The sequence below is a fragment of the Felis catus genome, chromosome A3, assembly GCF_018350175.1.
Source record: "Felis catus isolate Fca126 chromosome A3, F.catus_Fca126_mat1.0, whole genome shotgun sequence".
Taxonomy (NCBI): Eukaryota; Metazoa; Chordata; class Mammalia; order Carnivora; family Felidae; genus Felis; species Felis catus.
The window spans coordinates 55,855,169-55,999,347 of record NC_058370.1 but is presented as its reverse complement, the minus strand read 5'-3'; the positions used below and the strand labels follow the sequence as shown (position 1 = coordinate 55,999,347).

At 42.1% G+C, this 144,179-nt stretch overlaps 3 long non-coding RNA genes across 4 annotated transcripts; 2 read left to right on the top strand and 1 right to left on the bottom strand.

Annotated features, from left to right (window-relative positions):
- Positions 1-41,280: 41,280 nt before the first annotated feature.
- Positions 41,281-123,761, top strand: LOC111559802. 2 transcript variants are annotated; one of them, XR_006595459.1, is made up of 4 exons: positions 41,282-41,727; positions 119,376-120,025; positions 120,920-121,380; positions 122,403-123,761. It is a non-coding gene; the product is annotated as an uncharacterized LOC111559802 (long non-coding RNA). The 2 variants fall into 2 exon arrangements; XR_002741097.2 differs by having other exon boundaries at positions 41,281-41,727; positions 119,376-121,380.
- LOC123384411 lies at positions 110,307-119,465 on the bottom strand. The gene is made up of 3 exons (XR_006595460.1): positions 119,331-119,465; positions 117,400-117,573; positions 110,307-113,017 (listed from the first exon to the last, which is right to left on the bottom strand). It is a non-coding gene; the product is annotated as an uncharacterized LOC123384411 (long non-coding RNA).
- Positions 123,762-131,423: 7,662 nt separating the features above from the next.
- On the top strand, positions 131,424-134,419 carry LOC123384412. Its single transcript, XR_006595461.1, has 2 exons — positions 131,424-132,201; positions 132,606-134,419. It is a non-coding gene; the product is annotated as an uncharacterized LOC123384412 (long non-coding RNA).
- The last annotated feature ends 9,760 nt before the right edge of the window (positions 134,420-144,179 follow it).

Below are 144,179 nucleotides of genomic sequence, written 5' to 3'. Positions count from 1 at the left end.
CACACACACACACACACACACAGGCATTTCGTGAGGTAGAGAGGCCTCTGCAGTTCTGGTTCCGAGTCAATTCCTCTACCTTCAGCCCTCCTTTTTGCAATTCCTCTCAAACCTCTCAAGAGAGAGAGGGAAGGAGGGAGGGACAGAGGGTGGAAGGGAAGGGAGGAAGGAAGGCAAGAAGGAAGAAGGGAGGGAGCAAGAAGGAATGGAAGGAAGGGAGGAAGGGGGGAAGGAGGAAGGAGAGGAGGGAAGGAAAGAAGGAAGGACAAGAAAGAGAGAGGTGGGAGAAGGAGACATGCACTGTCACAAGCTTCCATTCACGTGTAACAAATAGTCTTGTCACTCTCTCCTCTTGTCTTTACTGCAAGCCCTCCCTAGACTCGTCCTCCCTCACTGACTGGGGTCTTGCACCTCCCACACATGCTTTACCCCCCAGCAATCTGACTTGTGCAGTAACCACACTCTGAACCTGCTCTTCTTAAGACCACACACTGCCTCCTGACAACCAAATTCTACAGACACTTCCTAACATTGACCTTTCTGGGCTACTTCCCTGCATTTGATACTGTAAATCACTGTCCACTTTAGAAACTCCTTCGTTCCATCCTATCCAACCACACTGCCATCTCACACCTCTCAAGATGTCCTTCTGCTGTCACCTCCCTGGATTCCACTTCTCTTCCTGACTTTCAGATTGTCATTGTTCCCAGACTTCCTACCTCAGTTTGCACCCCTCTTGCATAAATAGCCTTCATGACTTCCAATGTCCCGATGATGCTCGTACCTGCCTCGCAAAGGCAGCCCCACCCCAAGTTCTCATCACAACTTTGTTCATACTCTCTTCCTGCCTTGGACTGTCTTCTCTACTAGCCCTTGCCTCTTCGCCCGTCTGATGCCTAAACAAGATTTAAGATTTAGTAAGATGTCTTATAAGATTTAAGTGACACTTGAAGAGATGAAAGGCAGAATTCTTTGTTAGTTATAGCTCCAAACCCGAGAAGGCAGAGTCACACAGGAGCTTGCTCCCAGGGATGAGGGAACAGCAAACAGGAGCTATAGGGGGCAGTTATGTATATGTTGTTATGCAAGCATGGTGGGATTACTCAGGTTTCAATGCTGCCTGTTCATTGGCTAACTTGAGTACTTTCTGGGGCTCCCGGCTATGAGGGCTATCCCTAGTCGTCTGGATCCTGGCCCCAGGGAGGCATGGGTGGGTATGTAGTGGCCCTGGAGGGTGAGAGTCCAACAAGAGAAGTGGTTGAGTTATGGGCTTACTTAACTACTCAAGAAGAGGGACCAGCCTCTGGCCAGAATGTCAAAACTGGGTCAAGACAAAAGAAAGAAAGAAAGAAAGAAAGAAAGAAAGAAAGAAAGAAAGAAAGAGAAAGAAAGAAGAAAGAAAGAAAGAAAGAAAGAAAGAAAGAAAGAAAGAAAGGAGGAAGGAAGGAAGGAAGGGAAGGAAAGAAAGAAGGAAGGGAAGGAGGAAGGAAGGGAAGCAAAGACATTACACTCATCAGCTTCTCCAGTTGGGTTAGAAACTTCTCTAAGACCCAGTGTCCCTGTTTCAGCCATGGTATTACAACTACCCACTCAAGTCATCTTTACTTGGTTGTTAGCATCAATGGCAAGAACTGTGTCTTCTTAATTTTTGTGCTCCAGGACCCAGCACACAGAAGGTGCTTAATAAATATTTCCTCAATGAATTAATTAAATGTAAAAACTAGAGGAAAGTAGAACATCACCCATATCTTCAGGAAAAAAAAAAAGCACCTATGTTTAAAATGTGACCTTTGGGGGAAAAAAAAATTAATGCAGAGCAAATGTAAGAAACAAGTAAAGGCCTAAAGTAAAACTTAGTGTTTAAGTGAACTAGGTATTAAGTTGCTATGGGAAAAAGTTAATTCATTTGAGGAAAGATGAGAAGAGTGTAACAGAGATTAATTAAAATTTAGTTTATCAGATTTTTCTCAGGAGATTGGCAATTTAGTCAGAGGAAAATCTTATTTAAGTGCATAAGTATATTTCATCTTATAAGTGGGATGCATGATAAAATGAAAACAGAGAATACCAGTGTATGTTAAATAATTACCATTTTTGAATTGGACATGCTCTAAAACTCTAAATCTAGAGAATAAAAGTCTCAAGGTAAATGTTGGCAAGTATCTCGGTATGGTGAAGTTTGAAAATACCGGATGCATAAAGTCGCCCGGAACTTTCGTGTCCCCAAAGCTGACCGACACTTCTTGGCATTCGTCTTACTGATCTGTTGACACACGTGTGGCATCGCTCCATCGGACGTCTTCTTTTCTCTCTGCTTCTTTACGTCCATCTCTCCGGGTTTTCCTCTTGTCCCCCGCTTCTTGGTGGCTTCACTTCCTAGCACCTCCTTCACCCCACCTCTGAATGTCAAGTTCCTGAGGAATCAATCTTGGTCCTTTCGTCTTCCCAATCTACATTCCCATATATTTCACCTTCTCCCTGGGCCCCGGCTCCCATCTGAAGGCCAATGGCTCACACCCATGTGCCCGGGTCTCGAGCAGGTAGGGCAGCGATGGAGTCCAGTCTGTCAAGTAACTATCCTGGTTTTCAATCCTCGTTCTGCCATTTTTGCCTCAGTGTCCACCTCTGTCAAATGGGGACTGTAAACCATAACACGGGAATGTGTGGAAACAATCGGAAAGCGGCAGTCTGAGACATAGAGTCAAAGCGCAATGGAATCCGGCCGCTACTGTCACCATGACGCTGCTGTCCTTGAGGCTCCAATGTTATTCCCCTCCCTTCCCACCCTTTCCAGTTCTGGCTCTCCTGATCTTTTTGGAGTAGTTGCTCCGGCAATGGCTGTCCCACTGTCCACTCCCCCAGAGACGTCTCACCCAGCTGCTGATGACCGTCCCTGGAGCCTCAGACAAACCAGTTGCAGCTACCTCCCACCCTCGCCTGACTCTCGCAGCCTCCTGCGGGGTGGGGAAATGCTCTGGAATATTCTGGTGCTCACAAAGCCTCAAGTCCTAATCAGCCCCTTAAAGAGAAAGCAAGGAATGGTCTTAGAGTGTTTCATCTAGGGCCCCAGTTTAGTGCCAGGGTTTAGAGTATGTTTTCCCATAAGGAGGAGATACCAAGCTGAGATCTTAAGGAGAGTTGGGAGCTCTCCCAGGAAAGATGCACTGGGCTGGTTGATGGCACAGCTTTGGGGTGGGCGGCTTGGAAAACGGCCCCTGAGGAGCAATCCAAATGGCCAAGGAGAGAACAGATGGAAACGCTGGGTGGACGAGTAAAAACGACGAAATAACCTCCAAACCTAAGAAGAGTGCTCAAAGCTGTCTGTGCGTCTTGCCGAGGGAGACAACATGGAAAGGTCCTTTTACCTTAAACTGAAAATCAAAATCGTGGGAAACAAAGATGAAGTGAGGAGACCACAGAGAAGTCAACCAAAGGAAAGGATGGTTTGCCGACCTCACCTGTCACCTGGGACCCGGTCCTGGCTGCCTTCCCCCCACCTCCCAACAAAAAATAGAATGGGATGTCATCTAAAAACTTGTGAAGATTAGCTTTGGGTGCTAACATACAGTACGTGATCAATAAATAGAGGCTAGGTATGAAATCATGAATTAGATGAACACTTTCCCTGGTGACCCAGAGTTATTATGAGTGCCTAACAATGACATTGGTAATGCCAGACATCTGAAGAAGAATTTGGATGGAGGAAGGTTGCCTTTGTGAAGTGCTGTGGGCAACAAGGATGTGACAACATAAATGCTTTGAAATATATTACGTGTGCTGTATTCTAAGCTGCTAGCAAAATGGCCCATCTTGTAGTTAGTTTTAGTTATCTTGGGAGAAAGCAGGGAAAAGATACTCTCTGACGTATGAGGTCATTTGTAGTAACAAGAGCCAGCCTCCGTGGGTGCTTTCTTTGTACCAGGCGGTGCTTCCTGCTTTAGAGCCTTGACTCGTTCATCGAATCAGTTGTGTGATGGAAGCCACAACCAGCAGAGGGACAGAAGCCAATCCCCCCCCACCCCACCCCCCCAGCATGCTGGCCCTGGCCAAGAAGCTGAACAGGAAACGCAGAAGCCGGAAAACAAAGTCAATCCCAAAGCCAGTAGAGCGTCTGTGACTTGGAACATATCAGAGAATATGCCCTTTAGCTCCACCCCTCGATAGTTAGGACGCTAGATAATGACAAGCTTCTTCACGGGACACTTGAGCACAAAAGACAAAAGCAAGATCGGCCAGAGGACCGAGCTCTACTCCCAGCGAAATTGTCACCTTGCCCCACAAACACGTGAATCCTGGAGGGGCGGTAGGACGCTTGTTCAAGGGAAAGGACTGCTAGCGGTTCCTCATCAGGAAGGTAAAAATGGGAGCCTGGCAGAGCTCACCGTAGCATCGACCTCCACAGGGTTGAAGATGCAAAAATTTGTCTAGGGAGAGCCAGAACCATGGTAAGTGGCATTGGGTCTTCTCTAACTTTTTAGCTGAATCCTTTGGTCACACTAGAGGTTCCTTCTTCCCTTTCTTTCCTTCTTCCCTTTCTTTCTTTCTTTCTTTCTTCTTTCTTTCTTTCTTCTTTCTTTCTTTCTTTCTTCTTTCTTTCTTCTTTTGTAATTGAAGTATAATAAACATAGAGTTTTATACTAGTTTCAGGGGTACAATATAATGATTCGATAATTCTAAGCCTTACTCAGTGTACTCTTAATGCCCTTTATCTTTTCCCCCCATCCCCCCCACCTTCCTCCCCTTGGCAACCACTAATTTGTTGCCTTCTTTTTCTTTGTTTAATTGTTCTGTTTTTTTATTTTTGTAAGCATTTTTAAGGCTTATTTATTTTTGAGAGAGAGACAGAGCGTGACCTGGGGAGGGCCAGAGAGAGAGGGGGACACGGAATCCGAAGCGGGCTCCAGGCGCTGAGCTGTCAGCCCAGAGCCTGACGCGAGGCTCGAACCCACGAGCTGTGAGATCATGACCTGAGCCAAAGTCAGATGCTTAAGCGACTGAGCCACCCAGGCGCCCCTACTTGTTTGTTTTTTTTAATTCCACATAGAAGTGAATTTATATGCTATTTGTCTTCCTCTGTCTGACTTCTTTCACTTAACATAACGCCTTCTAGTTCCATCCGTATTGGTGAAAATAGCAAAATCTCATTCTATCTTATGGCTGAATAATATTTTATTTCATGGTATGCATATATGTGTGTGTGTGTGTGTGTGTGTATACATACATGCATATACATTGTATATATGACACATACATTGTATATATACCATTCATCTACTGATGGACATTTGGATTACTTCCATATCTTGGCTACTGTCAATAAGGTTGCAATAAACACAGGGGTTCACGTATCTTTCCCAAGTAGTGTTTTTGTTTTCTTTGGGTAAATACCCATAAGTGGAATTACTGGATCATAGGGTAGCTCTGTTTTTAGTTTTTTGAGGACTCTCCATGCTGTCTTCCACAGTGGCTGCATCAGTTTGCTTTCCCACCAACAGCGTACCAGGGGTCCCTTTTCTCCACATCCTCACCAACACTGGTTACTTCTTGCCTTATTGATACTAGCCACTCTGACTGGTGTGAGGTGATACCTCGCTGTAGTTTTGATTTGCATGTTTCTGATGATCAGAGATGTTGAGCATCTCTTGATGTACCTATTCATTTCTAGAGATCCTCTTTTTAAAAAAAAAAAATGCCTTGACAAGTCTTCCTCCCTCTTCAAGGAAGTAACTTTCAATGGAATTTCAAGGTTTTAAAGGTTGCTGTTACTCATCTTTTACCCAACCAGACACGGGAAGTTTTTGTTTTCTCACCTTCCGCAGACTGTGTGGACAATCACATCGAGCGGACCTACTACCTTGGGTCATTTCGCTAGGCAGTCTGTCAGTCCAAAAGTACTTATTGAGCATTAAACTACACACACTACGTAAACAATCGCCAGCATTCCCAGGCCCTGGAAGATCTGAGAGGCATACATAGTAAATGCTGAATTGCCTTCTTTAGCTTGAAGCCGAAAAGGAAATCCTGATTTGGATTTTACAGTCCGAACATTTTCCGTAGCATTCCAAACCGCACCCCAAAAACTGATATCCCAAGCCCTTCGGAGAAAGAATGCCCATTGCATTAATGCAATGGAGAATAATATTACTGTTTTTCCATTAACGCAACCCAGGGAACATACTACAAATACTCCCAACTATCTCACGATCGTTAAACAAATTTTGAAAACTAATAGCAACAACGTACTCTTCACGCTCATTAAGAGCTAAATTGAGATGATGTGTGTTTGATTCTGGGCTACATTTTAAAATAATTTCCCCCATTGTACTCACTTCAATTTTAATGGAAAGATCAGATTTTTGTTTACATGCATACATTAATAGACTCCACAAATATTTATTGAGTGCCTGTCACGTGCCGGACCCTGAGTTGGGCATTACACGAGCAGTAAAAGAATGTGGCTCAATCGCTCTCCTCTCTCTGATAGGATTTAGAAATAGTTACTTGTTTAATCATCTCATCTATTTATTTCCCCAGAAGATGGTTCTACACAGTAACTTGTAATACAATGTTTGTCAGGATAAAAAGCAGCATGCAATTATCCACTTTTCATCTACTTAAATTTTAATGACCATACTTACTCGCCCATTCAATTTTGCAACTTTTAGCCCATAGGCACTTAAGTAGCAGTTTGAGACCTGAGATTCTCTCCGAGTTTGTTCCACATGGCCAGGGCTTGTTGGACCACTAATTATTTTGGAGTAGGTAGCTTTTGCTCAAAACCACCTTCCATTTAAACTGCCAATACTCAGAACAATTAACAGGCATGTGGTCGTGATTTTATACGGAGAGAGCGACACCCGTGTTAAAAAAAAAAAAAAAAATCTTGAACGTTTTACTACATGATTTCCCTCGGGAGTCCGACCAAAGGAAGGATTGGGTGACTTCTACCACACATTTGGCTCAGCCAGCAGATAAATTCAACCATAACCTCAGGCCTCAAATATGCCATCACCTAGACCTGGGCCCCAGCAGATCCCTGGTAGACCCATCTGAGAATGCAGAACACAGGTGAGAAGGTTCCAATGCCCTTCTCTCAAGGGTGCTTTGAAAATATATCCATGTAAGTGTTTTCACTGCTTTTGAAAGGGGAGGGTTTATGATGTAGGGGATCTCCATATGAATAATCAATCAGATATGTACTTAGCCCAGGTGCATGCAGTCTGAGGCCGGGCCAAAAGACATTGTGCGCTCTGACTCCGTGGCACGAGCCATTGCTTTCACCCGCCTGCTTGTCAAGATGCGTCGCCAACTGCCCCTGAGGCCGATTACATCACAGCGCCTTCAGGCACCCGGGCGTGTCTATTACTTCCTATCGGAACTCAGTGAAAAAACTATGATCCCAAATACAGCTCTCTAAAGGCATCACAGATCCACTGAAAACAATGAGACTCTTTAGGTTTGTGTCCATTGGAGAAGTAACTCTGAGTGAAAGAAAAGATGACAAGGGCAGAAAATGTGAGCCAAGATACGTAGAGAGTCGAAGCGGGCGTAAAGACTGTAACTTACTTCGTGGGTGGCTTTGACTGCAGGGCTACACGTCCTGCAATTCTAGGAACAACAAGTCTTAGCATCTCACATAAAGATTTGCATCTTCTAGCTTTGATTCAGCTTCTGACTTGGCCTCTCACGTGTTACACAATGATGTTGTGTTAGTCAGGATAAGCCGTAGTTTGCTGCAGTGACAAGCAACTCCCAAATCTTTGAGGACTAACGCACACAAAAAACTTTATTCTTCAGGCACATTACATATCTCATGCGAAGGTAGCAGGGAGGCCTCGCTTATCCTAGACACTTGAGGACCCAGGCTCCTGGAAGCTTTCTTGCACAATCACCTAGATGTGAAAATGTGAATGTAGTAAATTGGGCACTAGCTCTGAAAACTTCCCTCCCGAAGGGAGATAATTGTGGGCTCGAGCATGGCCAGGCCCACGACGGTTAATTCTGAATGTCTAGGTTACAGGATCCCCAGACCTTTGGTCAAACATTATGGGGAATGTGAAGGTGTTTTTGGATGAGATTAATATTCAGATCAGTAGACTGAGTAAAGCAGCTTGTGGGTGGGCTGATGTGGGTGGGCTTTATCCAATCAGCTGAGGGCCTGGCCCGCCCCTGAGGACCAGAGGATTCCTCCCGATTGCCTTTGAACTGAAACATCAGCTCTTTCTTGCCTTCAGACTCAGACCGAAATATCCGCTCTTCCTGGGTCTCACTCAAGCTCCCAGCTTTGGGATTGGAACCATACCACCAGCGTCTCCTGGGTCTAAAGCTTACTGACTCAGCCTACAGATCTTGGTTCTTGTCCACCTCCATAATCATATGGGTCCATTCTTTATAAATAAATTCCTGACAATAAACCTATACGTGTGCATACATATGCGTACAGAACACACACACTGGTTTTTTGGTTCTGCTTCTCTGGAGAACCTTGGGTAATGCCTAATTGAAGGAGGTAAGGCAAGGTAGTTCTACCATGCGCCCAAAAGGAACACTGGATCTGTTTGCTAAATGGTGCTAATGGTTTTCAAAAGTACATCAACACGATGATGAGTAGACTTTCAATTTTTGAGCTGGAATGTACTCTAAGATCCCAAACTTGACAACGCATGATAAATAATATAACTTATACAGTCAGACACCATCCTCTACTTATTAAGAAGTGGCAGAGACAATCATGTATGTAAGAACAGCTCTGACGCGTTTATGCCACCACTCTGTCCCGAACTCGGAAGAGATGAGCCTCCCTCTTGCTCCAAAGAAATGTAAGGGGAGGAGAGGTATGGCAGAACTGGACCCACTCCTTGGGGCTGGAGTGTTGGGGGATAAAAAAAGAGCAGGGCTTCTCTAGACCATTTTTCCCTCTTTCCTTTTTTTCATGCTTCTTAATAAAACAGAGTTATTATGAGAGTATCAGATGTGCCCGGAAAATACCCAACCGCAGCCACTTAGCGTTGACATGTACTAATTGGCAAGATCTCCTCTTGAATTCGAAACCGCTCCCCGGCAAGGCTTTCGACACCAGCCACGGCACTAAGAAGGCTGCAAATGTCTTCGGCTCTTGTGGACTACGCACATTTTAATTTTGTTTTAATCAAATTAATTCCTATCACATCACGCGAGCTCAAAATTACAGTGACAGTTTTAAGCCAATTGTAAATGCAGACTTTGATTAATCTTTAAAAGGGCAAGTTCAACAGCGTTGCATAGAGCAAAGAGGTGAAGCAGAAAAATAATTGTAGTGTTCCTGTTTCATAGAAAACACTCTTCCTCAGAAATTCACATTCCTAGTAAATAAAGGGAAATTTTAGCACCTGTCTATACTGTGTAATATAATATATATCAGGTATTTTCGGGTTTTTTCCACTTTTCTATAAAACTCAGAAAATTATTGGACCTTGGCTTATACGTGCAAATCTTGACTATTTGAATTAGGAATCACACAATTGTATCTATGCTGTATTAGATTGTTTTTCCACAAACCTTCAGTAGCTGAGTCGATACAAAAACTCCTCAAATATTTCAGCAAGTGTCCAGAAACTATCATCTCATTTGGTAGTCTTTTACACTGAAAGTTTCTAGCTGTGTCAGAATCAAAGATATGTCCAGATGTACGTTGACTGGCCCTGGTTAAGAGCTTTAGAAACATTTCAAAGTAACACTGATCATCTCTTAATGGGTCAGATTCTGTTCTCATCACTTGTTTTGGTTTCTTCTACATACCTCACCCTGTGCAGCCTAATCTTCTGCTGTTTAGCAGGGCAAATAATAATAATAATAATAAAGTAAAAACCATATATTGTACGGTACAACATCACGCTAGAACACAGAGAGGAAGGGGGAAAAATGCAATGAAATGTAAAGAACTCACGTGAAGCCTAAACCCGGAATTCCCTAGAGCAGCACTGTCCGGGGGAAACGTAACACAAGCAGGAATGCGAACCACATCTGTAATTTTCGATTTCCCAGCCGCCCCGCTCAAGAGGAGTAAAAACACATAGGTGAAATTAACTTGAATGCTGTGTTTGATTTCAGCCAGTGTGTTCAAATTATTACCATTTGCTGAGATACTTTAAATTATTGTTGTCACACTCTGCCTACAAAATCTAGCGGGAATTGCGCATGCACAGCACGTCACGTTTCAAGCGCTTGCTGCCTGAGGCTGGTGGCTGCCTGCAGCCAGTGCGGCGCTAAAGAATATAACCAACTGTGCCAAAGATCTGCGAGTGTGTAATAAGTAGCCGTATACCTGTGTTGGCGTAATGCTAATAGCATATAATAGCTATAGCAATAATAATAATACTATGAGAACACTTTTAACCCCCGCCGTGATTGAAAGGCTAGGGCAAGTTGGTACACAGTGGTTGCCTGGTAACTGTTATGTACGGTTGACAGGTGAGGAAACTGAGCTTCGGAAGGTGCCCCAAGGCAAGGACTGGCCACAGCTCTGTAGTCTGGATTGAATCCAGATTTACCTTTATCACCATGTTCTTGCCTACACACCACGCTGGTACTCATCCCGGGACGTGGATCTGGACACCACCCGGAGATGGCCAGCCTAGGCTACCAGAACTCTGGGATGCACCGTGGGCTTTCAAGTAACCCCAGCCCGGGCTTTGTGTGGCTGGGACCGTAGGATGTCTCATGACTGCAAAATAAGTGATGTGATGGCTTCTGGGGAATTTAATCATCTCTTGATGGAATTGCTGACAGTTGGGATCAAGTCAAGAATGTCCCTTAGCCCAAAGTCTCAGGAATGGCTAGGGATCCTGATCCCTTGGGGTACACTTCGACTTAACTTGCCTGATGTCACACAAATGATCATTGCAAGAGTTAGACTTACAACCAGGCCTGTTTCATGGGGCACCACATCGAGCAGGGTCCTGTATTTGCCCATTATGGTCCGCACCTCAGAGAGTCATAGCCTGCTTGTTAATTTTCACCTGGAAAAAAAAAAATCCCAGTGAATCATAAGTGATCTCCTCAGCCAAGCAATGTCCTTGCTCAGTAACGTAAGGAGGGAGCACCCCAGAATGACCGGAGGACCATCTGGTAGAATTCGGTCTGAGCATCCGCCATGAACCATCAGCCGCACGGCTATGGGGCTCACGGATGGAAGGCACCCACCCGAAAGCTGGGGAAGCCTGGGGGGAAGCTGTCCTCGGGGTGAGCTAGGAAGGGCAGGTGGTCCGAGTAGAGCAGAGTACTCAGGACTCAAGCGCTCCTCCTGCTCAATCCCCAGTGACTCCCGGCAGAAACCCAGGACTGCAAGGTAAGCACCTAATCGAGCAGCTTCACTGAATCTCCAGGGGCTCCGGTCACACAACAGCTGTGGCAGGAGTATCATTCGCACAACCCGGGGCCCGCACTTGCCAGAAGAGGCATGCTGGAGGGCATGGGCGTCAGCAGCGAAGGCCAGCCCCAATGTGGCCCCCAGATGTGGAGGTTGCTGCATTTGACATGTGGAGCATCCAGAGGGTTGATCACAGCAGGTAAGAGTAGGCAGGGAAGAAAAGTCCAGGTCCCAAAGGGTAACCAGGAAAGAAAGCAGCAGTCCCACAGGCCCCCTTAATGCCGAGAGAGAATTTCAAGGAGACGGAGACAGAGACCCTCTACTTTGCTAAGTACTCCCTTCCTGACTACATTCTGGCTGGGGTTGCCGGTTTAGCAACTCGAAATACAAGACACCCAAGTGAAATTTGAATTTTAGATAAGCGATGAATACTTTTTTAGTGTATGTTCGATGCGGCGTGCCATTGATCTGAAATTGAAATGTCACCAGCGTCCCGCATTTTGCCTGGAAGCTGCAGGCCGACCCCCATGCTAGTTTGTACACAAAGTACATGCTGTTGAGCGTTCGCTGTGAAACGCCAGGTGCAAGATTTAGAGTGGATTCAGTTACAGAGCTCAGCCTAGGTAGTCAGAGTTCACGGAAGAAACGGGCTCTGCCGCTTACCCAAGACGGGACCCAGAAGGAACGATTTAGCGTCACTGTCCTCACCTGGAAAGTGGGAGATTGTATCTCTTCCTCCGACTTTTGCTTTTAGGACTTAATAAAATAATAAGCGCTCCGTCAGTGGAAGATAGAATTATTCCAGAAGGTGTTCTTGTTCGAAAGCATCAAAAGTAATCAATAATGCCTGATTCAACTACAGTGGGGCCATCCCAACTACCTTGGAATCTTGGTGATTTTTTTTTTTAATTAATTCAAGTGGGGATGAGGTGGGAATTTGATTTAATGAGTTTCCATCTCAAAATGAGTATTAGAGTTTAGATCTAATGAGTTTAGATCTTGAAAGGTCTTACAGCGGGTACCTTAAATTTTTTCAAAAACGGAACCAAGTGATTTAGAAATAGAGAAGGTGACACGGTATGCATTTTTAATAATAAAAATAAAAATATTCCATAAGTTTAAAACAACAACAACAACAACAACAACAACAAACATGTGATGTTTACAACAGGGTCATGAGACAAAATCCCGAACTACGGAAAATGCTTTGTTTAGCATTTATCGGGCACACCGACTACTTACAGAATTCTAGACACATCTCTAGCGTGTCTTCAAGGTTCAGACGTGTTCTGTGACTGGTATAATCATTTGTATATTGGACCAAAACCTAAGTCACCTCCAGGGTCTGAGAACACACACGGCACAGAGAAACACAAACAACACACACACATACAAACGTACTTTTTTTTTTTTTTTTAAAGCCATAGAGAATCTCAGAATTCTAAAAGGGAAAAGATGTGCCACTATTTGACAGCAACACTTGGCAATAGTTGTGACAGTTTGAGGAGAAGCCAATCTCAGTGGTAAAACCCTTTTACGGGCCCTTGGCTGGGACGTTCAGATAGGAATGTGGTGTGCAGGGAAGGCGGAGTTGGCGAGAACCCGAGGCAGCCTCCACTCTGTTTATTTCTGCCGTCACTGTAAACTGTGCTCATGGCTGAATATACATTGTACCAGGCTCGCGTTTCTGCCTCCAGAGCAGACCCGGGAACAAGCCGGCAAAGCCTGGGGAAGAGAGACGCGCGTCGGTCCTCTCTTTGAATTCCAGCTTTTGGCAAACTTTGAATTCAGCAAATGGCTTTCGTTTCGCCGTGCGTGAGTACCTACTGTATGTCAAGCACTACGCGAAGCACTTGACCTTCCTCGCGTGCAAAATGGGAATAATAGCTATATCTGTTTCTTAGGGGGTGCCATGGGGCTGTAGTGAAGAAAATGCTTCTAAAGTGCCTGTCACGGTGGCTGGCACAGAGTAAACATCCAATAACTGGGAAGCCTTACACTGAATGGTAAATTTACAGCATTATAATTATTGAACAGTTAGTCAGGATGGATCCAGGATTCAAACCAGGCAGCCTGGCTCCAGAGCCAACCCTCTTAATCACTATCTTGCACTGTCGCCATTAATTATCCATTAATTTTCATAGAACATTTGAAAATGCATCATTGTGGTGATTCTTAATATTGATAAAATGAGGCGCAGAGAATTTTAACGGCTTGGCCAAGATTTCAACAAAATGGAAGCTTCATCTGACAGCTCCCCATTCTCCACAGTAGTTCAGTAAACAAACCGTAATAAATGCTTTCAAGCACACAAAGTATTAGAGAAAGTAATGCAGGAAAAAAAAAAAATTAGAGGAATTGGAGGGCACCGCTCCCCCATCGAGCAGGCTTGCTTTCGCTCCAGAAGGTCAAGCAGACACCAACGACTCAAGAAGAAATCAATGAATAGAAATACATGCCATGTGAACACACGGATGTAAAATGTGCATACAAAGGACTGAAAGGAGAAAATTGAGACGGAGCCGTCCCAGAAGCTTCCAGGAAAAGGGAGAGGGAGAGCCAAGTACAGAAAGAAAAGAGGGGTATGCGTTGGCAGAGTCTTGCGGCTCCAGCCATCTTGCCAATCAACAAATCCTCTCAAACCAAGGGCGGTTCCCGGAGGGAACCGTCACGGCCCGAGTGCACAGCTCCAACTCCAGGCCTCCCTGCAAGGCAAGTGCGAGACAGGTCGGTGCCTGCGCAGAAAATGGCCGGTGACAAATGGCCAAAGAAATGCATGTTCCAGTATGGCGGAAGGCGACCTACTCGGAGGGAAGGGAAAAAGAAACTTTGTAAAGACAATTAGAGTCCTGGAGAATTCCCCACTTTTTTTTTTTCTTTTTTCCCATTGTGAGTTATTCTCTCGCCCCGTCTGAGAGCACGTGCTGGCATTTCATACTACGGTATCTGGATTTACATATGCTCAGTTTCCCCTTCCTTATCCCCCCCCTTTCTGTGTGCATTCTCAACCGCCCCTCTTCCCCACCACCCCAAAAGACAAATGAAAATAAAACAAACAAACAAATATGTGAAACTTCTTACTTGGAATGATTCAAGAGTCTCTATACTATTAAGACACTGAGTAATGATTGGCTGCTTTCCAGATGGCTCCGCAGTCTGTTAAATAGCTCAATTAGTGAGCAGTGCACTCTCTCTCCCTCTCTCGCTTTCCCTCAATCTCTCTTGCTCTCCCTCCATCTCTCTCTCCCTCTCTTTCTCTCTCTCTCTCTCTCTCTCTCTCTGTCATTGAATTTTGCCAAGTGCATGCTGCACTGTTGGAAGAGGCGATGCCAAATTAGTCTAGCAACCTCCCTTTAGGGCTCTGATGTCTGGGACACCTGAGAACAGCAGACAAATCTCTGTGCCCGGGTCCTGTGGGGACCACGAAGCAGCAGAGAACATTGTGGCAGCATGCTTTTTCCCTCCGAAGGGTGACTAATGAGCAAGGCAGGTGAAGATGCTTCGGAGGCACCTGGGCATCCTGCCCACCCAAAGAGAAGAAAGCAAGGAGGTGGCAGCTGCAGCCGGAGCCCATGACCAGAAAGAGGGATGGCGGAAAGAGGCCGGGGAGAAAGAGCATAGGCCAGGAAGCAAAAGCCCTACCAACCCACGTAGGTCGGAATGGTCTTAAGTAAGCCCCGAGTCCCTTTCTTAAAAAGATAATGCGATTCTCAGAAAATACATGAGCCGAAAAGGTCAGGGCAGCCTGGATCAGCTATGTGCCTCTAGCGTTGTTTATTCCAGGATTCAGCCGGTGAACCCTCATTCCCTCCTCTCCTGGGAGAAGGTTTAGGTGTGCACTCTCTACCCACCAAACACACACATAAAGTGCGCCCTCAAAGCTGTGCTCTATTTATGTCTGTACGTGGCTCAACCCCCAGCCCTACATAATTCACAATTCCTTAGTTGAAACTTGTTGCCGGCCTCTGAAAATTCATACAGAAAGCAGGACATTCATGTCAGAAGGTAAACACATTTCCTCTGTTGTCTGTTTCAGGAACACTTTTGTTGGTACGGGCTATGTGATACCAATGTATTCATTACATCTTGGCATTTACAATATACAGTATTTCTCTGTTTGACTCATTACAGCCTTCATACCAATTAGGTGAAAGAAAATATTGTTTGCAAAAATACTTTTAGGGGGATTACATTTATCCCAGAATATTATGTATCACAATTTTAGAAACATTAAGTCCCAGCATTTACATATAATTATTATGGTTATACCCTAGAGAAGATATTTAAATGTCTTTACCCTATCTGTTGGGTATATGTTTCCCTCGGAAAGGGTACCCTGTCAAACAATTAAAATGCTGAAATAAGAGAAAATATTCTTGGTTGCTAAATTGAAGAAAAAGTTGCCCCAAGATAAAAATTCTTAACGTAAAATTGTACTTTGATTTGGGTGGTTTGTTTTTGTTATGACATTATGGGCAATTTTTTTTTTTTGAATTTTAAGCATAAAATCATGCAACTCAATTATCAAGATATTTGCATCTAAGAAAACCAAATAGTGAAATTAGACTCATAGATTTTTATGTGGACTTGAATCATGGGTACTTGGAAGTGTTTTGCCATGAATGCTAATATGCTTTGTGTTTTAAGTAGTGATTCTGCACATGTTGAAACAGACAAATTTGAGCTGGAGACACAGGCACAGCGTTTTCTGGAATGCTGTTGAAGGAAATCATAAAGGTCCTTCAAAGTGAGATCTCCAAATATATCTTTCTTCAGATCAAAAGACAATGTACCTATGAGGGTCTGCCTTTCTTTGGGCTGGATATGTATCTTAATAAGGGGGAGAAAAGTTAATTTTAATAGCTTTTTCCCGTCCTCCCCATCCTAGCATACACCCATATTTTTTAAAGGACAGATCAAAGGTGATAACAGATACCTGTATAAGTAACTAGTGAAATTCTGCATTAGGATATTCTGCCATGTATTTCCAATTTTTTTCCCTGGGAAAAAAAAAAAAAGAAAGAAAGAAAGAAAACTAGGGAAAGAAAGAAAGCATAATCAAAAGCCTAAATGACAAAGAGTTGACAGTCAGATTCTGTGGTAAATGATTCCAGAGTCGCTGGCCTGCGGAGACGCGGAGGAAGTCCCCAGCAGACCTGATTAATTCCAGTCTCTCCAGCTGCCAGGGGAGCAGAGGGTAAGCAGTTTCGCAGAGAGGAGCCTATTACCACTACGAGGCTGAAAGAGATCTAATCAACTCACAGCCGCTCAAAAGAAAACTTTACAGGTTCAGCTCACTAAGGCAGTGCTTAAAATGATGACTACAAAGGATCATGGGAGTCTGAAAGCATTTAGACTTTATTGCAGCTCAAGGAAATTTTCTGCTGTGGTTAGGCCATGCTAATTTACTGAACATGACAAAGCCTCCCAGACTATGTGACATCATTTGTATAAAGGCCCGAGTGCTAATACTGGAGTATTTTGAATATTACCCCCCCTTTTTTTTTTCTTCAAAAACAGTTAATCTGTTGATATTTCATCGGTGTTTGGGCTAATTACGGGCGCCATTATAAATGTCTGGACTAACCTACTTTAACATTTAATTTAAACAACAATGCTCTGTAATTTGTCATGGTGCTCACAAAGTGATGAATATTGCAACTTTGTTTTCGAAGCAATCAACGTTTTATCAGTGCATCTTAGGAGGAAATTCCCGACAGGAAGGAGAGCCTGAGAACCGAAGGTAGTGTTTACAACCCCAGCTTTAGAATTAAACTCAGTTACAGAGCAATCTGTAGCATAAGTAACACCCAGATCTGAGTGTATTAAAATAGCATAAACCGATGAACTCTCGGTCAAGCAACGTTCTGAAGTTTTAGAAATATTCACGTTGGATTGCATCACCACCTCCTTTTTCAGTGGAAAATAAACAGAGGGAGATTATTAAGGCCAGAAAGATGCCCATGTTAGATCGAAACCAAAGCACCATTTGTTTTTGTTTTTGTTTTTGTTTTCTTTTGGTTGTTGGAAATCTTTGTAAAGATTCACAGAGGTGAAATCTGCTTTTGTTTAAATCATCAAGATTTGGAAACGGCCCGAGTTACACGATATGTTGTTTCGAATGCTGTGTGTGATAGCAAATATGTGCATCGACACTTATTAAATGTATTGATTACTAATGGATTCACTGATCAGGCCACCAAAAGAAATTAAAGCAGAGGGCTCAAATCACTGAATTTAAGTTAATTACAGATGATAATCAGCCAACGGATTCCTTCAGAAATTTTATGTTGAAAGGAGACACAGGAAACTCAAGAGATGAACAGGGAAGAAGCAGAGATGAGATAAAGAATATTTTAGAACTTTAGTAACCGCTTCTGAGCCTCTCCGTTGGTCATTTCAAGCACAGTCCTTTGGTTAAGGGAGTGTAGTCAGGGGAGAGGGGGAAGTTGAGCAAGGTTGCTGGACACACCACGATCTCACAAAAAGCAAAATGCGGTGACATGTGATATTCAGAAAAAAAGTTTCAAGATTCCATTACAAATCTGACTTCTAGGTTGAGAAAAATACCCTAGCCTGTTGAGCGTTTGCAAAGAACGTCTCATAATAACACCTAGTTGTTTCTAAGGTATTGCTGTTGTTATTATTATTATTATTATTATTATCTGCATTACAGTTAAGTTGTGCATATACTCAGAGCTCTTGATGACCAGGTTTTCTTTTCAAACTACAATTCAGGGTGCTTTATCCTTAACTTACACAGAGCTTAAAATGGTGCCTGCACTTTCCCTCATGTCAAGAAGTCCAAGAGGTGTCATTAAAATCCATATCTGAATATGATTCGTAAATTTCTGACATTCATCAGGACATCACCTTTGGTTCTATTATGAAGGTTGAATTACATTCCTGGAGTTCAAGCTGGATTTGTATTTTAGATCAAAGAAACATTTCCTTTTCTGAGGTACTTTAATTTTGTCTCTTTCGGGAACTCGTAAGCCACTTAACATTTCAACAGCAAAAATCCAGCAGCACCCCGAAAATATATACAAATGCCTCTGGAACTGTAACACTGGAGAGGGCGGCCCGCAACAGAGCTCTGAGTTCATGGTAGTCACGGGACACAGAAAGCCAGATTCACTTCTGTCTCTTGAAGTGACAGTTCCTAGTGGCTTCAATGTGCAAGCAATTAGACGCCTGTACGTATAATTCGTTTGACATGTCTATTGTGTTCTTCCATACAGAAAAAAACTACCTTTAAAAATTCCACAGATAAATTTTTGACTACACAGATAACTTTTAAAAATATGATGCTTTATGATTCTTCAGGGTCTGATAGAGATCCCAATGAAGTTATGATATTTTTTGGAAAGTATCAAATGCATATGGCACCTGGGGATGGCTTGATCCTTGAATAGAGAGCTGGGCTGTCGGGGCCCAAGTCACGAACACTCTTATCAAACTAGGCCTATAGGCTTCAGCCTGTTCCAAAGCCCAATGTCAACACAATACAGATCACTGTTGGGAAAGATAGTAAGTAGAGGGGAGGACAGGCAGGACCAGGTAACAGGCAAACAAAATATTCAGTATCAGTCCATCTAGAAAAACAACTGCGACCAAATGGCCTACTGCTGCCCAATCAGTGGCATCGTTATTGCATACAAAGCAGGGGCTCTTGGAACCTCTGCTTTGTTCTTTTTAAAAGAAAACCAAAATTACTAATGATCAAAATCTTAAAGCTGGATAGTTTGAAGAGTAAGAAAAGCAATAGGAATATATTCATAACTTAAATATTGAAGCAACAGAATCGAGATTAAAAATGATAAATAAAGAGGCACCTGTGTGACTCAGTCGGGTAAGCATCCGACTTCACCTCCCATCATGATCTCACGGCTCGTGAGTTCGAGCCCCATGTTGGGCTCTGTGCTGACAGCTCAGAGCCTGGAGCCTGCTTCGGATTCTGTGTCTCCCTCTCTCTCTCTCTGCCCCTCCCCCGCTTGTGTTTTCTCTCTCTCTCTCTCTCTCTCTCTCTCTCTCTCTCTCTCTTTCTCTCCCTGCTCTCTCAAAAATAAATACTTTAAAAAAAATGATAAATAGAAAAGCTTTGAATGAAGTAAACATTTTATTAAGTACATGATTTTAGAAAAGATTGAGCTGTTGTCCACTTTGCTTATGTATATGTTATCAGAGGATTTATTTATTATGGATTTGACCTTGGTGTTTACCAGTGGATTTTACCATGGTGTTCAAGTACGTGTAGTATGTCCCTAATCAATGTCATGCATATCCCAGAAAGCCATTAAGGAACAGCTCCGTCCCCGGAGCCTCCAAGGGACAGATAATGGACCACAAAGGGAATGTGAATGAATGCATATGGGGTCCATTTCCAAAGCCTCAGAGCTTGACACAAGAGGAGACCGTCCCTGCCAGAAAATATCACCACCATTATAAAGGATATGTTTTTATGCCTTGCTATTGAAGGAATTACGGGTGGTTCTGACATCACCTGGATTTGTTTTATGATTTTATTTCTTCTGCGAAGATCACAGCGATGTCATATGTGATTCAGCAAGAGACATAGCTGTATTGGCAGATTTTTTTAGACTAAATTCCAAGGGGTGTATTTTTTTCAACTGGCTACCTCCATGTGGTTTAGCTGTTCGGTGGAGTTCAATAGGCTTTATGTTTTTTATTATGATTTATTTTTAAAACTCTATGTACTTGGAGTGTTTGTGCTACTGAATCCTGCTCCAGCTTTCTTTAAATGCCAAATCCTCAACATGGAATTGTAAAGATGTGCTAATTAAACAATCCATTTCACATCTACTCACTCAAGACTGTGATCTCTCATCAGATTTTATATGTTAAGTAAGACTTAGAGCTGGTCAACAGATGTAAACTGTTTAGAAACGTGGAGAACAACCAACCGCAATGACCATTCCTGAGTCAGGTTTTTGTTTTTGGGTGTTGTTAGGTTTTTTTTTTTCTTTAACTTGTTCAGATGCTAAAGGATTATATTTCAGTTCAGCTAGACATTTGGCACTAGCATAGAAAACTGCATTTTATGGCTCCCCTGAGTGTCTATCAGTTGTAGTTATTTTAATTATTTCCAACAGTCGGGTTTTTTTTTCTCCTGAAATGGCTACTCTTTCTTGGATTCTGCCGTTGAGAAAGGCCATGAGCACCGAGGAGCCCATCCTGGACAGAGTGGGAACAGAGCGCGAGGTGGCCATCCTTTGACTTTGTTTAGAGGACGGTGTCGGTGAAAGACGCTGCATAAAATGGTAGGCATCACAACGATCCACGGTGCTGTTTCTGTGTTCTTGTAAGGGTGGGACAGTTACACGCCAACGAGTCTCACAGACACTAAGGAGAGCGCCTCCCGTACCTTCAAAAGACAAATCCACCGAGGTATGAAGATCGTCAAATGTAACACCCAGCACCTCAGTGCAACATTTACTTAGTGTAAAGTAAGTTTACAGGTAAAGTGAAGGTTAGAGCGTTAACACAGAATCAGGGGCGTTCTTCGAGAAGTCTATATGGGTCTGTCTGTAGTGACTGATCTCTAACAGGGAAAAGGTTATGCAAATGACAACTGTTCAAAATCAAAGTCGAAGTCCAAAGATCTCTGGCCAATCAAAGGGTTCCTTTCTGCCCCCTGGTGGACGGAGAGGCATTGCCACATGCCCATTATGTTAACTTGTAAAACAGAGCTTTCAAGGGGTTTCTGAAAGTAGGTTTCCGAAGAAGCAAACTATGATGTGGTCAGATTTAACCAATTTTCTTTTCAGTGAGCGCTTTGTAACAAAGTAACCAGTTAATATGGGCAATTCTGCGCTTCCTCTGTCCTTTAATATGTGAAGTGACATTTCTATTGGGACAAGTGGCTCTGTGGATTGTGGTCTTGAGCTATTCTCCACCATGTGTTTCTCCCTCCGTATCAATTTCTCTTTCCTTCTCATCTTCTCATATCCAAAACAGAAGCTAAAAGGAGAAAGGATACTTTGATCTTCCATTATTTTCTTCCCTGCGTTTTTTCTGCCATCCATCCTTTTAAATTTTCCTCCTTTTTCTTATCTTTTCCTGTCTGAGGCTGGCGGGAGTATTTGCTCCACTGTTGCTTCAAGAGATTCGTGGCTTTCAAGGGCTAGCAACTTCAAGTTTGTATTTAGTTTCCAGGACAAATAGAACAAAAACGATATTAGAACAAATTAATAAATGCGCGATGGTATGGCACCCAGAGAGATTGCATTTCAATTTTGTCACCCTTATAGAAGTCTTTTTGAGTGTGATATGCTCTGAAACTTTATACAATTCTTGCCAAAGGTAAAAATATTATGTAGTCATGACATTCCCTTTTCACAAATGCACATATTGTGGAACCTGTGCCTAGCCACAGGATTTCACGATCTTTTGGGATTGGCAATTCACACAGTGCAAAATCCCATTTGCAACCTAGCTTCCCCCAATCCCATGGGATTCATTGTGAGAGCATTTTAATATAATAGTTTTCTTATAGTTGAGAACTCTAGAATGATAGCCCCTCGTCTGAGACAGAGGGACATTAAGCGGGGTTGAGATAATGAACCGATGGCATAAAAATGGTTTATCTCTTACATTTTTTTTTTTTTTTACCTTGGGTGTGTTTTTCTTACCTACTTTTTACACTGCATTTTTACAATTTCTTCTATTAAGAGGGCATAGGAACACAGACTTGGGATTGCGACCACACTCATCTATTTCTTTTCAGAGATGATAACTGGGCTAGGAGTTGTTAAAGGATTAATACGTGTGCCCCTCTTCCCATTCCCTATCCTAGAGAATTGGGTTCGTTTCCTCCACCCTGTGAGAAAACAATGCGTTATGAACATTGTCTCCTTCTCCGGACACAACTCTTTTCCTTGGTAAGTGTGGTTGGGAGACCGATCAATGTTCTATTTTAATCAAAACCTCCTCCCGCTGCCAGGCTTTTTCGTTTTCATTTTCAGAATTATCAAGTTCACATGAAAATAATTCTTTCAAAAATAGCTCGGAAGTTTCCAGGAACAGATGCCAGACAGGGTTGCTTGGATTTTCCTTCTACAGAAAGTCCAGTAAGCTCCAAAAACTGAGCAGACCGTGAGTGTCAGCTTAATCATTGACTAAATATCGATGACAATGCTAACATTGACACGTGGACATGAGGAGCAAGAAATGTGAAATCTGCAAAAATGACACAGAAGCCTCGTCGACTTAGGATTAGACTCCTTTCCAACTGTTAACACCCGGCTGGGAAATCATATATCATTCTTAGAGCAAATCATCACTTTTAAAGTCAAACTTCTGATTTAAAGGGGAAAAAATCTCCACTCCATGTACTTAGTGGTTATTCAGGAGTTTAGACGTGAACTCTTTCGAGAGCGCTTCCCTTTTGTAATCATCAGGATTTATGCTTTTCACAGACCCTTTCAAGCCTTGTCATCATGACACATAGTTAAGCGTTTAGATCTTTACACAGCTGTAAGTCATAAACAAAAACAACAGAACTTTCTCCCTGAAAAAATATTTAGACCTAAAAATTAGAACACACTTCAAATGATACCAATCAAATGCAAACGAAAAAAAGTCCAGCGTAGATTAAAAAAAAAAAAAAAAAAAAAGGGTAAAACCAACCACGTGCCTGTTGCCTTTGTATCTTTCTCTTTGGGTAAACAGATAACACCTGTGATCCACAGCATCTTAATTCACTGGAACATTAAAAAAAAGAGAGAGAGAGAAGAAGAGGAGGAGGAGGAGGAGGAGGAGGAGGAGGAGGAGGAGGGGGAATAAGCCAGAGTGTATTACTAATCGGGACAAAAAGTAACCCAATTTAGTAATACAGAAAACTGCCCAACTTTTTGTTGTTTTGGCAGATGGCTTGTCCTCATCTGTGATATACATTTAAGACTGAAACTCTAATTAGCTCCTTACAGTGGCCCTGTGACTTTCATTATTCAGAAAGTACACAAATTTAATGAGTTTTTAAATATTAAAACTTCTCTGTTGTCACTACCTACGCTGTCTATTGTGAGCTCTTAATTTCCAGAGCAATTAAGTCAGGACCCTCATTTATCAGGACATGTGCATTTGTTGAAAACGTAGTCAGTTTTTATTAATTGATGCTATAGGAACACTGAGGTGAAATTAATGTGTGTCTTCAGAGGTCGTGGCGGTACTGGTGGGGAGGTAGCAAGGAGCAGGACGTGAGATAAATAAGTCACTGCTATTTCCTGATTACTCCAGAGATTGCTGAAATACTAAGCGGCACAATGGTTACCGTTCTCAGCCAAAATGCTTGCAAGAAAATGCCCCCTGAGTTTTTCTCTGGCAAACATCTGTCATGGGTAGTAGCTGAGAAATAGGGAAACTTCAAAGCAGTACGTTCTGATTATTAGCAGAGTGTGGAGTGTAATGTTCTTACATTTTAATGCAAACCAAGTGTTGATGAGCTGAGAGGGTAGAATTAAAAAGTAGCCCAAATTTCCTTTGTTCTTCAGGAGGGGGCTGACAAGAACAGTGGAAGCCAGTAGTATTCCTCCGTCCTTGTCAATTTGTGAGGCCAGGAAACTCTAGCTCCAGAGGCAGATGGCGGGAGTAGAGCGGGGCCAGGCGAGGATCGCCCTGTTGACCACCAAGGCTCCTGACCCCGACTGCTCTGCCCGGTGGTCTGGGGTCTGCCAGTCACCATAAACTGCTCCGGGACGGCCTCGTCCAAGAAAGTGGTTCCAGAGGAGCTTCGACCAAGTTCAGATGGTCTGTGTCTGAGCACGCGCCTGAGGAGGGGAGCACCTGCCTCCGAAAAGTTTGCTGTCAAGGTTGAAGTAGGAAGACACTTCCTGTTTTGAGATATAAGTATAAACACAGAGCATGAAAAATATCTGAGCAATTTTGTCAACATTTCCTCCAGTGGTTGGAATGATTTGCACATGAAAAGACTGGATTTTTTTTTAGTTGAATTGGTAATGGCTAGACAGACGCTATCTTAGTATTCCACTGTTTTTTGAAGGCTAGCCTAGATACTGCGACAATCTCCAAGCATTCTTTAATCTTGGAACTCCAGAGCCCATACTGAAAACAGAACTACAAAATAAAAAGACACTCCTGAATGCGTACAAGCTAGGACACTACCCTCCTTTGTCACTTTTAATGCTCCCAAATTCTCAGTGTAAGCAAGCCAGCAAACAGGTTGTCCCATCCATTCCCTGACGGTAAAGGGTAAAGGGAGAGACCAGCATTTCACTCCTACTTCCTCGTGGTTTGGACCCAGGGCCTCTAGAGCACCAAAAAGTTTCACGGGACCGTGCCACGCGGTCCCCTGTAACCAGGACTTGGTTAATATGCTCCCATTTCTCATGCAGACAGGCAACAGAGGCATGGAAGAAAAAGAAAAAGCGAAAAAAAAAAAGCAAAAAAAAAAAAAAACAGCAGGGCAACAAATGCTGTCTTCTGCAAATGCTCTGTAATAAATTGTTCTTTCAGCAATGCAGAAGACAGATTTTTCCTTCCTTTGCTTCTTTCCTCCTTTGCTGGGAAGCCACCAATGGGAGGCTTGCTTTCCCACCTGGCCCTGGCTGCCTGTGCCCATAAATTTGCCTAAGCAATGCCTGTTTACGGGTCGCCGATGGAACACGGAGCCGGTGCATTTTGTAAGCACCGGGTAGATAATCATGGTAATTGATGTTTGGAGCTGTGAGCTCCTAGGAGCACAGGGTCTCTTTCTCCCAGTGAGGCCCTGCTCTCTGTTATCAGTCCAGCCCATAATTAAATATCACTCTTTTACAATATGTTTCAGGCTCCTTAATGAGTCTAAAGCAGAAATAGTCACCTCTTTCCCCTCTGAGCTTTATTTGCTTGTTATTAAACAATGTTATTGAGCTGCCTTCTTTCCCCGTGTTGCCAAACCTGCATCATTTCCGTTTTATAATTGCACAATTAGAGCCAGGGCTTTGCTTTCATACATCAGCAGGCCCTGCGTGTGCGTGCGCGTGTATGTGTGCAGGGAGAGAGAGGGAGAGAGAAGGAAAAATCAGGTGTTCGTATAGGCTACTCAAATGCATCTTATTTTCATTAACTGCCAGATTTTGCAAAACGGGAAGCGATTTATCATGAGCCATTTTCTCCTATCAACCACCTCCACCAACCAACACCGTGACTTTCGCCGTGACCTTGTGCTGTGTTGCGGAGGGTCCAATTTGCTCATTGTTACTCGCTTCATAATCCTATGCCCCTCCCCCACGGCCTTTTGCTTTCCCCCAAGCAAAATCCAGTCATTTATATTCCGAGGCTAAACGGTACTAGTATAACACTAGTAATTCCTTCTAACGAATTTCCAGAGAGCTCCTCCCCTTACACACGCTTTCTCTCCCCCTCACTCACACACACACACACACACACACACACACACACGCCCCACGCACACACACTCACATGCACCCCCCTTAAGCTGCTCTAAGCAGTGCATTAAGTAGCTGAAGAAAATCCATTCACATTCTGCTATGTCGCTTTCTTCTTAAGTCATGAACCCATCACAGACTTTTTCTAGCTGTAGGTTGCCACGGTGAAGATTTACAATGCCAGTTATTCATACATCTGCCTTCTCTTTTTTCCCCCCCTTATTCTTAAATCCCTTGGGCGAGGGCAACCTTGATACTGAGACTCGTAAAATTCATGCAGGCTTATCATCCTTGGTGAAGGCTCCAGGCGCGCATTCCGCATCCCCCGCCTGCTCACCGCCATGACGGTGGGCCCAGGGCTTTCATTTCCAACCGGGAGGAGGGGGGCCGGAGGGGGGTGGGGGTAACGAGGTATCATGGTATGAAACCTAACCGAAAACTGATATATATATATATATATATATATATATATATATATATATATATATATATTTTTTTTTTTTTTTTTTAAATAAAAGCAGGATCTCTCTCACCAACCGTTGATTAATTTTTCAAAATGACTTTTAGGTCTCTCGAGGCCAGTGTTCATGGGACGCTGGAACGTTCAATAAAAAGTGACCTTAGTTTGAGTAGAATCATATTAGAAAGTCCACTTATCTGTGTTCAAGAGCTGACGGAGCAGGGACACAAACCCCCCTCTCCTTCCGAATCAAAGAACCCACAGGAGGAACCCCGATACTTTGTCAAATGTGCATCGGATGGCCAGTGTTCTGTGCTATTTTCTGCACTCCATTATGCCCTCTTCTCTTAATTATCACTAAATTAGTTATTCTTAAGGAATGTGGAAAAGAGGAAGACTAAATGTCTTCAACTGCAAGAACTAATGTTTTAATCATGTCATTGAAATGTCCCCCCAATCTGAAAAAGCGATTAATCCTATGATAACAGAATAGAGAACCATGTTAAATCATTTCGAAAAGCAAAAAAAAAAGAAGACTCTTAACACGTTGCTGGGAAATGGTTGTGATCTTGGCAAGTGGCAATCTGAAACCCTTTTTTAAACGTCAATGAAATTATTTTTAGCCGGATGGAAATACAATTCCGTCTCAGAATGGGAAGGTTTTTTAATCTTACTTTTTCATCTATTACTTGCACAAAGACAAAACTACGGCCTTCCCGGCAGTCCCCAGTTCCACAGTGTCGGTTGTGGTTTGCGTGTCCCTGCTGGCGGGTTCCCTTCCAAAGCACCTCTTCCTGCCGGAGGGTCAGCCATAGGCGCTGCTGCCCTTGGCATCAGGCACTCGAGAGGCCAGCAGGTGTGCAGAGCTTGAGCTGGGCAGGGCCGGGCAGCCGGGCAACTTCAAGGACGCGGAGACCCCCTGCTGGGCCAGCACCAGTGCCAATCCCGGGGCCAAGCTCCAATCTGAGGCGTCAGGGAGTGCTCAGCTACCTTTCAGCCGGTGTTCAGCGTGGAGAGAGGTTGAAGACCTTCACCTTTGGTCAAGGAGCGCAGGAAGGCATGTTAGGAGGGGAAGCCGAGCGCAAGGAGGGAACCCTGACTCCTACTCACGTGTGTGAGGTCTTGAGCCTCGGTTTCTCCCTCTTTTAAACGAGAAGATGCAGTACCGTCTCGAAGGATCTTGTCGAGTCTAGAATACAAGGCATTCTGTTGACTTCACACCCTGAAACTCAAGATGTTGATCCGCGGTCCGTAGAGACCTAGAAAAGAACCACATGTGGTAACAGTAGCTACTCTCTCTGAGATTGATAAGAAGACAGCAACGTAATGAAAGAAGCTCCGCTGTGTTTTGTTTCTATGTTTCCCCTTTCTGGCCTAATCTTTTTTTTTTTCTTTATGCAGAAATTTCCTTTTCCTGAAATTTATTTCCAGAAATTTCTTGTGGCCCACTCGATCCACAAGACACCAGGCTCCTGGCTCAGGGGGATGGGAGACATGGATCTGACCACCTTCATTGGCTCTGGATGTACCTCTGAACATTGTCATCTGGAACATTCTGCTGTCTTGTAGCGCGTCCCCCCCACCCCGCCCCTTAGAAAACCATCCGACCCGTGCCTCCCCCGAGGAAGATTAAGCTCGCCTCCCGTTAAACTTAAAGCTTAAAGCTTTAAGTTAAACTCCCCCCGTTAAACTTAAAGCTCGCCTCCCGTTAAAGCAATCCATGGCTTCTCACAAATGCAACGTTGAATTTTACAACGTACAATTCCACCTGTCTTTCTCATCTACCTGGATCCTAGATCTGGTAAAGGAACTTACCCGCAAACTGCTGTCCCACGTGAGTCTCTGTTTTCTCATCTGACTCTACAGGAAGGGTAATAATCCCAGTCGACTTCTCAAGATTCCGAGGCTCAAAGACAATAATGTGAGCATACTTTTAAATATTCTTGAATGTGCCATGTTGATGCATTATTGTCAAGATTTATTATTGATCTATCACTTACTATGATGATAGGGAAGATGGCTTTCACACGTTTATGACCATGACCTAAAGAAAGAAATACATTTTATCTAGGAACCCTGGACACACCTATGTAATCAAAGCTGATTGAACAGTTTTGCTAAACAGGGGTGCCAAAGCGTCCGACTTTGGCTCAGGTCATGATCTCACCGCTTGTGAGTTCGAGCCCCGTGTCGGGCCCTGTGCTGACAGCTCAGAACCTGGAGCCTGCTTCAGATTCTGTGTCTCCCTCTCTCTCTGCCCCTACTCTGCTTGTGCTCTCTGTCTCTCATAAATGAGTAAATGTTAAAAAAAAAAAAAAATTTTTTTTAAACTTTTGCAAAACAATACAGCGTTACTATCTGGGAGGCATTCTAATATTCTCTGTTCTATAGTTTGAAAATTTCATCCCTCCAAATGGTCTTAGACCGTAATTTGAAAAGCGCAGGTGAACAGCACCATGTTCTTTCAGGTGGGAGCCATCATGGACCTATGTGGACCCTCTGCGTCAATTAGGAAGAGGCCACCCTTCGTCCAGGGCGAGAGCCCACAGTTTCAAGAGTATAGTAGGGCTGGATTTTAATCCCTGCTTCTCTCCTCAACTGGAAGGCTTCGTTGGGCTCCCTGCACATACTACCCCACATTGCTACCCGGTCAGTACTGGGGTTTGGGGAAAGGTAGCTGGCCAAGGTAGCAAAAGACGGTGAAGTAGATTTTAATGTCACAGGAAGTGTAAGGTCTTTCCAAATGTGCCCATGCACAGGTCAGACGTACCCCACAATGTAAGGGTGGTCTGAAAAGGAAAGGAAGCAAAAAATAACATTTTTTTTTGCTAATTCTTAAATAGGGCAAGGAACTAGATAAAAAACAAAGAAGAGGGCAGTGGAATGAGATTTATCGAAAACCCGCCATCAGATCCGTGACGTGGTTCTCTTAATTAACAACCATGTCTGAAACAAACAAACCAGCAAAACAAAACAAAACAAAACACCCACAATGATGTCTGGAAGAACACTGTATTTCAGACTCTGTTGTCAATTCTGAAAACCATCCTGATCCATCCCCAAACATTCACCTCCGTCATAAATTACAGGTTCTAATAAGCACGAATATAAGCTGGGAGAAGATTTCCAGATGTTTCCCCTCCTAGAGGCACCCTACTTCCATTACTGTGACCCCGCAGGGTCTGATCCACCAAAGGTGAGAGTAGAGCATTTCAGGGCTCCTCAGAAGGCCTTTCTCACTTGAGGGCAATTCACTGACTAATCTATCTCATTATGGGCCCATAAGGACACCGTACGGTCACCAGGTTAAAATTAAGTTGATTCTTTCTCTTCAAGTTCAGAGCAAAGCTAACCAGTTGTAACTGCCAAGAAACAAACACTAAGAAAGATAACTGAAAAACCAAGCCAGGTTCTGTCCTGTCTCAAAATTCAGTTTACCTGTGTCTTTAGTTTATAGGCAAACCTTTTCTACTTAATGTGATATTCACTATGACCTTGACTTCTGCCTGGTCACATACCACATTGAATTATTTTCATTGACGTAACGTAGGCTGATGGAGCAAGATCACAAAGAAACAAGTGCTTTTCCTGTTCTCTTCCTCCCCGACATACACGCAAACACACACAACGGACACGGGAGCGACTGCCTCTTTTTTGACTTGTGTGAGAAAAGCAATAGCCGCGATGCCACCAAATGACCCAAAAGAAACGAAGGCATAGATCCTCAAAGAAAGCCCGTGTTATTATCTGCTCTACCTCTCCTCTTTTGTGCTGTATTGTTACCTTAGAGTCATTACGCTGTCAAAAATGTCTTTTCTGTCCCGTTCCCCAATCTTTGGACACTCTTACGACAGTAGACAGTGTAGGAAGAAAGGAAGCATCTCTGTTATGCAGACGAAGCCTGCCAACCACGCTTGCTTAATCTTGGGTCATAAAAGACTTTGATCAGTTTCAACAAAGAGCGGTGTGCTCCTCTTGGCCTTTTCGAACTTTTACCTGTTTTCCAGATTTTACCCAGAAGAGTATCTGAGGGGCTAGGGTCTCTTCATAATTGTCTCTGGGTGGAAACCAGTGATCGCTGTTACCGTGTATCTGCCCACAAACAGTCTCGTCTACCTGGCTCCTCCATCTACCTTTGTGATTCCTACACAATCTCCGAATGTCTTGACCTTCAGGGACTCTTTCTTCCCTGTTTCCTTTATGAACATTTAGGAAGAGGAGAGGAGGCAGATTTATTAGGGCCAAAAGGATATAGACCCATCTGTAGAGATGTTCATGGGTGGGTGTCCAAATTTTATCGGAGAGGTTTAAAGAACTTAGGTCTGATTTGGGCGGTTAGGATGCCCATTCTGTAGGTGTGGTGCAACCCAAGTCTACGATAACGCCACCTCCAGTGGGGTGGGGGGTGGAAAGACCAGCAAACGTCAGCTTATAGGATTGCATCTGTGTTGAAGCAAGATCTGTATCAGCCAGCATTGTAGTTCTGGGTCAGACCACCATTCTAGAAAAGGGGGCTGCCATATGTAGATAAATCTCACCAAATATGTTTCGGCAGGCCTTCCGTGAGGGAAGGTTCTGAGAGTATATGACAGCACATGGAGTTCTCTAGTGCATTCTCAGGCTGCATTCTTCCTGTTCATGCCTCCACAGCCACAGTCCTCTTGCCCAGACTTTAGCTCCTTGTTGCCTTAATCCCCATGTGCTTTGTTTTCAGTTTTGGTGCCCAGACCTTTCACTGGGTTTAACCTTTTGGATGCCAGTTTCCTAACTGGGATCATGACTGGCAAACAGGAATCCGACACTCCGGGAATGGCTTTCCCAGGTCTAAGGCTGTTTCTCCCTTTGGTGGCTGACCTCTCTGAACTTGACTTCAGCCTGGAGTCCTTTTTCACCTTGCTCACCAGGAGAGACTGTCCTTTCTGACTTCACAGCTCCGGACCCAGGGCGCCTGGCTGGCTCAGTCGGCTCAGTCAGGTAAGCATCCGACTTCCGTTCAAGTCACCATCTCACGGTTCCTGAGTTCAGAGTCATAGCCCACATCCGGTTCCACACTGGCGATGCAGAGCCTGCTCGGGATTCTCTCTCTCTCTCCCTCTCTCTGCCCCCTCCCCGCACACTTGCTCTCTCTCTCTCAACAAAAATACATAAACTTAAAAAAAAAAGTTAAAAACTGAAGATCCTCCTCTCCATTTTCATAGCACTACATGAACCTCCATTTTCACTTATTGTATTATGTCCTAAAGACCTGTTGAAGTTACAGCCTACATAAGCAACCTGAAAACAGGGAGAATCAGAAGGGCCGCGTTTAGTCCCAGAAATATACAAGACGTTGTTCATTACACGTGTTCAAAATATGTGTGGTGAATGAATAAATGAAATTGGCCACCCTGATTTACGGACCTCACGTAACCAGCTCCTTTAAAATGCTCATATCTCTGTTATCCAATTGGCCAAACACACAGATAAAATTTTGCTTAAATTGGATCATTTTGGCTCATTTTGGATAATACTGTTTAAATCAGGTGTATGAGTGAGTGTGCTATAGACACAAATCTATCACATCAGCTCGCTAGTGACGTTAGGTGGAAGCTTAGCCATCAGGCTCATTCTGAACTTAATAGCTTTACGTTAAATGACCGCACTATATCCTGATGAAGAAATGTATGTGGAGATCTCATTACTTACTTACCACCCATAAGATGGTTATCTAGATGTGTTAATTAATAAATTAATGGAGGGCGTAAGTTTAATAATAAAATGTACAGACTTAAAACTTCTAAACCATCATAGCATTTAATCTGTATAAGATTTTTCCAGTCCTGGAAATTAAACAAATGGACTCCTTTTAATGTATGGGAGGTGTTCATTTCCTAGGGAGGATTTGAGGAAACTTGTCTTCACAGTTCAAGAAAGAACACGGAGATGAAACTGGATACCAATTTCCTAAGCCCTTTGGGTTTTTATAATTGAAAAAAAATTGGAGCGGGGGGAGGTTCTTTTATGCATCTGTTACCACACTAGATGTGTTACCGGCAAATGAAAATAGTGTGGAGCCTCTCCACCAAGAGGAATGTACTATGATTCTTTGTTTACGAGGGGCTCAATATCTCACTGGATGCCTTTACCCAGAGACAGATATTAGTGGAACCATAATTATGGGTCGTAGTGGTGATCCAAAGTTTCCCAGGTAAGGTGGCTGGAGAGGGTCCAATGTGAAACACTGTCTTACTTAGCGTTGCTTTCCCAAGGCTGCTTCATCCCATGAACTTGAAATGGATATTTCAAAGTATTCTCAGTAGATTCTGTAAGAATCATGGCTATCCTGTGTTGATTCTACTTTCATATTGTGGATTTGGGCAGCACAAATATTTTTCCTGTGGCCTTGCTTAGGTGTGCCCGTTTGGGAAATAAGAATAATAATATTTTAACCAGCTGCATTCTTTTAAAAAAGTCCAAAGTTTGCACATCTTTGTGACCTCATGCTTTCCTTTTAATTCAAACTCAGGTGCCATGTAAATCCCTTCTGGAGCAGAATTTACAGGTGGGGGAATGAGATGCCCGTGTGGAGTGACTTCCCAAGGGCAACACAGGTGTGTGTATGTTATCAGAGCAGAATTTTGTGGCTTTGACTGTCAACCCAGTCTTTTGCTCCTAAGTCATTTTCAGTTCACACCATTTTCTTTCTTTCTTTCTTTCTTTCTTTCTTTCTTTCTTTCTTTCTTTCTTTCTTCCCTTTTCTTTCTTTCTTTCTTTCTTTTCTTTCTTTCTTTCTCTTTCTTTCTTTCTTTCTTTTTCTTTTTTTCCTTTTCTTTCTTTCTCTTTCTGTTTCTTCTTTCTTTCTCTTTCTTTCTGTTCTTGCTTTCTTTCTTCTTATTTTTTTTTTTCTTGATTCATGGACATCATGAACAGAAACTCTAAGAAGTTTAAACCAGGCCATTCAAAGAATAGATAAAATTCAGTTTTTTCTTTCCTTCTATATATTTTTTTCATATTCTTATGTTCTAAAATAGCGAGCTTTAGCAATACATACTGTCTTTTTTCCAAGGCGCAGTACTCTTTCCTAAGTGTGAGTTTTAAAAATAGTCTTGCTAGGAAAGATGGGTCAGACCCAATCATTTGTAAAGGAAGAAACTGAGGTAGAGAGTGACTTAGTGATTTTCGCGTGGCCATTCATGACTGAGCACAGGCCCACTTGGACTTTGGAACTTAATTTATTCCAGAGAAGGGCCAAGTTCCAGACTATGCAACTTACACATGAAAAGGCAACCCAAACAAGACTACTTTCCTGAATTTTAAATAGAAGTCTTAACTTGCTTGCAAGTAAGCATAAAATTCCAAGATTTTACTGTGCAAAATCCTGTAGTATAGGCACACAGATGGACAAATAAGCGGGCAAATGACTAGAATGAAAACAACAAAAAAAACCCACCTTTTTCACATTAAAATTACATTGTAGGATGCATTGTGCATATTGGGAGACAAGAGTATTTTTCCCTGTGTATAGGTTTCATGGTCTGCATTACAATATACAGTGAAGATATACTCAAGTATGACTATGTCCCTTATCTGTGTTTTAAGCACAATTATGAATATTTTAAACATTTCCTGGGCTCCCCCGGGACACTTGGAATCATGCTACCCAAGTGACAGGAGATCTAACAAGCCCATCCCAATGGGAGTGGTGTTTGCGTCTCACACTACAATTTCTCCAACATCTTGCCCTCTGGTATATTTGATCCCGACGGGTCCCCCGGAGTACTTTTTACATCCCATGATTTTCCACCTCCAGGCCAAAATCTGAGCAACGCTGTGGCAAGACAAGACACCTGGGAGAGGCCTCAAGAAGTAGCCCCAGAGGTTAAGGTCTCAGGGATTGCTAGAAGGCCAAGGCGGGCAAAATGACATCTGTGGTAAGAAGTAATAGAGGTCTCTCAAACCACACGCATAGCCGAGGGGAGTGAAGAGGAAGGCAGGGTGAGAGAGGAAGGCTTTCAACACCAAACGAGTCTGACCTTAGGCCAAATGCTATTGCCCCTTGGTATCTTCCTGTTCTCAGTGGTAGGGAAAGGGGCTGGGTGATCGGCATAGAGTTCCCTGGCCCAGCAGGTGTAAGCGGAGTTTGCAGATGGGTAGAGAGCACTCTAACGACAGCTGCAGGAGAAATCAAATCTAGAGAAGTGAGGCTTTAGTAAAACACTTGACGCCCAAATAATACGGTTTTTATATTAGTTTTTCTTTCGAGGTCCCATGGATATCGATCACGATTCCCTGATTTTTATGTTGCGCCCCGTCCGCGTGTGAGTATGCTTGCTCCGGGTACTACAGCTGCTAAGAAGAACAACTTAGGATGTTTCAGTACACGTTAGAGAGGTGAAAAGTTCCAAGGACTCTTTTAAGTTGCAAACTTAGGACAAGCGGACAACAAATATCCAGTGTTGTCATTTACATACAAAATAACCTTTAAGCTTCCATTTGTCAGTGTCCTTAGGCTTAAACTTCCGCACTCCTGGATTCTCAGCATTAGTTTATAAAACTCATATAATCACAGAGAGAAGAAAAGAGTTTTTAAAATCGAAAATAAGGAGTCCTAAAAGACAAATATCCCAGAAAGCCTTGTATACGGGGGGGGGGGGGGGGGGGGAATACAGAACTTAAAACAGGGTGACTGGAATGAATACGAATGAAAATGCTGAGTTTTATGTTTACTTTGGATTCTATTTATGCACCACTCTCCCTCGAAGTAAGGGAAGTTTTTAACAATGCTTTTAACGATGATCTATCTGCAAATTCAAAATAGTCTCAGGGTTTCACAGAATTTCATACTACTTTATGGCTTGGAATGAACCAAATAGATTTATAGGTAAATTTCCCAAACACAAATCATTCGAGGCAATCTCATAAATGGAAAGATTCTGTACCAAGAATTTTTTTTCCCCAGAAATATATGGATGAATTAACACCATAAGCTTGAAATGGTAATTTTATGTTAATCATTTTCTACATTGCAGAGGGCATCGATACTTTTGTGCAATGCACAAATGTGCTCTTGGGCGCGCGTGTGTGTGCGTGCGCGCCCGTGCCTGGGCGTGCGCATGAGGGTGATGTTAATTGTGAGTCTGCTCTTCATATGCAGGCTGGGTTCATCTTAGCAAATCCTAAATGAAGAAATAAATGTCCTTGACATTCCATTTAATAGACAGTGGGTGGCACCATCTTAAGGAGCGGATGATGTAAGGTTGCATTTGGCACTATTTTCTTTATTTGGGCTACAAACTCTATCCAAATTGTGAAGGACTTTCCACATTAGCAATTAATAGGGCCCCATTATGCTAACTATCATCCAACGTAGGACATCTTAGAGGAAAGATAAGAGATGAATAATTTGAAGTAATTTTCTTGTAATCATGCCAATCACTTGAGCAAAGTAGTTATTAAAGGAAACAGTATTATGATGAATTATAGGACATCTAACACTGAATACCTTTTCTTATCAGCTGCTTATAGTTTCTGATGCTTAAAAAAAAGGCAAACAAGTAGAAGTCTATTTCGAATAACACTCATCTTACTGTAAATAATAGTTTGTTTAGCAAACCCTGAATTTTAATGAGGCTTGAAAGACAGATTTTACCTTCGTTTCTGCGCATCTCCTTGAAAAGAGCTGAAGTTTGCTGCTTTGCCTTTCCTTAAAAGGTAGATGAGTCACCTTTGATGACAAGGATCCTTCCAGTTCAGATTTGCTGAAGTGATTAGACATTATTTATCTAATTAAATGTTCAAAACACATCATTATTGAAAGGAATAAATTTAGTACATTTGTGGAGCAGTGTTAACGGAAATATAACTGCACATCATTTGACTTTTTAACATTTTATTATATCTATTAAGTCTTTCTGTGCTTAATTAAATCAACTTATTTTTTACAGTTAATTTAACGTGATTTCATTTTCGTTACAGCGTCTGCATCCGATATTATGGAGAAAGCCAACTGTATACACAAATTAAGCTTTGACTCCTAGGTGCTCTCTTGCATTTCATTCAAGTCTGGCACTTCTGGGGATTACCGGGATGTTAAATGGATGTTATTTTTCACGTAGTGAAAAGCTTACTCTTCATCTTTCTCCTTCTTTAACGCAACAATTTTTAAGGCTTACAGAGCCATCAGATTTGTGCTCTTCGCATCATTGATCATGGCCAACATTTGGAAGCGATATTTTTTTGTTTTGTTTTGTTTTTGGCGCCTGGGAAAAAGTAAACAAGAATGAAAATTTGGAAGTATAAGCCTTAGCCGCCACCCCCTGGGAGCCGGGCTTCGTAATTGTCCTTATAGGAACAATGGCGTCTAAATAATAATGCTATACAGTCCCTGAGAAGGCACAGAGTATCTGAGTAGCAATAAGTAGGGGGCTGGGCATCCTGGACGAAGGTATTTCACTACTATTATTATTATATTCAAATGAGCGCCTCTTGGTGATCAATATGGAGCAGTATTCTTTTCTTCGCAAGAACCCCAAACTCTGAAATGGGGGCGAGGGGAGGAGCAGCCTGAAAGCCACAAATGCTTGGTGCCAATCAACTGCAGTGAATCGTGAGACACGGGGATGAAGGGAGCGATCTGGTACATTCAAATCTACCCTGAAAAGTGTTAAAATGGAGAGCGTGGCTGGAAACAAATGGGAAGGCAAGACTCAAAGGTTGCAAGGGGTAGTGGAAAATTCTAATTAGACATTTACGTCAGCTTGCAAAGCTCCTTGTTTTTCCCAAATGTTGGAGTGTTTCTTGCTCTGTCAGTCTTCAATTGAAAGTCCTCAAAAAGGGGGGGGGGGGGGAGGGGGAGGGGTTCTGAGACCTTCACCGAGCCATAGGGACGGTGAATTTAAAAGGTGGCCACAGACGCGTTCGCTGGGAATGAAGTGTCCCATCCCAGAGCGCCAAATGAACACGGGAAGATGAAAAAGAAGAAAGTGAACGTATGTGTGTCTCTGCGTCCTCCCCCACCCCCCCCCCCCACCCCCAGGGGCCCGGGAGCTTCATCAGAAATGGCCCGCTCTTTTTGCCCACTGCTGGCTACTCAGAGGCCACTTGGACTGGCTTCGATCCCCCCGGGGAAGTGTTCATGATCGCAAATTTGGCCAAAAGATTTTTTTCATTACCCTCCAACATTTCCTTTCACCTCCAACCTCGAGGCAGGGCCCTGGCTTTCCCTTTGGAGCCCGGAATATAAAGACGTGGGGCCATCCGGGCTGACCCGGAGGGCCCCTCTGTCAATCACTGCCTCCCCATCCCTGCTCCCTTTCACACCAGGCAGCTGGACCCATCGCTGTCAACCAGGTAACAACCCCCAGACAATAGCGGACTGAAAGCCTGGTCTAGACACTCTTTTAGCCACTTATTTGCTCCTCTTGGCAGCTGTTGAAGCATAAATAAGCAGTTTGTAATCAGAAAGCTGACATCATCGCAGCTCGGCTGAGAGGGGAGATTGTTCCTGAGCACTGAGCGGCTTTTTTGTGTGTGTGTGACAACAGATTCTGGGGTGGGGATGCAGATTTGTGCCATGCTAAGCTGGTCTTTCTTTGATTTACAGAAGACAATTGGACCAGGTCTCCAGTTCCTGGACATACGAGAATTATTCTTTCGTGTTCAGTCCCTGATGGCCAGTAAAATCGGAGGAGAGACTGGGGGGAAGCGTGTCACTGGGCTGGTCCTGGGTAGTCGGAACAGAACGGGGCACATGGGAAGTTTGGACTTGAGACGTTTTCTAGGCCACCGGGCATACATCTCGTCAGCCCCTTGAAAGTGCGCCTGCGGCATGGTTTGGGTGGGAGACACCGAGGGGAGGTTTGGTACTAGATACACATGTCTGACTGCTTTGAGAAATAAATAGTTTCACAAAAGGCAGCAGAGAAACGGGTGTGTTTATCCCTGCTTCCCAAGTGTGGCTTGTTGTTTTTCCTTTCTTTCTTTTTTCCCCCCCCCCCCTCTCAAGATCAAGTTTGCCATTCAAAGTGATTGGCAGTTGTCCTCGTGAAAGAGAATAGACATGAACCATTCTCCAGAAACATTGACTCTTCATCACCTCCACAGCTGAGAAACCCCTCTGTAGGTGTTTCTTCCCCCCAAACTGGCTTTGTTATTGGAAGAGACAGAGATGGCCAGATGACAGACGTTATTTATTTATCATAAGTGATTTCTTATAATTATTTTGAGGATGCTCCCGAAGGAAGGAGAGCTTCTCTGGTTTCTTTTAACAGTGTGGTTCTGATTGCCCTGATGTCTGCTTGGGACATCTGACTCAAGGTCTATTGGTAAATGGTGGGGCCGAATGAATGTCAGGTTACCACAGAGCAGGCTACCTGAAACCCATTCAGGTGGTTTTGGGTTTTGCCCATCTCCAGTTTCACTTACCAAAAAAAAAAAAAAAAAAAAAAAAGAAAGAAAGAAAAAAAAAGAAAGAAAAAGTAAAAGTAAAAAACGAACAGAAAGACAGAAAGAAAAAGAAAAAGAAAGAGAAGTGTTTCAACAAAAATATTGACTTCCTAGCTCCCTGAGGGTTTCTGGTATTAGTTTGCTATAAGTAGCTCATGATTTAGAGTACAAAGGCATTTCCAGAATGCATGTTTAACAAAATGACATAGCAGATAATTGAAATTTATTTGCAATTTTCAAACTACAATAAACACAATTCTCCTTTTCTTTCATTAATAATCGCACGGCTAATGCATAGCAATCCCTCTGCAGCTTTTACAAGCAAACTTGAGCTGCTGTGTTGTAATAGCTGGAAAAGTTAATGTAGCTTGAACAAGGTTCCTAATTGTCCCTGTCTCTGTCATATTTGTCTACTTGAATGGTCCTAAATACCACAGCGATTAATTACTACAGAGCAGGTATTACAAGATGTTATCATCCTTCCCCAACTGTCTGGGTGAATGGAGAGAAGCAGGAGACTGTTCCAGTGTTTCATCTTTGCTCTTCCTGTAAGGCACTTTAACCAGAAGATTTAACGTGTCAAAGTTAACTGCGTTCTCTAGCAGATATTCACATTCTAATTAAAGATTAAGAACGTAGTACATTACACTGTGATTTGTCATACATGGCTTGTTAAATAGGAAACCTACCGGGATTCCCTAACATTTTATAAACATTATTCAGGGCTTTTAATGTGGGCAAAGAGAAAGATGATTCAACTGCATTGCAGTATGGAAAGCAGGTCGCCCTCTAACCGCCCCCCCCCGTCCCCTCACGCCCCCCAATAAATAACAAAACCGGAGAACTTGGGCAGTTTGGAACTGTTTTGCTGTGGAGATTTTGTTCAAACCATGAATCACCTCTGGTTCGTATTTGGTGGTGAAGGGGGAGATCTTAATGATTATCCCTCGGCATTTTTTCCCCCTACTTTTGCTTTTTGCTGTCAGCTAAGTAGAGGAAGGTAAGAGTCTTTGTTTGAATTAGAGTGCCAAAGGACGGAATAAAGATGAAACAGTGTTTCAATATGCAGCCTGAGCTTTCTAGTTGATTCACATCGCCCTGATCGGCACCGTCTCTAGCACTGGTGGCACAGGGCTGGTTCACATTCTATGATTGCCTGAGGAATAAATTAATGAGGTTACTGAGACACTGAACATTTGCATATTCACGGATGCTTATTAGGTAGAAAGTGAATGCCAGGTGCACTGAATTTGGGGGATATAGGATTTGTTGAGAATTAACATCTTTCCGTTCCTCAGAAAAGGGGTGTCTTGTCACTGAAAATAACGTGCAGGCAAAACTCCTGCCTAATAACTCTCTGAATAATTATGATAGAATAGAAAGCCAAGGCAAAAGAGGGTCCTGCCTGAAAGCAACAGAGAAGCCACTGCAGCGCCCTTGTTATAGGGAGACCTGGATCCGGTGGTCCTGGAGCGTAAAGGAAACAAATGCCCTGTTCTGTTTGGATTTTAGGCTGTAATTATGCTGGTGGCACGCACGGCAGAACACGATGCCATCTTACCGAATGCAAAAGGATCAATTTAAAGAGACCTTTGCATTTGTAAATATCAGCATTGACAGGTCACCCTTCTAAGCTGGAGCAGGAGAAAGCTTGCCTAAGAAATTATGTCCAAACCTGAATCACACAATGAGTCTTGACTGTTCCTCTAAGGGGTATCGGTCCAGAGTTCTGTAGTTGGGGGTTTCTGCTGGGGCTGTGTGGAAGCATATTATTTGAGCTATTTGTATCTCATTATTGAGAGAAGTTTGCTGCTCTGGGTTGTAGGCTTGGAGACTACCTCTTCACAGCTCACATGGGCAAATTTCCTATTCCTCTTGTCCTTAGGAATACTTCGTAAGACAGAATGATGACTGTCCAGGTTTTTCAGAGCCCTGCGCAGTGGGGAGAGCCTGCCTTGTCTTTTTGCTACCATTGTACGCAGGTAGGTTTTCTTTCTTTCAATCTCTTATTCTATTTTATTTTTTTCCCCTCTTCAAAGAAAACGATTGGCAGAGTCCAACCTCAAGGAACTGATCTATCAAAATCAAGCTGGGATAAGTATTTCTTTGAGAAATAATATATATTTATCAACAGGCTCTATTCTGCCCCCTTGTTTCACTGTACCTTGCTTACCACTTCCCTTTCCTGGCCAAGGCCAGTGATAACCCTGTATTAAGAACACAGTCAGTGTATCTGTATGCATATATATATATATATATATATACCTATATATATATATATATATAGACCTATATATATATATATATAGGTATATATATATATAAGCATTTTTTTCAAGGATTCCCTGATGTGCATTCTATATACATTTTACGGCCCCTTCTCTTGATTTTTAAAAATATTTTCGACATCTCGCCCGTATTTTGAAAGATTTTTTTTCCTCTTTTTAAAAATAGCCTTTAAATATGAATGAGTTAAATGTCTTCCCAGAGCAAAGTCAAAGGGACTCTCAGTGTTTATTTCAGTATTGCATCAGACTTAAGCTTTCCATTTATTTTGTCGGGGTTCAGGGGTATAGTAATTGTCAGAATAAACGCCTTCAAAATAATCTGCGCATGTTTGAAAATTCAGTCGGTTCCCTGCCGCAAATTTTTGATGCATTCATAAATCTGCTGAAAAATCACAAGGATTTCGATGTGGCAGAGTTGCAAGCAGGAATCTATAGATTTTTTTTCGTGGCGTATTACAGATTTCTGACTATTTGCTGCAAATATTGCATAAGACATTTTTTTTAAACGCGTTTCACCCCAAAAGGGCCTGCCTGAAAACATACCCTGCAGTAAAATCACTGTAGTCCAGGCTTTTTGTCACATACACAGAGCACAGATTTTTTTGATTATGTAGATTTCTTTTCCTACTGCAGTTTCATATGCAAAGCATGCATCAGCCACATCCATGCTATCTCCTAAAGCAGTCATTCTGAAACCCAATCTGGGGACAGTGCAGACTAAATAAAATTTCATTTTGATTTGGCCTCCCGCTGTGAATAGGACTGCTTTGTCTCAGCCGACAGAACCAGCAAGTCAGAAAGGTATGTCCTGTTTTGCATGGCTGATGTTGTGTCTTGAGGCTTACAATCAGGCCGTCCTGCTCCGGCTCCGCGGCTCTCGCACTCTGCCTTCTCTTTCCCCTTCCATCCGCCTTTCTCTTTCCCCGTCCATTAGCTCCCGTGCTGCCTGTGGTCTTACCTGCAGGGCAGAGCCGTGGCAAACCCACACCGATTGTTTACTTTGGCATATGCCTGATAGCGCGCGTGGCTGTGTGCGTTGTTTTTTTTTTTTTTTTTTTTCCCACTGTCTTTGTCGGTGGTGGCTTTTTTTTTTTTCTTCCTCTCTTGGTTTTTGTTTTGTTTTGCTTGCCTTGCCCACATTTGCTTTCCCTGTCGCTCAAGGTGTTGAATACTAACATGCTAACTTAAAGAAAAATTGTTGAAGTGCTGCTATGATGCTCCAGAGACTTGACTGGAAGATTTGTCATGCTGAATTTTATTGTAAATTTGAGGATGCGTTTAACAGCTTTGAAGGACTTTAGTTTTCATGGCCCTTTTGAGCCTATTTGGCAGAAAAGCAATTGCCCGTTTTAGATAAGGGGGGAAATATACAATAAGGACTCTCTTCTCATGGGGTTGAACTGTTTCTGCCATCCTGGTGCGCTTTTACAAAATCCATTGTGGTCTCTGCCTGAAGAGCTGCTAAATATGACGCTTTTGAACGCGACGACCTTCATCCGGGGTCATGTCACTGGAGACTGGATTGTGGCAAGTGTTCTCCTTACACTTGTCCCGCCTTCTGGGGAATTTTTCGGCCATCAGGGACGACCTGCTGTGAGGTTCTCAGAGGCAGCACTCTGGACACCTGGTGAAGTGTCAGGGGGGCTGAGAGTAGTGGGAACTCTGCGTTCAAGCCTAGTTTCTCCTTGGAGTTGTCATTGCCCTGAAACCACTTCGCAGGGAACCATAAGGAAAAGAAGTTTCTCCCTGGTTCACGCATGGGCGTATCATGAATCTAAAATACATTCTAGGGGCGCCTGGGTGGCGCAGTCGGTTAAGCGTCCGACTTCAGCCAGGTCACGATCTCGCGGTCCGGGAGTTCGAGCCCCGCGTCGGGCTCTGGGCTGATGGCTCGGAGCCTGGAGCCTGTTTCCGATTCTGTGTCTCCCTCTCTCTCTGTCCCTCCCCCGTTCATGCTCTGTCTCTCTCTGTCCCAAAAATAAGTAAACGTTGAAAAAAAAAAAAAAAGATTTAAAATACATTCTACCAAACTGGTAAAGATGGGTAGAAAGTAAATGAAAATAAATTGCTTAAGAGAAGGGCAGGGAGCGACTGCTCTCTGACTCTGGGCTCAGCCTAAATCATTCCACCTAAGGTAGAAAGGAATTAAAAAAAAAAAAAAAACAACTAATCAGCAAAGGGATCCCATCCACTCACCCACCCGGAAGCAGTAACTTCTGCCGTAACTCGGCACAAGGCCAGAAGTGAACTTTCATAAATCGGTGCTTCGGCCATCCCAGTGGTTTGTGGGAAGGTCATGGCGCCATTTCTGAAATTCAGTGGGGTGAGCGTTTGGCATTACAACAAATTTTCCTTTTACCACAAAATCCGTAAGTTCGGCATTGTGCACCTGTTGGCCAAGAGCCCTGGGAGAGGAGATTCATCGAAAGCTTTAGTAACTTATCGAAAGCTCCCCTCCTTATCAGATACAACAGGTTGATGAACCCAGTAACAGTTAGTTAAAGAAGATGTGGCAAAATAATACTAGCCTGAAAACAGCATTAGAGGTTGTTTGGTAAAGACAGCACAGTCTTACAGCAGGAAGAGGAAAATGGTGGTGAGGGGCACCGCTGGTAAGGTTTGGATTGAGAGATGGATAATTTCTACTATTATCCAGTAGTACGTGTTTTTGCTCTAACCTCACTAAGAGAGCCAGTTGGTTATCGTATGGCTTGTTAGTTGATGATGTTAAAAAGCCCCAATTGGTTTTTTTGTCTGATTTGTACAGGTTCTGCAGGGGGAACACTTATTGGCATTATAGGGACTTTTTTGATACCTCGGTGATGTTTTAAAAAGTAAATTTGTTACGTTGCTGTGTAGGCTTCTTTTAAAAAAATGAAATTATATAGCGACAATAAAATACCTTTAAAAAAAATGACAACATGAGCACTGGTTTTAGAAAACAAGGTACTCACAAACGATCTAAGGATCCATAAAAATACATAGGCATATATATCTATGTTATGTGTGTATACACACACACACACACACACACACACATATCCAGAAAGAAAGAGAGAGGGAGACTGAAGCAATTATGCTCTTAAGGAGAGTCATGTGGGGGTGTCTGGGTGGCTCAGTCAGTTGAGCATCTGACTCCAGCTCAGGTCAAGATCTCACTTTTCATGAGTTCGAGCCCCACGTCGGGCTCTGTGCTGACAGCTCAGAGCCTGGAGTCTGCTTCGGATCCTGTGTCTCCCTCTCTCTGCCCCTCCCCTGCTCACGCTCTTTCTCCCTCTCTCTCTCAAAAACAAATAAACATGAAAGAAAGAAAGAAAGAAAGAAAGAAAGAAAGAAAGAAAGAAAGAAAGAAGAAAAAAGTCATGTGGTGCCTGGGTGGCTCAGTCATTTAAGCACCCGACTCTTGATTTTGGCTCAGGTCACGTTCTCATAGTTTGTGAGATCAAGCCCCATGTCGGGCTCTGTGCTGATAACGCGGAGCCTGCCTGGGATTCTCTCCGTTCCTCTATCTCTGCCTCTCTCCCGCTGGTGCACGCTCTCTCTCTCTCACTCAAAATAAATAAACCGACATTTTTAAAAAAAGAAGAGTCACAAAGCTGACTTTGAAGGTAAAAATCGAGAACTATATCTAGCAGACAAGATTCTACGCCACGGTTTGACTTCTCATATACCTGTAATACATACCAAAAGTTCGCATTGAGCCAGATGATACTTCTAGTAATTCATGTGTTCATCTTTGATTTCATCTGCAGGACACAAATGCTATATCATGTTGTTTGTTTGGGAATGACCTCAGTGAAGAACGAATGTTCGCCTTACATCAGTCTGTGCCTCTCTGTCTTTGATGTCGGCCAAGCCGGCTGTACTCCATGTTGTAGTACGTGTGCTCCGTAAATGCGATAGCTCAGTGTGTCTGCAAGCACTTAATAAAATAATGTGGTTAAAATATTGAAGATAATGACTGTAATGGAGGTACTTGGCATGGGAATTTAGTTTATACTAAATTCCATTTGCTAATGTTTGTGGTGACCATAATCTGACCTTCCATATTTCATTATCCGCATCCCTCTACCAGTAAGAAAAAGAACACTGGCTGGGGCTCAGTGTGCATTGTGGCCAAAGATAGATTTCTGTGTTCTCTTGATCCCTCGTAACTCTTGGGAAACGGTGGACACTCAAGGAATCTTTCTTTTTTTTTTTTTTTAATTTTTTTTTCAACGTTTATTTATTTTTGGGACAGAGAGAGACAGACCATGAACAGGGGAGGGGCAGAGAGAGAGGGAGACACAGAATCCGAAACAGGCTCCAGGCTCTGAGCCATCAGCCCAGAGCCTGACGCAGGGCTCGAACTCACGGACCGCGAGATCGTGACCTGGCTGAAGTCGGACGCTTAACCGACTGCGCCACCCAGGCGCCCCAAGGAATCTGTCTTGAGAAGAAAGTGAATGGGTGAGTGAATGGCCCTGGTTGAGCCCAGAAGGAGAACAGGAGGCCCTTTCACTGGTTGGATCCTGCCCCTGCACCAGCTAGAGGTCATCACACATGAAAGAAAGATATTTGAAGGCCACAGGTTCTCCACCTGGGGCCCCCAGTCTTCCTAAGTGTGTGAATCCTCTGAAGACACATGCATGCTTATCCAAAAGAAATAAATTCCCTGACCCGCTCAAGTAGGTCTAAATAGAACCCCAAATGCTAAGGATCCAGCAGTTCTAAGATCTGGCTAGAGAAACATTGCAAGTGGCAGCGGAAGGAAAATCCATGGCATTCTCTGAAAAGGTCCTAATGAGAATAAGGAAAGAGATCCAATTTATGTATACTCTGTAACTTTCCCAGTAAGGGAAGTTTATTTTACATTCCTGTAGGGGTAGTAATCGAAAACCAGAAACAACAAAGAGAATGCAAGCTGGAATCCAGACACTGGGCACTGGGGAGATACCCCTGAAAATATATCTCTAGAGTGAGTTCTCAAAGCATGACACTAGATTTGAATAAAACGGTTTATGTTGTTTTTATAAAAAAAAAAATAGTTCCTTTCAATAGAGAAGCCATTTGCAATAGCAATCTTCATCTGAAAAAATACGCTGCTACTTAGATGTGTGTGATAATAAGAAAGGCCATTATAGATCCAAAAAGTCCACCAAGAACTATGAACATTTGGATTTTCTGTTAAGACTTAGGCAGCCTCAGAAAATCCCCACAGAGTAGCAGATTACAGGAGGGAGTCAAGGAAGTTAGTCCGTGAACAATTTGAAATCTAGATTTACTGTTGAAGAGAAGGCTTTCTATTTTTATGAAATGAAAAGTTGTACAGTCAGAAAATCTCTGGAAACTGTGACTTTCGTGCCCATGGAAATAATCTCAGACCTCAATATTTTGATCTCTGAAAGTGTACAGAAAAGTTGAATGTCCAGAATAAACAAGACCTGCGTTCGAAAGGGACAGCTCTAGATGCTTTCCATACGATGTTTGTCCTCAAAAACTCGTAGAATGGGCACAATGTTTCTTATAAAGCCTACACCAAAATGACCGTTGTCCTAGTCACGTGATAAGACAGAGGGAGGGCCTATGAGCTTCCCTAGCTATCCCTGGTTATGTAAGGGGTGAACCTGTTGTCACAGGGCAAGCAGCCCCACAGGGAGTGACGAGGAGTGACCATGGGCCCCTGAGCTGGATGGAACAGTCGGCAGGAAAGTGGTTCTATAGACACAGAGGGCCAAGCTGAGTTCATAGGGCTGGGAACAGTGACATGCCCTTCCCCTATCATTCTATCCCAGCCAAAATAAAGGGTCATGAGTTCACCAGCTCCCGACTGCTTCCAGGAACGCAAGCAGGCCTCTAGAGACTAGACAGACAGTGGAGTCAGCAAGGAAAGGGCCAGAAGAGAATACAAAGCTACCATGTGAATCTGAGAATCCCTCCTTTATTCCCTGGGCTGGCAGAATTCATAAATCGCACCCACCTTTCCCCACACAGCAAAATGTCATCTTAGGGGAAGAAGTGGGGAAGGGGGCAAATGCATAAGAGAGTGGGCCTTCTATCCAAATGGAAGAATGAACACCAATTAAGAAAGACGGCTTAAATGATCAGGCCTGACAGCTCCAAACTTGATTGGACATTTAATTAATTTCTCTCCCCTACCCTCACTCACTGCTGATTGAGGGCTCAGGAAGAGGCCAAGATGAGCCGCCGCCAAAATAAAGAAAATAAATTATATTTTTGCTTATCTACAAGTTGTATTGGGGCTACCATTTTGCAACCAGCGACGCTTGAAAGATCCCAGATTTTCTCACACATGCCTACTACCAATAACCCAAGGAATGTTAGAAACTTCATATGCCAATCTCAGAAAAAGAGGGGGATGTAATGTTGAACAAATACTGATAGCAATGTGTCAAATTAATCTTCAGTACCTGCCATGCAATATAACTTTAACTCCAGAAGGTGAGACTCCTTTTACGTATGGATTTTTCACCCTGGTTTCTCCAGCTCTGGGATGGATCTCGGAGGCCCAAGGACTCTAGCTTGTGGCCCTTTGGGCGCAAGGGCTCTAGCTGCAAATGTCTGGAGACCAAGTCCCCACCCTAGTTCATAGGTTCATCTCAACAGGGGCCCAAATAAAGCCAGATTCGCTCTCCCCACCATTTGAAATTGAAAACAGAGGATCCCACCTGCTGGGCGCTGTTGGCACTGAGTGACATTAACGTCAACAGGACCGAAGACCCGTCAATTTTATGCCACATTTCAGAAGACCTAGCAACTGGCCATCCTTCTTTTCCTTCCGTGACCCTGATTAGTCAGCTCTTTCTTTATATTTAATGCCTTGCAATGCCACCGTGTTATCTTAGTGGATTTCCTCCCTTCCACTCTAAGTTTTCTGGCCTTCCCTTTTGTTGGTTTCAACTTACATGCCGCCAACAAATACATGAACAAGAAATTCTTAGAAATCAGTGGCACGCCCTAGACATTGGACCACACAGCCTAAGGAAGGAAGTGTAGAGACGGTGAAGACTCAGTCTGAGACTTGGGTCCACATGCTGAATCTGGCAGCGGATACAAACGTTCGTGATATCTGCCAGAAATTTTCCAGAAAGGCACAGAAATGTCTTCAGCAATGCCAGTAGCTGGTAGCATGAAGATGCTCTTACCGAATCAAGTGTTCCAGGGTATGGTCCACAGAATAACTTTCCAAAAGTTATGTTATATTTCTTCTGTTCCGTTGGCTTGTTTCTTCGTGTAAGACTTGTGTCAGTTATTATGAATATACGCAGAAAACCGGCTTAAAATTCAAGATAAAAGTGAGAAGAATCAAGCAGTATCATAGTATTGAAGGATAGAGGCAGACCCCAGCCTCTACTACAGGGATCTAATTATTTCCTAAACAGAGACCAGGGAGGGAGTTTGGCAACATTGGAGGAAAATGAATCGAAAACTTGATTTCTAAAACGTATATTATTTTGAAAGTTCGCTGCTGAAACAGAGTCTTTTCCCGTCGCCAGTAAATCAAATTGGTAAAGCAGTCTAAAAATAAAAAAGAACAGGTCGTGTTATGAATGAGACCTAAGTTAGGGCTTGGTTTTCCCATAAGCCCTATCTTGTAATATTTTATGCCCCTCCGTAATAACACAAATTATTCATATTAATGTCACTGGTTTTATTAAAATAATGATTATTGGTAGAAAATATATTGTCAAGGAACGTTTTTGTACAGCAGGAAAAACACTCGTTCGATCCATAACAGGCAAGGATGATATAAAACTAGTATAGAAATAGACAACTTTGGGGGAAAAGCCTTCCACCAATTGTTTTAATGGTTTGCTCCGTCTGTGCCAAGGGCAAAAGAAGGTGAATGTAGCTATACCATTATCGCCCGCCCACGTTAAGAATGCCTTCATTCCCCTCTAGTCCATTACAGACTGCTGTGGCTTACACTTATAGATGTTTTGGGATCATTAAAAAAAAAATACTTGAACCTTTTAACATTACAGGATGCCTTTGAGGAGAACAGTGTATGAGGGAACAGACATATTTTTCAAGGAGAACTATCTGTGGTCTAGCCAAGTGATGACTGAGAGCGGGTTAGTTTTTTGTGGTCATTTCTGGTGTGTGTGTGTGCGTGTGCGCGCGTTGCCAGCTATCTATTACTATTTGGGGAGTGAAAACACTAATGAAGGTGAGGAGCTAGGTGGAACAAGAGGACAGGGTTTGGGGTAATGGGATGAAATCAAGAAAAGGGAAATTTAGGTTGATTACCAATTACCAATTGAAAATCTTCTTAATGTCGAAGCCTATTAGACTGTAGGGTAATCTTCCGAGGGAGGTGGTGGGACTCCCATTGCTTAGATACTTAAAATTAGAGTGGACAGAGCACTATCAAGAACACCCCGTGGTGAACGATCTACCCCGTTGTGTGGAATGAGCAAGTTCACCTTGGTTGCCTTTATAGGCTCAAGCTTCCCCACGACCCGGGGAGAGAAGGGAAGAAAAACGACCCCAGTCTGTCCCACACAGGCCCACCGAGCCCAAGTGACCGGGGGAATCATTTAAAAACACTTCCTGGGGCGCCTGGGTGGCTCAGTCGGTTAAGCGTCTGACTTCAGCTCAGGTCACGATCTCACGGTCCGTGAGTTCGAGCCCCGCGTCGGACTCTGGGCTGATGATGGCCCAGAGCCTGGAGCCTGCTTCCGATTCTGTGTCTCCCTCTCTCTCTGACCCTCCCCCGTTCATGCTCTGTCTCTGTCTCAAAAATAAACGTTAAAAAAAAATTTAAAAAAATAAATAAAAAATAAAAAAAAAAAATAAAAACACTTCCTCTGCTTTTCGTCTGGAACAGTCTTTCTATGCTTCCACAGACACCCCCGAAAAAGACAGATCTGTTGGCAACAAAGACCTTCCCAGAGGTACACGTTTCCCACCTGGGAAGTTCACAGCTTTCTGAGATTCACAGACGCGGCGTCTTGTGTCGTGTGGTACTCTGCTTTTCCCTGGAGTAAACGTTGGATCCAGCAGGCCAGTGACATTTTGAGAACGTGGCTACCGTGACCTTTGTGGGCGGACATGGTCTGTCATTGTAGGAAGATAAAGAAATTGAAGGAAGGCAAAGTGAGAAAGAGAACCTCAGCTTGAGAGAGAACAGATCAGAGTAGCAATTGATGAACATTGTCCCATAGTCCAGGTGAAGGTAGGGAAGAGGGATTACATGAGGAAAATGGGCATTCCCTTTTGTTCCCTTGGAGCCCTTTGTGGTACCCGGGAGTCTAGTTCAGAAGAGGCTCTTTTACTTAATGGGAACATTTCTGGAAATGAATATCTTAGAGACGATGCGGTCGTACCTTCTGATTTTAATGAAGTCTTACCTCACGCTCTTCGATCGGGGTTCTTGCTGTCAGTCATAATAAAATTTTTAAAAATATATCCACGTGGTTTTAGAATAGTTTCTTTTTGCTCAGAATATCTCTCTGTTCTGGCTGACATAGACACGTCCAGGCTTTGCCAAAAGCCTTCAAAAAAGAAGTGAGGCATGAGAAAGAGTGTATCTCTATAGGAGTTGCTGAATGTAATGGACAGTGGAAGCCAGAGACATGAATGACACAATAAAGTCATCCAGCACTGAACGTCCTCTCCTTGCTGGAGGTGACAGAGGAGGCTGAATGCCACGGGAAGGTGGGGGCAGAGAAAGCCTGTACACTGAAACTCTATTTTAAATACATCCAGCCTCCTCTGCTCTGTAAAACCAACCAGCACGTCAACAGACTTAAGCTTCCTTCCTGGTTCCTCTTACCTTCCTAGTAGACAATGGCCACAAAGGTAACTCTTGAGGTTCAGAGAAGGTAATTGGAACAAGAGAAGTTAAGTGTAACGCAAGGTTCAAAGTCCCCTTCTGATAAGTGCTGTGCAAGAAGCAATGTATACCTTCCATATCTGCATGTGTATCTTCCATATCACATGTGCTGTTCTAATCTCCCATTTCTTCCTTGTGGCAAATTCTTTCTAAGTTTAAGGTTTTATTTGGTTACAAAGTCACTGTCGTTTTGGGGAGACTGGGTGTCTCAGTTGGTGAGCGTCTGGCTTCGGCTCAGGTGATGAGCTCGCAGTCTGTGAGTTCGAGCCCCACGTCGGGCTCTGTGCTGACAGCTCAGCGCCTAGAGCCTGCTTCCGATTCGGTGTCTCCCTCTCTCTCTGCCCCTTCCTCACTCATCCCCTGCCTCTCTCTGTCTCTCAAAAATGAATAAACGTTAAAAAAAATTTTAATTAAAAAAAAAAAACTAAAAAACAAAGTTGCTGTCGTTTAAATCAATAAAAATATCTCACTCCTACCAACTGGTCTCACACATAAAATGAACATTTTCCCCCTAAAAGTTATCTTTTTCTTCCCCTTGTGGGAAAAAAAATTTCTTCAGGAACTTGTGATTGTACACAACGAAATGTATGTTTCAGAATTCAAACACCTACGTGCAACCTACTGCTTCAACTTTCGGCTTGAAACAGACTTGCATGACTTTTCTTTAAGGGGAATGGTGTTTGGAAATAACCCAGGTCCTCTGTTGTGAGCTCAAGGTTCTTGAACAATTGGCAAATGCGTCCTAACCACTAGGCTGCAGGGAACACCCCGAGTCTGGGTGCAGTTGACTGGTTATTCATCTGAAATGAACACCAAAATGTTTCACTACAAAAGAGCCACTCTTCTGAAAAGATTTCAAAGTCATTCAAATGTACCTTCAAAACAGTATGCAATATGGAAATCTCCAAATACTCACTTCTTATGCTCAACTAAGGGTATCGTTGTTCTGTTTCTTAGATCCAAACATTGCAATTTACTTTTAGGGTGATAATACTTTATGCGGAAATATCTTTTTGCAGCACTTTCCTGCACATTATTTCATTTTGTCTTCTAAGAGATGTTCAGTTTTTATTGCCAAAAAATTTTTTTAATTTAATTACAACTGAATTTTATTTCACCAACTGGTAGGAAAAAATAGTAGAGTTGTAATAAAACTCACATACGATAATAAACATGGCCATGAGGGTAGACTTTAACAAATCGTGATCACTTAATGCATTTTCGTATCTGCTGAAGTAGGCTTTCAAATGAGAGTGGGGTATTTATATCTCATAAAAACTATGCGTCCTTCTTGGGAATAGAGATTAAAGATACCCCAAGACTCTTTGTTTTATTGACCAGTTCAGTTTTTAGATTCTATTTTTCAGATTCCCAATCTCTTGGCGTTCTGGCTTCTCCCACCTCTTCACATGTGGTCCCCACTGCCCCACTAGACAGACAGTCTTGGCGGGGGCAGGATTGGGGTTGTGCTTTCTCTGTCTCTCTCTCTCTCTTGCTCTTGGATCATTCTCCCAACTTTAATCCTAATGCTTTAAATGACTCACCCAGAATACCTTCTAATAATCACTTGGGCTCAATTCCCACTACCTAGAAAGGTTCTAGTAGCTCCGTTCTTCCTTGAAAACTTTTCACAGAATTTCTTCCATGTGACCAAGATGATACAGGGTACCTAAAGAACAGCGGGCAAAAACGAGACAAAAAAACACCAGGCCTGCATGCACCGTGAGCATATGGTCTGATGGAGGTCCCGAGATGTTCGTCTGGGGTCTCTGTAGCAGGATGGGATGGGAGAAACATAGCGCTAGGCTGGCCCCCGGGGAAACTCTGCACCCGAGTTCAGAAAATCCCCAGGCTCACTCAGCACTACTTGGCAAGCTTTGCTGCAGCCCTGGGGGGCAGCCAGGCCCAAGGGGAGGGAAAGGGAGACAGCCGAGGTAAGTGTCGTTTCCAAAGTCATAGCATCAGTAAGAAGCACGAATCAGCATTCAAACCAAGTGTTCCGAGGATGCTACTGGTTAGCTTAGACCCTGCCTCACTTAGCCAAAACACGTACTTCTCCTTTGATTGACAGGGAGGATTTGGGTTAGTATTTCAAAAGCAAAGGACAGAGAAGCTTAATAATGCTGAAGTTCAGCGACTGTTCTTTAGTCGAGTTTGTATTCCTACCCATCCTGGAACGATGGCACTGGGCAATGGGGGGGGGGGGCAATCCATGAATTAAAAACTGGTTTGCAAGGAAGTCCAAGGAATATTATGTAATTCTGTTGACAAGACATATAGATAGATAGATGACGGGGGGAGGGGGGAGGGGGTAACAAAATAATATAGCATTGGAAGCCCACAAAAGCATGCTACGTAAGAGTTCCTATTGGTCACTCATCTCCAATTACAATTGGCAAGATCCACTCTGTAGTTTGTGGGGCCCGCTACAACATGAATCGGTCGGGACCCCTTGTGAGACATGAGTAAGGATTTCAAGACAATGACAGCAGAGCATGAAACCAACCACGGGGTGGCACGTGACCACACAGGTCCCACACGCACGAAGGGGGCCCTGGCTGGCATTAACGCTTCTGCGCATTATCCAGTTCTGCTTGGAAAGGCCGCCGTCTCAAGGCAACGTCAAGAAAACCACCCAACGATTAGGGCCGTTTACAAATAGAGCGGACTGCTTCGTTAAGCAGAATTTGCCCTTCAAGGGAAAGTTCACACCGAACCTGGAAGACCATCTGTCAAAGATGTTGAGGACGGATTGATTCCTCCATTAGGGGAGCGCCGGATTGGACCCTAGAGGTCCCTTTTCATGCTAGGATTCTGTGAGTCAGACAGTTTCCATCTTCCGATTTTTGAATGGAGCCACTTTCTATGATTCACCAATACCGCCTACGAAGCACACCAAAGTTCCCGACACTGTCACCTTAGCAGGGAGCAATCAGATCTTGGCTTTATGGTTATTTGACGTAAGTAAAGACGGTCGTACTTACATACGTGGGCAGTATAAGCATGTGCACAATTACACTCAGCATGCGAGAGCGTGCTGACAGAGGACAGCCAAGGCAGCTTGGGTATCTCATTACTTCAAGATCCTGTGTCTGTCAGTACTACGTGAAGCTTATAGCCCCCGTAGCCACAAAGTATCACAACCAACCCTTTTTGGTCACTGTAAGTCTCCATACAATCGCGGTGCCATTGCCCAGAGGAGCCAAGGTAAGAAGCCACTAAGGAAGTATTTGAAAGGGTCGGAGCCGTAATATTGAAATGTTAATAAAGACGATGCTGTGGACTTGAAAGGCAGCAAATGCAGGATCCCATGCCTTCTTGAGTTGATCAACAAAGAAACCAGCCCACACATAGATTCTCTGCTGGCATTGCATTCAAAAACCAAAGCAACAAGGGGGAAAAAAAATGAAACTACCGAGGTCCTATTGTTTTGCCTAAGTAGCAACATCATTAGCGATATTAATATCTTGTATATTGAGTCCCCCCCCCCAACCCAGGCTGCTCAGCTATTTTAAGTCTTCTTAACGTTAGTTAAATGGCTAGTGGCGAGGTTGATGTGCCCCTGTTTCCTTCCAGAGCTCCCAGGCAGTAGCATGTACCGTTGTCATTTTGTTAATAAAATGGGATGGCATTGGTTTCCAGCATCCTGGATTTTTGTTGAGCAAAGCAGCATGGTGTATCAAAGGCATGTCAAGAGATGTGACGTAAATGAAAATCGCGGAGTATCATAATGCCGCACAACAGGTGCACAAAATAGATGTTCAGAATGGTTTCTATTATTTGGCTTTTTTGGAATCAAATCAGAATCAAGAACAATAGTGGCCATTTCAGATAAATTACTTCTGCACATTCTTGCAGATTGAGCAGCTGTAAAGGAGGGGAGGGGGGAGACGGGGGTGCACGCTATTTGGAAGGTGGATGCAAATATATTTGTAATGTGTATACAGTGTCCTCAGTGTATTAAATTTTTGCCTTTCATGGGCAATGACAAAAGTGGTTTCCTTTCCAGGATTGCATGTTTCATTAATACCACATTTTAATAATTAAATAGCACAACTCTAGAGGCAAGAGCCAAGATAAAAGTTTGCAGACAATCCATTATTTCTCGCAGACAGCCCTTCTGAAGAACCCACGCAGATGCAGCCTAATGATTTAAGTTCTAAAATGGGTTGTTTAATAAAGTCTTGGGTGTTTGTGGAGTTTTGTTCTGGTGGGCAGTCTCTTTTCTTTTGTCGGGTGTGGCGTTATTATTAATGATAAGAGATGGGCTGAGGGGCTGGTATCCCCTCTCTACAGCATTATCCACCTTGGCCCACTCTGGCTGTTTGTGCTGCATTACAGTTCCTATTTGTAATTTTTAACGTCGGGAAGAGAGAGGTTTGTTGTCTTTTTAATCCTCTCTGTTAGCATATTCTATTTTATTAGACATAATTCACAGGGAGAGAGAGAAAGGGAGGTAGACACTGGTTCAGGGGGATATATAATTGGGTGTAGGGGGATTAAACTATTATTATTCTGCCCTCTTAATGGATGCCCCATAAAGAACCCATAGCACAGGCATTAATGAGTTATGAAGGAAGAGTAGGCAAGCTGAACAGTGTTTCCATTATTGCAATCCTACTTATGCACAAATTGTTTAGCACCACTTGAAAGGAACCCCGGACTCCTGATGTATTTAAGCAGAGAAATTTTCCTTCAGAGTTGTCTTGTTCTTTCTCCATCTCTGACTTCCAGTTTGCAGGATCTTTCTCACATGCCAATCCCGACATTTAGTTTTGCTCCACATCAGGCCTTGCTATTTAAAAAAAAAAAAAAAAAAAAAAAAACTGCCTGAAATTTTTTACATCAAATAGAGAAATCTACAAATAGCTATAAAAACATATTCTCTTCTTTGATTAAGGGAAAAAAAAAAGTGCAAGATATGTGAACACTAATGCCCCCAGGTGATAGGAGTGGGAAATAAGTTTAAAGAGCATTGTTTTTTAGGTGTAAATATTCAAAAGTTAAAGAAAAAGGTTACACGTGAAAATTACGGCGTGCTTTGACGTCGAACTTAGCAACAGAATCAGAGCCTCGCCCTTGTGCCGTGGTTCTTGTTGTTGATGTTGGAGGTGAAAAAGCAAAGAGAGAGTAAAAAGCACAGAGCTTTCACAGATGTATTACATAATGTATTCAGGTGGTTTTAGTGGATTACTCCTTGGTTTAAGGGGCTTTCGGATACACTGCTCTCCACTCACATGGTGTCAGTGTATATAGTAAATCTTTCCCTCCTTGTATCCTTCCCACTCTTTCTGCCTCTTACAATATAGTTGGATTTTTCCCCTCTTAAGGGAACGTATAAATTTGGTGACCACAGCAGAGAAGCCATCACACATCACTTGGAGCTACCTTTGTGTGGTATTTTGCAAACCTCGCAGACTTGTCATAAAACTTTTATCGAAGAATTACTACTCCGCTCAACTGTAATTCACAGCAGTGAGTGTTTGTGAAACGCTTCCTCCCCAGTAAAATCATCACTCCACCAGACTATGATGGCTTTGAGGCTTCTTTATTTTAAACTTGTATAAGAATTAGGACTGGAGGTCCTGCTCAATTGGAAAGTTTTTGAGTCATATTCTTTCCCAAGCGAAGGTATTTTTAAAAACAATTTTAATTCCGCGGCTGGCTGTGTTTTCTAATAAATCCTCTCTACTTTTCTTCTGTGGCAATCTGTCCAGCATCTGTAACTTGGAATGTGTTTGTAAAATATGAAGGAACCGGGGATGGTGTTCCAATGGAAACTGAGCTACCTCCCTAAAGGGAATGTTTATGTAAGCAATTTCACACGATAAGGTTTACGGTTAAGGTAGCACACATCCAAGATCTAGGATTTAACCTTCCAAAGAGGCACCGTTTCATTTTTGATGTATCTTTTCGCTTTTAGAAAATGCGTTTCAGTTCTCATACATAAACTACGAGGCAGAGAAATGAAAAGTTCTTTGCATGAGAAATAGTATCCTAAGGTATATGAAAACTTGGTGTTGGAAGTCATTTTCACTTCTTTCCATTCGTTTTTATTGCTTTCCAAAGTGAAAACTCCATAGACTCGGAAGCCAAAGGGCCTTTTGAAAAATGCCACTTTCAGATTTCAGCCAACAGCCACAGCTGAATCGACAAGGGAGGGTTCTAACAAGACAGTTGCTTGCTGCTGGCTACAGTTCCCACTTTTGTTTCCTATGGAAACTAACACGGGGCAAATTGAAAGACTGATTATTTTAAGGCTCCGCTGTCTTTCCTGATCCAGTGTCTACAGTATTTTCATAGAAAATGGGAGCAGGCAAAGCAGGGGAGATGTCAGACCTTGTCAGTTCCAGCTGTGGTTGTTGGCAGAGGGCTGAAAGTTCCAGCTTTTCAAACAAGCTACAGAAATCTCTGCTCTTTTTGCTTTTACAACAAAAATGTTAGTTGAACGGCGACTTCACCTTTACCTGTCCCTTCTATTCCTTCCTTTCGCACTGGGATTTCGAGGGAGGAAAGATGGAACGATAGTTCGTTTGGGCAGTTAAGAGGGAAAATTGCACGGCCAAAAGTTTGTTCCAATAAATAACCCATGAATAATGGATTCCCTCTAACCACGAGACTCTGTATCTGTGAATGTAAGTAACTGGTCTATCCAATTGGCGATGTATTCAGAGCCTCGGTTTTTCTCTATTGTTTTCTTCCCAATGAACATTTCTTCCCTTGTGAATCTCACCTTTTGTGGGGTGGGGATAAAAAAGGCAGGAGGTACAATAAATACCAGTTGTCCGGGAAAACGTGAATTATTACAGACCCTGATGCTAAAAGTGACTTAAATTAAGAGTTTGATTGGCTTTGCACGGATAAAACCTGTCCTGTCCTCGAGTGCCCGCCACTTCCTCAGTCTCCTCCAGAGATTTCACAAAATCGCTCCATTTAAATTTTACAAACTCTATGCATTTAGCAACTTTTGGTTCCCTGATGATGACCAGTTACCTTTTCAATCACGTGGTGGTTCAAATGAGTTCATAGTTTAATGCATTCTATTTTAAAAATGTCAGAATACGTAATTAGAGGAACGGGGGGGGGCGGTTTGAGTGCTTTATGTTATCACGGGAAGGAAACTCATGATTATCTACTCAGGGCATCTATTATTATTGTGTGCTTACTATGAACCAGGCACTTAATATATACCGTCTCAATTAATTCTCCCAAGAACACTGGGGAAGTGGTTACTATTCTCTTTATCACACAGACGAGAAAACTAGGGCTGGCTTGAACGGCGTTCTAACGTCACACAAGAAGAGATGGAAAGATATGGAAACCCGGATCTTTCTGACTCAGCACACATCTTCTTAACAACTGTGCTGTGTCACTTCCTTTCTCTCCACTTGCTCACACACGGGAGAGGGGAGGGGCGAAATGACATAAAATGATTGTCCACAGGCTGCTTGCCGGTATAGACAAAGAGCACTCCCCGAACCGTGAGGCCGACACAGTGGAGGCACGGTAGGTGCAGTCGCTGTGGCCCTGCAAGGTCATTAGGAAGAGTGAAAGCTGCTCACAGAGAGAGCTGTCAATAGAGATCTGGTTTGTCCTCTCACACCGAAGCACCCGGCATCTCCGGCCAGCCTTGCTGTCAGCAGCTTTCCATCCCATTCCTCCTGGGATCAGGGAGAAGTAGTGATAACTCACTACTGTTCCTTCCCAGAGTGGCCCGAACCCGAGCAAGAGCCTCATCTTGAAGCTGAGAGGATACAGACACACAAGAGACGTGTGACCTCAGGAACGTGTGCACCAAATCCCTGGCATCCAGCCATCTTGGGCGAAAGGAGAGAGATTAGGTTTACATCAGAGAAAGAGGCCGGCCCAGGCATTTTCTCTCCTTTCCAAAGGCATCATTGCAGACACACACACACACACGCTGTGCAATCCGTACTTCTGTACGAGGTCAGAGTTCAGAGTAGGCCCATGGTTAGACTCCAGAAGCTCAGTATTGCCTATTATTCCTTCGATAAGGAGAATTAAAAAAAAAAATGTATCCCACAGATTAAAGTCAATGCCGTTAACATTTAAATATCTGTGAGCTTTGGGGCGCCTGGGTGGCTCAGTGGGTTAAGCGGCCGACTTCGGCTCAGGTCATGATCTCGCGGTCTGTGAGTTCGAGCCCTGCATGGGGCTCTGTGCTGACAGCTCAGAGCCCGGAGCCTGTTTCAGATTCTGTGTCTCCCTCTCTCTGACCCTCCCCCATTCATGCTCTGTCTCTTTCTGTCTCAAAAATAAATAAACGTTAAAAAAATTTTTTTAATAAATAAATATCTGTGAGCTTTAACGATTGGTATAAATGTTATATTTAAAGTCTAAACGAAGACCCCAAATTTTTTCCCAGGTTGAGGAAGATGGAAGACAGAATTTAGGCATCCTAAGACATTTGTGGTCTGAAGGGGTGGGCCAAAAGATGGCACGAATCTTGAGTGGGAGAAAGGCAGAGCGAGACAGTCAATTCTTCACCACAAACTGGCATTTCTTTTTTTTTTTTTTTTAGTTTATTTGTTGAGTTTGAGAAAGAGAAAGAGAGAGAGCACTTGTGGGTGGGGGAGAAGCACAGAGAGAGAGGGAGATAGAGAATCCCAAGCAGGCTCCATGCTATGATCAGAGAGCAGGAAGTAGGGATCGATCCCACAAACCACGGGACCATGACCTGAGCCGAAATCAAGAGCCGGTCGCTAAGTCAACTGAGCCACCCAGGTGCCCCCAAACTAGCATTTCTGTGTACCACTTAGTGTACAGGAGCATTTTTGTCTACACTGGTGCATTTATAAGTTGAAAAGAAAAAGCCCCAAAAGTATGTTCTCTGGTTATGGTTTGAAGCACGAGAATTTTTCCAATTTAATTAATGAGGTAAATTGGCAACTTCCTTCCTTCAGAAAAACAAAAACAAAAACAAACAAAACTCGGCTCTTAAGGACTGAACTCTTAATGATTGATAACAATATTTTCCGGACAATTTTTTAATATATGTTTTGACTGAATCATTTTAGGCTTCAAGAGCAAAACCCCAAAACTACTTTCAGACATCTTACAAATTAAAAATACACTGCATTGTCAAAGGGCCAATACTCAAATCTTCTAACTTAAAAAAATCCTACCTATTCCACAGATCCACACTAATCTTGCCGTTATAGACATAGGCGTGTGTGTGTGCACACATGCATACATACACACACACACGTGTATATATATATATATATATACACACACATATACACGTATATACACGTATATATACATATATACACATATGTGTATACATATATACGTGTGTGTATATATATACATATATACATGTATGTGTATACATATATATATACGTGTGTGTATATATATGTATAAACATATATATACCTATATATAGTATATATGTATATATACATATGTACACGTATATACACGTATATATACATATATATGTATATATACACATATACGTGTATAGGTATATACGTATATATGTACATATACATATATATATACGTGTGTGTATATATATGTATAAACATATATATACCTATATATAGTATATATATATATACACGTATATGTATACGTATATATATATACGTATATATATATACGTATATATGTATACGTGTATATATATATACTATATATATATACGTATACATGTATATATATACTATATATATATACGTGTGTGTGTGTGTGTATGTATGTGTGCACACACACACAAACGTACATACACCTACTTTCTTTTAATTGAGAGAGGGTATGTAGGAGTATAGTCTCTGAAGCCTGCATCAGCCTTGGGGTTTGAGTCCTAATCCTGACAGTTACCAGTCGTTTTTAAACATTTCTTTTTTTTGGCTTATTTTCTTTTGAGAGGGAGAGCAGGAGTAGGGGAAGGGGAGAGAGAGAGGGAGACACAGAATCTGAAGCAGGCTCCGGGCTCCGAGCTGTCAGCACGAGGTTGGGCTCGAGCCCACGAACCATGAGGTCATGACCTGAACCGAAGTCAGATGCTTAACCGACTGGGGGCTCCCCCAGGCCTCCCTGACAGTTCCTAGTTGTAAGACTTTGGACAAGTTCCTTATCTTCCTTGTACTTCAGTTTCTTCATCTGTGAAATACAGGGAAACGAGTCATTCTGTCCTGCTACATGGTAAGCACCATGTTAAGTGTTTGTTGAATGAATAAAATACTATTATGATGATAATTCTACTCCCAATCCAATAAGGTAATAATTCAGTCTTAGACATCCCATTCTGTGTCTCAGAGAAATGACACAGTTAATATGGCATTTAAGTGCAAGAAGGACTGAATCTACAGCTTTGTCATTTCCACTAAATCACACCGCCCATCTTTTCTCAATTTACTCTTGTCAGTAAATTTTCTTTCTATACCTACTTATTTTTAAGTCTTATATATATATATTTTTACTTGAAGGTATTCTTCATAGCTTATGGATGCCAATTTTTTGACGATGACACAGCTTGTTTATTTTGGTTTTTGAACTAGTGTTTGATGGTGTCTCGTGTGTAACAGATCAGTTGTGTAGCATGTCCTTTCTCATTGTCACTTCAGAAGATACTTGAACTCCATGTCACTAGTATATTCCCTTGTATTTTCTTCTAAAAGTTTTAGCTTTATTTTCCATAAAGTACTTACCCATCTGTAATACATTTTTGAAAATAGTGTGAGGTTGGAATCTGATCTTTTAAATGTACATATTTATTTATATTTCTATTTGGGTATATTTATTTATTTTGAGAGAGAAAACGCCTGTGTGAGCAGGGGAGGGGCAGAGAGAGAGAGAGAGAGAGAGAGAGAATCCCAAGCAGGCTCCACACTGCCTGTGCAGAGCCCCATGCAGGGCTCCAACTCAAGAGCCACGAGATCATGACCTCAGCCAAAACCAAGAGTCGGATGCTTAACCAACTGGGCCACCCAGGCGCCCCTGGGATCTAATCTTTTAAATCTTTCCTCCATTTAAAAGATTACCATTTATTAATAAGTTCACTATTTCTTACATTGTCATCCCAGCTTCACAGAAGGGCACTATACTGTGCTCCCATGTGTATGTACACACACCCACACATGCAAGCACATACACATCCACGTGCATATTTTCAAGAACAGATACAGACATCGATGATGTACAGGCATAGATTGGATACAGAGGCAGAGATATAGCGAGAGACACAGACACAGAGATATACACTCACACACACACGTATATATCTCTCGTCCTGAGTTTCTGATTCTATTCTAGGTGTCAATTTGTTTATTTCATAAGCACCGCAATGGTTTAGTCACTGTGGCTTTATAATAAGGCTTCATACGAGTTTTCCTCCTTTCTGTTCTGACTCTTTTTTTAATGATTATTTTATGAATATATTGCTTTCATCTGTGTGGCTTTTTTTTTTTAACTTTCTTGCGCACTTCTCTGCTTACTTTAGGGTTCACTTTTTCTATTCCTGAAGTAGCCCTTCTCCCGTGATGCTCGTGGGTGGTACACACTGAATCTTTGAAAATGTCTGAGTTTCAGCTCTGGTCTCCAATGCTTATTTATTTGACATTCTGTGCAGACAATTGAGTTATCAGTCCACTTAAGACACTGTTCTGAATTTCTGGCACCTGGGGAGTTTCCATTTTAGACATCAGCTGCATTGAAAGAATCTTCATTAAATTATATCTCATTTTTTGTTTTTTTTTTGTTTTTTTTTTGTTTTTTTTGGTGTTTATACCAGGAAGGCATTCATGTTAATCTAATCTGCCATAGGACAAGAACCTGAAATCTAGGAATTCCCTTATCAGATCTTAGCCAGAGGCCATGCTGCAAGGGAACCAATGAAAATAATAGGGGATTTGGGGCTCCCAGGTCGTCTGACTCTTGATTTTGGCTCAGATCTTGATCTCATGGTTTGGGGATTAAGCCTCGCATCCGGCTCTCTTCTGACAGCGAGGATCCTGCTTGGGATTCTCTCTCTCTCCCTCTCTCTCTGCCCCTTCCTCGCTAGCTTTCTCTCTCTCTCAAAATAAATAAACTTTAAAAAATTTATTTAAAAAAAAAAAAGAAAGGAGAGTGTAGTTCAAAGGCATAGACTGGTACCAGAAAAACAGAGCTTGATAAAAAGTAGAGCATTTCCAAACTGTACAGGTTCCTAAAACAGATTCCTACTGAAGAATTTTGATTTGATTCACTTATGAAGTTGAATCTGAGAAGTATTAGCAGCATAACACCCACGAGGAATGATTTAAATATTACACATACTATATGAAAACACATTATTTGGGAACTATCCATATTGTTGCACCTATCAGGAGTTCATTATTTTTTATTGCTGAATGAGGAATTTGTATTACCTTTTGTTTATCCATGAAACACCTTATGATATTTGGGTTATTTCCAATTTTGGCTATGACAAATAAACCTGGATGAGCACTTGTATACAAGATTTTGTATGGTCTTACCATTTCCAGGTCATTTTATCTCATAAATACCTAGCAGTGAGATGGTTTGATCACATGGCAAGAGTCCTTTTGCTTTTTTTTTATTATTTTTTTTTAACATTTATTTATTTTTGAGAGACAAAGAGCATGAGTGGGGAAGGGGCAGAGAAAGAGGGAGACAGAATCTGAAGCACGCTCTAGGCTCTGAGCTGTCAGCATAGAACCTGACTTGGGGCTCGAACCCATGAACCGTGAGATCATGACCTGAGCCGACGTCTAACACTTAAGCCACTGAGCCACCCAGGCGCCCCAAGGCAAGAGTCCTTTTTAAAAGAATGCCACAATTGTCCAAACATTGGTACCATTTTACATTTCCACCAGCAGGGCCAAGAGTTCTAGCTCCTCCATATCCCTCTCAACACGGGTGATGATCAGAGTTTTCGATTTTAGCCATTCTAATATATATGTACTGGTATCTCATTGTGGTGTTAATTTGCATTTCCCAATCATTAATGATGTTGAGCATCTGTTCATGTGCTTATTTGCCATCTATATATCTTTGATGAAATGTCTATTCCAATATCTTGCCCATTTTTAATTAATTTTTTTAAATTATTGAGTGCTGAGACTTCTTTATATTCCAGCTACAAGTCTTTCTTCAGATAAATGCTTTAAAAATATTTTCTCCAATATGTAGCTTTTCCTAGTTTTTTAGTAATAGTGTCATTTGAAGAGAGGAAGTTTTTCATTTTGATGAAGACCAATTTAGATTTATCAGGCATTATTTTCCTTTTATAAATAGTGATTTTGCTTTTGAATCTAAAATATCTCTAGACAAAGCAAAGTCACAAAGATTGTTGTCTTGTGTTTTCTTGTAGAAGTTGTATGGTTTTAGGTTTTACATTTAGGTCAACAGTACATTTTGAGTTAACTTTTTCACATGATGAGGTCAAAGTTCACCTCTTTGGGTACAGACATCCCATAGTTCCTACACCATATATTGAAATGTCCACCTGGTTTTAAAATGCAGAGTTTTTCTTTTACATTTTGGCTTAGTGAAACATATCATTTCTTTGTTTCCTCTTTTCCATTTATGATGAGAAGAGGCTTTTCCAACCAGATATCAAGTAAACTGCATTTTCTTCAAGACTGTAAAATTTCTTTATCTCTTATTTTTCTGTTCCATGTTTTAATCCAATTGGAATTTATTGTGGTAGACAGTGTGTGTGTGTGTGTGTATTTATATATATATATAAATATATATACATATATATACATATATATGTGTATATATATACAAAATACATGAGTGTATATACATATACCTATATATATATATACATATGTATACCTATGTATATACTTTTATATGTGTATATATACATATACACACATATATATGTGTATATATACATATATACACACATATATACATATATACGTATATATACATATATATGTATATGTATACATATATATGTATACATATACATATATATGTATATATATACATATATTGTGTATATATATACATATATTGTGTATATATATATACATATATATGTATATATGTGTGTATATATGTATATATACACATACACAATATGTATATGTATACATATATATGTATACATATATATGTATATATATACATATATTGTGTATATATATACATATATATTGTATATATATACATATACATATGCGTATACATATACATATATACATATGTATACATATATACATATACGTATACATATACATATACATATGCATATACGTATATGTATACATATATACATATATACATACATATATACATATACAATATATATATGTATATATATATACAAAATACATGAGTATATATACATATACCTATATATATATATACACCTATATGTATATACTTTTATATGTGTGTATATATACATAATGTAATTAATTAGAATCCTACAGGATTCCTTACACCAAAATCGTTTCAGTTGGTTCTAAAGGTTGCCTAGAAAACTAAAACTGAAGGCACGAGGAGACCATGTAAGTTTAGGTTAGGGTGGGGTAGATCTGAGACATGAGCTAGGACCACATAAATAGGATGTAAAAATGGTAATATAATATCAAATCCAAATTCGATGCTAACACATTTGGAAACACTGGAGAGTCTAAGAAAATATAAAGTGATAAGATTGACTTTAGAAGTTGACAAACTGAATGTAACAATGAAACGGGAGACTGGAGTAATTTTCAAAGAATTCGCTTCACGGAATGCTATAGGTCTAAATCGTATTAGAGGTGAATTCTTTCAACAATTTCAAAGAAGTACCATGGTGTATCAACTGAACCAAAGCAGAGGAAAGAGTAAAAGCTCCCTGGTGATATATACAAAGCTCTTACCACACTCAAAAACAAAACTACAGTTTAATACCAATTGTGCATATGGATGTAAAAAAATCCTAAACCATTTTAGAAGACCGGATCAGTCAAATGGAGAAGTACATAGAAAAGTTGGGCTTTATTCAAAGATGGGCTTTATTCAAGAATACCATGGACAGTTCATTATGAGAATTCTATTAATATTAAATCAACAAACAAAAACTATATTACTACCAAAAAGCATCCTCCAAGATCTATTTTTAAAACATGTTTCACTTTGGAGAATTGCAGACTCACACAGGGTTTAAGAAATGATATAGAAAAATAACACAGAAATAATATACCCACTTTTCACAGTGTAACATCTTACACAACTATGGCACATTATCACAACCAAGAGATTTATATTGATGAAATCTATTTACCTTATTCAGGTGTCACCATTTTTACATGCATTCATTCATGTTACATGTGTGTTTTAGTTCTATGGAATTTTAATCACAAATGTAGATTCACATGACGACGACCACAGTCAAGATACAGAGGAGTCCGCCATAAAGATCTCTCCTGCTACCTTTTATAGCCACAGACACTTCCCATGGCAACCACTAATCTGTTCTCTATTTCTATGATTTTGTCATTTCATTTTCAAGAATGTTATGTAAATAGAATCACACAGTATGTGACCTTTCTGAGAGTGTTTTTTTTCACACAGCATAATGCCCTTGAGTTCATCCAAGTTTTTGCATGCATCACTAATTTGTTCCATTTTATTGCTGACCATTTTTCCATGGTATAGATGTACCACAATTTTGTTTTGGTCTGGGGTTTTTATTCTTGTTTTTGTTTGTTTGGTTTGGTTTGGTTTTTTTTTTTGTTTCATTTTGTTTTTTGCTTTCTTTAACCATTCACCTGATGAAAGGACTTAGGACGTGTTTCTAGTTTCGGGTCGTTATGAATAAAACAGCAATGAAAATTTACGTACAGGTTTTTCTGTAAACATAAGTTTTATTTCTCTTGGATAAATTGTCCAATTTATCCCAAAATGTTTTTTTTTAAAGAGTGCCATTGCTGGGTCATATGGTATGCATATGTTTAGTTTTATAATCAACTGTTATACTCATTTTCATTTTACATTCCCACCAGCAATATATGAGTTTTCCGGTTTCTCTGCATCCTCACTGGTATTTGGTGATATCACTATATTTTTTTATTTCACCCATTCTTTTAGGTGTGTAGTAATATCTCCTTGTGGTTTTAATTTGCATTTCCCTAATGGCTAATGATATTGAACATCTTTTCATGTGCTTATTTGCCATCTGTGTATCTTCTTCTGTGAAATGTCTATTCATGTCTTTTGCCCATTTTCTAATTGGATTGTTTGTTTGCAAATATTTTCTCCCAGTCTGTAGCTTGTCTTTTCATTATCTTAACAGGGTTTTTACAGAGCAAAAGTTGTATTTTTGATGAAGTCCAATTTATCAATTATTCCTTTTATTATTTGTGCTTTTGGTATCACATCTGAGAACTCTTTAGCAAGCCTAGATCCTGAAGATTTTCTCCTGTGTTTTCTTCTAAAAGTCTTATACTTTCAATGCATTTAAACTTGTGATCCATTTTACATTGGAGTTAATTTTTGTATAACGTGACTTAGGTTGAAGTTCACTTTTCTGCATATGGGTGCATAATTTCCTGTTGCTCCAGCATCGTTTACTGCAAAAGCTATTGGTCCTCTATTGAATTGCTTTTATACCTTTGTCAAAAATCAGTTGAGTATATTTGTGTAGCACCATATCTGGGTTCTGTACTGTGTTTCACTTCTATGTGTCTATCCCTCTGCCAATACCACATGTCTTGAATTATTATATAGTGGGCTTTAATATCAGGTAGAGTGAAACCTACTTTATTCTTCTTTAGACTTTTTTTAGCTATTTTAAGGCCTGTTTTTTTTCCTAAATAAATTAAATTTGTCTGTATCTACCAAAAAAAAAAAAAAAGCGTTTCTGGGAATTTGTTAGGAGTTGCATTAAACCCATGATCTATTTGGGAAGAAATGATACCTTTACTATGTTAAGTCTTCTAATCCATGAATGTGGTATGTCTCCTCATTAGTGAGATCTTCTTTGATTTCATTGGTTAGGAGTATGTAATTTTTACCACAGAGATTCTACACATAGATTAGATTAGATTTATAACTAAGTATTTTATTTTCTTTGGCACAATTATATGTTGTCTGTTGTTTTTAGTGTTGGTCTCTACTGGTCTTTTCATGTTTATGGAAATACAATTAATTTTTTGGTGTTGCTCTTGTATCCTGCAACCTTGCTGAATCATTTATTAGTTCTAGGAGATGTTGTGATGTCCTGGGGTTTCCTATGTAGACAATAAAATTATAATGTCAACTACAAATAAGAATAGATTGTTTTCTTTTAGATATGCATGTTCATTATTTCTTATTGCTGTGTAAGAACTTCCAGCACCATGTTGCATATAAATAATGGAGAGAGACATGTCTCCCTGTTTGTGATGTTAGTGGGAAGGATTCAGTATTTCACCATTAAGTTTTATGATAGACATGCATCATTTGAAGAGGCTCTTCATCAAATTGGAAAAGTTTCCCTTGGTTCTGATTTTTCCACGAGTTTTCACTATGAATGATTATTGGAATTTGTCGAGTGATTTTTCTGCATTAATTGATATAATCATATCATTTTTCTTTTTAGCTTGTTGATATGGTAGACTACATCTATTGATTTTCAAATGCTGAACTAGCCTTGCATACTTGGGAAAAAATTCCCTTTGTACATGGTATGCAATTTGTTTTATATATTTCTGGATTCAATCTGCTAATATTTTGTTGGAGATTTTTAAGGCTAAGTTCATGAAAAATATTTGTCTTTACTTCTGTTTTGTCTTCTTTTTCTCTAGTACTGACATCCGATATTGATACTAATCTCACAAAATGAAGTGTAAAATGTTCCTTCCTATTCTCTTTTCTGAGAAAAATATTGTGTGGAATCGGTGTCATTTTTTCAATCGTTTAGTAGAATTCTCCATTGAAACCACCTGGGCATGGAGATTTTATTTTTGGAACGTTTTTATCTACAAATTCAATTTCTATAATGGTTTATAACTATTCATATTGTCCATTTTATCTTGGTTGAGTGTTGGTAATTTGTGGTTTTGAAGAATTAGTAATGCATTCTTCTAAGCTGTTGAAATTAGGAGCATAAAGTACTATACAGTCTTCTCTTTTCTTCTTACAATGACTGAAGAATCTGCAGTAATATCCTGTGTTTCTTTCCTGATATTGGTGATGCTTGTATTCTCTCTTTTTATTTTTGTCAGTCTTGCTAAAGGTTTGTCAATTTTACTAATTTTTCCCAAAGAACCCACTTTTTTTCATTGTTTTTAATCTGATTTTTTTTGTTTTAATTTCATTGATTTCTGCTCTTGTTTTTATTATTTCCTTATTTCTGCTTGTTTTGTGTTTATTTTATTCTGTTTTCTAGTTTCTTCATACAGGAACTTAGATGATTAATTTGAGAGCTTTCCCATTTTCTAATGTAAGCATTTACTGCTATGAATTTTCCTCTCTGTGCTGCTTTAACTGTATCTCACATGTCTTATAGGTTGTATTTTCAATTCATTGAGTTCTGTTTGTTTTTAAATTTCACACTTTCTCTTTTACCCATGGTTTATTTAGAAACATGTTATGTTTGGAGATTTTCCTGTTAAATTTCCCAGTTTGATTACATAATGGTCAGAGAACATACTCTGTATGATTTTATTATTAAAAAATATTTCTTAGGTTTGTTTTATGTACTAAAATATGGTCTATATTGGGGCGCCTGGGTGGCGCAGTCGGTTAAGCGTCCGACTTCAGCCAGGTCACGATCTCGCTGTCCGTGAGTTCGAGCCCCACGTCAGGCTCTGGGATGATGGCTCAGAGCCTGGAGCCTGTTTCCGATTCTGTGTCTCCCTCTCTCTCTGCCCCTCCCCTGTTCATGCTCTGTCTCTCTCTGTCCCAAAAATAAATAAACGTTGAAAAAAAAATTTTTAAATAAAAAATAAAATATGGTCTATATCGTTGAATATTCTATGAGATTTTTGTTTGTTTGTTTGTTTACCCAAGTGGCTTTGAACTCAAAATCCCAAGATCAAGAGTTGCATACTCTACTAACTGAGCCAGACAGGCACCCCTATTCTATGGATTCTTGATATGGTTTTCTTTCGGTTGATTGTGTTGTTCAATTCTTCTATATGGTTGCTGGTTTTCTGTCTACTAGTTCTATCAATTGCTGAGAATACAATGCTAAAATCTGTAACTATAAGTGTTGATTTCTCTATTTCTCCTTTCAGCTCTAATGGTTTTGCTTCATGCATTTTGAGGTTTCAGGTAATTGGTGTCCACCCATTTTTAGGGTCATCATGCCTCTTTGTGGATTGATCCTTTTATCATTGTGTAGTGCCCATCATTGTCTCTAGTAATTATGTTTCCTCTGAAGTCCACTTTATTCTATTAAGGTAGTCACTCCTGCTTTTTTTTTAAATTAATGTTTGCATGCTACATTTTTTCATTCTTTTCTTTTTTTTAAATGTTTAATGTTTATTTTTGAGAGAAAGACAGACAGACAGACAGACAGACAGAGTGAAAGCAGCAGAAGGGCAGACAGAGAGGGAGACACAGGATCTCCAGGCTCTGAGCTGTCAGCAGCCAGATACAGGGCTTAAACTCACAAACTGTGAGATCATGATCTAAGCCGAAGTCACCCAGATGCCCCTCATTCTTTTATTTTCTAGCTGCATATGTTATATTTGAATTGAGTTTCTTGTAGACGGTATATTGTTGCATCTTTCCTTTTTAAATCCACTCTACCAATTTTTCTTAATATAATTTATTGTCAAATTAGCTAACATACAGTGTGTGAGGTGTGCTTTTGGTTTTTGGGGTGGATTCCTGTGGTTCATTGCTCACATACCACACCCAGTGCTCATGCCAACAAGGCCCTCCTCAATGCCCATCACCCATTTCCCCCTCTCTGCTACCCCCCACCCATCCATCCTCAGTTTGTTCTCTGTATTTAAGAGTCTCTTATGGTTTGCCTCCTTCCCTCTCTGTAACTATCTTTTCCCCTTCCCTTCCCCCTTGGTCTTCTGTTAAGTTTCTCAAGATCCACATATGTCCACTCTACCAATTTTTATCTTTTCCTTGATGCACTTAGATCATTTATTTTTAAGAAAATCATTGATATGATAAGCCTGCAGCCTAAAGTTTTATTGTTTGTTTTCCCAGTTTTTCATTCCTCTATTTCTTTTTTCTTGCCTTCCTGTGGTATACTTGTGTATTTCTCAGGACACCATCTTGGTTTTTTTGTTTGTTTCAGAGTATATCCCTTTCTATAGTTTTCTTAGTCTTTGCTCTATCAAAGGTCAATTTTTAAAAATGTCATAGTAAAGTGAAATTGAAAGGCTATTCGGCAAACATTATTTAAATATCTTAAAATAATTAACATCAAACATCACAGCAAAACATGAAAAGCATTTTCTTAAGTCATGGAAATACAAGAATGCGTGTTATTATTATTAATATTTATGTTTTCTGAAACTTCTAGCTAGTACAGTAAGACAAGAAAATAAATAAAGGAGGCCATACCTGGGTGGAAGTTTCCAATTTATGATTTTCTTTGTATATTCTGATCATTTGCTTGACTTCCTAGAAATCCAATGGGAAAAATGCAATTGATAAGATATTTCAGTTCTGCAACAAGCTACAAAATAAATATATTTAGGGGTGACTAGGTGACTCGGTCAGTTAAGTGTCCTACTTTTGTTTTGACTCAGGTCATGATCTCAGACCTGATCACCCTCTCCCTCTATAAAATAAAATAAAATAAAATAAAATATAAAATATAATATAAAATAAAATAACAACATAAAATGAAATAAAAAAAATAAAATAAAATGAAATAAAATAAAATAAAATAAAATAAAATATAAAACAACAGAACATAAAATGAAATAAAACAAAATAAAATAAAATGAAATAAAATAAAATAAAATAACAGAACATAAAATGAAATAAAATAAAATAAAATAACAGAACATAAAATGAAATAAAATAAAATAAAATAAAATATTTTTAAAGGTATGATTTTGTATTTATTTATATTTTTGTCATTAACTTTTAGTTTTATAGCTTGATGTCAGAGAATGTTTGAGAGAATTTCTTTTTTGTGAACTATCTTGAGGTTGTCTTTGTAAATAATAAAATCATACTTGTATTTCCCATAGACATTTAGAATGTGTAGTATAATTTGTTTCATGACTTAGACTTTACATACCCATTAATTTTTTTGCCTATTATTTCTTAAGCATTCATAAAAGTATATCAAAATCTCTCATTTCTGTTGATTTCCTGTCACTTACCTTTTTACATTTATTTATATAGTTTGTTGCAATGCAATTCTGTGTGTAAACTTTCATGAGCATTATTTTCTTTGGTGATTCTAGTCTTAATTTTTAAAAATTCTCTTGGTTTTGTCACATGCTCTTTTGCCTCAAAATATGCTTTGTCTGGTATTAAAATGCTAAGTCATTTTGATCAACTATCATTAAGTGATATGCGTGGTCCCTTTTTCTTATCAAGGTATTTCTTTTTTATTTATTTTTTCCTTTTATTTTATTTTCTTTTTCTCGTTTTGGCAAAGTCAGTGATGATCCATTTGATTGGTGTTCTTCTCGTAATTCTGAAGTTACAGATATGCTGTTTTAATTATGCTAGTAAATGGCTTTAAAACACATTCCTGGCTTTGGGCCCCTGCTAATGACTCCATCCAGCATCAAGGGATGTTTGTGAATTACTGCTCTGCTGCTTGACATAGCCACCCTTGATCTCCACTGTAGATGCTGTTATTCAAAACTGGACAAACCGACTCTGAGTCGCATATTCCCCATCTTGTTTGTGACCTGTTTTGCCCCGCCAAACGGGCACAGTTAGGTTTCTGACAGAATCTCGACTTACACCTTGTTGAAGCACACTTCTTTCTAGGGGAAGGCAAATGAGGGTTTTCCGTCAGTGTCTTCTTCAAAGGCAGTCCAGCTACATAATATCTAACTTGAATTTCTAAAAATGTTTGTAATCCCACCTTGACTGTGTGGCACTGCTTTCCTCCCCACCCCAGATCTGGTTTTGATATTGCTTTGCTCATCTTAATTGGAATCCATAGAGGAAGAGTCGATGTCTATGCTCAAGGTGCAGCTTATGTAGCTAAGACTGATCCTCAAGGCTGTGTGTGGGACAGATTGTGGAAGAAGGCAATCTATGGAACAGTTTATAACACAATCACATTTGGAGCTTTTAAAATAATTCCAATTTTTCGTATTCTGAAGCTTCTTATTTAAAACCATGTATCTCAGTATATATGTAATTACTATAAGAACAAACTAAGAATATGGATTTGGTATCCTATGTGTAGGTGATTGGTTAATCATCACGTTTTCAAGCCTCATATTTAAATCCATGAAGAAATTCCTTTTTTTTTTAAGTTTTATGTATTTTGAGAGAGAGAAAGAGAGAGAGAGAGAGCATGAGTGAAGAAGGGGCAGAGAGAGAGGGTGAGAGAGAGTCCCAAGCAGGCTCAGCATTGTCAACCCAGAGCCTCACGTGGGGCTGGAACTCACAAACCATGAGATAATGATGTGAGCTAAAATCAAGAGTTGAATTCTCAACGGACCGAGCCACTCAGGGGCCCCAAAATCCACAAAGACATTGTTATGCATCTCCTATCCCTCCATGAGTAAACTTTTTTTTTAAAGGTAAAATGAACTATCACAAAAAATATTACATTTCATAGTAAGATCAAGAACGATGTTCTTAAATCATCACAATTATAATTTAATATATGTAATTTTAAGTGTTTTCTTGAATTAATCTAGAAAAATTTCAATGATCGAATCTCATTACCCTGTTTGTTGGTTCCTTTTAGGTGGCTTTTTTAAGTTTATTTATTTATTTTGAGAGAGAGTGTGTTCTCAGGGAAGGATCAGAGACAGCGGGAAAAGAGAGAGAGAATCCCAAGCAGGTTCCACGCTGTCAGCCCAGAGCCTGATGTGGGGCTCAATCTCATGAGCTGTGAGATTATGACCTGAGTTGAAGCCCAAGAGTTGGATGCTTAACTGACTGAGCCACCCAGGTGCCCCTACTTTTAGGTGTCTTTTTTTTTTTTAATTTTTTTTTCAACGTTTATTTATTTTTGGGACAGAGAAAGACAGAGCATGAACGGGGGAGGGGCAGAGAGAGAGGGAGACACAGAATCGGAAACAGGCTCCAGGCTCTGAGCCATCAGCCCAGAGCCTGACGCGGGGCTTGAACTCACGGACCGCGAGATCGTGACCTGAGCTGAAGTCGGACGCTTAACCGACTGCGCCACCCAGGGGCCCCGTAGGTGTCTTTTAAAGGGAATAAAGATATGTTAGCCTGAGAGCTTCCCTAACTTAGAATCGTAGGCTTTTACAAAGACCATGCATCTTGTATCTCAAGAAAGACTGCTGTCGCTAAGTGTCTTCAACGTAATCACCGTTGTAAAGAGCTTCTTCATTTTCAGTTTTACTCACGCCAGCTAAAAAGAGGCATACAACTTTTTCTCCGCGCTGCACATTTTCTTCAGAAGTCGTCAGAGTTGTTTGAATCCTTTTAAAAATAACTCTACTCTCCTTGGGGCGCCTGGGTGGCTCAGTCGGTTGAGCATCTGACTTTGGCTCAGGTCACGATCTCATGGTTTGTGGGTTTGAGCCCCACGTTGGGCTCTGTGCTGACAGCTCGGAGCCTGGAGCCTGCTTCGGATTCTTTGTCTCCCTCTCTCTGCCCCTCCCCTGCTCACGATCTATCTTTCTCTCTCTCTCTCTCTTTCAAAATAAACATTAAAAAATAAAATAAAATAAATTAAATTAAATTAAAATTAAAATAACTCTACCCTCCTCTCTTGCCTTACACTGTTTTCAAAACCCAAATAACAAAACATCAACAGAGCACCTAAACAAAATAGTTTATGTTCCTATCTTCATATCGCCAGTTGAAGTTTAATTTATAGTTTGACATAGTATTTTTTTTTTCAGTTATAAAGGTTAAGAGTTCGTTCGAAACCTTCAGTAGAATAGAAAATTTATTTTTCTATGATTAATTCACTGTAAACTGGCAAGCACCAAAAAAAAAAAAAAAAAAAAAAAAAAAAGAACCGTGCTAAACTTTAGGAAGGAAAGAAACTCAGAGATCATTCTGTCAAACTATCTTATTTATAGATGAGAAAGTTTGGCCCTGTGAAGTTCTATAATTTGTGTAATGAAAGAATCATAATGTCAGTAGCGTTAGCATTTTCCAAGCAAAACAGGACGACGGCAGAAAGTTGAATGGGTTCCCCGAATAATTCATATCAAAAGGAGCTGAGGTATCTGAATTCAAAAAGCCCGAGTATATGCTTGCCCTCAAGTATCAGGACACATTTTACTTGTAGTTTTCCTTCTCCAACTCTGTTTGCATCTTCCTGATTAAACGCTTAGTCAGTGATAACTAGTGAAGCTTAAGAAATTCGATTCTCATTTTTGTTCACATCTATGAGCCACTTACGAGGCCGGACACTGGGCTGTGTGTATTGTCCTTACTTTCTGTGTGAGAAAATGTAGGAGTACCTTGCTTAAGTTCCTACGTCTAGTAAGAAAGTTAGACATTCGACACAAACAGACAAACAAACACTCTGACTCCAAAATGTACCCACTAGGCTCTACGCCTGTGAAAGCTCTGTGGGGACACCTCTGCTCCAGTGACATTCTCTTGTCTAGCTCCCACCCCCTCATCCACCCTGACCCCAGGCCACTCCCGGGTACCTGGCTTCTCACACCTGCACAGGGACATCGGGCCTCTCTTCAGAGAGCCTCTCTTCTGACCAGAGTAAGTGTGAAAGCCACCCCCCCCCCAGACACACACACACACACACACACACAAGGAGGGGTATCAGGCTATCTCTCAGATTTCATTCACACTCCAGAGCCCCTCCTGGGTTCAGCTTGAGGACACTACTGCCTAAAATGGCTCCCCTGCCTGGCTTCCTCCCCTGCCCTCCCCTGTCCCGCTTCCCTGTTCCCTTACAGTTTCTCCCGGGAGCCCTTCCTTGTATGACTCCTCATTCCCTGTCCGCTCCTAGAGACCCCAACCTAAGCTGGTTTCCGTCTTGTCCCGAATAGCCTGAAGCTATAGCCTCCGCTGAAAAGTGCCACAGCCTACTCTCTTGGCAGAGAGAGTTAGAGAGCAGAGCAGATTTTTTTGTATCATCAAGGAACAGTTTGTGAGGAACATAGACTTTTGCGGAATCCCCAACAAAGAGGCTCGTTTGGGCAAAAGTGTTCACAGAGATGATGACCTGTTTTCCCTTTCCAGCTTTGCGTAATGAAACGTCCGATCCTTTGACTTTCCCTGGTGATTCTCAGCACAAATTAGAGTTACGTCCAGCTTCCCTGGAGATCGGTAACACGGGTATGCATTTCCCTTTTGCGTTTTGCCCGTGCTGCCCACCTACCCCCAGCACCCAGTGTAGGTATTCTGAAGCCCGGCCTGTTGACCAGGCACCCAGCCACGCGCACCTATGCCCGTCCATCCTGTGGCCTTCCACAAGCTAAGTAAACCTGACCCCGTCTTCCCTGATTACTACAGTTCCCAAGCCTTGGGGGAAGACCATGGTTCGTTCTTTCTTTCTTTCTTTCTTTCTTTCTTTCTTTCTTTCTTTTCATGTTTATTTATTTATTTTTAGAGAGAGAGACCAGGGGAGGGGCGGAGAGAGAGGGAGAAAGAGAATCCCAAGCAGCCTCCCCACTGTCAGTGTAGAACCTGACGCAGAGCTCGAACTCGCGAAGCATGAGATCACGACCGGAACCAAAGTCAAGATACGGACACTCAACTGACTGAGCCACCCAGGCACCCCATAAGAAAACATGGTTCTTAACTCAGTGAAGTATACTCCCTTTAGCCCTGTCTCTGTGTGTCCAGCTTCATCTCCTACACTCTCTGTCTTGTTCTTAATCTGTCTTCCTGTGAATTTGTCCATAGTTTCCCCAACTCAACATGACCCCACCTTTACTTCCAGGTGAATCCAGCCACAGCTATCATCACAGAGGTTAGTCTTCCAGAATTCCATAGAATGGACCTCTCCCTTCCTGGTAAAACGGAAGCAAAGAGCTGTGCCCTCACATCCGACCCAGTGGCCAAGCATCATTAAAATTAGTCAGTTTGTTTGGTGGCAATTGATAAAATCTGAATCGATGCTGCCTTTAAAATAAACATCTTCGGTGACGGACCTCAGGACCCATTGCTTTCAAGCCACACACGTTTCCCTTCTAGGAAGGAAATGTGCCACTCCGGTAGAAAAATTATATTCATCCAATTAGGATCTGCCTATGTTTGCAACCCCCAAGGTTGTACATAGAAGCCAGAGATGGCGACTGGCATCAGAAGGGATCTTACACAATCATCTGCTGGTCCAGCCCCTCACTTGGTAGAGGAGGAAAGAAAAGCGAAGAGATCCTTGAGGCTGCCTTCACTATGACATATATTGATTTGAGCCATTGAGGAAAAAAAAGTATGCAAACAGGGGAGAAAGGCTTTTCTTATAACTCCCCATGGTGGTCAGTCTACACCAGGGGATCAGTACAGCTGCATCAAAAGGGCTATCCAATTCTGAGTCAGAAGTCAAAGTATCCCCCAACATAATTGTGTCGGGGTGCCTTTAGGTTTCCAAAGAAATTATTTATTCACGTCTCATGTAGAAGCTTAATTTAAATACCAAAGCTCCTTACTTTACAAATGTAACAAAACTATGAGTGAGAGGATTTACACCCAAGACTGCTTTGTCACTGGCATTCAATCGGGCCATCACAAAGAAAGTAAATGAGAATCCAAGGCAACCCCTCCGATGGCTTGAGTCAAAAATCCATGAATGTGTTTTCTCCTGGGGAGAGAGGATAGCCAACTGTAACCAGTTACCCTGGTAAGTGACGGTTGGACAGGAGATGGCCCCTGGAGCCACAGAGCCAGGAGGGCTCAGAGGACAGAAGATGTCACTGGGGCCTCGTTGTCAAGCACATTCTCCTAGAGGGCAATTTTGCATCGGATGGGCCAAGTCACAAATGACATACAGATTGCAAATCAGAATTATTTAGCCCAGATCTTTTGTAATAATTCATTGTCGCTGCCCAGCAGTGATACTTAACTATTTTGCTGCGATGACAGTCTATGGATATCTAAGAAATGTCCGAAATTCTGAGTCTAAACAAAGACTTGTAGATTCTAAAATGGCATAAGCCATTCAGTAAGTAATTGTTGACAACCTTCTAGGGGGATCCTATCCTGATGCTGAGACAAACTGGTCAGATATGACACAAAAGATGCTTTTGTCTGCCCAAGTCCACACCCCCTGGGGAGACAGATCCATAAACAACCTCCCTGTGTCACCAGTGATTCACAAGGTCAGGTGATGAGAGTCACAGCAAAGGTCTGTGCTGCAGAGGAGAGGAGACCTTAGAAGAAAAAGCAATCCTCCCTCCCCGAGGGAATCAGCAGCGCTTTATAGGGTAGGTACTTTAACCACGACTTAAATAACAGTGGAGAAAGGGTTAAGTCAGAAGTAAAGTCCCCACTAAGACCCAGAAGCAAGTACGTGAAATAGCGAGCACTTGTGCCCGGGGTTTGGGGCATAACCTTGCTTCTTTAGGCGAAATGCACCCATGCACCTGAAGAGAATAATCTCGTGTCATGACAGCATGGATTTCTAGTCATTTTCGGCCTTAGTAAATTTAGATATATTACTGTGCATTCTGTTCAATTCATTTATACCACCAAATAATGCAAATTGATTTACGAAAGCATAAATTGTGGGTTTTAGATTCCTTAGCCTGTGTACTTCTCGACAGTCATTAAAAATGGTAATACTTAGGCTTTTGCCCTTGCGGCTTGGTAGGGAAATATAAAATGTGTATCTGCGATCCCTAAATAAAGGGTGCATCTTATTGGTAGGCAACACTTCAACCTGTCTCAGTCAAACAGAGAGCCATACATAACTTCCCTTCTGGGGCTTTGGAACTCACATGTCCTCAGTGAATACAAACGAGGGACAAAAACGCTTTTGTGTCAAGGCTCCACAAATGTGGAATCAGTTACCAGTCGATTTAAGAACAATTGGGAGCTTTTCCTGTTTTAAGATGGAACTGAAACAATACCTCGTGATGACTAGAAGTTGTCATAATTGTTTTAATTGACGTTATTCTTGTGTTATCGCGGTTTATTGTGTATTTATGTGCATTTGCTTATCACAGGTCAGGCTTGAAAATGGGCCTTCAGCTCCATTTACATGCACAGTTAACAAATCAATCACGTCATGTATGTATATTTCTCAGCCCCACTTGTTTATATCAGATGGGCCTGCCATATGTACTCTCCATACATTTCATGCCCACATGTTTATATCACACAGATAATCCATCTGAGATTGATTTCAACTTCACTTGTAAGTCCTTAGGACCAACACAGCAAATATGCCTCTTGGAATACAAGCTGAAGTTGCGATTTTGCCATCAAAGAGCAAACGACCTAATGTCTTTTTAACTCTTTGTTATGGATCTATTTAAAGTCATGTTCCTGCGGCTCCTTACAAGAATCTGCTGGTTGAAGGAAGTCGCCATCGCCATCGGAACGCTGCCTTTCTCCATTTGAGAGGACCATTGCCTCTATAGCCCCGGCCACCTCCCCGCCACCAACACCAAAAGCAGAAAGATGCTATAAACAAAGCCGCAAAGGCAATCGCTTGTGGCGAAATGCGTTCTGACATCAAGCATTTAAATCACGGCTGATGGAGACACGGCATGTTCAATTTGCACTCTCTTTAAAAATGATAAACATCCATACACACATCCCTACCTGTCTCTCGCATCCCTGTATCCCAGACGTCGCAAATAAACCAACCAACACACACACGCAGAAACGGAGTGTGGCATTGTCTCAACCTTACAAGCCACAAACATACATCTGGGAAATGTGTTTTTCTCTGAGCTTCATGAGGCTGATGTGTTAACTCGGACATAATCACAGCCATGTGGCCACTCTCGCTGCAAGGCCCCGCCTTCGTGGCTGTCTTAGGGGTGTTCGGCTGACAGCGAACAGAATTGGGTAGACAAAGTCAGGCTCCAGAGACCTGCGATGGCTGCGCTGAAATGATTTCATCACCCAAACTGGAAAGTAATCACCTAAAATAGTAGCATTTGGAATTTAGAGGAATAAACATTGTGTGAAGAATAGAGTGTCTTCGTCAGGGGACGTGCCCCTAGAAGTTGCCGGGCTCTTACGTGTCCCCGAATAGACACCCACATCGGAACGGTGCCCACGGTAGTGGCTTGTAAGCAAATCTTCCGGGGGGAAGAGGAAGGATTGCAGTGTGCAAAGAGTATGAAAAAAAAAAAAAAACCTGAAAAAGCTATTAGGGTCCATTGTGTCATTCCAGCTGCTACACAGACAGTCTTAGTCCATGTGTCAAAAATGCTTACTAAGTTTTTCTCTTAGAGGAAAATAAGCCATAAGTATACAATAGCTTTTGTCTCTTTCAAAGGCTGTGTAATTCACGGGCTCTGCACATCTGCATTGAAGGTAACTCGGTTCTGTACCTAAAGCCCTTCCTATGCTCCATAAGGCTTGCCTGGAATATCTCTGGGCACCACAGAATCGACTGACAGGGACCCCGGAAAGCTCTGTGCTGGGCACCCAGGAGGATGCAGAACAGGCCAGGCCCCATCCTCGAGGGCCTTGAGAATGACCCCTTGCTCCTTCCCACAGACGTGCGCTCTCAGGGCTTTCTGCGGTCCGACCACGCAGGTCCGTTAATGGACTTCCTGCGGTCCTACCATGCATTTCCGGTTAATGGACGAACCAGATCCTAATGACCCAACAGGCTCCAAGGGTTTTCCAAATGTTTAAATCGCAGTTGTAGGCACCGATGACGATGACCGTTTTCAAACACTCAGGACAAGAATGAAATGCATCGAAAGATGAGAAATTAGCTTAAGAAGAATAACCACAGCTAAGGGAAGACGATACAAACCATATGGGAAATAGACTCATTCAGTTGTAAAGTCCAGAAGAGTCCTCAGGGACAACATGGTATAAACAAGGAATGGGAAGGACAGAGGAGTCAAATGATTTGTAGAAAATGGCAGAGGGCGTGACCTGGAGACACTGCATGAACCCCTGGCTCATAGCTCTCCCTGCTATTCCACACTGTTCCCCACCACACACATGGGAGCCATCCCTCTATAAAAATAAGAATATGAGGCCCCAGGAAGAAAATATTACACCGGCTAAATTACACGCTAACATGCTTTTATTCATTAGAACTCCTGTAAGAGTTTTAAAATTGGATGTAGAATAAAATACGTTGCAACATATTTATCAGTAGAAAGGTATGTAAGATTGTTACCCGTTCCCCAAGACCTTTTTGTTTGTTTGTTTCTCATTCTAAGCTTAGCCCACGGTAACAGTTTCAAGGCAGGGTTGAAACAAGCAATCTACAGCAAGAAGTGGTTTTTTCAAGGTTCCCAGATGATCCCCCCTCCCTTTTTTTTCTTTTTGAGCCTACTGTCGTTCAAATCACATCACAATAATACTCCTCCTGATAAGTGTTCAGTTCAAATATCAAATTATTCTACTGCAGACCCATGGCTGTCACCTAAAATTATGTATTCCTAATCATTCATTTGCTAGAATTCTTTGAATTCAGGGAATCAATCTTGCCGTGGAACGCAAGTGTAGCATCACAAATGAGCTACGCCAGCTTCCGACTTTGTGGTGTGAGAGGATTTATAGCTGGCAGAGAAATGGGCACTGGCCACGTCTGGCTACATAGACAGCGAGAGTAGCCACATCATTTCTGGACGGTATTGCTTTGTAAGCAGATCACTTAATAAAACTTAGTTTGAAAAAATTAGAACCCGTGGCTTAGCAGACGCTTCAAACTTGCGGCACGGTCGCTTTAAACACGACTATTTTTTAATTGACAGCCGTTAGCTATGCTAACACATAGCAATGATTTTCTTTTAAACAGGTGATGCAGTAACTCGATGGGTATTATAAGCCCACCCTCGGTGTCCGAGAAACCCGACTTAAATAGCAAGATCAAGAGGCGAGCCAGCTCGAGTGAGGCACGCTACTTTTTTTCACCCAGATCTAAGGAACAGTTTTCCCTGCTCATCATAAGGGTGTGCAGGGTACGGATGGCTGTGGGTGGACTGGACTCTGTGGCGACCGGGAGAATATGATTCATTTTCTTATTTACCAAAAATTCACTGACCCTAGCTGATGCAGGCACGGTGCTGAGTGCCAAGGATATAAAAAGGCGTGACTGTGCTTGATTTGCGGCAGCCACCCGTCCTACGGAAAGGAGTAACTAGTATTTAAAACAAAATACCTACAACAGATCAGATTTTACATCCAAGGGTCAGGGGCCGTAGAAAGCATTGCCGACATGTCACCCGAATCTTAAAGGCTGAAAGGTCCGTCTCCAAGCGGCTGGGTAGGAGGAAGTCCTTTCGGGCAGAAATCATCACAGGTAAAGGATAGACCACAGAAAACACAGACATTTTTGGTGGATTGAAAATTGCTGGGGATGAAGTTTGGTTGTTGTTTTTTTGGGAATCTTTATGCTAGCAGTGCTTTCCAAACACAAACTTTTGTACCGTGGAAAGGAAAACTTTAATTGTTTGTGTAATGGAAAGGAAAAGGTTGACCAGAGTGAGAAGCTGCAAGAGGTTGGACTTTTCTGGGTAGACAACGCAGAGTCAAGAGAGTTTTTAAACAGGGAACGCGGATGGTGGTTTTCCAAGTTAGAAGGCGTCTTGGCATCGGTGAGAACGGGAGGTAGAGCGTGGCTATAATTCCAAAAAGGTGCAAAGGATTTGGGTTTGGCTGAGTTTATAAATCAGAAATTAGAAACTCTTTATTTCACGTGCTGTGCCCTGAGTCACTTCCACAGACTGTCTGAAATGTCCTTTTAAAGATCAGGGGCGTCTGGGTGGCTCTATCGGTTAAGCGTCTGACTTCCACTCAGGTCATGATCTCACCATTTGTGAGCTCCAGCCCCGCGTCGGGCTCTGGGCTGACGGCTCAGAGCCTGGAGCCTGTTTCGGATTCTGTGTCTCCCTCTCTCTCTGCCCCTCCCCCACTCGTGCTCAGTCTCGCTCTGTCTCTCAAAAATAAATGCATGTTAAAAAAAAACTTTTTTGGGGGTGCCTGGGTGGCTCAGTCGGTTAAGCTCCAGACTTGAGCTCAGGCCATGATCTCGAAGTCCGTGAGTTTGAGCCCTGCGTCGGGCTCTGTGCTGACAGCTCAGAGCCTGGAGCCTGTTTCAGATTCTGTGTCTCCCTCTCTCTCTCTGCCCCTCCCCTGTTCATGCACTGTCTCTCTCTGTCTCAAAAATAAAAATAAAATAAAATAACTTTTTTTTAATTTAAATATCTTGTGATTTCGGTCTCAGAATTGCAAAGACAGTTAGAATGTTAAATTATGAATGTGTAGTGACTATCTAGTAAAGTCAGATTCCACTTTGTTCTTAAGGACTTATTTATTTTAAGAATACAAAACTTGGAAGAAAAAAAAAGAATACAAAACCCGTCATTCATTAACATATATTGAAAATATATACAAAGCCAAGAAACACAACCTTGAATTGTTTAAAGTCTATTTCCTCTGTTGTGTTCACTCAAAAACACCAGTTTACAGAAAGATTTGTGCTCGGTGGTGGGGAAATGATCTTGACCATCTTCAAGGCCTGAGTGGTAATTTAGGCTCTATTAACCAGGAAATGTAAGTATGTCGGGGGAGTATCAATACTTCCAAATAAACGAAAGCTTGTCTTTAAACAATTTAGAAAATCTTGAATTATTTCAAAGGAGGCTATTTTCGCAAAGATATCCCGGTAAGATCGGCATAGTGTAGTATTAAAGTGCTTTTATTTCTTATGAACGATTCCAATTTACTTTATTTTAATGAACAACTGGCAGTTGAAAGAGTTTGGGATAAATACAAATGTATGAAAACCCCAGGGATCTCTAAAACCATTTCGCTGATTTCACAATAGACAAGATATTGCATATCTAAAAACTCAAGATTATGGGAGGTTAAAAGAACATTTTGTAGCACCAGTGATTTCAAGAGAAGTTAAGTTTGTAATGGCAACTAACCAGGGTTGCTGGTTTCCTGAATGGAGTAGGTGAAGTGTTGCAGAAGTAATATGCAACCCTTCCAGTGGAAGGAACTAAATGGGTCATTATGAAGATACTCATTACTGGCTGTTTCACTTAATGGCTCCGTGAAAAGATGTATCAAGGGCTACAAACTTTGTGACCAATAAGAGAGTGGAGAAATAATGAGGTAAACTTTGCCCAATCTTTAGGCAGATAAAATTCCAATAAGCCACAGTAGGGGGTGAGTGTTTGCAGCTCTGCGTCCCTTTGGTTCAGGTGCTAAGGGTTTTCTAAAGCCTGATTGAAACCAGGAAATGACAGAGAGAGGGGGAGAGAGAGAGAGAGAGAGAGAGAGAACCCACCAGCAAGACGATTTTATTCCTTATAGAAAGCATGTTTCAATGTTCTTGTCACACACTTGTTTAGACATTATTGAGTGTTATGTTTCTGTAAAACATTTCAAAGGTTGATGGAAGTTGTACATTTCACGACTTATGGAGTAGTACACTGTGCACTCGCTAATAACAGATGTAATAAATGTATTTTGACGTTAATTTAAGAAGAGTGTTCCTTCTCCTGACACTATAATGTAAAGATGCAGAAGGGGAAGCCCTGAGACATATATATCTGTTCCCACTCGCGTCGATCCCCAAATCTATTATGTGAGGGGAGAGGGGTTCGCTGACACATCAAGCTATGCGTAGCAGAGAGGACTCGATCTGAAAGTCCCCAGTCCGCCCCAATTAATCACCCATTAAATTCAACCTCAGCCATTTCTCAGCAAGAGGAGCCTACGTAAGCCCTCCCTCATCTTCTCCAACTTCTGATAGTGTGAAATCTCATCCTGATATTTAACCTGAATCTGCCCTGCCACAGTGTAAGCCTATTACTTCTTGTTTTGTCCCCATTGACTAATGAGAATAATTGGTCCCCATCCTCTTTATAATATCCCTTTATGTCGGAGTAAAATAGTTATTATGTCTCCCTCAGCTCTTCTTTTCTGAAGATTCAATGTGTCCAGTTCTCTTAACCTTTTCTCCCGGGTCACATTTTCTAAACCTTTTATCATTTCTGATGCTCCCTTCAGAGCTCCCTCTAATTTGTTCTGTCTGTGAAAGGCGGGATGCCCCAAACCAAGGCTCCAAATGGAGCCGATCCAGCTCCAGTCAAACTGAATAATTGCCCAGCTTGCTTTAAACGTGAGCACCTCTTAACTGTTTAAACGGCTATAGTCCAACTTTTCTTGGCAGACGGTCGTATCTGCTGGCATTATATTATGTTCTCCACTCAAACAGTGCACCTGGAGAGGGATTGATTGCCTTTCCTCCCATGAGTTTGCAGGCTTTTCGCAACAGAGATATACTTGCCGGACTATTTTCGGGAACCGGACCCCTACCTTAACAGCAGATCTACCCAAAGAAAACTCCTGTGGTGGAGTACCAAAGTTTTATGTCTCAAATTGCACATTCAAGCAAATTTACCGGATGTGCCCTTTTATAAATAATAATGAACTTTCTTTTTCTTTTTAGACTAAGTTTAGGTTCGTAGCAAAACTGAACAGAGAGTTCTCAATTACCGCTAGTCCTCACGCACGCACAGCCTCCCCAGCTCTCAGCATCCCGCACAGGAGTGGTGCACTTGTTACAATCGATGAACCTACACTGACACATCAGTATCACCCAGAGCCCATCGTTCACGTGACAGTTCACTCTTGCTGTTGTACGTTCCCTGGGTTTGGACAAACGCAAAGTGCACGTGTATCATACGTGCGTGTATACAATTACATGTGTGATAGCAGGTGTCATGATAGCATCGTACGAAGTAGCTTCACTCCCCTAAAACTCTGGGCTCCCTCCTTCCTCCCAACCCCTGGCAACCACCAATGTGAAGTGAGTTCTGCCTTTTCCAAAACGCCCCATGGTCGGAGTCCTAGCTATGCAGCCTTTTCAGACGGTACCCTTTTGGATTCTTTCAAAACAAAAAGCTCATCATGGTATGCTCCACAGCCAGACCAGAGAAGATAGGGGTTCCAGTACAGGAAACATCAAGTTCCTTCCCAGTTCCTGCCCCTGACCCTCTGAGCTCCACTCCAGAGGTAAACTCTGCCGTGGCCTCTCTGTGCACGCGTTCCCAAGGTAACGTCAGTACATTTAACATCTGACTCTCCCATTCTGAAGCCTCAGAAAGAATGGCAAAACCTCCGTCTTCGCACTTAAAATCTTACCGCCTTTGAGTAGTCCTACTTCCAATTTTAAAACAAAAGGGACCAGAAAATGTATTTGACCATCCTGTCACAAAAAATCACATGTGCGTACCCCTTAAAATTACAAGGAATGGGGCGCCTGGGTGGCTCAGTCGGTTGAGCGTCTGACTTTGGCTCAGGTCACGATCTCGCGGTCTGTGAGTTCGAGCCCGGCGTCGGGCTCTGGGCTGATGGCTCAGAGCCTGGAGCCTGTTTCTGATTCTGTGTCTCCCTCTCTCTCTGCCCCTCCCCCGTTCATGCTCTGTCTCTCTCTGTCCCAAAAATAAATAAACATTAAAAAAAATTTTTTTAATTACAAGGAGTTATAAGCGAAAGAAGAAAGAAAAACAAGTTTCAAGCCCTCCCAGCTGAGGCCCAGAAGACATAAAGACAAACACCCCTTATATCCACTTTGAATTCCTGACCCACAGAATCTTCCAGTGTAATAAATGGTCATTCTTAAGGACTGAGTTCTGGGATAATTGGCTACACAGGCATAGATAACCAGAAAATTTACTTAACAGTTTTGAAGAGTGTCAGTCTAGGCAAAATGCAGAGATGTGGAAATTAGGTCTTTGGAATCGCTAGCTGGTACAACTTTCTCTAGCAATACATAGAACGAACCCGAAGGACAAAACACCTATATAAAGAGTATACCGCCCTTCGACTCCCCGGAACATCTGCGAAATTATTCCAACGATCTCTTGCCTTGGAAAACCTTCCTTCCATGAGCCTAAATGTTATTAGCAATTTGTTACAGCCTTTCTCACTCTTCAAAGACACAGATTCAGACTATCATCAATAAATCACCGTTATATTTTCTGGGGCAGCCATTGCCTCTGTCGACACAATGTAATTAGCATGCAAACAAAGAACAAAGTTCACATCTCGGGCCAGTTAGCACTGACTTCGCAGTTGCCAAATCCCACCTCTGAAAGCTGCCCTTGTTTTCCTTCTCCCTAATACCTTGTAAGACAGGATGAAAAGTCGGCAAGTGCTACGCCGAGAGATCTTTCATCAGAGAGCTAACTTTCTGCATTCCCTTCCTTCCTCTTTCCTTCTCAGAGGTGTTGCAAGCCCGGGGAATCGCTGCTCCCCAGCAGAGATCCTGAGAAGGGGCTCTTGTCACATTAGATGATTCATCAGAAAAATGCCTCCACTCGTTCCTTTGTGCAGAGCTGCAACTATGATAGACAGCCAGGCAAGGTGTGGACAGGGCTTGTCCTTCCTTCTGTCTGGTTGGTGTGGAGTGAGGGTTTTGGTTTTCCAAGCAATGGCATCCCTTGTCATCCTTTTCCTTTTTCAGTGCATTGGCGTAACTGAGCTAAATGCCAAGTGAGCTCCCTGCTGTGCGGTGGTCTTTCAGGGCCACCCCACCCCTCCCCTGACCATGGACGTGCGAGCTATTTAATTTTGGAAATGACATTTCCTTCCAGCCCTTCTCAGAGAGCAATTTATGTCAGTCATCCGGGATCTCCCTCTGCCAATAACAGTGTCAATGGACTTGAATTTCCTATTGACTTTGGGGTGAGAGGGGCTCTCTCTTTGACTCTTCCGAGCCGCATACTTTTCACCGCTGTACAGAAAACTTGACTTCCCGAGGAAGTTTCCTTGTGCTCTCAGACCTAATCTCACCCTCCTTTTATAGTCTCAGAGAAAAGGGGGGAAATCTGCACAAGTCTTATTGCTGGGCAGCACGAGTCTGGCTGGATTTACTCCACCTTGGAGTCCCGTGATGGTATCCCCATAAAAACGTGGGTGTAACTCCGCGAAGAGATTAAGGTGACTGGAGCACCCAGAGTGGCCAATGTCGGTGCACTCTTGCCCCCTAGGAGTGGCTGTAAAAGTTACCTGCATGAGTTCTAAAATGCACTGCATTTGTACAAATAAAACGTGCCTCTTTATTCATATGAATGTGAAATTTTCAGAGAATGTGTATGTGTCTCAGAATTGGACAATTAGACTTCAATTCATTTCTTCCCTCCCAAGCGCATAATTGGGATTCTTCTGTGTGTCACTCAGAGAAATCAAACATTTGTAGGACACGGGACACAATCTTTTTTTTTTTTTTTTATTTTTTTTTCAACGTTTATTTATTTTTGGGACAGAGAGAGACAGAGCATGAACAGGGGAGGGGCAGAGAGAGAGGGAGACACAGAATCGGAAACAGGCTCCAGGCTCTGAGCCATCAGCCCAGAGCCCGACACGGGGCTCGAACTCACGGACCTCGAGATCGTGATCTGGCTGAAGTCGGACGCTTAACTGACTGCGCCACCCAGGCGCCCGGGGACACAATCTTATTGAGATGAACAATAGATATTTGATTTAAAAAAAAAAAAAACTCATACCCTATTACTGTCCTCCACTTTATCTAAAGAGGTTGATGACCTGAGGGGTGCCTGGGTGGCGCAGTCAGTTAAGCGTCTGACTTTGGCTCAGGTCACGATCTCACCGTCCATGAGTTCAAGCCCCACGTCGGGCTCTGTGCTGACAGCTCAGAGCCTGGAGCCTGCTTCCGATTCTGTGTCTCCCTCTCTCTCTGCCCCTGCCCCGCTCATGCTCTGTCTCTGTCTCAAAAATAAACATTTAAAAAAAAATAGGTTGATGAGCTGAATATTTTTATGTTGCAAATAGTTTACAAATTCCACGTTGAAATGGTAAGAAAAGTTATTGCCATCCAGAAGGAGAAGATGTTCTGGAATAAATGTGAGATTCAGGTTAGATGATGAATTGGTAGGATTCTGCTAAGAAAAGTCCCATTTTGTTCTCCTATGGGAATAATGTGTGTGTGTTAGAAGTAATGATTGCTTTTTTGTTTTGTGGGGTGAGTGGACTCAGAGCATTTAAACTCAGGCAAATCTCTGATGACGCCATGCTACTTCAAGCTATCTGTTCTCTGCCTTCAAAGCGAAAGTATTCTGAAGACCAAATGTTCATAAATTCTACTTCCTTGAGGCTGCTCCAAATTATTTGTCTCATTCTTGAACAAGGGCTATACATCCCTCTACAGATTCATTGAGTGTGTTCTTAATGCAAAGTTGGTTATTCAATGTTTGATTGTCCCGTTTAAATTTCGGTTTGGGGGTTTGAAGTGGCAAGTATAAATAAATTCTACCTTCCTTCCCTCCTGGTTTGGAATGCACTAAGACTTAAGACACGGGAGACAGAAAAGGAAATATCAGCTATATTACTACCAAACTGATTTAAGCATTTGGTGTAGGTATGCTCCGCCCTCTCCAGTTTGGACATTTTACCATCTGATCATAGCCCCACATGGGCAAAGCCTATTCTTCTAAGCTTACCAAGGGCCTAGCACAGGCCTCAAGGCGCTTGTTTGATGGACAGGTACCTCCAAGAGAGCAGGCTACATGGAACCCACCACGCTCAGCTTGTTTTCTCGAAGGCACTGTTCACCTAAAGTCATTCTCATGCGACCGGAAAGGAGTGTGGTCGGAACAGATTTCAGCTGGAAGTTTTCCTTCTGTATTTTTCTCTTCGGGCAAGTGAAACAACAACTCCCTTCTCTCTGTGGAAACACTAGGGGTGGATGGTTTCTTCCGACATCTGGAATCTTCTCAAACGTCACTGGGGAATAAAGTCTAGATCAAATGGGACATGTACCATGCTCCCCTCCCCCCCCCATGTCTGCCCACTACCAGCTCTCAATTAGTGTTATTTTTATTGATCTTATAGCTTACTATTGTCATCTATAAAAGTTGACAGCACCTTTGTATTCCAAAGACAAAGTATCCTTTTCTAAATAAAACAAAATAATCGACTTGGCACTTCGAAAATGATGCTACACGTATGAGAAGTAAATGCTATTCCTTTAACAGGACCTGTTAAAGACTAGTGAGAAGCAGGAAGCGGGGTGTCTATGTGGCTCAGTCAGTTACGCATCTGACTCTTGACTTGGGCTTAGGTCATGAGCCCAGGGTTCGTGAGTATGAGCCCCGCCTCAGGCTGTGCGCTGACAGCGTGGAGCCTGCTTGGGAACTTCTCTCTCCCTCTCTTCCTCCCCCTTCCCTGTTGCACACAGTCTTTTCCAAAAAAAAAAAAAAGAGCAGTGAGAAGGACACAGGCACAGCATTGAAACCTTCTCCGTCTTCCACCCTCATCCTCTCCTCCTTAATTTATTGTTTTTGTGGACCATAAGCACACCATTTTTGTTGCATGTGATAACATCGCCTAAAGACAGGCCACCACGACTCCTCATCCGGCCAGTGGACCTGGAAGTATCCGTTGGAAGGGTCCCTGTATGATGTGTCCACACTGCTTTCCCCTCAAGCTTCACCGGTGTGAGTGGCTGTCGGGAAGTTGAGGGGACGACCGTGGCGAAGTCTGGAGCTCAGTTATGGTGACTCAGCAAGGGTGTGATGAGGTTCCGTGAGCAGGAAGAGACTGGCATTGCCCCGGCTGCATTCCCAATGAACATATTTTATCCAGGATACACGTGGACATGATAAATAATTTTATGATTACCAAGAATGTTCCAAATACCATACTGACTCCATCATGCGATAGTAAACCTCTGGCCACTACGGATGCCTTAGAAGAAAAGTATCACCGGGGGCGCCGGGGTGACTCAGTGGGTTAAGCATCCGATTCTCGACTTCAGCTCAGATCATGATCTCACGGGGCGCGGAATCGAGCCCTGCACGGGGCTCTGTGCTGACAGCGTGCAGAGCCCGCTTGGGATTCCCTCTCTCCCTCTGTCTCTGCCCCTCCCCCGCTCCCACGCGTGTGCTCTCATGCACACACTCTGTCTCTAAAATAAACAAAATAAACTTAAAAAAAAGAGAAAGGTATCGTCACCTTTAGTCTACGGATACACAAGCTGGGTCTTCTAGGACAGAAGTGTTTTCCTAAAGATGCAAGAATAGTAGGTAACACAACCGGTTCAAGCTCGCTCCTTTGTAACGTGAAATCAGACTTCGGTTTCTCTTTTGCACCAAGACTGCCTTCTTTAAAAGGCAAACATGCTCAGAGGTTTTTGGTGCGTTTGTTAAATCTCATGGAGTCCCCAAATACGTGTTGTGCTTTTACAACAAAGTAGGTCCTGGGAGTAGCCTGAAGAGAAAGTTATGCCCCTGACAATTAAAACCCAGCAGAGCACCGTAAGGACTGAGAAGGGCAAGGACTGTCTCCATATCGTCCGAATCTTCAGGGTAAAGATGTATATCCAGCTGGATTCATCCGTCTTTAATCTGAGTCAGATTGGTGGACACGTCCAACGAGTTTAATGAAGGAGGTCGTAAACAATTGCAGTCAAAATTTAAATTCATGTAAATCACATGTAAGATCCTCCGAAGTTGATTAGCACCTGATAACACCAGATAATGAATTCCTTGGATAGTGGGAGAATAATGATACTTTTAGGGCAAATTGGGACAATAAATTGGAGAAGCCTCTTTGGGGAAGATGGTCATTCCATCCCTCTAGAATAATTTTGATTCATTTAGGAACTCTTGATTCCAGCTTTCTGAATGTGATCTGGGGTACACGCATTGTTTGGGCATCACAGTTCTTTGTAAAGGTGATTTGGCCAAGCAAACTCCCAGGCAAATTCTGTTTCAAATTCCCTTGGCCTCCACAGAAGCCATCAATTTAAGCAACCTTCTGTCTGGATTTCCCCTGCCAACAATTTGCTGCTTGATCATTGTTTCCAATTGCTAAAGTGACCCTTAACTATGGCTACTAGAGAATTCCCTGGTTCCCACAAAGCAATGGAGAAAGCCTAGACCAGTGGGATTTTTTTTTTGGATTAGCTTTGCGCCCCCCGCAAATACTTAGGTAGCCGCATTCTCCCTTGCCCTAAATAGGCATTCTTCAAAACGCTGATAGCGTGAGTGACATCAGATGAGAGAGATCTATACAGATCTACTTGTGCCACTAAAGGCTGCCCTTCACAGCGCCAGGAAACCTTTATAGCTTTAGTCCACCACCCAGAATTTTTCTTTTTTTTGGGGGGGGGGGTGGGGGGGGGGGCGGCTAGAGTAGCCAGAAAACGATATAACCTATTTGTGTGCATTAGGTTAGGTATAGTATCTGAAAAACTAAGCCCATTACTTTATAAAAACGGTAACTTCAAGTTGAAGCTCACCAAAAAACTTTGACTCTTACAGCAAGAAAGACTAATTCTGAGAGGGGACTACGAGGTGGGGTCATTTTTGCACCTGGGCTCTCTTTGGTGTCTCAGCTACTTAGCAGGCCATGGAAGAACATGCTAGGCACCCCCCCCCCCACCCAAGTCTGGGATTTGGCTTCAGTGAAGAAGAGGGGAGATGCTGCTTTTGGGTTGTCACTTAACTTCTCAAGGAGAGAGTTCAGATACAGCATTTATGTATGGTAAAATTGTATGGAAGCGTTTGCTTATTGGTGGATATCTTCATTCCTCTAGTGGACATCTTCCATACAATAAGAACCATTAAGACTCTGGGTGCCCTCTGTCCTCAAGAGGCACCTGACAGCCCCAAGGGAACAGAAGCAAGCATATAACTGAAACACAATGCATTTCAATTGTGCAAAAAAAAAAAAAAAGAGGAAAATAAATACAAGGCGATAATGCTTATAATCAAGATATAAACCAACTACTAGGACAGAACAGCTCAATGAGCAACCGACTTCCTGGGGACTCAGGCTGTGCTTCAATGAGTGTGCTATTTGAGCTGCAGGTCAAATGTGTTTCTCACCCGTAGAATCACTTTGGTTGAAAAAAAGGAAAGACACTGGGAGTGGTTTTATTTCAGCTGATAAACGCATGGGTATATAACTGGGGTCGATATATAACATACCACACAATCATGAGTTGTATGTGGAAAATATGACAGACAAGATCTTTTCTGTTATGCAAATTTTATATTTAGTAGAAAACCATAGAGCTTAAATATTTAAAAGCCTTATTTGACTTTCCCAAACCAAAGGTGTTTGCTTCTTGAGAGCGTTAATCATTCACAAACATGAGTTATGAATACACAGTAGATGCCTGTTTATTCAGAATCCAAATTGAGGAGCTCAGAAAAGAGCTATTAAAAGCATATTCTATGATTTCTTTAATAGAAAACATTTACTAACTAATGTCAAAGATTTGTTATGAAGATTGAAATCTCTGGTGGCTCCTGGGTGGCTCAGTCGATTGAGCATCTGACCCTTGATTTCAGCTCAGGTCATGATCCCAGGGTAGTGGGATGGAGCCCTGATTAAGATTCTCTCTCTCTCCCTCTCTCTCTCTCTCTCTCCTCTGTACCTCTCCCCTACTCTGTCTCTCAAAAAAAAAAAAAAAAAAAGGAAATCTCCATTTTTTTTGTAGGAGCAAGACAATACCACATTAACATTAAAAATCATGGAATTTGGAAGGCCATAAGAAACATTAAACTTCAGTGGATTGTCACTGCTAAATATTTTTTTAGTAAGTGGAAATTTCCTGAAAACGTATTACTGTAGCGTTTTACAGATAGGAATTGAGCAAACAAAGATATTAAGTAACTTCTCCCCTCCAAATGTTTTACCCGCAGTCTCTCCATCTTAGGTGAAGGATACTCTCAATTCTTTCCATTGTGTAGGTGAAAGACGTGCACTCCTTACTTTATTAATTTTCCTGCAGGAATTTGCTTCATGTATTGTGTAATTCACACACTTACCAGCCACAGTCTGTGTCTCCCTGTTAGAATGTCAGACCCACAAAGGTTAGATCTGGATCTCTTTTCTTCAACTGAGCTATCTCTAAAACAACTGCTGGAATATAGGAAGTGCCCACTGTTTGTTGAATCTAAATAACTTACGGTCATCCTACTGTCTCTCCTCCTTTCCCTCCAATTTCCTCTTGATCCCACTCCAATCATGGCACCACCCTCTCTGGGTTCTCCTAGCTGACTTCTCACATCTTCTTGGACTTCTTTGCCAGTTTTTTTTCCTGCTTCCACTTAGAAGTGGACCACTGGAATCCCTTCTTACGCCTCCTCCCTCTCTTTCCTTCTCACACCCTAAATGACATCATCCAATCCCTAGGTTGAAAACACTAACTCTCCATTTCTCCAAATTTCTACATGTGGGTCAGACCCTTCTCCTCATACCCAAAATTATATCAAACTACTCACTTATTTTCACAGGGTTGTCTAATATGCATCTCAATTTCAGTAAGCTCCAAGGTGAACTTTTACCTGTTTCCTAAGATAAGCGTATCCGGCAGTCTACCCCATCTTCGTTAATGGCAACTCATACTTCCAGTTGCCCAAGCCAAAATCCTTCAATGCTCCTTAACATCTCTCTTTTTCTCACGGTATCTGTCTGTTGGTTATATCTCCCAAATATGCCTCGTGTCTGACCATCTCCAGCACTACCACCTTGAGCCAAGCCTCCGTTCTCTCTAGCACAAATTATTGCTTTCCAATTGGTTTCAAATTATTCTCTGACCTGAATCAAGGTGAACCTCGTAAAGCATAAATCATCCAATCACCTGACCCCTTTGCTCAAAAGCCTCCAGTGTCTTCCAGTCCCAATCAGTGTTACATCCAATGTCTCCACCATGATCCATGAGGCCTCAAGTGTTCTGGTGCACCACAATAATATTCATATATTCATATATATGAATAATATTCATATATATGTATGTATACACACTATATATATATATATATATATATATATATATATATATCCCTCAGTTCTCCATGCCTATCAGTCCTCTCCTCTTTCCAGTTACACCATCCCTCAGACACATCTGGCATGCGCCCACCTCAGGACCCTTGTACATGCTGTTCAATTCTGCCCGAGATGCTTTTATATAATCAGATATATTCAGGGCTTACTCTGGCACTTTTTTCAAATCTCTGCTCAAATATCACCTTATGCAAGAGGTCCTCTCTGAGAGCTCAATATAAAAATAGTATCTTCACGCCTCTCCATTCCCTTTCATCATTCCGTGGTTTTCATAGTTCTTTCACGACTTAACTTTGTTATATTCATTTGTTTACATCCGTCAATGTACAATGCACCCCGTTGAAAGCTGAAGATTGTTCTATGTTGCTCCTGGAAAAGTGCCTGGCGTAAGCATAAATAGTTTTTGATAAGTCAACACTATTTTTCTGAAACCATTTCTATCAAAAGAAAGTTTGTTCATTCCTGGGAGGAAATAGCACATTACCCCTACCACACACCATATGCATAAATTTATCCAAAAGGAGTGAAAGACCTAAAGGGAAGGGCTAAATGTATACATGTCTTCAAAGAAAACATAGGAGTAGATCTCTGTGACCTTGGACTAGGCAATGGCTTCTAATATATGACACCAAAAAGCAAAGCAACCAAATACAAAATAAGAGAAATCAGATTTCGTGAAAATTAAAAACTTTTGTGTTTCAGAGGATATCATCAAGATAGTAAAAAGACAACACACTGAAAGGGAGAAAATATTTGCAAATCATATACTGGATAAAAGTCATATCTAGAATATATATAAAATCAAGAACACATATATGCAGATGGAAAAAAGCCAAATTACTTAATTTAAAAATAGGCAAATGGGGCACCAGGGTGGCTCAGTCAGTTAAATGTCTGATTCTTGATTTCATAGTTTGTGAGAGCCTGCTTGGGATTCTCTCTCTTCCTCTCCTGCTGCCCCTCTCCTGCGCGCGCTCTCTCTCTCTCTCTTTCTCAACTAATAAATTTAATTAAAAAGTAGGCAAATAGTCTGAGTAGACACTTGTCAAAAAATACATATATATATATATATATATATGTATGTAAACACTAAGCACATGAAAAGATATTTGAAAACATTACTTATCAAGGGAATTCAAGTCAAAACCACAACCAGCTACCACTTTATACTCACTAGCATAGCTATAATGAAAAAAAAAAACAGATAATAATATGTACTGGGAAGGATGTAGAGAAACTGACACCTTCATACACTGCAAGTGAGAATGTAATATGATGCAGCAATTTTGAAAACCAGTCCGGAATTTCCTCAAAAGATTAAATAAAGAATTACCATCTACCAGTAACTCTACTCCAGGGTGTATACCCAATAGAAATGAGGACCCATGTCCACATAAAAATTTGTACGTGAATTTTCAGAGCAGCATAATTCATAGTAGCCAAAAAGTGGAGACAGCACAAGTGTCCAACAGCTAATGAATGGGTAAATAAACTCTATTTAAGGGAATATCATTCATCAACAAAAAGCATCGATACGTGCTACCACAGGAATAAACCTTAAAAACCTTATGCTAAGCGCAAGAAGCCAGTCACAAATGACCACCTACTGTAGGATTCCATTTTTATGAAATGTTCAGTGTAGGTAAATTTATAGAGACAGAAGGGTATTACACTGGTTGTCTAGGGATGGGGATGGGGGTGGGGGGAGTGGGGTGGAATGAGAGAATTGGGGGCAACAGTTAGAAAGTATAGAGTTTCATTTTGGGCTGATGAAAATGTTCTAAAATTGATGCTGATGATGATTGCACAACTCTGTGAATACCTAAACATCTGTATCGTTTATTAGTTTCCTTGCCTGGCCTCAGAGTGTGAGCTTCATGAGAATAGGTACTTTGTCCCATTCACTACTGTTTCCACAGAGCCTAGAATAGTGTCAAGCATACACTAAATACTCAATAAGCATATGTGGAATATACTCTAGCCACAGCATTGTTAAAAAGACTAGCAAGTGACGATTGTTAGCAGAGCATATAACAGGTGCCTGGCATATGTAACATGGCAGGAGCAGTATTTGGATTTTTCTTGAACAGCACAAATATTTCACATTGAATAATTATATTCATTGAAAAAGATCATTTTTAAGAGATTTCTTTGATAACCAAGAGTTTACTGCATTATTAAAATGTTTTAATGAAGTGTCCTCTCATAGAAATTGTTTCATCTAAACACACTGGAGTCTCATCTTAATTTTAACTTTGCTAATTAAGTTATACCAAAAAAAGATATGCAGAAGGGATTTCAATGAAGACCAACGACCAACAGCAGTTTCTATTTGATATACAATATACATTTGATTCTTCTGACACTTTTTAATGACTTTGTAGATAACCAGCCAAATCAGACTGATTATATAATCCAGTGCTAATAATTATCTTCCTGAATTTATAGTCAATTTTCTAAGGAATCCAACTATCAGAGAAACATCTGTTTGTCCCTCTTCTGTGATTTGTGTCTTGCTTTTTAATTTCACTACTAACACCAAAATGCCATTTAAACTACTTTTTAATTCAAAATTCCACATTGCTCATGCAATAGAACATTGGACTCTCTCTCACCTAATGTAATGCTACAAGGCTATTTATAGATGCTGCAGTGTCTGAAAGCTATAAAAAGGGTTATTCCCAGGCAGCTGCCTGAGAAAAAAAAATACTAAAATAGCTGGTAAAGTTTGGAATTGATCACAAGGTCAAAATACAAATATATATTTACCACTTAAAGTATCCTACACAGACCTTTACTGAGCTCAGGATTTATATATATTTGAATGAATTTGAATGAATTTGAATGAATATATATATCATATATATGCACATATATATATCATATATATGTGTATATATATGTGTATATATATGATATATATTTGAATGAATTTCTCAGTAATACCAAAACTCAAGTCCCTTGATTCACACTTACTTATTTTACAGCAAATATTTACACGGCCCCATTTTTCCCCAAACAAGAGTCATTTTTTCCCACTCCTCCAAGAAAGGTACTTTGAAAATATATGTATAATTATCACACAAAAGAGAAGCTACATTAAACTATATCTAATTGCTGGCAACAAATGGGTCATTAATTGTTGGAAGAAACGGGGACTTTTATTAAAAAATACTTTGCAGATGTGACACGGCTTTTTTAAAAGCACACATTTTTCTTTATTAAATGTACAATAATTGAGAGTGACACAATGAAAAACACTTTCATGGCTTAGCAGTAATATAAAACTGACTATTTCAAATGAAATGACTGGAAGGAAAGCAAGCTGTGTTTTGGGTTTCTCCTCTCCCTCCAGGGTTGTCATGGGAAAGGAAATATTTTTACCTGGGCTTCGGGAAATGGTGGTCTGGCCAATGGTCTCTGGGGTGACTGCAGATCATGAATAGTGTTTACACATTGGTGATGGTTCCTCCATGACCTCCAGTGGACATGCTCTACCCCAACCCACACTCACCAAAGATGGCTGGGGTTCTTCTGGAAGGATCTGGACAGAAACTTGAGGAAGAAAGCAGGAGCATAAAACAGATTCAAAGGAGAACCGGGAAAACTCCAGTTCCAATCACTGAGTCCCTAGTGTTCCTCCCTAACTTGACCAAAAAACCACATGAGACTAAACAACAACTATCTTCTGTTTTTTTTTAAGTTTTCCAAGCAAGTATGTCTCTCAAATATTAAATTTTTTTAATATTTACTTCTTTTTGAGAGACAGGGAGAGCCGGAGTGCAAGTGGGGGAGGGGCAGAGAGAGTGGGAGACATAGAATCTGCAACAGGTTCTGAGCTATCAGCACAGAGCCCAACGTGGGGCTCAAACTCACAAGCCCCAAGATCATGACCTGAGGGGAAGTCGCACGCTTAACCGACTGAGCCACCCAGGTGCCCAATGTCTTTCAAATATTAATAATCATTCCCTGTTTAGTACCTATCTCCTACGATGCTTCAGATTGAATTTGACGCTGACTTAAATTTGAAGGGACTTACTAAATTACCCCCACGCATCTTTCCTTTGGGTTTAATGCCGTTTTACTACCAAACCCTGCCCCTTTTGCATGAAGCCCAGAACTCCCTGAAGCCCCATGGAAGACTTCAGTTCACATCTTTCTTGCAACACCGGAAAGATTTCTCTAACCCTCTTCTGAAAGGTTTACACCCACATTCCATTCCATTCCATCCTGGTCACGTGAATTGCGTTGCGTCTGTCTTCTCTCTCAGTGCTCCTGCAAGGAGGATGGTGGCTTTGGCTGGCCGACTGCCACCCCACATGGCTTCTCCACTGTCCAACGGATGCCTCACCCCACCAAGGCAAGACACTTCCTCCCGGCAGCCGAGATCCTTCATGTCAGCGGTCCTGCACCCTCCAGTTAGCCACCTGGTCTTCTCGCAGGATTATTCGCCTCTTCCACCTCAGCAAATGCTTTTTGCATTTTGTTCATTTTTCATTTCCCTTGTACATGCTTTTCATCAGTTTCTCTACTGCGCCTACAGCTAGGTGAGAAGAGTTATACTACAGCAAGACTGAACAATAAAATTGGGAACAGAATCACTTCCTTCACCTCCTAGAAAGGGAACATCAAAATAGCAGGGATTTCAGAAGGAAAAAAGAATTAATCTTCTGAAACGTCAGGCGTGTGTGTTGGGTGTGGGGAGGGGCGGGGGGACCGATTCCCCTACCTTCTGATCTTTAAGGTCACAGTTATTCCAAATTCTAAAAACACATGTATGCTCATGTGGACAGTGCCTCCTTAATTATCAAAATCATACATTTTCCCTCTTTAACCTGAACAATGACTTTGGCCATAAAATATTTTTTTAATCTAGTGTTAATGTTGCTATACCAACAGTGAAACTCATGCGATCTATTTCCATTTTTTATTTTCAATATTTTCAGTGTGATTTTGTTTCATATAAGCAGAATATAGCTATATCTTTTTTTTTAAATAAATCACTCCACAGTGCCAACGTTGTAATAAAGGTGTTTAATCTATGAACACTTCCTGCAATGATGGATATATGTGGAACTAGCTTTACTGCAATCTTCTCCCATTATCCCTTTTTCCCCTTTCTTCATGTACCTCAGAAAATTAACTCTAAAAGTTTTTCACAAGACCCTATGGTTATTTGGCGTCTCTATTCTCCTTCTGCAAAGGACAAGGGCTCGCACTGTGCTTGGAACAGTACCCCTCACTCCTCAGTACCCTCTGTCCATCTGTGTGTGTCTTTCCCTCACTCTCTCACCGCCCCCTCTGTCTCATTATTGACGTTGAACGCGGTTTTTGTTCTATTTTTAAGAACAGAAGAAAAACAGTGCACATAGGACGTTGTAGTCAATAGTTACTTTTTAAAATTTTTACATTTATTTATTTATTTTTAAGAAAGAGAGAGAGAGAGAGAGGAGGCACCCAAGGAAGGAGCAGAGAGAGAAAATCCCAAGCCTGCTCCACACTGTCAGTGCAGAGCCTGGTGCAGGACTCAGTCTCACAAACTGAGAGATCACGACCCGAGCGGAAATCAAGAGTCAGAGGCTTAACCGACTGAGCCACCCAGGCGCCCCTGTTATAGTCAATTGTATTATCAGTTTTACATTACTTTTCTATTCTACTCTGTATTTGTTTTCCCCTTGCTGAAGTACTTCATCAGGAATGTTTTCAATAGGGTCTGTAAGTGGTAAACTCCGTCTTCGTATTTCTGAATTTAAAAAAAAATTTTTTTTTCTTTACTGAATAATAAGTTACTTGGGTATAGAATCTAAAGTTGATGACCCTGAATATATTTACCCATCATCTTCCGGTACGATTTACTGCTCATGAGATGTCTGCCATTAAAGACTTTTGTCTAACTTGTCTTTTCTTTCCGATGTGCTCTTTTATATTATGCTGTCACACTATGATGTACCTAAATGTGGATTTCCTTTCTGTTTTTTTTTATTCTTTATTTGAATGAATTTTTATTTTTTTATTTATTTTTTAATTTTTTTTAACGTTTATTTATTTTTGAGACAGAGAGAGACAGAGCATGAACGGGGGAGGGGCAGAGAGAGAGAGGGAGACACAGAATCTGAAACAGGCTCCAGGCTCTGAGCTGTCAGCACAGAGCCCGACGTGGGGCTCAAACTCACGGACCGCGAGATCGTGACCTGAGCCGAAGTCAGACGCTCAACCGACTGAGCCACCCAGGCGCCCCTGAATGGAATTTTTAATATAAGAACACATATCCTGAATCAATGTTGGGAAATTTTCACCCATTACTTCATCCAATATTACTCCTCCCCTATTCCTTCTGTGTCTTTTTCCTGGAGCCCTGTTAGACGTATGTCACAGTTTTTTGACCTATCCTCCATAAGTTTAAAAGTTTACATATTGGGGCACCTGGGTGGCTCAGTCGGTTGGGCGTCCGACTTCTGCTCAGGTCACGATCTCACGGTTGGTGGGTTCGAGCCCCACGTCAGGCTCTGTACTGACGGCTCAGAGCCTGGAGCCCGCTTCAGGCTCTGTGTCTCCTCCTCTCTCTGCCCCTCCCATGCTCATGCTCTCTCTCTCTCTCTCTCTCTCTCTCATCTCTCAATAATAAGTAAACGTTAAAAGAAATTTATTTATTTTTTTTTTTATAGTTTTTTTTTTTCAACGTTTATTTAGTTTTGGGACAGAGAGAGACAGAGCATGAACGGGGGAGGGGCAGAGAGAGAGGGAGACACAGAATCGGAAACAGGCTCCAGGCTCTGAGCCATCAGCCCAGAGCCCGACGCGGGGCTCGAACTCACGGACCGCGAGATCGTGACCTGGCTGAAGTCGGACGCTTAACCGACTGCGCCACCCAGGCGCCCCTAAAAGAAATTTAAAAAAAAAGAAAAAAGAAGTTTACATATCTATACCTGCATTTCTTCATTTCCTCACGATATATTTTATGGAGATTTAACTGACGTATAACACTGTGTTAAAGTATACAGTGTAATGATTTGATATATGCATGTATTGTGAAATGATCACCACACTAAGTCTAGATAAGATCTGTCTCCTCACACAGTTACAAATTGGTTTTTCTTGTGATGAGAACTTTTAAGATCTACTCCCTCAGCAACTTTCAAATATGCAATACAATCTTACTAACTATGGTCATTGTGCTGTACTTGATATCTCCAGGACTTACTTACCTTATAACTGAAAGTTTGTAACTTTGAGTATGTAGCTTTGTACCTTTTTAGAACAGATATGTAGAAAGGGTATTTATTCATCTGTGTATGGATATAGAGATACGAAAGAGACAGACAACACAGGCATATTCTGGGTGAAACCCTCAATTCCATCTCTCAATTTTCTTTTATTTATTTATTTATTTATTTATTTATTTATTTATTTATTTTGAGAGGGGGAGAGAGAGTGTGAGCATGTGAGCAAGGGGGGGGTGGGGGTGGGGCAGAGAGAAAGAGGGAGAGAGAGAATTCCAAGCAGACTCTGTGCTCCTGACATGGGGCTCGATCTCACGAACTGTTAAATCATGACCTGAGGCAAAATCAAGAGTTGGACGCTTCACTGACTGAGCCACCCGGGAGCCCCATATCTCTCAATTTTCTAATTCCCTTGTGAACATGTCCACTCTAGAATTCACCTTGTCGTTTATAATTTAGTATATAAAATACTAATTTTATATAAATTAGTATTTTTGTTATTCCCCAAATTTCCAACATGGCCTTTTACACTCCTGTCTTTTGTGATTTACTTATTATTCTTGTTACAAGCCCTGTTCCTTCATTTGTCTCATCGATGATTCCTAAACGTACTTAAAGCCGCTTTCAAAACTTTCTGTTGTTTCGATTTTATCTGTCGTGCATTTTTGGCATCTTGGCTCTCTTTCTCAGCATTACAAGTCCCTGATACGCTTTGCAATTTTCATCTCGAGGTTCATCCGTGAAACGTGTGGTTTTGTTGTGTGCATTTATTTACCTCTCCTTCTGTGTTCCTCCCTGCGTAGAGCTCTTCCGGTCACTCTTCCACATCCTGAGGGTCCTGACTCCAGAACCAGGTGTTACAGCGATCACAGTGATTTCTTTCCTTTCAGTGACGCTGCATACACTCAAGGAATGGCTTGTTCAGTTCTTGATGACCAAGTGGGGTCTCTGTCATCCTCTTTTCTGGACACACAGATTCATCTAGGCACTAGTCCCTGACAGCACGGGTGGCAAATATAACCTGCCTCCCTTCGCCAACCTGGGAGCTCTGCTCTAGTTATGTTTTCAAGCAGCGATCCCAATTTCCTGCCCCCCCCCCCAACTTATTTGAAACATCTTTGGGCTCTGTTACCTCCGGTAGCAAAATCCCATCCATTTCCACATACTTCCCAACAGGTATCCCCATTGGCCTCAGCACTATGCATTTACTTTTCTTTTCCTGGTCTCCAAGGAATGGTATCTTGTTACTGAGCAATTTTCTCTTTTAGTATTTTTGCCTCTCATGGATAGAAATGTGTTCTGGTGGATTCGGTGGCACAGGATTTAAGAGCAGCCGCTCTGGAGTCAGTCTTGGGACCAAGTCTCAGCTTGACCACATGCTGCCTGCACCCATTTGGGCAAATTACTCAATCTCTATCTCACTGTCCCCTCTATAAAATGGAAATATTTATTATTTGCTGCAACGAATAAATGGTATAACATACACAAAGCACTAAAACTCAATACCGAGTCCGTCGTATGTCAAATATGTTAGGTATGTTAAGTATATATGTTAAGTCATGATATTAAGAACACAATTAGGCCTTAGTTGTGACAAAGTCTAATATTACGTATTTTTGAAGAATATTTTGTTGGGGCGCCTGGGTGGCTCAGTCAGTTGAGCGTCCAACTTGGGCTCAGGTCATGATCTCGCGGTTCGTGAGTTCGAGCGTCGCGTGGGGCTCTGTGCTGACAGCTCAGAGCCTGGAGCCTGCTTCGGATTCTGTGTCTCCCTCTCTCTCTGCCCCTCCCCCACTCATGCTCTGCCTTTCTCTCTGTCAAAAATAAATAAACATTAAAAAAAAATTTTTTTTAAATATTTTGTTTGGGGCGCCTGGGTGGCGCAGTCGGTTAAGCGTCCGACTTCAGCCAGGTCACGATCTCGCGGTCCGTGAGTTCGAGTCCCGCGTCAGGCTCTAGGCTGATGGCTCAGAGCCTGGAGCCTGTTTCCGATTCTGTGTCTCCCTCTCTCTCTGCCCCTCCCCCGTTCATGCTCTGTCTCTCTCTGTCCCAAAAATAAATAAACGTTGAAAAAAAAAAGAATATTTTGTTAGTGAAAGCGCAAAAGAAAACAGTCACCAGAGAAAATACTATTAATTACCTGATATTTATTCTTTCATAATTTTTCTAAGGCATTATAGATACATAATTTTTATAGAATGCTACCGTTCTGCTCACACTTTTTATACAATCCGATTGTGTTGCTTAGCAATATATTATGAACTTATTCTTGTGTGAATAATATTCTATAATAAAACCAAAATAATATTCTATAATAAGACTAACATATCAATAACACTGTACTGGATATTTTTGGTCATACAAACCAGAACATTTCAGGCAATATTCTTTTGAAAAGTGGCATAAGAGGATCTGTTCCAAGACTTATGAAACATACTGACAAATTATCTTGCAAAAAACTTTTCACTTTATATCTCAATCCAAATGTAGGAGTATCATATATATTTTTAATGTAGACAGATTTAATTGGCACTAGCTGCTTATAACATTTTAGAGCAAGATCAAGCCTGCTTTTCTGTCCAGTGAATCTATGTTGAGCTATCTTGTTCTACTGACAACTTACTTTTCAGTTTCAGCACTAAGTCTGATGTGTTCCTCTGCTTCTAAAATTTCTATGTTGAAATCCTAACTTCAAATCATCATAATTTTATTTATAGAAGTATTAACATGCGTTAGTGAGTTCTGTCTGAATATTATAATCTTCACTCTGTAGAAATGCAAAACCTGATTTTCAGAAGACGCTGAACCATATATTTTAATTTAATTCCTTCTTTTTTTTTCAGAGAACATATTCTTTCAGATGTCACGCTTTTGAAATTTCAGATTTATTTGATAGTCTAACAGATGACCAACCTTGGTGAACATTCCACCCACGCTTGAAAAGACCATGTATTCTGCAGTTATAGAAAACTGTGTTCTATAAACATCAATTAGATCAAGCTTCTTAATTGTGTTATTCACATCTTCTCTACCTTTACTGATTTTTCTAGTTCTGGAAAATGACTGATTGCGGTAGAGAGGAGTATTACATCTGCCATTGTGATTGCAGTGGTTTATTTCTCCTTTTAGTTCTGAGAGCTTTTATTGTGAAACTCTATTTTTAGGACATCATAATTATTATGTGCACATTAATATGTATATTAATAATCATGTACATAATAATTAAGCACATAATTATGTCATCCAGATGTACTGCCCCTTTTATTGTCATTGAAATGTGCGTTTACCTCTACTGACGCTCCTTTTCTTAAAATCTACTTTGGTCTTAACATAGACATGCCAGCCTCTACAATTAGCATTTGCACATACACCTTTTTCTATTCGTTTAGCTTTAAATCTCTTTGTGTCTTTGCATTTTAAGTATGTCTCTTATAGACAACATAGTGTAGGATATTGCTTTTGTTATCCAACCCTACATTCTCTCCCTTTTAGTTGTAGTATTTGATTCATTTATACTTAATGTAGTCATAGATACAGTTGTGTTTAGGTTTGTGATTTTGTTTTTTGTTTTATATTTGTGTTTTTGGTTTCTCTGTTTCTCCTTTCCTGTCTTCTTTTGAAATAACTTAATGTGCCTACTAGTCCATTTTGACCTGTCTATTGGCTTTTTAATCTACGCCTCTTTGCCTTTTTAGTGGATCCTCTAGGAATTATAATGTGTCTCTTTAGATTAACTCACCCTGAGTTAATATTGTGCTATTTTACATAAAATATAAGAACCTTGCAAAAGTGTCATTCCATTTACTTCCCTTTACTATTGCTATCATATCAATTATGTCAACAACCATGATAAAGTTTTCAACAGAGTTATGATTTGTTTTGAAGAGATCTACGTCTCAAATAAAATTAAGAGAAGAAAATAAATTTACATATAGAATCTCTCATGATTCCCAACTACTTGTCTTTTTTACTGGACTTCATTCCTTCTGTTATTCCCCCTTTGGCCTGAGGAATGGCCTATAGCCTTCCTTGCAATGTAATTCTGCTGGTAATAAATTCTCTAGGCTTCTTTGATTTAAAGTGTTTTATTTCATCCTCAGTTTTGAAGGATGTGTTCACTGATCATAGAATTCTGAGTGACATATTTTTTTTCTTTCATCATTTTAAAGGTACAGTTAATTTGTATTGAGATTGCTTTGTTTGAGTTCTGGCCTTCATTTCTTCTGATGAGAAGTCAGTCATCATTTTTTATCATTTTTCTCTTCGTGTTATATGTTGTTCTTCTAAACCTGATTCCATGATTTTCTCTTGATCTTTGGTTTTACCTTTTATAAAAAGTTTATTTATTTATTGTGTGTGTGTGAGAGAGAGAGAGAGAGAATGAGGGAGGGGCAGAGACAGGGGTAGAGAGAGAATCCCAGACAGTTTCTACACTCAGTGCAGATCCCAATGCAGATCGATGGCTAGATCTCAACTGTGAGATCATGACCTGAGCCAAAATCAAGTCAGACACTTTACCAACTTAGCCACCCAGTTGTCCTGTTTTTTACCTTTTTATTTCCAATATGTCCAGGTTTGACTTTCTTCTTATCTTTTGGACTCATTGAGATTCTTGGGTGTTGCACCAAATTTGGGAAGATTTTGGCCATTAATTCTTAAAATATGTTTTCTGCCCATCTGTCTGTCCTCTCCTCTGAGGCTCCAGTTATACATGTTAGAATACTTGAAGCAGTCTCACAGACCTCTAAGGCTGTGATGATTTTATTTCAATCATGTTTCTCTGTTTTTTTGATTGGATAATTTCTACTGATTTATCCTCAAGCTCACTAACTTTTCCTTTAATTATTTATTTTATTTAGTCATTTAATTAATTTAATTAATTAATTTAATTAATTATTTTATTTAGTCTGCTCTTAAACCCATCCAATTATTTCTTTTTTCTGTTACTATACTTTGCAATTCCAGAATTTACATTTAGTTACTCTGTACAGTTTCTGTTTCTCTGCTGGTATTCCATATATCTTAGTTTATTATGTGTGTGTTTTTGCCTCTATGTCATTGACTATTTATAATAGCTATTTTAAAGCCCTTGCCTGCTAATTATAACTTCTGAGTTACCTCAAGGTGACTTTCCATCGACTTGTTTTATTTTTCCTGATGTGGGTCGTATTTTCCTGTTTCATTAAATATATAGTGATTTTTAAAATTTTGGTACTGGCCATTAAAAATAGTATGTTATTGAGGCTCTGGATCCCATAATGATCCTCTAAAAAATGACTTTTGCAATAGCAGGCTCTTAATCTAGCTGGACTTGGGCTGTAAACTTGGTCTCCCATGTGGTAGGTAGCAGCTAAAGTCTCTGCTTAATTATTTCAGCCTCCACTGATGCTTTTCTGTTGTGCTCCCAAGGTCTCCAACTAAATGTTGTTTGATAGGAATCTAAGGATCCGGGAAAAGATTTTGCACGAATGTGGAGTTCACCAACTTTTGCAACTCTCACCTACAATGACCTGTTCCTGTACTTTTTGGTGGCTGTTTGACCAGCCTCTAAAGTGTCTCTTGAAATCTCAAGCCAGCAAGGCAGCCGGAGCCGTATTCCAATTAGAGAGTGTCCATAAAAAGGCCTCAAACCTCCAATCTTATCTGCCATAATCCACCTTTCAAAGTCACACCTCTCTCCACTAAGTTTCTGCCTGCTCTGTGTCTCTCAAAAGGAACTGGAAATTGTTTGTGTTGTCTGTGTATGTTTGCTTTTTGTTCTGATCTTACATTGTTATTGACAGAAGAGCTAAACATATCGAACTACTTTACTACTCCAAAAAGCCATGTAAATTATACCATCTATTTTAAATGGTTTATTTCTACAAAGCATAGCTTTGTCTGTATAATTCAAATAATCCACAATTTCAAATTCTACCGTCTTTGAACAACAAAAACACCAGTATATCTTGAGACCAACAAAAAGAAAAAAAAAATTTTTTTAAAAAGCAAGTAGTAATAAACAGCAGAAAACCTATTTTGACTCTGAAGAGAAAAAAAAGCCCCTAGAATTTAATTGGAATGTGAAATTTCTTCAATTTTCAAATTAAACATCTAGTGAAGCTCTGTCCAATAGAACTTTCTCTAATGATGTATAGAACTTTCTCTAATGATGTAGACATGTTTTACCTATGTCTTTTATGATAACCACAAGACATAGGTAGCTATTGGGCACTTAAAATGGGGCCAACGTTACTAAAAAGTTGAATTTGCATTATTCTTAATTTTATTTTATTGCTTTTAATCAGTTTATTTGTTTTGAGAGAGAAAGTGTGTGTGTGTGTGTGTGTGTGCACATGTACATAAGCAGGGGAGTGGCAGAGAGAGAGGGAGAAAGAGAATCCCAAGCAGTCTCTATGCTGTGAGCATAGAGTCAGGCTTGGGGCTCAATCCAGCAAACCGTGAAATCATGACCTGCACCGAAACCAAAAGTCAGACGCTTATCCAACTGAACCACCCAGGTGCCCCTATACTTACTTTTACATATTGGAAATTTATTTTTTTTTAATTTTTTTTCAACGTTTATTTATTTTTGGGACAGAGAGAGACAGAGCATGAACAGGGGAGGGGCAGAGAGAGAGGGAGACACACAATCGGAAACAGGCTCCAGGCTCTGAGCCATCAGCCCAGAGCCCGACGCGGGGCTCGAACTCACGGACCGCGAGATCGTGACCTGGCTGAAGTCGGACGCTTAACCGACTGCGCCACCCAGGCGCCCCTACATATTGGAAATTTAAATAGCCACACGTGGCTAATGTCAAGTGCATTGAGCAGTATAGGTATAGTGCAAGCAAGAGATTATCATCAACAGCAGGTAGAAGCCATTTTTGATGAGATAATAGAGATATTTTAATGTGGCTTAATCAAAGAAATAAAGAATTCAGTGATTTATGATATAAAGATGTTTAACTATCCCTCACTGTACCATTTTCTTCTAAAACATTACATACCATTTATACTGCTGCTGTTTCTGGACTATATTTTTAGGACCAAGGAGCAAATGACTAAAAAGAAAAAGGATAACATGAATTTATCAATCAATTAAACATTTATCATGCAGATTATGTAATAATCATGGCCCTCAAGTTAAAACTCACTTGATTTATTATGGTGAATATGTATATAAAGTAGGGTCACATCTCACTTAGAGGTGAGGATTTCAGGTAAAGTGAAAAGCAAGATGGTCTGAATCACCCTTGAAGCAAAAATTCCTTTATATCTACCGGCTATAAAATGAAGAATGGTCCTAACTCGTGATAAATTCACTCCCGACCATTTTTCCTCCCAGACTGGAATAGATCATTGTTTCCAAGGCTGAACGACAGATGGTAACAACGGTCTAATATTTAGATGTAACGCTGTGTGAGTAGCATTTCCTACACATAGACTCCCAGAACCCACTCAGAGAGGACAGGTATCTTGCTCTGAGATACAGGGACTGTGGCCATTTAAAGAGCCAACACACGTCTCGCCGTGCAGTTACCCCATGGCAAGACTCATGGTGAAGGGAAGACGGGGGACATTGCCCCAACTGTGACAATTCTCTCTCTCTCTGTGTGTGTTCATCATAACTCCTGTCAGAAATTCATGTACTTGAATTTGAGCAAGATAAGTATGCCTGTGTGAAACTCCCTTATAATGCATTTGGGGAAATGACCAGTAAAAATGGATAGAGACCATAGTTTTTGACTCTAATTGTTTGTATTTCCGGTACCCAGAAAATCCAAACTGCCCCTTCTTTAGCCGTACTAGACAATTAAGTCTTTAGACTATTCTTGGATTCACAGGGAAAATAGAGTAAGACTGTTAGATCATCTCCGAGCACAAAGAATTACCATCCAGAAGGACTGACCAATTGTAAGCACGTCCTAATTAAGATATTGGCATTGTCTGCCATGCTTCTGGTCTTAGAGTACAATTAATCTGACATGTTTCCCCTCTGTGTATATGTCTATTCTAGTGCCTATTGGTATTACCAGAGTTACCCAAATGATGCAGTTACCTCCGTGTTCTAGCAGAAATAAATGGAAGCCTTGATTACCGTTATTTATCTGTTTGGGGAAGTCTTGCTGTATAATAAAATAGTTCCAAAATGTTAGGAGGACAGAATACAAACTCTATCTGTAATTTCATTATGTTTCACCCATTCTAAATGGCAGTGTGGGCTTTTTATTTTTAAAAGACTATCTCATGAATGCTTTCCTCTCCTTGGCCCACTTACCCTTTCAATTTTTCCTTATGGAACTAACAATGATAATACCAACAGCACCAAAAACATAGCAAGTGCTTTATGTCTAAAGGTCATGACCTTGGCCTTCAGAAAAACACAGTCACTCTTCCCCCATGAGCCTTCGTGAATCTTACACTGAACCCTCTACCAAAAGTACTTCTCCACATTGACGAGAACTGGTTGGTTGACTATATTATTTGATAAGAGGAGTTGCATTCTTATTTGAGGATGGGATGATTTTTCACTTTGAATTATTGCTTGGTTTTCTTCCCATACAATTCCATTTTGAGCCACTTGTGCATGCAAATTGCCTTATTTATTACCCAAAGATCAGGATCCTATCGTTTGTGTGTTTTCTCCATTCCTTCAATGTTATGGGACTTATCCCCATAAACTGATTTTCTGACTTTCGACTCTCCTCTGTTTCTGCCTATTAGTCATTTTGCTTTTCCATCTCTCCAGCGTTTGATTGCCATTGCGCCACATGTGAAACATGTTGCTTTCATTTCTCCTGTTACCCATCGTCTGAGATCTGATATCTTTCGAAAATTGCTTTCTATTGTTGACCTGCCCTTTTTTCCTACAAGTCTTCTGTGATAGGACTTGTTCTCCCCCGTAGTCAGAATGCAGTGAGTAACTGGGGGAGACTTTTCTGGAATCAGAACCGCTCCTTTCACCGATCCTCTCTAGACCGTTTCCCCTGATCTGGGGAAATGCCTGGTTTTCTGCCCAGTTTGTTTGGACCATCGTGTGGTCCCCACTCTTTGCAGGCAGAGCGAGCCTATAGATGGATATGGGGAAGTTCCGTGTTAGTTAGGAAGCTGTGGTGGTTTTTGAATCATATTGGATGTTTTTGCAAAGTCAAGTGTATCTTTACCTTTGCGTCTTTTTTCTTAAGAACTCAAAAGATGTTTCGATGTCTTCTCTTGCATGGCTCTTTGAGGAGAGAGCAAAGGTGATAGGTACATGTAAATAATGTGAATAACGTCCTATCTCAACTGAAGAATTCACCATTTCTCTTCCACATTCTTTTTCTGTTGAAGTCATCTTGCAAGATAACTTTTGCTACAAGGGCCACTAAAATTTGTCAGTAATTCCAATGGATATCCTTTGAACGCCCAGCAGAAGGCAGGCCATGGAGGTAAAACAGCTCATGGGCACTGCACAAAGTTATTCATGGGCATTCCATGGACAGGAGAAAGGCACAAGGAGAGGACTGACTAGAGTCAAAAACCCTCTGTCAGTGCTTTATAGTAAGCATCAAAGGATGAGACTGTAAGTCCAGCGGTCCAGACAATAGATCTTAGAGGGAGTCTACTGACCTACACTCTGTCCCACTAAGCAGTCAAGTTGAGGAGGATTCTGGGACCTTTATAAGAAAATCAGTTAGAACAGGATCCCTCATCCTCCAATCCCACAAATGGCAACAATGCATAAGAATCTTTAGAACTTAGTGCCTGTACCACAAAAAAGCCAACTGAAACTCAGAGTTGATCAGAGTTGGTTTTTCTGAGAATTATAGCTCAGCTAAATGACCCACTATCGCTCTCACTTCTGATAATTTACTTATAATCTCCCAGAATTGGCTTCCCCGTAGAATTGCTGTAAAGATTAAATGAGATAGTGCTTAGGACGCGCGCAGGCTAAGAGCCTGATAAATGAGCATTGTTCCTGCAGAGGCTGCTGAGAATAACAATGGTAGTTTCACTTCTGCTACATAGCCAAGGGGGTACGTCCCGGGGACCCACGAGGTGAAAAGTGCAAAGTGACGGGGTGCTTTTTATCCCTTGTCACACACAAGCCAGAAGCACTTGGTGCTTTGCCTGGCGGGGCAGAGAGTTAAATTATGAAAGTGGGAATGAGATCCAGAAGGTGAGGCTAGAGGTAGAAAAGGAGGACCAGAAGGCAGGCTTTTGGCAAGGGAGGCATAATGCAAAGCTGGGGTGAGTGGCAGCCAGAGTTCCTTAGAGAAGAGAACATCCTACTGGCAGACGATATCTCTGCTTGGATCCTGGCCCCTAGAGCCTGTCACCAATGTACAAGTTCCAGACTGATAGTCTGCCTGGTGGTCAATGGAACTCAGGCCCTCCACTGCGTCGTTGGGGCCAACCCAGGAGCACTGGACCTTACCGGGGTGAGGCTCCATGTGGTAGAGGCTAAGACGCCTGGTGGACCCTTCCATCCAGGTACCGAGACTATGGCAAATCCATTGTCTAAAGATGAGTAAGTGATCCTCTGTGTTTCCCTAGCACCCATGTTGAAGGCCTCTCAGGATCACTGTAGCTGTCAGGTATTTGTAGAACAGTCCTCAGGAAGGAGCCAGTAGTGTTATGCACCCTGCACAAGCAAGGGCCACGCAGAAGAGCTGCGTTAAACCATTTGCCTCTGGTCCCGCAATTTGCCCTCTGCAGAGCTGGGTCTGACCAAGGTCATGGTGGGCTCATTTTCATGGTCCCATAGCATCTTTCTGTTAAAGCTTGAAATAATTTTTACCAAGCTGACGATAAGAAAGGCAATTGTTCAGAGCCAATAAAATAAAGTCGAGAGGAGAGCAAATATTTAAATGTAAGTCATATTCAGATATTTTCAGCGGAGTAATGCGCTAGCAAAACATTTCTTGTTGTTCTTTCATTAAGTGGAGATGCAGGGAGGTCATAAGATGTGCTATCCTGCGGTCTGCTGTTGCTTGGATAAGCCGGAAGCTCGTATTTGCCAAGTTTCCTTAGTCGAGAAGTGTCATGTCAATGAAGTTAACTGTTGAGAACAAAGTATTTGAACTTCAAATTGTCATTCAAGAAAAGAATTTTGAGTACTCCTTTAAAAAAATTGGCAGTTGTCATTTAATAGATGATGTGATCTAAAAGCATATTATTTTTTAATGTTACCTAGGAGATCTCATCAGCTTCATGACATTCTTAATCTTTGGTATAATTGTCTAAATTGATAGAACATCTTTTATTAAACTGATAGAGGTACATCCTGCCCTTTTATGAGTCAAGTAAACAGGTGTGATTATTCAGGGCTCTAAGTTCTTACTTCTTTTGTCTTTCCTTTTTTTTTTTTATCAACCCTCCTAAAACTTTCTAATACTTATAAAAGTGGCACAGTTTTAAAAGATAAGAAGCACCCAAATTATCTTCTCCCTGACCTTTATGGCTTCCAGAACAAGTCGTTTCTGTTAACAGCACAGTTCAAGCTTTTTCTTACAAAGGATGCGTGGCATTGCGCCCTCAGAAAAACATTTATTGTTCCTGATAAGGAAAGTTATTAAGCCCTCATCTTTGCTCAGAAAACCATTTCGAGCAAAAGAAAGTTGGGGGATATTTTAGAACGCCTGAGGAAAATTTTGAAAGAAGTGGGGGGAAACGTCCCATAAGTTACATTTTCTTCAGGTACACATGTAGTTTTATAACTTTGACTATGCCTTGTTGCAACAAGTAAGGTACGTTTCAAGGATAATTCTTGGCAGCCTTTCGATAGAAGCAGCACATTGACACCGCTGAAGTTTAATGTGTTGAAGGTAAGTTTTGTAAAAAGGATTATTGGGAGAATGTGAACAGGAAACTGGCACAGAGTTAAAATTCACATAATATGTTAACCGAACTTAAACCTTTAAACCCGGCTGCTTCTTTTTATTATTATTATTATTTATCTTTTTTTTTTGAGAGAGAGAGAGAGAGAGAGAGAGCTGGGGAGAAACACAGAAAGAGAGGGACAGAGGATCCAAAGCAAGCTCTGCCCTGACAGCAGCAAGCCCGATGCGGGGCTCGAACTCACAAACCGCGAGATCGTGACTTGGGCCAAAGTCCAAAGCTCAACCGACTGAGCCACCAGGGCGCCCCTAAACCTGGTTGCTTCTTACATTGAGCAATTCAGATTCAGTGGTCATCTTCTGAACGAACCTGTGTGTTTTCATTAAAAGCGGTTTCATGAACAGTGTTTGTTCAGAAAGGCAGGTGCATACAAAAGCTCATCCACTAGTGGTCAGCTGCCTTCGTCAGTTTTTTTCCTGGGGCTTCAAAACAAACAAGCGTGATCTATGGATCCTTGCAGGTTGCACGGTCTGTGACAATACAACTCTGTTGCCATTAATTCTTAAGGAACTACGGACCGAATGTCCAGGAAGGCAAAGTTATAATATAAACCTCCTCCCTGTTACCAAAAAAGTGGGGGTCTCTTTTGCGCTGTTTTGGACTAGCTGAAGGTACGGTGCACAGTCAGGGAAAAAGCACAAAGTATCTTGGAGCCACATAAAAGGAAGCATACATTTACAAATAATAAGATTCATTAAGGAAAATAATAGAAGAGGCAGTAATAGTCATTAAGTCTAGAATTCATAACTTCAGATTTCTCGTGCACAATAAGCTTTCTGGTGTGCCACTGTTTTTAATAGCCTAGCAGCTTTTTAAAATTCGGTTCTTAAAAGATGATGGGCTTCGAGCGCTAGGATATGCAAGTACACAGAAAAGACTGGCTTTGCTGACCATTTCTTTGTGTTTGGGTATATATTTCTGTATGGCATAATATTTCCACTTGCACTGGTTTCCTGGCACGAAAATGTTTATTGCGCTCATTAGCTAAGAGGGTATCGGCACTGGTCCAATGAACACAGATCTGCCTTCTGATTTCAGCCATTAAATTGCAGTGGGATTCACAGGCTTAACATTGTGGGTGTGAGGATGATAAAATGGAAACTCCGTCTTTAGCCCAGTTACCATGGATGCAGTTAAAGGTCATAGTGCCAGCTGCTAACTAGTTGCCTTTTGAGCTGTGCTTCCCCTCCTGGCTCTGTGTTTTCGAGCACTTCCGTTCCTTGAGGTCTGTCCTGGAATACCTTCACCTAATTTCGTGACACACTAACCTCTTCTTTAAAACGGCGGGCTCCCTCCTTTCAAGACAACGGTTGCCATGGATCTCCTCTTTTGTGTACGTATTATAGACACGGTATAGAATCCAAAGGTAAAGGCCTTAATAAAAATCCAAATTGCTGTGGCTTCGGCATCCTGCGTTACTTTCTCATTTTCTGCACAGCGCTCATTCCCAGCCTCGCCCCCGCCGCCCCCAAAAAGTATGGTAAATTCCCATCTTCGTTCAAACTGGTAATGGGTTGAGGCACCGATGCATTCACAACGTGAACCATCAACTTCTTCTTCATTCGGCCCAAAGTCCTAGGAGTTAATTCCTTGTATTGCATGAGGTGTCAGGGTAATTACTGCTGATCAACCCTGTTTCCCCGCGTGCTGCCCAGCCTCGCGGGCCCCCTGTTTATTGATGCACCGCTACAGCATCGCGGCGCTTTCATTCAGCCAAGCTTCTTAATCGAAAGGGTTTGGACAATGTCGGATTTTCAAAGAGAAGAAGTAGGGGAAAAAATTAAAAGTAGCCAAGCAAAATAAAGTGCCTGGTAAGGAACCTGAATGCTCTACAAAATATTTCCTGATGTCGACACTTCGTCTCAATACATTTTAAAACTCCCATTCATTCCCCAAAGAAGGTGCTGTGAGCCTTTCCTTGGGCGACCTAACTGTACATTTTGAAATATTTGGGGGAACGTGTAGCTTGAAAAAAAAAAACACACTTCAGGAAAGTTTATTGCTTTTTGTTCTATTTAGATATGTCTCAACTGTGTGGAGCTATATAAGCCAGAATACAAAGAAACTTACCAAAAAAAAAAAAAAAAAATGTTGTGCCCCTCTGTTTTAAACACACATTTATATAACTTGTCATTTCATAAAAATAAATTAAGTATTATATGAGCCAAATGTTTCAATTCCACACAAGAGTGGTTTCTGGGGCTCTTGGCAGAATGCCACTATATTCATTTTTATTTCAAACACAATGTGAAGTCTTTAATTTTAATACACTTTGTAACTATAATGGTTATAAGGCATATACTGTATTAATCCACCCTCATCTTTTTCTGGGCCTGGGCAGATTTCACCGAAGAACAGAAAGATCCGTTGATTTCATGTACCTTACACACTTGAAAATCCTGCGGGAAGCCTGGGGTGGGGTGTGGAGCCCGGAGAAAGAATTCAGAGCCGGGCACTCAGGGCTCGGTGCCCTAAACGTTGCCACTGGCGTTGGCCTATCATCCTTGCCCGTGTCCGGTCCCCGAGTTCAAGGGACGGCCAGATAGGCGAGGCGAGCAGTCGAGAGGGGAGGGGAAGTCCCATCTGCCGCCTGGGGCTCTTCCCCGGCTCTTGAGTCCCTGGGCACCTCCCTCGGGAGCCATCTCTCAGCCTCTGGCAGTCTGAACGGAGAGGAGGACTGGTTAGTCAGCTGATGGGAGCCTCTCTGCAAGCGCCCCATGTGATGGCAGTGTGGTCATGGGCCAAATCCTTCCCCACAGCTCCTTTATCCTCTGGAACTCTACTGGCCAACAGTCAGAGAATGAGCAGGGGACAAGAACACTAGGAGATCCCTGCCCCGTTTAATCCGAGCTAGTCTGCCAGAAAACACGAGAGGCTGATGCCCAGTAAGAGGCACCAGAGTGGCAAAGACAAATACATATGTAAATCTATTAATCCCCAGGGACAGTCCCCAGGTCTCAGAGCGACCTCAGCAGCAGAGAGGTATTTCTTCATTAAAGGGGCCGGCGGAGGGGGCGGGAGGGAGAAGTCATTCTCCTAAGCCTTGCGACTGTATTCTTGGGGACACCAGAATAACACGTTTCCAGCGCTCAGGGAGGCTTGAGCTCTCTCCTCTTCCTCTGCCACACTTCTAATCAGAGAATTTCTTCCTGTGCCTTGTTTACTGTTGATATTTTCTGGCTGATTGGAGAGGAATGACATTTTGACAATTTACTGTAGCAGTAAGCACTGTACAAACAAAAGGTGCTGATGAAAACTGGAACCCATTATTATGTAAATGACGGCTGAGTAACACAGAATCTGTCTCCCAGTCACCATCATTGAGACCAGTTTTACTCAATGATAATAATTTTCATGATTGCAGACTTCAGAGTGATCAGAAATATGCTTTAGCTGTTGCATTTATCTGCTGCTGGTACTTGACCCTTAATTAAATTCTGAAACTTTTTTATATAATAAAGTAAAATACAGCTGACACTTCCGTTCAAACAAAGAGGCTCAAACACAGAGCTACCAAATAAGATAAAGGTATTTCAGACTTACCTCGCTGTATTTATAGTAAACACGGATTGCACAGTGTATTTTGAAAGCGAGCTTAAAGTTTCAAATGCAGATGTGTGTTTTCAAGTAATTTTCAATTCTGTACTTCGGCACGGCTCTTCTTAAATAATGCGAAACCTCTGCAGGCTCATCTTGGACACGTCATAATAAAAAAATCTGTTTGAAAGGCATGTAAATGTGCTCTGAAAATAAGTTCTGTGGATTCTTTAAATCATCCGTCTTAATATCTAGACTATTCAAAGCGAGTCCTCAAAACTACGCCACTTAAGACCCACACAGCTTGGGGAGCCTGCACTGAGCTTTGGAAAGGAATCTTTTCTTCAGAAATGTGTTCTTGTCTTAAAAGGAGAAAGCCAAGGCAAATTTTCAAGCAGATTTTGGCTTCAATGACAAATTGATTGGCTAAAACAGATGTCAAAGTGAAAATACAAAGAGCCAGGCATTATATGCAGGTATCAGCTGTTTTCTTAAGAATGGCTGACAGTAAAAGACACTTTGGCTAATGTGTTCTTATTCTCTTGAAATCCTGCTAATGCTCCAGAGCATTTATTTACCTTGGAGTTCTCGCACTCTTTCAGGGTTGGCGGGGGAGGGCAGAATGGTGGTGGGGGGGGGGGGTGGCGGGGAGGGGGAATCTTCGTTTTGAATATGTTAATAAGTAAAAGTCAATTTAAAGGGGGCAATTGTACGAGCCCGTTTTTAATATTTCCTTAAATATATAACCCTTTCTAGCCAGGCAGCTCACAGAGCCAATGAGCTAAGAAGGTAATTACTTAAGTGGATTTCATGAAGAGCAGAAAGATGATTGTGTCACATTAAATAACAATTGTGTCCTTAATGATGTGTTGTGCTATAATGCAAACACCCCTCCGCCATCTCTGGCCAGGGCTCCAGTGTTCCTTTCTAATGACTCCTGGGGCTTCGGTCCCCTTGCCACGACTCGGGGCTTTCAGAGCCTATGTAAACACCAAGTGAGCTGGTATATTTTTTTAGACCGTGGTGCCTGCAGCTGCGTGGTCATTGATAAATTGGCTATGAATTGCTGAAATACTTCATATGAATATAAACATTGTTGTAGCTTTGTAGCTTGGAAAAGGGAAGAAAGAAATGGACTGGACCTGACAGAGGAGACGGCAAGTCCAGAACACAACCTTCCAGAGCTTTCGTTCTTTGTAGTGTAGAGTAAAGGCCCCATTTACTTGGAAAACCAGCACAATAGTCCCCAAAAGTGTGTGTGTGTGGAGGGGGGAGGGATGTGAATGCAGCTTTAGAAATTGCATGAAGTGTGGTTTCATATTTAGGCATTTCTCTCCTATAGAATATGGAAGCAGGACATAACATTGCTGTATATTAGATTTTGTTTCTTTGCAATGTATAGTATTCTGAGCATCTGTACCCACTCCACTTGGTCTAGAGATACAAAAGAAGGGCCAGCATAATAAATATATCCTATCTCTGACTTAGGATTCACATGAGATGCTATCTAGCCTTAGAGGCAGAATTTTCACAGTGATGTACACTTAAGAAAGAGAGAAAAAAAATAAAAACATGAACAGGATAATTAGCCCATGGCTATAAATTTTCTTGACTGCTCTTGGATGCTATTGTAATGACCAGTTCCCATATAGTCCATCATGGTATCTCTTCGTAGACATGCACATCGAATCTTTGCAAGATCGTTTCTTTCCTGATGTTAAAATTAATACATCTGCTTTCAAAGGACATGATTCAAATGAAATGTACAAAATGCAATAAACAACCCAAACGTGGAGAAAGTACTTTGCACGGAATCCTATTTGAGTAGCAACGTACCCATTGCACAGCACGAAGAAATAAGGTCCTTAAGGTCAGGAAATCTGAACCTCACTATGGGTTAAATATGTTGTGGTTGTTGAAATGAGCAAATCTCTTACCTCTGATATTTTGTCTTTGTCTGTTTGTTGTTTGTGCTATTCAAGGAAGGGAGACTTTTGGATCAGAACAGATGATTGAAATGGAGACTGGAAACCCCTGATCATGTTGAAAGACACCGGATCCGACTCTGGAAATAACTAGCACAAAATCAGATTCCATAATCATGAAAGAAACACCTGTGGGGCGCCAAGCATCTCTCTTTGCAGATATAAGATCACCGCCCTGGAGCAAGGGGAGAAGGCCACCTTTACTGGGTCCTGTATAGGGCACTGCCTTAGCTGAGTTTCCTTCCTGCTCTGTGAGACAGAGAGAGTATCAGACCCCACAAGAAGCTGCATAACCCCCCTCCCCCTGCTTTCTCGGAGCCTGGGTCCACCCAGGTCTGACTGACTCCAAAGCAAGACTTGTTTACAGCATGGATATGATCCAACGGGTGGGAGAGACCGGTCAACATTGAAATCCAGATGCAATAATAAAGCCTCAACCAAGCGCTGCAGGCAGCTGGAGGAGGCGACGCAACAATACAGATGGTCACAGAGGCCACCCCTCATCTCCAATATCCTTTTCCAAAACGAGTATGAGCGGCTCTACAAGCTTATGGGAGCTATACCTAAGCTGCTTAGAGAGCCGCTCATACTACTGGGCACCGAGGACTCTAATTACTCGGCCAGTATTTCCCCCTGCACTCTAAACAGTTAAGTATTTTGTGTCCATTTTACAACCAAGAGAGAGAAAACGCATGAAATAAATGATTCCTCGAGCCACACACCCTTCCAAGTGTTTGACGTACATTAACATCTCAAAGCCACCTTGCGAGTTAGGCATTATTGGATTCATTCCCATTTTATAGATGAGGCAGTGAGCCACCAGGATGAGTGACCAGGGTGAGGTCACGTAGCTGGAGAGCGGAGGGCCAGTTGCTGACCCAGGATGGCTGTCCCGAGCCCGGGTCACTGAATTGCACTGCCTCCAGCAAAAGCAATTAAGGCTGGTCAGAGTGAACCATCCCAGACCGTGGGCAGGGTGGAGGTTATAAACATTGACCAAAAACCCTGTGACGAAATGGGTGAAGTATTTATTCCTTTCAATACAACCTATCTGGACGCTTTCGTTTTTTCATGATGCATGTACAGAATTTGAGTTGGTGCCCACAAAATTTGCCTCCTACCCTCAGATAGGCATACAGTAACATACAGACATGGTTCCAGCGAAATCTACGCTTGTACGTATCACATTTAATGTGCTTCTGAATTGTAGATAAATTTATCATCTAGCATTTTGATGCCAGTAAGCCAATTCATATGAAAGAGCCTTGCAAAAAGAAAAAAATTATTCTTGAAGCTTCAGGAAGAGACTTACAAGTAATAATCAGATATCAGAGGAAGGTATAAAATGATTTGGGGTGAAGTTATACATGATAGCATTCGCTCAAAACATTTGAGATAGTAAACTTTTCCATCCTTGAGTGATTTCTGAACTTCTCGTTCAGTGCTACTCAGTTTTCTCAATCAACGTTGGGGGCTGGCCCAGCATCCTTTGCAGTTTCCAGAGCATGTGATGATGTTCTATTTCCTTTTCCACCAAACAGAAACCACGGTCTTCTACCTCTTTCCCACGAAGCCTCTCAGACTGAGACACCACGGAGGTCACCACTCGCCTTCAGGAGCTGGCTGGTCACTAGCTCCTGCATGCCCTCTGCCCTTGAGGGTCGTGTACAGAACCTTCCCAATAAGAGCACAGTGTCCCTCTGTTCACATATGGCTGGGGGTTGTAATATATACATTTTAATGCATATTTGCTGAGCTACCACTATGTACCCAGCACTGTGCACTCCTTGTCTCTCCCTGGAGCATGCATGGAGATTTCAGAGCAGTCCTCTCTCTGAATACGGAGCGAGAGAGAGACCCTCACTGGCCTGAGGCTCCCTTAAGGCTTATGTGACAATGCACCTGCTGAAAATGCAAGCAGGAGCCCTGAACTACATCTAAGCCACTTTACTTTCCTGCACAATGATGCTCTCTACCTGGGTTCCCTGAAGCAGACACAGAGGTAGAGTTTATAGTGTGTGTGTGTTGGGCGGGGGGCGGGGGGAGGAGGGGGAAGTGGTCTAAAGGGACCAACAGGTGGGAAGGAAGGGAATAAAGCCAGACTAGGCAGACAGAGAGGCTGGGCTGCCTTGAGGTGTCTACAAAGTCCCAGCTGACCTCAGGAGCTCTGGAGCTAGAGTAGCCCTTCAAAGTTGTCCCCAGATGGAGCAAGGCAGTCAGGCTTTTTATCCTCTACATCAGCTGACCGATGATAAGGGATGTCCCAAGAAGAGGCGTGACCTGGGACAAAGCAGCACTCTCCAGCCAAGGAGACTTCAGGAGAGGCTGACAGTTGAGCACCGTTCTGCCCAGCTAGCAGCATGACGGATGTGGGCAGCACAGGATAATGTCCACGAGACTCTCCGTATCTTAAACCTAGAATCCCGTTCTATCTATGTCATTTATTGGGAAGCAAAGGAGTCCAAAGAATTAGCATTTCTCAGATGCATCAAGTTCGTGTCCGCGCACGATAGGAATCACTCCTACCAACGCCCCGGACAGCAGGTCACCTAGCTTCTATTTGGACACTTCTAGGAACAGGAGCTCATTGTTGGGGAGCTTTAGTTGTTACACGCTTTTTCCCAACGTTGAGCCAAATCTTCCAGGTAGAAATTGCTCTTTAATAATAGCCATCGTATTGACAAGTTATTGGCCGGGTAGCAAAACTAGGGAAGAATAGCGCGTTTGTGCAAATCCATTTGGACCAAGGACTGAAATAATGGAGTAGATATTTATTCCTTTTTTGAAAAAAAAAAAAAAACTATTCTACGGGCTCTTCTCCACCGAAGAGTCAGAGTGATCTTTTTTTAAACAAAGATCAGATCAGTCATAGGCTATGCTCAAACTCCTTTACTTGGAATGTAGCCCACAGGCCTCGTCCTGGCCTACAAGTCCCCTCCTTTCCGGAGCCTGACCCTGGCACGGCCCTCGCCTCCTACCTAACACCCTGGATTCAGCCACTTTGCTCTTTTTACTGTTCTGCAGACACTCCCACGTCATTCTGCTTCAGGCCTTTGTACTTGCCGGGACGTCTGCCCTTAACGCGCATCCTCCAGACTTTTGCAAGGCTTCATTCAAATGCCAACTTCTCAGAAAGGCTTCCTGACACACCCCTTCTCAGAAGAGCTCCTCACCCTCGCGACCCCCTCGTTCTGCTTGCTTTCTCTTCATAGCCCTCGCTAATTCCTAGTGCGTGTGTTGAAGTTTTGTCCGGGCACTACATCTCTACGCTCCTAAAACAGCTCCTTGGCACATAGGAGCATTAAGTAAATATTTGTTGAGTGAGAACGCAAATAAATAAATCAGTGCACAAACAGAACCTCGCCCAAAAGTTACGGGTAGCGCAGTTGGGAAGTTGCTGAAATGCTCGAGGTGGGGCTCAGAATAAACCTCAACCGAAAGAAAACCATTTAATAAAGGGAAATCCAAACGTTTATTCTCCTGAGTCACAATCAAAGAGAAGAGAATTTCTACCGCACTTCATATATAGGCACCATACTGTAAATTCCTGGAGGGCAAGGACCAGGTTTCATTCTTCTTTTATCCCCTGAAGCTCCTAGCCTGGTAACCTTGAGTGCATTAGGCACCCTCTAAATGTCTGTTGAACATAATCAATCTAGCATATCAATCGACCTGGCCACTAAAACCAAGACTTTGGTCACCTGATGCTGTCATGGGGGAACGGAGAAGGCTAGCCTGTTTCAAGCATCATTACATTTTTTTTCTTCCGCATCTTTAAGAGCATTAGACCGGTGCACCAAGTTTCTTCACTGTGTCTGTAGACGTAGTTAGGAAAAAAAACATTCAAGATTGCATTGCCATTTAAGAGAGTTTGCTAACGTTCCCTAGAATGAAAGCCCCATTCAGTGGAACTCGGAAGGACCAGCCCGTAAACAACATTTACGGAGTGGGCTCTGTGCTCAGCCCCACGGTGGTCAGAGCTGCGTTCTTAATGACCCGGAGGAATGCCCAGGACATACTCTGCTGTTGAAGGGAAGTTGTGTGGGGAGTTTGGCTGGGTTCCTTGATTTTAGTTTGGTAAACCACCCATTCTGCCTCCTTAGGAGAAATTGGTACAGCGTCCTGAGGCAAATAAATGACTGACCCTGAGTCTCCCCTTTGAGGACCCATGCTTCCCCGGGAAGGCCAGGAGAAGCAGCAAGTCCTTCGGCCCTGCCTAGACCCCTCCCGCCACGACGTGGGGATGTGTTGGCAATGAAGGTAGCTGGTCGATAGTGGTAGGAGACTCATTTAGCAGAGAGGTACTAAAGCAAACATGCAAACATGAACCAAATATCACCAAGTCCGGGCCAAACCTCCCATCGCCAACAGCCTTGGGGGGGGGGGGGGCGGGACGAGAAGATGAGGGAAGCAGAGGGAACAGGAAGAGCAGAACAGAGCAAGAGCGACCCATGTGACAGCAGGGGGCCCCGTGTGTCCTGTTCCTTTGTAAAGCGGTGAGCCATGCTAAGAAGACATTTCTTTTTTTTGTTGTTTTTAATGCTTATTTATTTATTTTAAGATGGGGGGGGAGGGCACACAGAGAAATAGAGAGAGAGAGGGAGGGAGAAAGAGAATCCCAAGCAGATTTCATGCTCAGCGCAGAGCCCGACGCGGGGCTCGATCTCACGAACCGTGAGATCGCAACCTGAGTGGAAATCAAGAGTCGGATGCTTAACCGACCGGGCCACCCGGGCACCCCGCGACGTTTCTTTTTTAAGTTATCTCTTTTTTATTATCATAAAAGGAACCAACTTTTTTTTTAAATTTTTTTTAACGTTTTATTTATTTTTGAGACAGAGAGAGACAGAGCATGAACGGGGGAGGGGCAGAGAGAGAGGGAGACACAGAATCGGAAGCAGGCTCCAGGCTCTGAGCCATCAGCCCAGAGCCCCACGCGGGGCTCGAACTCACGGACCGCGAGATCGTGACCTGAGCTGAAGTCGGACGCTCAACCGACTGAGCCACCCAGGCGCCCCCCAACTTTTTTTTTAATTTAGACAACACACCCACGCACAGAAAGGTTGGATGAAACCACTTGCAATCCTACCACATGCAGATCAGCGCTTGTTAGTCTATTTACATGGATACTACAAGTATCTTTTTCTCTATATCATGTAGCTAATGTCTATTAACAAAAATCTAACTGTTGACCATTAAAGAATTCTGCAGTTCTGCAATATCCCAGAGAAGGGAATGATCCAGTACGTGACGTTGCTGTATAATCTTTGGTCCATTCATTCAATGAATACTTTGTAAGTACCTACTATGTTCCAAGAAACAGTCTTACAAGCTTGCGATACAAAATGAAAGACATCGTCCTTGTCCTCAAGCAGGTCAAAGCGAGACAAGAAAGTAATTACAGTTCAGTGAATTATAATTCAGTGAGTAGGTGCATCTTGCTTAGCCAGAGACTGAGATTTTCAAAAGACATGATAAATGAATTCAGTATTGATGAGTAGGAGGCAGTTAATAGGAAAAGAAGTTAGGGGGAGGGAACCTGATGTGCAAAGACACGGATCTGAGAGTAAACACGGTGCATCTGAGGAATAGCCAGGAGATCAGATGAACTGGGGCAGAGCAGGCAGAAAACAAAGTAGGAGACGTAGGAAACGGATCATGCTAAAGAATACGGACCTTGCCAGGTGCGGGACTCAGGAGGATTCTGGAAAGCCCGGACTGGCATTTCCTAACACGACTCGGAGTCCAGTATAAGGCATGGACTGGGGATACTGGAAGCATGGACAGCAGTGAAGGGTTTACCTGAGCCCAGGTGGTAAGATGCCCCTGAAGAGTACCCAGGACCAAGGGGAGCACGCTTGGATCCCGAGGAAAAGGAGGCAGATGGAGCGGAGGGGGTGGGCAAGACGGGGGTCAGCGTCAGGTGATAAGGCAGTGGGTGGAACATACGGACCAGCCTTCTGGGAGAAAGGACTGGCAGAGGTTGGGGTGCCCAAGCACCAGGCTCGGTGAAGAACCATACAGCCAAGCAAGGAAATGGAATTGAAACTGAGTCACATGGACTGAACTCTATGACAGACGCGAGAAAAAAAGTTGAGGCTTGATGGTTATGCAGGTGTTTGAGGCACAATTCGAGACAAACTGCACCCCGGGCATATGATAGTAAGACTGGTCTGCCCCTTCCTGACTCCCTTCTCAAAATGGCCACCTTCGGGAAAAGTACCGCACAAATGCTGTTCCCCCCAGGTTTTCTGTATTTCACTTCTCACATCTTACCTAATCCATCAGAGGAACTCTATTTCTTCTTCTCACTCTCTTTCCCACCCTTCCTCCCCCTCCTTCCTTCCTTTCTTCTTTTTTTCTTGGAAAAAGACCTGTCGTGATCTGTCTGAATGGAAGGCCAGGGTGGGCAGCACATTAAGTTTGGGACAGTATTTAGAAATATTGAAGTTAGGGCGAGCGTGGGTGGCTCAGTCAATTAAGCATCCGACTCTTAATTTTCGCTCAGACCGTGATGTCAGGGCTCATGAGATCAAGCCCCGCATCAGCGAGGAGCCTGCTCGGGATTCTCTCCCTCTCTCTCTACCCCTCTCTGGCTCCTGCATGTGCACTCTCTCTCTCTCCCTCTCCTCAAAAATAAATTAGTTAATTTACAAAAAGAAATATTGCAGTTAGAAGTTTGCTTCAGAAGACCCACCACACACACACACACACACACGCACCTCAATCTACACCTCATCTTTTAAAATCAAAACTACATTTCTTCAAGTGTTAGTATCCTAGATCAAACGTGTTAGAGGATTTCTTAGTTAACTTTATCACCTTATCGGGGCGCCTGGGTGGCTCAGTCAGTTAAGCCGCCGACTTCGGCTCAGGTCATGATCTCGCGGTTCGTGAGTTCGAGCCCCACGTCGGGCTCTGTGCTGACAGCTCAGAGCCTGGAGCCGGTTTCAGATTCTGTGTTTCCCTCTCTCTGCCCCTCCCCCGTTCATGCTCTGTCTCTCTCTGTCTCAAAAATAAATAAACGTTAAAAAAAATTTTTAAAAAAAACTTTTATCTTATCATTTTTCTATTTGGTTTAATTTGCTGGCATGGCAACTCTACTGACATGGGCCTGTAAACTTAACAGTTTGTAGCTTTTTAGTCACACAGTTCCAATGGATTAAACACTTTTATAAGGTACATCTAGAACACAGTCACTATTTGTCATATTGGGGGGAGGGGGAATGTGTGCTGAGACTGCAAGCAGAAGTTACCTGCTCATAACTTGAAGCTTCCGGAATAGAGGCAGATATAGATATATGTAAATATGTCTAGATAGAACTTTTCATGTACAATATAATTGTGTTGTAGCTAAAGATAATGTTCCACAGCAGGGTAAATGAGCACATTCGTGAATTATCCATATGTTTAACATCAGTTGGAAAACTCTAATCATTAGTTGAAGAAAACCTTATGTCTCAATCAGAAAAAAATTTCTACATGAACATTGTTTGATAAACTTAGATTCCTGGAATGAACGGCGAGATCTATCAAAGTCAAGCAAGCTTGTGCTTTGCAAACCAATTTTTTTTCCCCCAAACATAATTTTATTTGCTAATGGCCACTTGTCAACCGTGGAGTATCTTTAAGCTATACCAAAACGTACGAACACAAATGAGAAGAAAGCATAATCGATCAAATCGCAAACTTGTCCTTTCCTACCACAGACTAATCTTGAGACATAACTATTACAAGCAGGAATTTAGGAAAGCATGTCCCAAAATAGATTCTACGAAAGATTAGTACCCCATAAGATGTTGACTGTTACTCTATTAAAAAAAAAAAAAAATCAGTTGGGAAGGTTTGGGAATGCTGAGTTAATCACAGTTAAACAGGCTTCTTTGCTCTAGACCTTGTCAGAGGCTTTACTATGCTGACATGTGCTGTGAACTTCCAAGGAAAGGCGCTATTTCTCAAACGTACTTGTGAGTCGGCAATTGGGAGTAGAGCTTTGTAACTCAGATGGCAGGGAGCTAAGGCCCAGGATGAGAAGACTTTTCAAAATGGGTGAAAATCCCAGGTGTTCCCAACTGCACTTCAGGCCTGCAACTGGCCTCAGGATATCCAGGTACCCAAGAGAGATTTGGGGCAGCTTTGTCACAAACGCAAATGTGAGAAATAAAGGACATTCGACAACATTCGACATTCCAACAAACGCAACGGAAAGGAGAGAAAAATGAAGAAAATTTCCCAGAGCTGCCACTTTTTTTTTAAAAGCGTGGTATTCCGGGAGGGGTGGCTGGGAACGTGGGGGAGGGCAGGCAGGGATCTCTGCCTGCATCACAGGTAACCTGAGGGGCCCAAGTGACGGGTGACGTCCACCCAGCTAATCTACTCTCCCCACGCTGGCTAACATTAATATTCATGTGTTCCCGGACATCTTGGAGGGATGGCTCAATTTAGCCACCATGGTGGAAATCCCCATAAACATTCAGTGCAAACTGCCACGGGGATTGGTCCTTCCTTCTGAAAGCTAAGCCCTTATCACTCCACAATGGCGGCACTTTACATTTGGGATCAATATTTAATTCACGGATGCTAACCCTGAAAGCTGAAAGTACTGTCAGAGGTGGCAAGGGGACTCTAAATTTATGTTTTAATTAGTTGGCCATTTCATCAAAAGGTAGACACGGTGTCTGTGGTTTAGAACTCTGAAATAAACCCTATATGAGGAAAAAAAAAAAATGCCAGGCACATAGAGCCCATTCATGAACATGTTTATGGTTTCTCTACCTGTGAAAAGGAAAGAGTTTGTGAAGGTGCATTATGGGAGAAATTTACACAGGTTTCTTGTTCATCAAATTCAACCCGTGCATATTTTACTCAGCGGAACGTGAACTTGGGGTGTGGCTACTTAAATCTGGGAGGGGGTGGGGTGGATGGTTTTTTTTTTTTGTTTTTTGGTTTTTTTTTTTTTGCATACAGATTTTCTCTGGATTGTTAAAATAGCACGCACACGGGAGAGAAAGTTTGCAGAGAAAATTTCGTAGGCATCATTTTTTTTTTTTAAGTATGTCAACTCAAGTACTGTCAATTAAACTTTAAAAGACAGCACTTGTTGGAAAGAAAATCAGAAGCTGTCGCTAACGATGACATACGCGCAGAATAGGTTTTCAGCGCTTCATACACTAACGATTCCGTGACATGGGTGCGACTATCCGTGTCACCATAAACCTTGACTTCTCACCACCGCAGCCGGGAAACAGGAGCTAGCCACAGCTTTGGTCCTCCTCGGTGGAACCCTTGGATTGGCCAACGCACAGAGAACACAGCCCTGTCTAAACTGGTCACGCGCCCAGTCTGCAATACAACCAGCCTCGGGACAGATGTTACAGGGAAAGTGGAAGGTCATTAACAGTTTCATCCCCATTATTGTAGGCGCAAAGCCCATCCTTACGATGCACTCTGCTCTAAGAGGGCTAGAAAACCAGTATCTTTCATAGTAATGACTTCCAGTTTACAGCCTTCATTTTGTTATATTTCCTCAATAGCTGTTGTGTTGAGATTAACTGCATAAATGGTCTGCAGCTGTCTGTTATGAATTAAGGGAGTTTAATCAAAGTATTTCTAATGTACAGCATAATGATAATACATGGGGGAAGTACTATTTAAGAGATAATGATGGCTTCAGAAGATCACTGTTGTAATGTTTAGTGCATATGCCTTCAGCATTGAATTTGTTGTTGTTCTGAATATGCTTTAATGGATCACTGAAAAGCTGCCTAATGCAGGATTGTTTGATGGGGCTGACAGAGCTGGAATTAGCCCATTGCTGTTTACTGCATACAGCCATTAAGATTAATTGCTGCCAGATAATTTTGACTGTTTTTATCTTCTGGAAAAAGTGTCACTAATGGGTTTATAAATTGGTTCACTATTACTAATAGTAAGGCCAGTGTAACAGGATAGAATGTCAGCTAATTCTGAAGATAAAGGTAAAAAACTATAAAGTAATATATGGCTGGCTGGTTTTAAGGGATACTGTTATCTAATAACAGACACGCTGATATATGATGCTCATTAATGCTATTTCCTGAGCTTGGGGTTGAACCTAATAGATGCTAATAAAGTCTTATTTGATGTCCCATTAAAAAGCTCAATCTGTTTTCTACATTAATGCCCAGTGTGGTTTATCACATCTTGGATGACTAAAACCCAAATTCCAATCTGTTCCAAAACCAAGCTTTTTCTAAAACTAAGACTCTTTCTACCTATGTTTGGTTTTTATATGTGCGACATCGATACAAACGCACGGCAGGAGGACAGAGAAAGTGTATGCACGTGCAATCGTGATCAACGGCGTGTAGGTTACCTGTGAAGTTCCCAGTCTGGGCATTTTTATGTAACGTCCAGACAAGCCTCCAGAGACAGTGTGTGTTGCCTTCCCAACTATCGTTTAGCGTTTGTTTGCAACTGACTACAATTTGGAACGTACAGGTACTTTAGCTTCCTGGTGATTCAAAAGCAACTCACATACCTAAGTCTTAACAGATTACAGCATTAAAAAGTTCTTGAATTTTTCTAAGGAAAGTTAAATGGACATAATTATTTTTAAGCGATGTGATTCTAGTACATAATCCAAAGAGCATCCGCAGCCATCACCACGAATTTACCAACCCAGCTTCCCACACCAGTTTGCAGAGGTTAACACATCAAGTCTGCGTTTTCCCAGTTTGCCACAATTTATAATGAAATCCCCTGTGCATCGAGTTTGAAATGCATTCCTTATTTCTAAGAGTGCTAAAAATCAACAGGAAAAAATATGAACAAGACAGATGGACAGACAGTGAATATCTAACCAAGAAGAAGAAACCAATAATTCATGAGTGGTAAACTTGCTCTTCCCTCAAGAATGGAGAGTGTAAATTATGAAATATTTCTTTTGTGAAGTCAAAAACATATTTATAGCTCTCAGCTACTTTTTTTATGTTGCACTTAAAAGTTTTTACATTTAAAAATACTTGAACTCTCAAAGAATATATATACACATGACAGATTATTTTTCTTCCTTTTTTTGATGGTGTTGTTGGAAGAGAAGAGAACAAAAGCTACATATTCTAAGTAAGATTCTCTGCTGAGTTTAGGTTCGTATAAGGAAGTTTAAGAAAGCCATTCGGGGGGCGGCTGGGTGGCTCAGTCAGTTAAGCATCTGACTTTGGCTCAGGTCATGATCTCATAGTTTGGGGTTTGAGCCCCACATCGTGCGGACGCTGCTCTCTCAGCATAGAATCTGCTTTGGATCCTCTGTCTCCTTTTCTCTCCGCCCCTCCCTCCCTCACGCTCTCTCTCTCTCTCTCTCAAAAATAAATTAACATTTAAAAAATTAAATAAAATCTGTAAAAGAAAGAAAGAAAGCCATTCTGCTGGATTTTACAACCTTGCTCTAAAGTAAGGTGAGGTCAGATACTGAATCGGGCAATATTTTTTCCTCTCATATTTTCAGTATTTAACTTAGGTTGAATACTTAGCACAAAAAATATGTGCACTGTCATATATCCTGCCTGCATATAAAGACATTTTTTCCACCGAAGAAAACTGGGACTTTCATTACATCTGTTGGCCACCTCTGGAGGGTTCCCCTCACCCCCCCTCCTGAAGTAGGAAATATCACGGGAGCTTCTTTACCAACATAGGCTGCAGTTCTCAGAATAGGCGAAATGTTGCAAGACATTGTTGCAGGTTACAGATTTAGAGGGGGAAAAAAAAAGACCTATATTTAAGCCTCCCTCCACCTCCAGTCCCGATGCCTTGGCTTGGGCCACCTTTGCAAAAACAGTTAACCCCCACCCCAGCATAAAGTCGTGTATTTATTCCCTCACCTCTTAGACGCTTTACACGGGTTGGCTTGAAAAATGAAAAACAACCCTGATTGTACCCGATTGAGAAACCACGAGGAAGTCTATTATTTCAAGACCGTTTTCTCTTCCCGTGCAAGGTACACACGGAGGCCCGGTGGTGCCGGTCGGTGGGAGGCGCCGAGCGAAGCCACGGACCACAGGGGAGGAAGGGAATGGCGCTCCGAAATGATGCGCACGGTGGCAGCGGGGCACGGGGGCTCTCCGTCTAACGATCGGGAAAATGACGCAGCTCCAGGCCGATCCCAGAGCCTTCAGCTCCATTAGTACATTTGTGCAACTCTTGCGGCGAACGGGAAAACTGCCCCGGCAGGTACTTTAGGGCCGGGCACGATGTGGAGATTTAACAAGGATCCTGAAGCTGGAGGCACACAATGACTGCCACTGAAGAGGAGCTGCCTGTGCAGCATCCCCGTGACATCTGCCTCATTTCAATAATTTCCAGCCATTGAACCTCTGTCTGAATGAGCATTAAGGAAACAGAGGCATGTTTGGATACTAATTTGAGCCTCTCTCGGGTTTGAGTTTTATGCTGATGCCTGTGGCTCAGTTGACGGTGTTGACGTCTGCGGCTTTCCGTCCGTGAGACCGGACACCTTCCTGCCGTGTCTATCAAGGAGACGGAAAGCCCTGGTGTGCGTCCCCCTCTCCCTACTGTGGACGGTTAGCGTCCGTTGAGCGGTGCAGACGCCTCGACCGTGAAAAGCTGAGCGGAGACCGAGAGCCTCGTTTCATACGAGGCTGGGTAAAGGTCATCTGAAGTCCTTCCCCGGTGAGCTAATGCCCTTCGGTTGTGACCACCCGGCATTTGAAACCGTGACCTACCGCTTTGCCCCACGCAAAGGACGAGGGCTCTGAAACCGACTTGCCGTAAGACATCATGGGCCGCTCTAAGTTGTCCAGGAGGACAGGTGTGTGTCCTGCAGGTGAGACCCATCTGGCCATCCAACAGCTTTGCCAGTGCTTTGGGAGGGAGATGTCGTGGGAGAAGGGCCGGTGGCAGTGAATCGGATGTGTCTGCCAGGTGAGGACTCTTTTTTTTTTTTTTTAATTTTTTTTTTCAACGTTTATTTATTTTTGGGACAGAGAGAGACAGAGCATGAACGGGGGAGGGGCAGAGAGAGAGGGAGACACAGAATCGGAAACAGGCTCCAGGCTCTGAGCCATCAGCCCAGAGCCTGACGCGGGGCTTGAACTCCCGGACCGCGAGATCGTGACCTGGCTGAAGTCGGACGCTTAACCGACTGCGCCACCCAGGCGCCCCCAGGTGAGGACTCTTAACACCTGCTTTTGTGTGGTCTCTCATTCCATGCTCCATCCTTTGTCTCAGCGTGGTCGGTCCATCCAGAAGAATCTTGAACGTTCACATGCCTCGTGACTTACCAATGTATATTCACCGATGTCAGAGATCGGCACGTGTGCTCCCTGAGCTTATTACTGTAACAAGTTTCTCCCATGCTCCCGGGCAGATTCTTCGTGTCTCCTCGTCCAGACTACTGACTCAGTTTAAGATTACATCCTTTTCTCCTTTGCGTTTATTGCATTTGCCCTGTAAAACTCGTTCCCTTCGCCTCATAGGACACCTAGAGACACCAGGGGCATTCCAAGACTGGGCATGAGGTACGTCTGATGCTGTTCCTTTAACACAACTCTGTCTCTCTCTGATCTGTGAAACTCCCCAGCATCCTGTCAGGGTTATTGGGACCCAGGGATAGAGGGCAGGAGCCTGCCTACGTATTAATTGTCTGGCGTTGGATGATTTTTTTTCTCTCAAGCGCATTCAGGCTGCTACCTCTGCAGTATGGTTCTCAGTGCCTCACTGCATCGCTGAGAAAAGAAATGGTAAATTAAGTAGATTTTGAAATTGCCCATTGAACTCACATCATTAAATAATTCTATAAGAAATTCATAAGCAGAGACAAGTAGGAAGATTAAAATGCTATAAATTATGTATGTGGGGTGGTGGGGTGGGATATACATTTATTTTGCCCTTTGTTCTGGCCACAAAGCACCCACGGCTAGGCATGGTTCTGCCCACGGCTTCACAAGAAGCACCTGAAAGGAAGCATGACCCCTGAGTGCCCCCAAAAGGGGGATGATTGTAACAACATTTAACCCATCTCTAGGAACTGACTCAACACCTCTGCGTCACTCAAGTTACACTTTGTCCCAGTGAGACATTAAAGGTTGTGTTTTTCCCTCTTAAGTTGCCCTTTTAGGTGCTTTGCCCTCCTCGATCCTATCCTATCCAGCAGCGAGGAAGTAGGGGAGGGACACTGCTTATCTTACGTTTAAGGCATTTTCCTCTCGTTCACCCCCAAATGCCGAGAAAGTTCCGAACACACCTGGTCATTGGTCATTGTCCTCTTTCACTATTCTTAGTCGTTCCGTCCTATCACTTTGAGAAGTGTTCTCGCTAGTTATCCTCAGTGACTCTGTTTCTACCTGGTCTGTAAATACAGACAAGGACACTTGGATTTTCAAACCGCCGTACGTCAGTGCCTAAAACAATGCCTGGTCCCAAAGCAGTGCTCTGGTTATCCACAGCCATGTCAAATCTCTCCAAAATGTAGTTGTTGTTGAAAACAACAACAATTATCTTATTATCTCTCACTGGCTCTGTGGGTCAGGAGTCAGGGAGCTTTAATTCCTGACCTACAGTTTCAATGGTTCTGCCTCAACGTCTCCCATGCAGGTGCAGGAAGCCTAACCACCAGGAATGGACTTTCCGGGCGTCTTTATCTCTTACATGGAGAGGTCTCAGGGCCTCTCGGTGTGGTGTCTCTTTATCTGGCTAGTTGGGCTTCCTCACAACATGGCTGCCTTGGGACAAGAAGATGACTCATGAGAACTGAAAGCTTCAAGACTCAGCATTCCAACAGAAAGGCAGAAGCTATGAAGACTTTTCCAGCCGAGGCACCGGAGTCACACAGCACCATTTCCACTGCATTCTCTTATTTACAAGTGAATCCCAAGCGTATCCAGATTCCGGGAGAGGGAAATAAGACACTACTTCCTGTTGGGAGTGTGGGCACAGTTCTAGAAGAGCATTGGGTAATGGCTATACTTGGATAGTATAATCTACCACAGAGAGTGCTGCCCAAGCATTGTTTGTGAAACAAGTAAATAAGTAGTTCTTAATGACTTCTCAGTCTCTCCTTCTATGGATTTCCTCTGACCTCAAGTTTCAAAAGGACTGTATTTCCTTCCAATATTTCAAGATCTCCACTAGAAACTGCATGCTGTCCTGTCAGCAAATGGCCCTCTCTCTGCTACCAATTCAGCTCCTATAGATTATCTTTACAAAACACTGGTTCTCAATCTTGTCTTCCTTCTATGTGCTTTCTCCATCCAACATCTCTATATTTTGTAGAGCTTGGGTTTCTGCCATTCGTCTTAAGGAAGAGTCTAGAAAATCCAACACACCCCCTCACCTCAGCAATATAGTCCAGTCCACTCACACCCTAATGAAAATCACTTAAGTGTTTTATAAATTTCCCCTTTGTTCATAATTTTCAGACTTCTCTTTGCATGTTTGGCCCCTGCCAAGGCATCTAGTTTGGCATCTCTGTTTATGTTTCCAGAAGCTAACTAGACACAATTAATTCAAATTTAGCATATCCACACTGACCTGTGTTCTGTGTAAGCTTCTCTCCTTTATCGACTTCTCAAGGAACACGGCTGTGAGTAAGAGTTGTTCGATTTCTTGTATACTCAAGTGTGTAGCCACATTATTCACAACAGCCGAAAACTGGAAGTGACCCAAGCGTCCATCGATGAATGGACCAGCAAAATGTGGTACCTACATACATACAATGGAATTTTCCTCAGTCTTAAAAAGGAAGGAAACCCCAACGTCTGCGATTGGGATGAAGCATGAGGACGTTCTGCTAAGTGAAATAAGCCAGTCACAAAAGGGCAAAGACTGCATAATTTCACTTACAGGAGGTTCCTAAAAGTGGTCAAGCTCATGGAGACAGAAAGGAGAATGGCGAGTGCCAGAGGCTGGGGGAGAGGGCAACAGGGAGTTAGCGTTTAATGGGGCCAGAGTTTCAGTTGTGCAAGATGGAAGAGTTCAAGAGATGGACGGTGATGATGGTTTCACAGCAACGTAAACGTGCTCAATACCAGGGTACTGTGCGCTGAACAATAGGATAGAATATTGTATGTTACAGGTAACCCCCCATAACTTAAAAAATATTTGTAAAGGCTTGTTCAATTGCTTTTACGTTTTCTTGGGCAAGATGTGTAAAGCTTAACCTTGTCTCGGCTTCTGCTTCTGGGAGAAAACACTGAGGCTCCTGGCCTCTCTGTTTCAGGTCCATTTTGTTAAAAAAATCACCTGTTCTAAAAGAGGAACCGGTTTATTTTTTATAAAGTATTTTTAAAGTTTATTTTTAAGTTCATTGATTTATTTTGAGAGAGAAAGAGGGTGCGAGCAGGGGAAGGGCAGAGAGAGAGGGAGAGGGGGAATCCAAAGCAGGTTCCACAGAGCCCGACACGGAGCGTAACCTCCACAACACATGAGATCGTGACCTGAGCTGAAATCGAGAGTCGGACGCTTAGCTGACTGGGCCACCCAGGCGCCCCAAGGAACCTGTCTATTTAACAGAAGTGTTTTCTGAAAGCATGATGGGTAATCTTCAGCACCCTTAGATAAGGATGTGGATGCAAGTGATCTACCTATGAGTAATCGAGGAAGAACTGGGAGGATTGTGGGAAGTGACGGAAGGTAATACAAAGTACCCTCAGGCGCAGGAGAATGCTAGAGGCATCTGAACTCTGATAGCTGGAGATCTCTGGCAGCCTATGTAGCCTCAGATTTATTCCTTCTTATCTCTCTAGTCCTTAATGCTGTTGCTAACATTGGAAGGGTTTCAATCCCCAGTTGGGTCTCTGCTCCCCCATCACTTATGTTAACAACTTCCTTTATTAAACACCCTCTATTTGAAATACCTGCGATGTCGGGGCGCCTGGGTGGCGCAGTCGGTTAAGCGTCCGACTTCAGCCAGGTCACGATCGCGCGGTCCATGAGTTCGAGCCCCGTGTCAGGCTCTGGGCTGATGGCTCGGAGCCTGGAGCCTGTTTCCGATTCTGTGTCTCCCTCTCTCTCTGCCCCTCTCCCGTTCATGCTCTGTCTCTCTCTGTCCCAAAAAAAAAAAAAAAAAAAAAAAAAAAAAAAAAAAAAAAACCGTTGAAATACCTGCGATGAGACCAGCTCAGTTAGTGCCCGCCGCTTCTCCACAGACATGCTGATCCTGATATTATCAACCCCCGGAACAGTGACGGGGTCCATCTCTCTCCAGACATCATATAACATGAAAAAATAAAGTTACTCCGTCTGCTTTATTTATTCAATCTGCTGTGATGAGAGTGTTATTTTACTCCTAAAGAATCCGGAAGGTCATCTAAACAAAGTTAGTCTAAAATGTGTACTGTACTTCAACTAATCAGTTCTCTCCATTTATTTATTATCTATCTGTTTATTTGTAGCAACATAGTAATAGACTGTTCATTCACTGGACTATTTGCTTCCTAGTGTGTCATATATTGTCCACGGGGAAGTCGAGACTAAGAGAAAGATAGACATCCAAAGAGTTTATTTCTGTTTCCAGTTCTTTTTGAAACACACTGAACTGTTCTGTTCCATCTAACCTTACACTCTCTTGGACCCAGGACATGTTCTTCTTGTGACCAATCCCTGGAGCACCAGAGCCAACCCAAAGCCACACAAATACATCTAAGGCTTATATCACATTGACTAACATTCCATTGGCCAATGCAAGTCACGTGGCCACATCCAACATGAATGGGGCTAGGAAGGGCTCATGCCCCCAGTAGGGGAGGAAAAAGAGGGCTGAAAAATAATTGTCAAAGATTAACATACATCGGAATTCCCTGGAGGGTTTGTTAAACTGGATTGCCGGGCCCCATCAATGGAGTTTCTGATTTGGTAGGTCTGGTGTGGCACCTGATAATTTGCATTTCTAACGAGTTCTCTGGTGATGCTGATGCTGTTTGTCCAGAACCTACACTTTGAGAATCACTGATCTAAACTATCACAGTTGGTATCTAACAATACCAGGCAATGTCTAAAAGAAAGGGGGGATGGGAGAGTATAAAGTGCACAGGAATGAAAACCAAAAATTGTTAAAGCCCTGGGAATAGTCTCTATGAGAAAATGCAAAAGAATCTTGGTTTAATTAGCCTAAAGAAGGGCAACTAAAAGGGAACTTTATAACACGCTTCAGGTACGCATTGAGATACGAGCAGCTGTTTTTCCGAGGACAGGACGAGAATTACAGGGCACCAGGGGAGATCAAGGTGGCCATGAGCAGAACTGCCCATCTGCAAGGCTGTAGACATGACATGTATACTAAGGACTCTTAGAAAATCAGAATTAGATCATTTAAAACATGAATCTCTTCTATAATTATTTGACTCTTGTCCCACACGGAAGCAAAATTAGATTTGTCTGCAAGAGTCACTTTGGCCCTATAATTCGGATATCAGGATGAGAGAAAGAACAATAAGGAAGGAGACAGAGGTAGGACTCCAGAGGAAAGAATGCCTTCTTCGCGTATAAGTGCATTGAAAGATGCCACCGATAGATTTTTCGTAACAGCAAATGTTTCAGAATTTTGCTGTCACCCCGAACATACAGTGAATCTCATTCTAGGAAGAAAACGGCCTTTGGGAGGAAACTGAAAAAAGCAATAATTATGGAAGTCAGAAGATGTGGCTGCACACTTACATTCTGCCATGTTTTGTTGCTTGATCGAACTTTCTGGATTTCAGGTTTCTTGTCTGTAAAATGCGGATAAAGATATCGAGAACACTGGGGTGTTGCAAGGATCCGAAGAAAAAACTACATTGCAAACCATAAAGCAGTATTAGAATGGTGGTTTGGGTGGGGGGGATCTAGTGTTGGTAGGGGCATGGTCTATATTTTGGATCTCAGGCAACGTAAGTTCAGTCAATTGACTTCCGTTAAGACACATTGCGAACATCAGTTCGTACAAGATCCTTCTCTTGCTTTCTCCTTTTCCCTTTAACCCTATCCTCAGCCTTCTTCTCCTCCCCACCCCCACCCCACACTCGGTATATGTCCCCGATATGCATAAATCTTGGAAATACAGTGTCTTCACTGACGTGTGTGTGATATTGTGCTTTAGATCTCCTTCTGTGCTTTACCCGACACGATGTTTTTTTTTTTTTTTCCAGTCTCTCCATTTAACATTATGTACCTCAAGTGACTACTATACCTGTAATTCTTTTTTTAATTAGATTCTTGACATAGGTAATAAACTTTTTATTTTGTCAATTAAGGAGATAGGACAAACAAATGCCTACCAGCTCCTCTTCTTATTGTTTCATCAAAAAAAAGGCATTGCAACATCAAAAAAATTCTAAAGGATAGACTCTCAAGCAAAAGAATAGCTTTTATGTTGAATACATTTAGATCATCTAGATCCTCTCTTGCTTGTGGACCAGTGAAGCTTTATCCATGGGCCAGGAACAGGAAAGCGCTGGAGCTTGGCAACAATTGGCTATAACTTATGTTTTTTTTTTTAATTTTATAAATTTATTTATTTAGTTTGAGAGAGACAGAGAGAAGGGGGGGGCAGAAAGAGAGGGAAAGAGAGTGAGAGAGAGAATCCCAAGCAGGCTTCGCGCTGTCAGCGTGGAGCCCAATGCAGGGCTCAAACCCACGAACCATGAGATCATAACCTGAGCCGAAGTCGAGTCGGACGCTTGAGCGACTGAGCTGCCCAGGCATTACTTGGCTGTAACTTTCAATTGTGTAGTAATGGTGTAGACTTTGAAGGCCCAGGAGCTGGCTTCGTGGGCAACTGCGAAGGCCCTACACTTAGAGGGGCCTTGTGCTTGGTTGAATGCCCTCTTGTCACCATAATAATTAAGAATTCTTAATAATTTATAAACATAAGTCTTTGCATTTTCTTTTATTTAATGTTTATTTATTTTTGAGAGAGACAGAGACGGAACGCGAGTGGGTTAGGGGCAGAGAGAGAGGGAGTCGCAGAACCCGAAGCAGGCCCCAGGCTCCGAGCTGTCAGCGCAGAGCCCGGCGCGGGGCTCGAACTCACGAGCTGTGAGATCATGACCTGAGCCGAAGTCGGACGCCCAACCGCCTGAGCCACCCAGGCGCCCCAAGTCTTTGCAGTTTCATTTCGCTCTGGGCCTCGGTCCCGTGTGGGTCAGGCGGCCTCTGTCACGACCACTTACCACTGCCACTGGAGCACCCACACAGCTCCAGTAGATCACGGGGACACAAATGGAAGCTGCCGTGTTCCAATAAAACTTTATTTAGAAAGGAGCAAGTTGGAATTGGCCCGTGGGCCACCGTTTGCTGACCCCTGGCTTAGAGCATAGACTGCGGAGTAGGTCAGTGTAGGTTCAAATCTTGACGTTGAACGTACGACCTGGGTCCTCACTTAAATTTTTTCCTAATGCTACTTGCTGCCATTGGTAAAAAGCACAGTAGTAACCGGGCTGTCTTACACGGCTGCTGCCCGGATCGGAAGAGATGATATACACAAGGGGCTCGGTACCCTCCAGGTAGAGATTTGCTGGAAGCAAAACTCTTCCCATTTCCATTCTTATTCTTATTTTTCCTCTAGCAAGGCCTCTTGCCCGCGTTCTTTGCATATTCCACCTCTTCAACCCCCCTGGGAATTTTTCAGACTATGTATCAGAGGAAAGTGGGGGACCACGGATTAGTTCCCCTCTTCTTCCTTTTCAAAGTAAGCCTTTTTTTTTTTTTTTTTTTTTTTTTTTTTTGCTAAAGTGAGCAACCAAGCAATCGTTTTCCATAAACCATAACACAGCCAGCAAGCCATTCCTCCTAACTCATCCTGGGTTCCAGGAGTCGTCAAGGTATGAATGAACTCTCATCAAATTCCCCCCACTGCTCACTGGTAGGAGGCACAAAAGCTCATACATTCTACAGGCAATATAGTTGCTTCTGTAACTCACCGGTACCTCCGACATCAGGCCATTGGACGTCCACGTATGTTTCCCATGTTCCCATGGCCTCAACCTTCTCTTCTGTCTGTCATTAAAAATAATAGGACAGGGGCGCCTGGGTGGCTCCGTCAGTTGAGCGTCCGACTTCGGCTCAGGTCATGATCCCACAGCTCCTGAGTTCGAGCCCCGCATCGGGCTCTGTGCTGACAGCTCAGAGCCTGGAGCCTGCTTCATATTCTGGGTCTCCCTCTCTCTCTCTGCCCTCTCCTGCTCATGCTGTCTCTCTCTGTCTCTCAAAAATAAATAAACATTAAAAAAAATTTTAAGGGGCGCCTGGGTGGCTCAGTTGGGTGGGCATCCGACTTCGGCCCAGGTCATGATCTCACAGTTCGTGGGTTCAAGCCCCGCATCGGGCTCTGTGCTGCCAGCTCAGAGCCTGGAGCTTATTTGGAATTCTGTGTCTCCCTCTCTCTCTGCCCCTTCCCTACTCACACTCTGTCTCTCTCTGTCTCTCAAAATTAAATAAACATTGAAAAAAATTTTTTTTTAATTTTAATAAAATAAAACATAAAAATAATAATAATAGGACAAGTGACTCCTTACCTAGTGTCAGCTTTATGGTAAATACATTTTCCCCCTTTAGTCTCTTTATTGATTTAAGTCCTCAGATCATAGGCTTTGCATCACAGATACCTCTGAGGTCTAAAGAAAACTATCAATATTCTACAAAGGAAAAAATATACACTTTTACACACACACACACACACACACACACAACATTCCAGGAGCTTATGGATCCCCTGAGGCCTGAGGCACAACCACTAAACACATCTATCTATGAGAACAGGTTAGTAATTCCTACCAGACTTGCAAAAACTTTACTTTTTTAAGATATCAGAATCATCAGCCCATCTATTCTGACCAGAGCAACCTGGAAGCAGAGGTACATTTGTAAAAGTATGAATTAGCTAATGTGAATTCCTAGAATCTTCAAGTCCTGTTAGGACACAGGATGATGAATGAATGCCTCCCAGAAAAGAAGCACTTCAGCCATCCATTAGGATAGCTTTGCGTTTCCACACACAGTGATGAGACCTGTATGGATGGTTCTTCCGGTTCCTTTCAGGGTAGTGAGTTTTGCTTCAGAAAAGGTGATTGATGTGGCTGGGCCGCCATGCACACATCATTAGTTTGTGGCGGGTAAGCTCAGATGGTTGGACCTTCGTGCTAATGAGGCGAAGGTTAGGGGTTCAGTGCCCATGTGGGCCACTTAGCTTTTGTCTCATTCACGTCCCCAGACTACTCCCAACGCAGGCCACCTGTCTTGAAAATGTATGTCTACGGTCAAAAGGAGGAGCCACGTAAAAGGGTCCGGATAGATTGCTGCGAATCTATCATTACTCTTGGAAATCCACCCCTCTATGAGTTCCTGGTGGTTTATGAGGAAACTCACCGTTAGTTAAGAAGGACAGCAAGCATAATACTCAAGACATGCATGGCCTGTGGGTTTTGTGAATAACTGGTTAAATTACCACTGAATCCTACATCCTTGGAAAATCTGTAATTGAATGAGAATATGGTGGTGAGGTGCCCTTCACTTTAAGTAAACTAAATGTAAATATTTACTTAGGTATAAAAGGGTAAGCATTCACTTTCCAGAAAGTTCCTTGCACAAAAAGCAAGCAGAGACGTTCTCGACTTATTTAATTGGCAGACCCTCAACGAACAGTTATTGAAATAATAGCTACATTGAACCAAACTTCTCAGTCTCATATTTCTTTTCTAGAACAAAGCATATGTTTGTGTCCAAACTGGTCTTACTCACTCTGGGCAAAGGGCCTAAGATCCAACACAAGCCAAAGATCAGGAAAAGATCTTCGGGCCCTCCCTGACCCCAGACTTTTCTTCCCCTGGACCTGCACGAAATCAAATGGTGTTGTTTGAGATCCTTTGCAGCTGTCACATCTGTCCCTCCCTGACTCTCACGACCATCACTTCAGCTCATACCCTGGTTCTTTTTCCTCATCAAATGGCTAGAGCACACAGCTAACCAGTCTTTCATTTTGCCCCAACACTGAGGACAAATTATTGGAGTTAGCTCCAGAGTACCACTGCTTGGTTCAAAACCCAAACCTACCATGTACTATTATGTAACTTTTCACCTGTGCCATAGATTTGGGGGATTCTTTTTTTCTTTCTTTGTTTCTCTGTTTTTACTTACGCATCGAGGAGAATAAAAACTGGTCCATGGGAGTTTTGTGATGGTACAAACCAGTTAACTTATAAAATGCTTTTCTTTTCTTTTTAATGTTTATGTATTTTGGAGAGAGAGAGAGAGACACGGAGCATGAGCAGGGGAAGGGCAGAGAGAGAGTGAGACACAGAATCTGAAGCAGGGCTCCAGGCTCCGAGTTGTCAGCACAGAGCCCGACGCGGGGCTCGAACCCACGAACGATGAGATCATGATCTGAGCTGAAGTTGGCTAACCGACTGAACCACAGCCAGGTGGCCCTAAAATGCTTTTCAACAGGGGTGTCTGGCTGTTTCAGTCAGTAGAACATGAGACTCTTGATCTCGGAGTCGTGAGCTGGAGCCCCATGTTGGGTGTAGAGATTACTTAAGCAAATAAGATGTTTAAAAAATCCTTTCCAACAATTTCCTGGAATACAGTTGTGCGTAATAAGTGCTATCATTATTTTTATTATTATTATTATTATTACCAACACTACTATTATTAATCACCATCATCATTTCTATACCTATAGCATGGGCTCTGTAGGCAGACTAGGTTTAAATACTACTGCCAAACTTCCTAATCTTCCTAATCAAGTTACTTTGGGCAAGTTTATATATCCTCTCGTTGCCTTTCCCCATCAGCAAAAAAGGTTTACTCACATGGAGTTAACAACAGTATCCTCATAATAGGATTGGTGAAGACTAAATCAGATATGCCACAAAGTGCTTAGGACGATGCCTGGCATACTATAAAGGTTTGCTTGCTACGCGTGGACAAGGGCATAGTTTCCGAATCATTGAAAAGCAACACCCATTCCCTGCTTAAGTCATGTCAGAGTTCCTCATCAAATAAAGGCATCCTTCCCAACTTTTTGGAAAATCAGACACTTTTTAATATAAAAAAAAAAATTCAATGACCATCACACAGCAACTCTAAATACTCTAAATATCTGTAGGAGACTTCGGCGATATGCCGCACCCGGCTGATTTGGACAGGTGACGTGATGTGATCGGGTCCCCCTCTGATATGATATAAATATGTTGGAAAAGATATACTACGTTCTAATACATAAGCAAACTCAAAAGAACAAAAGGAACTTTCCCAGGATGAGGGACTGAGCCCTCAATGCAAGCCAGAACAGACCCCATCACTGCTTGCTGGAGTATATTTCCCTATGTAGACCCCAGGGTTTGGGACTGGGACTTTAACACCCAAGTGGAACAGGTGAGGAAACCTTTCACCTGCACAAGGTGGAGAGCCAGAATCAGCCATTTTGTTAAAGCCCGGAGTTGTGAAGGGTCACCTCAGCCACAAAGAGAAGAATTAAAACTCCATTCACTAACCTAGAGAAACAGCAATGCCACTTTCCATCTGCTCTCAGCTATGGGAGAGAAAAACTCTCCTGCAAGAAATTAAGACCTCAGGCTTGTGCCATGAGTATATGTGGGGGCCAAATTTATATCATTATCCATGTGCTATGGAAAAACCACACTGCGAAACTTCTATGAAAATTTTATGCATAATATCAAATACCAAGAAACCTGAAGAAGAAGAAAAAAAAGAACATCTCTGTAGGGAACCTTACACAATCCAGAAGGCATGTGGGCCCCCCCCCACACATGTACACACACTCACAGAAAAAAATCACAAAAGAAAAGAAATATTACATAAAATGCTTAA